The sequence below is a fragment of the Lithobates pipiens genome, unplaced genomic scaffold (assembly GCF_037356315.1).
Source record: "Lithobates pipiens isolate NorthernLeopardFrog02 unplaced genomic scaffold, aLitPip1_a1.2 Scaffold_19, whole genome shotgun sequence".
In the NCBI taxonomy this organism is placed as follows: Eukaryota; Metazoa; Chordata; class Amphibia; order Anura; family Ranidae; genus Lithobates; species Lithobates pipiens.
In genome coordinates, this window is record NW_027507764.1 from 256,891,749 (window position 1) to 257,035,927 (window position 144,179).

Consider the following 144,179-nt stretch of genomic DNA (forward strand, 5'->3'; position numbering starts at 1 on the left):
AGTCTGCCACACATTGCGGATTGTTACTTGCCACGTCACCTGCCACACATTGCGGATTGTCACTTGCCACGTCACCTGCCACACATTGCGGATTGCCACTTGCCACGTAGCCTGCCACACATTGCGGATTGTCACTTGCCACGTCACCTGCCACACATTGCGGATTGTCACTTGCCACGTCACCTGCTACACATTGCGGATTGTCACTTGCCACGTCACCTGCCACACATTGTGGATTGCCACTTGCCACGTAGTCTGCCACACATTGCGGATTGCCACTTGCCACGTAGCCTGCCACACATTGCGGATTGTCACTTGCCACGTCACCTGCCACACATTGCGGATTGTCACTTGCCACGTCACCTGCTACACATTGCGGATTGTCACTTGCCACGTCACCTGCCACACATTGTGGATTGCCACTTGCCACGTAGTCTGCCACACATTACGGATTGCCACTTGCCACGTAGCCTGCCACACATTGCGGATTGTCACCTACTGGTGGTCTTTTGTTGGGTCCCAGAGTGAAGATAGGCAGCAGAGAGATGATGCAATCTCTCTGCTGCACACAGCTTCCTACACAGTGAAGGCGGAACTGGAGGGATGCAGGGCAGTGAGAGATGATGTCATCTCCCTGCTCCCCTGCCTGCTGGCTTCCTGATTGGCCAGCAGCCCTCCTAAGCCGACCAGCCGCCCCCCCCCTCACCCGTCCACTCAGCGCGGGTACCCGCGGAACCGACCGCGATTGGACCCGCGGAACCGGCCGCGGGTACCCGCGGAACCGGCCGCGATTGGACCCGCGGAACCGGCCCGCGGGTACCCGCGGAACCGGCCGCGATTGGACCCGCGGAACCGGCCGCGATTGGACCCGCGGAACCGGCCACGGGGACCCGCGGAACCGGCCGCGGGTACCCGCGGAACCAGCCGCGATTGGACTCACGGAACCGGCCCGCGGGTACCCGCGGAACCGGCCGCGATTGGACCCGCGGAACCGGCCGTGCTGTCATCAGCTGGCGGTATTCTCGGAGGGGGCAATTGACCCGTTGCCCCCCCCCTGGATCCGCCCCTGCCAGAAAGGGGTACAAGGCAAAGAGGAAAAGGGGAAAAGCAAAGAATTTTTGTATAAAGCAAAACTTCCACACTTAACAGAAACTGACAGACATAATATGGACAGACCCATCACAGAGGAGGAGATCTATAATGCATTAAAAGATACAGCACCGGGTAAAAGCCCGGGGCCAGACGGGTTCTCGATTATTTATTTTAAAAAATATAAAGAGATCCTAGTCCCTAAGCTATGCAAATACTTGAATGGCTTGGGGACAAAATATGAAATGGGGAGAGAGGCCCTGCGCGCTTCAATTACATTGATCCCAAAGGAGGGTAAGGATCACCTGCTCTGCTCTAATTATAGGCCGATAGCCTTGCTTAATGCAGATACAAAGTTATATGCTAAAGTTCTGGCATCTAGATTAAAGGAAAAAATGATAGAACTGGTACATCCAGATCAAGTAGGGTTTATACCCGAAAGAGAAGGCAGGGATAATGGGGTGAGGGCACTGCTCCTCCTACAGGCCCTAAAAAACAATGGGACCCCCGGTCTATTCCTGTCAATAGATGCCGAGAAAGCATTTGACAGGGTAGACTGGGGACTCATGATAGAAACGCTAGAAGTCATGGGATTGGGCCCAAGGATGATCCAGTGGATCAAAGTACTTTATAACCACCCGCAAGCTGCGGTGAAGGTTAACGGAGAATCATCTGCACAGTTTCAAATGGGAAATGGCACCAGACAGGGGTGCCCATTATCACCCCTCTTGTTTGCATTGTCTCTTGAACCCCTATTGGCCTCAGTACGAAATAACCCGGATATAAAAGGGATTAGGGTTGGAGAGGAAGAGCACAAACTCGCAGCTTATGCGGACGATGTGCTCTTTTTCATTACCAACCCTAGGACAACAATTCCAAACTTGTTGAGGTTGGTAGAAAAGTTTGGCAAAATATCAAATTTGAAGATAAACTTGGGCAAGTCCGAAGTTCTAAACATCAACATTAGTATTATGGAAGAGAAGAAACTCAGCGCAGAATTCCATTTTCCCTGGCGTAAGGAGATTAAATACTTAGGAGTCACTCTCTCAGATACGATTAGGAAAATATACTTGAATAACTATATTCCTTTACTAGATGAAATTAAAACGAGAAATAAAGAAAATTTCAACAAGTCCTCTCTCATGGTTAGGACGTATAAATGTGGTAAAAATGATTCTGGTTCCGAAGATTATATATAAGTTCCAAATGTTGCCTATCTCACTCCCCTCGGCCTTTTTTAAAATATTAAGAAATGTAATCTCAAGGTATATATGGCAACATAAAAAGCCAAGAATCGCTTTCGCGGTGTTAAGGAGGGGGAAAAAACAAGGTGGGTTAGCACTCCCGGATTTAAAAAAATATCACACTGCGGTGGTACTTTCACGGGTGGTGGAATGGGCGAAAGAGGTCAATGACAAGAGATGGGTTAGTTTAGAGATGGCAATTTGCCAAGCACATTTAGGGAGAATAATATGGAATCCTCCACTACACAGGACATTAGGACATAATATACATGAAATAACACGATATGCACTTAAAATGTGGGATCAGACCCATACACAAAACAAATGGGGATACAACTCACCTCTGATTTTTTTGAAAGAGAATGATTATTTTTTACCGGGAAAGTTGGAGGTGGGCGGTAACTGGATAAGAAAAAATAATGCACAACTAAAAGATATATTGGTGAAGGGACAATTAGTCACTTTTCAAGCACTGAGGGCGGACACGGAACTGATGAGGGTGGATGAATGGCGGTTCCTCCAGTTGTGTCAGTTTGTTGCAAAGCTCCCTCAACCAGTACGAGGGGAAGAAGAACTAAGACCTATTGAACGGCTTTGTCAGAGAGAAAAGTCAAAAAATAATATTGCTCGAATATATAAAATACTCTCAGAAGGGGACGAGCTGGAGGACCCGGCATACATTAAAAATTGGGAAAATGATTTGGGTTCACAATGTAGCACGCAAAATAGAAAGAAAATATTTAAATTAGTTCACAATACGGTGTTTGAGAACAAAATAATAGAGATGAATTATAAATGTTTAGCTAGGTGGTACATTACCCCCGAAAAATTGAGTAAATTCGGAGCTGGACATTCCTCGGATTGCTGGCGAGGATGTAAAAAAATAGGGACTATGGGTCATATATGGTGGGACTGCCCCATTATTAAAGAATACTGGAGGAAGATCATTGATATAATAAAAGAGGTAACTAAAAAAGATATTAAAGAGGACCCCTGGACAGTTTTATTCCATGGAATAGACGAACCCATAAAACAATATAAATTCTCGCTGGTCCCCATCTTACTTGACACCGCGAAAAGCTTAATCCCGCAAAAATGGAGAGAAAAGGAAAGCCCTAAAATACAGGACTGGATTTTCCGAGTAAATAAAATACAAAATATGGAACGCCTAAACGATGGGGGAGAGGACTCAACAGTAGAAGAGAACAATGGAGGGAAATGGGAACCCTGGAAAAAATTTAAAAAATCCTGGAGATTTGTTAAGGAAATAACACAATAATACTAAAGAAACATAACCCCAGTCAGTAAATGATAATTAAATTATGAACCTCAGGCGACATCTGCAGGGAAGGATAGGTGGGAGGGGGAGGGTGAAGGGACAAGGGAGAAAATAGAAGAAGTATAAGGTTAAGAGGGTAAATGTATGTATAAACTAAGAAGATATGTTTGTAAACATGAAATATGCATTATCCTCTTCTTTTAAATTTGTTCTCTCTTTTTGTATTTTGTGTAAAAAATAAATAAATAAAGATTAAAAAAAAAAAAAAAAAGAAAACCTGAAGGCGGTTCTTGGTTTTCGGGGCCCCGTACGCGGCTAGGCTCCCAAAAAGTCCCACATATGTGGTATCCCCGTACTCAGGAGAAGCAGCAGAATTTATTTTGGGGTGTCATTTCACATATGCCCATAGCATGTGTGAGCAATATATCATTTAGTGACAACTTTGTGAAAAAAAAATAAAAAAAAATTAAAGTTTGTAATTTTCCCGCAACTTGTGGCAAAATATAAAATATTCCATGGACTCAAAATGCCTCTCAGCAAATAGCTTGGGGTGTCTACTTTCTAAAATGGGGTCATTTGTGGGGGTTTTGTGCCATCTTGGCATTTTATGGCCTTCAAAACTGTAATAGGTAGTGAGAAGTGAAATCAAAAATTTCGCCCTTAGAAAGCCTGAAGGCGGTGCTTGGTTTTCGGGGCCCCGTACGCGGCTAGGCTCCCAAAAAGTCCCACATATGTGGTATCCCCGTACTCAGGAGAAGCAGCAGAATTTATTTTGGGGTGTCATTTCACATATGCCCATAGCATGTGTGAGCAATATATCATTTAGTGACAACTTTGTGTAAAAAAAAAAAAAAAATTATTTTTTGTCATTATTCAATCGCTTGAGGCAAAAAAATAAAATATTCAATGGGCTCAACATGCCACTTATCAATTTCCTTAGGGTGTCTACTTTCCAAAATGGGGTCATTTGGGGGGGTTTTGTACAGCCCTGCCATTTTAGCACCTCAAGAAATGAGATAGGCAGTCGTAAACTAAAAGCTGCGTAAATTCCAGAAAACGTACCTTAGTTTGTAGATGTGACAACTTTTGCGCAAACCAATAAATATACAATTATTGACTTTTTTTTTACCAAAGACATGTGGCTGAATACATTTTGGCCTAAATATATGACTAAAATTGAGTTTATTGGATTTTTCTAATAACAAAAAGTAGAAAATATCATTTTTTTTCAAAATTTGCGGTCTTTTTACGTTTATATCGCAAAAAATAAAAATCGCAGAGGCAATCAAATACCATCAAAAGAAAGCTCTATTTGTGGGAAGAAAAGGACGCAAATTTTGTTTGGGTACAACATTGCATGACCGCGCAATTACTAGTTAAAACAGCGCAGTGCCAAATTGTAAAAAGACCTCTGGTCATTTACCAGCAAAATGGTCCGGTCTGAAAGTGGTTAAACAGGTTTCACTACAATATGTACAATTTCTCCCAAAAGAAAACTACATACATTATACAGTTAGAATTTTGTTTGTACAAGAAAACATTTCCAACTTGCTCCTTCAATTTTTTTTTTTTGGGTAGTAAGGTCAACAAAGGTCATCAATTTGACCCCACTAACCATTTGAAAGTTGTACGAAATTCTACTAGTGTATGGGCAGCTATGGGTTTTGTGCATATGGGTGTATTAAAATACTCTTATCTACACTGGATCAAGCCTAAAAAAAACAAAATGCTAATTTTGGTGCATAATTACGCACATGTAAGTGCGTTTACAGGCATGTGAGTGGAAACACATTTTACTGGGCAGAATATTAATTTTTTCTAGCCACTGGAATTAATTTACACGCATTTGGGCATTTTGACGCATTTATGCCCATTTAGGTGCGTGTGGTCATAAATTATGGGAATAAGCTCCTCTCCAAATGCACCTTTGGGACATTTTTTTTCATACCTCTAAACGCTGCTCTAAAAATAAGGATCTAAATTACTAATGTAGAAAATAGAAAAGTGACAGCAGAAAAAAAAAGCAAGTGGTCCATCGAGTCAGCCCGTTTTTTTTTTTTTTTTTTTTTTTTTATTAAAAAATAAATGTTTTAAAAAAAATTTTTTCGTTAACTTTATTGTCTGAATATAGATCTAGATTTGTCCCAAGCATGTTTGAATACACTAATTGTTGACGGTCTCACTACCTCTGCTGGAAGTCTATTCCAAGCTTCAAATACCCTTCCAGTAAAATAATACTTTCTAAGATTTCTTTTGAGGACATGTCCCCATATTCTTCATTTTGGTTTCATAGTAAAAATACTTCCCTCATGAACCTGATTCACCCCTGTGATGTATTTAACCACTTGCCTACCGGGCACTTACACCCCCTTCCTGCCCAGGCCATTTTTCAGCTTTCAGCGCTGTCACATTTTGAATGACAATTGCGCGTTTCGTGTTACACCGTACCCTGACCCCACAATTTTTTTTAATCATTTTCTTTACACAAAATAGATCTTTCTTTTGGTGGTATTTAATCACTGCTGGTTTTTTTTTTTTTTTTACAAAAAAAAAGACCAAAAATTTGGAAAAAAACGTTTTTCACTTTTTTTCTGACAGTAAATTTTGTAACGAAGTAATTTTTCGCCTTCACTGATGTGCGCTGATGAGGTGGCACTGATAGGCTGAACTGGTGGGCATTGATGAGTTGGCACTTATATGCCACAGTTATGGGCACTGATGAGGAGGCACTAATATGCCACAGTTATGGGCACTGATATGTGGCACTGATGAGCACTTATGGGCACTGTTAGACGGCACTGGTGGGCACTAATAGATGGCACTGGTTGGCACTGATAGGTGGCATGGATAGGCGGTACTGTTGGGCACTGATGGGCGACACTGAGGGGCATTGATTGACAGCAGTGATGGGCACTGATGGCCAGCACTGATAGGTGGCACTGATTGCCAGCACTGACTGGCATCGCTAATGGGCACTGATTGGTGGCACTTGTGGGCACTGATTGCTGCCACTGGTGGACACTGATAGCTGGAATTGGTGGGCACTGATTAGTGAAACTGTGTTGCACACTGATCATCAGAGTCCTGATTACATTCCTACATGTCCCCCAGTGAGGAAATGCCGCTGATCGGCTCTCCTCTCCTCACACACTGTAAGTGTGAGGCGAGGAGAGCCGATTACCAGCACTTCCTTGTTTACATGTGATTGGCTGTGATTTGACACAGCCGATCACATGGTTAAAGAGCCTCAGACGCAAATATTTACAGAGATCAGGGTTGCGCCGTGTCCTAGCAACACGGCGCCACCCCGATGCGCACCCCCACAGGCACATGAGAGTGGCCATTCTTGGCGCCATCATATGACAGCATCCCAGAACGAGAGCTGAAGCACCCTGCCATCATTTGACCGTGGGTGGGCGGGAAGCAGTTTAAGGGGTTTTAAAGGTTTGTGTTTTTTTTTTTTTCAAATAACAAACATGTTATGCTTACCTGCTCTCCCGGTGAGGATGGCTTCCACAGAAGACAGTGATAATCACAAGCGAATCCGGCAGGCTGGTTGTATTCACGTTGATCGATCAATCAACTTGGTACATTCAGCCTGCCAATTAATGGTTCCAATCTTGGGCTGGCCATAGATGAATCGAAAGTTGTTCGGTTCAGCAGTGACTTATCTCTGGCCATTCCTACTACCTACAGAAGCTGTTCTAAAAATCAACTTTTGTCAAACAAGATGTTGAACATTTTTCATACAATCAGCTGCTACAACATCGATCAGTGTATTCTGACGACAAAGAATAGAGATGGCCTTGCTCGTTCGCGATTCGCCAAACCGGCAGACTTCTGGCACTGTTCGCGCGGTGGACATATGCGTCTACATTGTGAAGAACTTTGACCCATGATGACACATCCATCATGAGGTACAGGACAGCCAATTGAGATATTTCAGCACATGGACAATTGGACATACCCCCTACCTTTATAAATAGACCTGATCTGGCGGCCATTTTACATTCTGTCTTTTGTCAGTGTAGGGACAGGATGCTGTGTGGAGCAGGGACAGTCAGTTTAATCACTAGCTATTACTATTAGGTCCACAAAAGTCCTTTTAAGGACTGGTATAGGTGTACAGTATATATGGTTCTGGTGCACTACTGCTGACTACTGTGCTGCTGAGTGCTGACCGATTCTGCAGCTGTCTTTTATCAGTGTAGGGACTGAGGGACAGTTTGGTGTTTGGAGCAGGGACAGTCTGCAAATCACTAGCTACTAGGTCCACAAAGGTCCTTTTAAGGACTGGTATAGGTGTACAGTATATAGGGTTGTACACATATAATATACTTTCTTTCAAATATACAAAGTATATTATGGTGCACTGCTGACGGCTGTGCTGCTGAGTGCTGATTGATTCTGCAGCTGTCTTTTATCAGTGTAGGGACTGGGGGACAGTTTGGTGTTCTGAGCAGGGACAGTCTGCAAATCACTAGCTACTAGGTCCAGTATATAGGTGTACAGTATATAGGGTTGTACACGTATAATATACTTTCTTTCAAATATAGACAGTATATTATACTTGACTGCTGTGCTGCTGCGCTGATTGCTGCCCGATTCTGCAGCTGTCTTTTATCAGTGTAGGGACTGCTGATGTCAGTGCTCTCTCTCTATCTCGGTGCTGGTGTCAGTGCTCTCTATCACGGTGCTGGTGTCAGTGCTCAGTCTCTATCGCGGTGCTGGTCTCAGTGTTCTATCTCAGTGCTGGTGTCAGTGAGGGAGATAGCAGCGGAGAAGTCAATCAGCAGGCAGTGCCAGCACCATGGCTGAGGATCAGCACTGGACTGGCACCTCCGGACCACCGTAGTGGAGCCCTGCATAGGTGGGGGTAAGGGCCGGGCAGAGGGAGGGGCTCAAGCACAGGTTGGCACACTGGGACACTGGCACAGGACTGCTCTGCCCTGACTGTGGCACTGATTATCTCCTGCACCCCCTTCATAGCCTGGCCTGACCTTGCCTCTCCTCCATGGCCTTCATGTGCTCCTGAATTGTCAAAATGTCACAGATAAAAAAGGAATGCTTGTCGTTGTCGATCCCAGATTCACTTAATACTTCTGGTATGTCAGTGTTCATGTTGTGGGACTATGTGTGCACAGCTAGTAAGTATTGTGTGGCTGAAAATATGTCCTGGAGGTTTTTAACCACTTAAGGACCGCCGCATGGCAATGTATGTCGGCAGAATGGCACCGACAGGCACAAGCACGTACATGTACGTGCTTGCCTTCCAGTGGGTGGGGGTCCGATCGGACCCCCTCCCGCTGGATGCGGCGGTCCGTTTCGCTTCAGGAGCGATCCAGGATGAGGGGATGGCCGTTGGTTTCTGGCCATCCCCTCTCGATCGCTCCTGGCGAATGAGAAGCTTCCCCCGCCTTTGTAGTGTAAACACATGCAGGGAGGAAGTGATGTCATTCTCCTTGGCGCGGTCTTTTTGACCGGACTGGGAGAACAGAGAAAGTAAGTGCACCAACACTACACTGACATGTAGGTACACATAGGCACACAAATCCCCCCAGATCGCCTACCCCCCTCCCAGTCACAGTGTCACTGATTGCAGTGATCATTTATTTACTGATCACTGCATTTAGTGTCAGTTGTGACAGTAAAAACTGTCAGGGCAGTTAGTGTTAGGTCCAGGGTAGCCCCCTACCCCCCCAATAAAGGTTTAACCCCCTGATTGCCCCTAGAGTTAAACCTTTCACCCCCTTTTTCCAGTGTCACTAAGCGATCGTTTTTCTGATCGCTGCATTAGTGTCACTAGTGCCGCTAGGTAGCTAGTTATTTTTTTAGGTTCACCGCCAGGTTTTTATAGCGCTAGGTACCCCCATATACTGCCCATCAATGGTTTTAACCCCCTGATTGCCCCTAGTTAACCCTTTCACCCCCTTTTGCCAGTGTCACTAAGCAATCGTTTTTCTGATCTCTGCATTAGTGTCACTGGTGCCGCTAGGTACTAGTTATTTTTTTAGGTTCCCCGCCAGGTTTTTATAGTGCTAGGTACCCCCATATACTACCCAATAACGGTGTTAACCCCCTGATTGCCCCTAGTTAACCCCATAACCCCCTTTTGCCAGTATCACTAAGCGATCATTTTTCTGATCGCTGCATTAGTGTCACTGATGCAGCTAGGTAGCTAGTTATTTTTTTAGGTTCCCCGCCAGGTTTTTATAGCGCTAGGTACCCCCATATACTGCCCAATAATGGTTTTAACCCCCTGATTGCCCCTAGTTAACCCTTTCACCCCCTTTTACCAGTGTCACTAAGCGATCGTTTTTCTGATCGCTGCATTAGTGTCACTGGTGCCGCTAGGTAGCTAGTTATTTTTTTAAGTTCACCGTCAGGTTTTTATAGCACTAGGTACCCCCATATACTACCCAATAACCCCCTGATTGCCCCTAGTTAACCCTTTCACCAGCAATCACCGTATACGTGCCACTGGTGACGCTGGTTAGCCAGTTAGTTATTTAGGTTCCCCGTCAGGTTTTTATATAGCGTCAGGGACCCCCATATACTACCTAATAAAGATTCTAACCCCCTTATTGCCCCTAGTTAACCCTTTCACCAGTGATCACCGTATAAGTGTTACGGGTGACTCTGGTTAGTTAGTTTGCTTTTTATAGCATCAGGGCACCCGCCATTTACTACCCAATAAAGGTTTAACCCCCTGATCACCCGGCGGGTGATATCAATTAGGTTTTAGGGTCAGGGTCTGCGTCGCCCCAGGCAGCGCTAGGTTAGTGCCAGTACCGCTAACACCCACGCGCAAAGCATAAACCTCCCGTAGTGGTATAGAATCTAAACAGATCAATATCTGATCTGATCAGATCTATACTAGCGTCCCCAGCAGTTTAGGGTTCCAAAAAAACGCATTGTTAGCAGGATCAGCCCAGATACCTGCTAGCACCTGCAGTTTGCCCCTCCGCCCAACCCACCCAAGTGCAGTATCGATCGATCACTGTCACTTACAAAACACTAAACACATAACTGCAGCATTCGCAGAGTCAGGCCTGATCCCTGCGATCGCTAACAGTTTTTTTTGGTAGCATTTTATATTTAAATCCTGAAGGCAGTGCTTGGTTTTCGGGGTCCCGTACGTGGCTAGGCTCCCAAAAAGTCCCCCACATGTGGTATCCCCGTACTCGGGAGAAGCAGCAGATATTATTTTGGGGTGTAATTTCACTTATGCCCATAGCATGTGTGAGCAATATATCATTTAGTGACAACTAACTAAAAAATGTGCACCCTAATGCCGCGTACACACGACCGGACTTAGGTCCGACAGACTTTCGACGGAGTTCTGACAGAGTTCTGATGGACTTTCCGAATGAACGGACTGGGCCACACACAATCACACCAAAGTCCGACGGATTCGAATGTGATGACGTACGACCGGACTAGAATAAGGAAGTTCATAGCCAGTAGCCAATAGCTGCCCTCTCATCGGTTTTTGTCCATCGGACTAGCACACACACGAGCGGATTTCTCGGTAGGAACTGGGTTCGGCGGAGTTCTGGCGGAAAAATTTCCATTTCTAAAGTCTGTCAGACTTTTGCAAATCAAAAGTCCGCTGCAGCCCACACACGATCGAATGGTCTGCCGGAATCATTCCGTCTGACTTTTGATGTTGAAAAGTCTGGTCGTGTGTACGCGGCATTAGAAATCCTGAAGGCAGTGATTGGTTTTCGGGGTCCCGTACGCGGCTAGACTCCCAAAAAGTCCCACATATGTGGTATCCCCGTACTCAGGAGAAGCAGCAGAATATATTTTGGGGTGCAATTCCACATATAACTATGGCATGTGTGAGCAATATATCATTTAGCGACAACTTTTTGTACACTCATTATTCAATCACTTGGGACAAAAAAAAAAATATTCAATGGGCTCAACATGCCCCTCAGCAATTTCCTTGGGGTGTCTACTTTCCAAAATGAGGTCATTTGGGGGGGGGGGGTTTTGTACTGCCCTGCCATTTTAGCACCTCAAGAAATGAGATGGGCAGTCATAAATTAAAAGCTGTGTAAATTCCAGAAAATGTACTCTAGTTTGTAGACGCAATAACTTTTGCGCAAACCAATGAATATACGCTTATTGACATTTTTTTTACTAAAGACATGTGGCTGAATACATTTTGGCCTAAATGTATGACTAAAATTTAGTTCATTCGATTTCTCTTATAACAAAAAGTAGAAAATATATATTTTTTAAAAAACTTTCAGTCTTTTTCCTTCTATATCGTAAAAAATAAATATTGCAGAGGCAATCAAATACCATCAAAAGAAAGCTCTATTTGTGGGAAGAAATGGATGCAAATTTCGTTTGGGTACAACATTGCATGACCGTGCAATTACCAGTTAAAGCAGTGCAGTGCGAAATTGTAATAAGACCTCTGGTCCTTAGGCTGACAATTGGTCCGGGGCTGAAGTGGTTAAGGTTCGCCTGCCATTAAAGTCAATGGGATCCGCCGCAACTTTGCGGTTCGCAAACTTTTGGCCGCGTTCGTGGTTTGCATAACGTCCCACTGTCATAATACAATAGCACAGTGGCGAGGATTCCTCCAACCACCTCACTTTTGTGGATGGGGAAACCCGTTTTTTTTTTTTTTTTTTTTTTTCGTTCAGCCTGCCAACTGAACAAAAAAAATTGGGAAAAAAAACAAAAAAAACGCAGTGTGTATACCCAGCTTTAGTTGTAGAAGGATAGTTTGAGCCATGCAGGAATCTCTTGTGCACACAAACAAAAAAAAAAAAAAAAAAAACACACCAAAGCAAAGTCATTGCCTTTAGAATGCAATAAAAGACTTTAAACAAGCCAAACATCAGTGAAGCAAGAGCAGAAATTCCCTGTGTGCTGTCACTGTGTAATTGTGGACATGCAGCGTGACTTCCTCTATAGATTCTGGTCTCCACCCCACAGCAATCAGTAAAGCTCTCCACGCCTGGAACAGCTCAGTTATTGTGTTGTCTGCAGAGCTCCAACATGCTGCTTCTCCCACCCGGAGATCTGGAGAGGCTTGAGATGGTGGGATGTGGAGGATTTGGGAACGTCTATAGAGGATGGAGCCAGACGTTGAAAATGGAGGTAGCGCTGAAAGTGGTGCAAGAAGGCCATAGGTATGTCCTAACAAGATACTTCTGGAACACTGTTTTTCTTGGTGAACCCTGAAAACTCCTTTCTTCAGGGAAACCTATCCCGCCTCCGCCCCAAAAAATAGAACTTCTACTGTCTCCATTAACCACTTAAGCCCCGGACCAATTGTCAGCCTAAGGAGCAGAGGTCTTTTTACAATTTGGCACTGCACCGCTTTAACTGGTAATTGCGCGGTCATGCAATGTTATACCCAAACTAAATTTGCGTCCTTTTCTTCCCACAAATAGCGATTTCTTTTGATGGTATTTGATTGCCTCTGTGATTTTTATTTTTTACGATATAAAAGGAAAAAGACTGGAAATTTTGAAAAAAAATATATATTTTCTACTTTTTGTTATAAGAAAAATCGAATAAACTAAATTTTAGTCATACATTTAGGCCAAAATGTATTCAGCCAAATGTCTTTAGTAAAAAAAATGTCAATAAGCGTATATTTATTGGTTTGCGCAAAAGTTATAGCGTCTACAAACTAGAGTACATTTTCTGGAATTTACACAGCTTTTAATTTATGACTGCCTATATCATTTCTTGAGGTGCTAAAATGGCAGGGCAGTACAACCCCCCCCCCCCCCCCCCCAAATGACCCCATTTTGGAAAGTAGACACCCCAAGGAAATTGCTGAGGGGCATGTTGAGCCCATTGAATATTTATTTATTTTTTTCTCCCAAGTGATTGAATAATGACACAAAAAAAAAAGTTTACAAAAAGTTGTCACTAAATGATATATTGCTCACACATGCCATAGTTATATGTGGAATTGCACCCCAAAATATATTCTGCTGCTTCTCCTGAGTACGGGGATACCACATATGTGGGACTTTTTGGGAGCCTAGCCGTGTACGGCACCCCGAAAACCAATCACTGCCTTCAGGATTTCTAAGGGTGCAAATTTTTGATTTCACTCCTCACTACCTATCACAGTTTCGAAGGCCATAAAATACCAAAATAGCACAAAACCCCCCCAAATGACCCCATTTTGGAAAGTAGACACCCCAAGCTATTTACTGAGAGGCATATTGAGTCCATGAAATATTTTATATTTTGCCACAAGTTGCGGGAATGTTACAAACTTTTTTTTTTTTTTTTTGCACAAAGTTGTCACTAAATGATATATTGCTCACACATGCTATGGGCATAAGTCAAATTACACCTCAAAATAAATTCTGCTGCTTCTCCGGAGTACGGGGATACCACATGTGGGGGACTTTTTGGGAGCCTAGCCACGTATGGGACCCCGAAAACCAAGCACTGCCTTCAGGATTTAAATATAAAATGCTACCAAAAAAAACTGTTAGCGATCGCAGGGCTCAGGCCTGACTCTGCAAACCCTGCAGTTATGTGTTTAGTGTTTTGTAAGTGACAGTAATCGATCGATACTGCACATGGGTGGGCTGGGCGGAGGGGCAAAAAGCAGGTGCTAGCAGGTATCTGGGCTGATCCCGCTAATAATGTGTTTTTTTTTGGAACCCTAAACTGCTGGGGACGCTAGTATAGATCTGATCAGATCAGATATTGATCTGCTCAGATACTATACCACTACGGGAGGTGTATGCTTTGCGTGTGGGTGCAATCAGGGGGTTAAACACTTTATTAGGTAGTATATGGGGGTCCCTGACGCTATATAAAAACCTGACGGGGAACCTAAATAACTGGCTAACCAGCGTCACCAGTGACACTTATGCGGTGATTGCTGGTGAAAGGGTTAACTGTAGGGGCAATCAGGGGGTTAAAATCTTTATTTGGTAGTATATGGGGGTATTTAATGCTATAAAAACACTACACAGGCAGGGGAAGCTTCTCATTCACCAGGAAACCAATGGCCATCCCCTCACCCCGGATCGCTCCTGAAGCTAAACGGACCGCCGCAGCCAGCGGGAGGGGGTCCGATCGGACCCCCCCACCCGCTTGAAGGCAAGCACGTACGGGTACGTGCTTGTGCCCGTTCATGCCATTCTGCCGACGTAGAATTACATGCGGCTGTCCTTAAGTGGTTAAAGTAGAACTAAAGGCAAAACTTTTTTTGTTAATAATTTTAGATTATTAGAGTAAGGAAAGGTTATAACCATCTATGCCATCCATGTCCCATTGGGGAGACTTCCCTTCACTTCTTGTCCTATAGCCAAAACAGGAATTGAGAGGAAATCCCTCCAAAGTGAGGGCATCCCTGGTTGTCACCAGAACTAATGTTTCTATTGGATAATTACCCCTCTATTACTGTTCCGATGACAACCCAAAATGTACTTTCACTTTCGAAGATGTTGGTAAACGGGACAAATAGAGAGGGTGAACCTCCCTAAGGCTTAATGTACACGGGACGTTTTGAAACCTCTCCTGAATGATTTAACTTGACAGTTACCGTTTTGCTGCGTTTACATGTCGCATTTAGCCGCGTTTGAGTTTAGAAGCATTTTTTTTCAAAATGTATCTCCATGAAAAACGCCTGTAAACGAAATGCGGCTAAGCGCGAGTTACTGCGTTTACAGGCATGTCCAAGCTGTTAGAGGCATTTTTTTTGCGTTTCAAATGCCTCTGAACATCCATCCTGAACGCATTTTTTTGGCTTTCCAAAAAATGCTTCTAAGCTCAACTGCCCAGAATCAACTAGAAACGACCCTGTGTACATGTACTGATAAGATAACATAGAGGAGAGTTCAGAGGCAGCTGAAAAATACATGAAGTCTAATCAGGCACAGACGGAGATAAAAACCTGACAGGGATTCCAATCCCTCTCTACAATATCCTAAAAGAAAAAAAAATTCTGTTGTTTAACTCATCCCCACATTTATTACCTTTTAGTATCACTTGCCCCTCCTTTTAGATTGTAAGCTCTCATGAGCAGGGTCCTCCTAATTCTCTTGTAACGTCTTCTTTTATATTTCAAAACGCTGCACAGACTGTTGGCCCTATATAAATCTTGGATAATAATCATATTAATAATCTTATTATTAATATGATTATTATTATTACTACTAATAAGTAGTAGTATTCGTACCAGGATCCACAATCCGCTGTGCCCGGCGGAGCATGACCCTAACCTGGAACAGGCTGGATCACGTCCTTGTATCTGATCCAGCCTGCCCATGCCGGCCACCCCACAGTAAATGTACTGTGGCCAGTCCTTAAGCGTCCTTAACCGCTAGAGCTCCACTCTATACCTGAATGACGGCTACAGCGAGGACCTGCTTTGCCGGGACGACGTCTATTGATGTCGTCTCGTGCACGAGCGGCCTGCGCGCCCTGTGATCAGCGAGTCTGAGACTCGCCTGATCACAGATCGGAGCAAGGGGTCGATCCCGACCCCTTACCACGTGATCAGCTCTCAGCCAATGACAGCTGATCATGTGATCACCACAACAGAGCCGGTAATCAGCGGCCGTGAGAGGGACTTCAGTCCCGATCACGGCGAGCTGGGGCCAGCTCATCAGTGCCCATCTGCCCCCTGCCAGTGCCACCTAAAGTATGGGGAAAAAGTGCCACCTATCAGTGCCCATAGTACCACCTATCAGTGCCCACAATCTGCCTCAACAGTGCTGCACCTCAGTGCCACATATCCGTGCTCATCAGTGTCATCTACCAGTGCCGCCTTATCTGTGCCCATCAGTGCCGCCTTATCTGTGCCTATCAGTGCCCACCAGTGCCGCCTCATCAGCGCATTTCAATGAAGGAGAAAAATGACCTGTTTGCAAAATTGCATAACAAACTATTAAACATGGGTTTTTTTGTTTTGTTTTTTTTGCATCTTTTTTTGTTTGTTTAGCAAAAAATAAAACTCCCAGCTGTAATTAAATACCACCAAAAGAAAGCTCTATTTGTGGGGAAAAAATTTATTTGGGTACAGTGTTGTATGGCCGCGCAATTGTCATTCAAAGTGCATCACTGCTGAAAGCTGAAAATTGATCTGGGCTGGAGGGGGGTTTAAGTGCCCAGTAAGCAAGTGGTTAAGGATCACCTCACGCCAATGTACGTCGACAGAATGGCACGGCTGGGCACAATCACGTACCTGTACGTGGCTCATTAAGTGCCCAGCCGTGGGTCGCGAGCGTGCCACCCGGCGGCGCACTCGCGACCCGGTCCTGGGCTCCATGACTGTGGCTGCGGGACCTGCGAACCTGATCGCCGCCGGTGTCCAGCGATCGGGTCACAAAGCTGAAGAATGAGGAGAGGTCTGTGTAAACCTCTCCTCGTGCTTCCTACTGAGCCTGTCACTGATCGTCTGTTCCCTGTTATAGTGAAAGACGATCAGTGATGTCGCACGCCAAGCCACGCCCCCCTACAGTTAAAAAAAACACACACTTAACTCCTACACTGCCCCCTTGTGGTTAATCCCTTCACTGCCAGTGACATTTTTACAGGAATCGGTGCATTAAAGCGGGATTTCACTGTGGAAAAACATATTAAAAGCCAGCAGCTACAAATACTGCAGCTGCAGACTTTTAATAAATGGACACTCACCTGTCCCGGGGTCCAGCAAAACCGAGGCCGATCGATCTCTCGGCTGCTGCCGCCACCATTCTAGGTGAGGGAATTAGGAAGTGAAGCACTGCGGCTTCACTTCCCGGTTCCCTACTGCGCATGCGCGAGTCACGCAGCGCAATAGGAATTGTCCGCGCTGTCTCTGGAACCCGTGTGTGTCCCAGCAGACAGCGCGCAGGGACAGGAAGAGGCATAGACTCCCGTGGGAGTCTATGCCTGGAAGTGGGTGTAAATACCTGTCTTTGACGGGTATCTGCACCCCCCTCCCCCCTGAAAGGTGCCAATTGTGACACCGGAGGGGGGGGGAGGGTTCCGATGAGCGGAAGTTCCACTTTAGGGGGGAACCCCGCTTTAATGCCAATGGTCCCAAAAATGTGTCAAAATTGTCCAACGTGTCCGCCATAATGTCGCAGTCACAATAAAAATCGCTGATCGCCGCCATTACTAGTAAAAAAAATTATTAATAAAAATGGCATAAAACTATCCCCTATTTTGTAGACGCTATAACTTTGTGCAAACCAATAAATGCTTATTGCGTTTTGTTGTTTTTGGTTTTTTTTTTTTACCAAAAATATGTAGAAGAATGCATATCGGCCTAAAACTGAGGAAACAAAAGTTTTTTTTTTTATATTTTTTGGGGGAAATTTATAATAGCAAAATGTAAAAAATAATGCGTTTATTGTTCAAAATTCTTTTTTTTATTTTTTGTTTATAGTGCAAAAAATAAAAACCGCAAATATCACCAAAAGAAAGCTCTATTTGTGGGAAAAAAAGGACGCCAACTTTGTTTCGGAGCCACATCGCACGACCGCACAATTGTCAGTTAAAGCGAGGCAGTGCCGAATCGCAGAAAGGGCTTGGTCCTTTCGCTGGAAAATGGTCCGGGCTTAAGTAGTTAATAATATTAATAATTAGTAGTAGTAGTTATTAATAATAATAATAATAATAATATTATTTAAAAGACTAGCAAACCCTAGATGAAACATTGTTTTAGGGCTCATTCACATTCATTGAGCAGAATATAAATGTATGTCAAATGAGAGCTGCAGTGTGCATGAGGCCTTATAAGTTCCCATAATATACATGGAAGTGCCAACCAGCAATTTTACATTGGGGGACCATGCGGCAACTAAGAGCAGACTGTTTAGCTCGTGCTTGCAATGTAGCCCTACTAAATGCTGTGGACAAATTTGACAGGCAGTGCCCCCTATAAAAATGCTGCAGCCATGAAGCGTGGCTGCGGCATGTGTATAGCCCTGTCCTGGCTGTAATGTTACAGTTCAGGTGGGTTGATGGAGGGTGGTAAAACCATGGTTCAGCCACCTAATGTTACTGCTTTTTTTCCAAATCCCTCCCCTTCCACGGCTGGCACACAGGAAAGGTCCCTTAATGTTGTGCAGAGATTGGGCTTGCTACACATGCCCAAAAAAGTTAATCATTGTATACTGGATGTGTGTAGCACATCCAGTCTCTTTGCCCTGCTTCTGGGACCCCCCTCCCAGTATACAGTAATTGTCAGCTATGATTAATTAGAGCTGGCATTACCCTATACTAAGAGAAAAAGTTGGCAGCTCTAGCTGTCAAAAAAAAAGCAGTCTATCATTGTTTATAAACAACACTGCTCCAGACCCCATTTGTACAAAGATACAAAGTAACATTTTGTTACATTTGTATCTTTCTGTTCATTCATTTACAGATCCAAGGTATAAAGTTAGATCTGCAGGTGACTTAGTTAAAGCAACCTGACAAGTACAAAAAAGGTTTTATTTTTTTACATCAACTGTTCCTCTGTTTAACCCATTATTAACCCTTAGTTTATGCTAATCAGCCCTAATTAACTCCTAAGTGTCCTTTCACACGGACAATCCGTTCAGGTCCGCCTGTCAGTTTTTCAGGCGGACCTGAATGGATGCTCCATAGAGCTCTATGGAGAGTCGGATGTCAGCGGTGACATGTCCGCTGACGTTCAAGCCGCTCCGATCCGAAAAAGTGTGACGGAGGAAAAAGCTATTTCTCTTATATTCACCGAGCGACACAGCTCCTCTCTGTAACTAAATGGGTTGTATAGCCTGCCGTTAGGAGAAACTAGGCAAAATTGTTACACAATACAGAGAACTTTAATCCTGCCCCAGGGGGGCGGGCCCCGTGCTATCAACCCTTCCCACTGCTCCTAGCAGCTTCAGTTTTTATTTTGCCTAGCAAGGAGAATGACCTAGGAAACCCTGCGAGCCTCGTGGTCCATGGTTTTTACTGCAGGTTTGCTGCTTTTTGCGCAAGATGAGAGATCCTGAGATCTTCTATCAACTGCCGGCTGGGTGACAGGCTGGTTAATGAAATCCTTGTAGTCTCCCCAGTCCAGCCATCGAGCGTAAGCAGGCTGCAGCTACGGCTCGGCAGGCCACGACATAAGTCATGCTCCAGAGATGGTCGCTGAGCTTCAATGCTCCGGGGTATACATATGACCTACTGATGTCTGGATCACAGTATACCGAGCCAGTAACCTTCCCTGTACTGATCAGGAGTTGGCTACAACGGAATGTCTCCCAGCTCTTCAGGACTGGTAAGTACGGCTCTCCCTGCTTCGGTGGGGGGAGCAGCTGGGCATTCCCTGAGGGTCGATTCCGGGGCCACCTCACCTCCTTATCTTCTCTCCCAAGTCCCTATCACCCCTCCTTTCCCCCTCTGAGGGGGGTGTCTGCATGCGCTGCGGGCGGTGTATGTGTGTATGTGTGTGTGTGTGTGTGTGTGTGCGGGTCGCTGTTTCTCACCTGTGGGGCTCTGTGCGGTTGCTGTTCAGTCCTGGTCCAGGTCTGAGGGTCACAAAATAGCAGTTTTGTGGAGGTTGTCTGTGTGTCAGCAGTCAGTACGTTTTTATTTTTGCTCTTTTCACCTCATGGCGCCATTCCGGTGGCCATCTTGGATTTGGGAAAGCTGTAGATTCCCCTGGGGAGCTTCAGCAGCCATTTTCCCTAGGATTCCTATGGATTACATTGGTAGCCATTTTGTGAAAGCCTAAATGCTTTCTTCACCGCTGGCCTCTTGTGACAGCTTGCAATGTGCTTTCTCTTGTTACTTCCTGTGTTCCCTGTGTGTGAGGGACACTGGATGGCTCTGTGTTGAACGCTGAAGCTGTTCTGCAGACCGTTGCACCGCTGTTAGAGCTGCTGCTGCTGACAGTTTTTTCTCCTCTCTGCATCTGGGAACCTCCTAGGGACTACAGGCACTATTGTTGGGATCAGGCATCCAAGAAAGCCCTGACGGATTTTCACTTCCTTGGCAACCGGCTCTTTGGAGCGTCTTTGGATGACTTTATTAAAAATGCCACGGGTGGTAAGAGTACAGTACTCCCACAGGCCAGGAAGGCTAAGGAGCCATGCCGCAGGCAAGGGCCCTCCTTTTCCACTCACAAGCGGCTTTTTAGTCCGCCCGGTGCTTGGCCAAAAGACCCCAGCCCGACAGGACGTCCATGGATGGTCAGAAGCGTCCCTGGAACCACAAGCCTAACAAGCCTGCGAACAAAAGTGCTACCGCATGAAGGTTTTCCCCCACCCACATCTCGGGTGGGGGGTCGCCTTCGGGAGTTTGCAGCCCGTTGGACCTCCTGGTTATCCGACCAATGGGTCTGCGACCTGATTTCTACAGGCTACAAGATAGTTTCTCTCTTGGCCGCCAAACAGATTCTTCCCCCTCCAGCATACCCGTGTCCCCGGTTCCCCGGGAGGCCCTGTTAGGGGCAGTGAGGGACTTGCTGAATCAAGGGGTGATTGTACCAGTTCCGGAATCGGAATGCTTCCAGGGGTTCTACTCCAATCTGTTTGTGGTTTCCAAGAAGGAAGGGGTACGTCCAATCTTGGACTTGAAAGCCCTCAATCACTTTGTAAAAGTGCAGAGGTTCAGAGTGGAATCAGTTCGCTCAGTAGTCGCTGCACTCCATCAAGGGGACTTCCTGGCATCCTTGGACATTCAGGATGCCTACTTGCACATACCCATATGCCTTCGGCATCAAAAGTTTATGCGTTTAGCAGTCGGGGAAGCCCACTACCAGTTTGTGGCTCTTCCTTTTGGCCTGGCATCAGCCCCCCGAGTCTTTACCAAAGTACTGGCTCCAGTATTGGCGTTGTTGAGACAACGTGGGATCGCGATCATGGGTTACCTAGATGATCTCCTCCTGAGAGCTTCTTCCGCCTCAGAAATAGAGGATGTGGCGATCACCTTGCAGACCCTGCAAGCGTTTGTGTGGCTGTTGAACCTAAAGAAGTCGGTGGTGGTACCGACTCAGCGCCTGGAGTACCTGGGGTTACTATTGGACTCCAGGTAAGCGAGGGTTTTTCTCCCCTCAGACAAATTGCTGACTCTCAGATCTGCGGTCAAACTACTGTTGAACCGCAAGTGGTCATCACTTCGCTTATGCATGCGGGTGCTGGGGCTCATGGTAGCCTCCTTCAAGGCAGTACCTTATGCCCAGTTCCACACCAGAGTCCTGTAGAAGGAGATCTTGACAAAATGGGACTCCCTGATCTGGTGGTTGAGGTCCCCGGTGATTCAGGCCGGAAAATCGTTCCTTCCTCTGAAATGGACGGTGGTCACCACGGACGCCAGTCTGTCCGGCTGGGGTGGAGTGATGGGGGATTCAGTCAGCTAAGGGCCTCTGCTTGATGGAAGAATCCAAGTTGCCGATCAATCTGCTCGAATTGAGAGCGATCAGGCTGTGCCTCCACACATGGTCGACGTGCCTTCAAGGGCGTCCGACCAGGATACAGTCAGACAACGCCACGGCTGTGGTGTACATAAATCACCAAGGGGGAACAAGAAGCTCAGCCACTGCTCGGGGAGGTCGCTCACATACTTCGGTGGACAGAGTGAAACGTTTCGGCCCTGTCGGCCATTTACATCCTGGGGTGAAAAAATTGGCAGGCGGACTATCTGAGTCGTCAGATTTCTGGTGACTGCCGTTGAGAGAGGACCTCCTATCTCGAGGTCCAATCCTTCACCCTGCTTTACCATCGCTGGCTTTAATGGCCTGGCCCTTAAAGCCAGGTATTGAGGAACAGGGGTCTGTCGGACTCGGTGATTCCAACTATGCTGAGGGTGCGGAAATCTTCTTCCAGGAAGATATACCATCGTACTTGGAAGGCCTACATCTCCATGTGTGAGGAGAAAGGGTGGCATCCGCACTCCTTCTCTGTATCCAGGATCCTGCTGTTTCTGCAGCAAGGTGTAGACCAGAGGTTGGCGTTGAGCACCATCAAGGGGCAGACTTCAGCTCTGGCTGTCTTTTTTTTTTTTTATTTTTTTTTTTTTCAAAGACCCCTGGCGTCTCACTCATTAGTGAGTATCTTTGTGCAGGGGGTGCGACATGTAGTCCCTCTGGTGCGTCCTCCGTTACCTCCGTGGGATTTGAACCGGGTGTTGTCAGTGCTTCAGAAGCCGCCATTTGAGAATATCAGGGAGATTCCTCTGCTGACCCTTTCACAGAAGGTGGTCTTTCTAGTGGCCATCACATTGGCCAGGAGGGTTTCGGAACTGGTGGCCTTGTCCTGCAAGTCGCCTTATCTGGTCATCCACAGGGATAAGGTGGTGTTGCGTCCGCAGCAGTCCTTTCTACCGAAGGTGGTTTCGGTCTTTCATATTAATGAGGACATTGTATTGCCATCATTGTGTCCTAAGCCGAAGCACCCCAAAGTGGTGACCCTTCATGCTCTAGATCTGGTTAGGGCTCTGAAGGTGTACTTGTCCGCCACAGCTTCCTTTCGGAAGTCAGACTCGCTGTTTGTTTCAGTGGCTGGTCCTAAGAAGAGCATGGCGGTCTCGTCGGCCACCATTTCAGGTGGATCAGACAGATTGTAGTACAAGCCTACACCTTGAAGGGGCAGGTGCCTCCCTTTCCAGTCATGGCCCAATCTACAAGAGCAATCGGAATGTCTTGGGCCTTCCGACACCAAGCGTCTGTCGCTCAGGTGTGTAAGTCGGCGACCTGGTCATCTGTCCATACGTTTACCAAGTTCTATAAGGTAGACGTCAGTGCATCGGCTGATGCCTGTTTTGGCCGCAAAGTTTTGCAGGCGGCCGTGTAGTTGCAATTTAATTTTTTCCTGGTTTTTCGATAAAAACGCAGTACTGTTTTGGTTAATGCACTGTTGCATTACGTCCGCAATGTTGCGATCTTGGGGATCACTCCTGTTGAGGATACCCAGTTTATAGTGGTGTTTTCCCACACGCTGATGTTTGTTTGTAGGTTTAGTTTCACTAGTTCCCACTTGCCATGGTGGATGAGGTTTTTTTTATGCTGTTTTTTTTCCCACCCCTCGTTTGGCACTGCTTGGGGACGTCCCATTTTTAGTTACAGAGAGGAGTTGTGTCGGTCGGTGAATATAAGAGAAAATAGGATTTTTTGTACTCGCTGTAAAATCCTTTTCTCTGTAATTCACCGACCGACACAGCACCCACCCCTCCTTTTTTTTTTCTACGTTATACTGGTTGTTGACGTACTGCAGCTGCTAGGAGCAGTGGGAAGGGTTGATAGCACGGGGCCTGCCAGCACCGGGCCTGCCCCCCCCCCCCAGGGCAGGACTAAAGTTCTGTGTATTGTGTAACAATTTTGCCTAGTTTCTCCTAATGGCAGGCTATACAACCCATTTAGTTAGAGAGGAGCTGTGTCGGTCAGTGAATTACAGAGAAAATAATTTTACAGTGAGTACAAAAAATGCTATTTTTTTTCCATCCGTCATCGGATTGGATGACGACTGACACTGCGGTCCGTCATCACCCGATCTCCCATAAGGGAGAGCGGTGCTGTGACAGGTCTGTCCCTGCGCAGTGTGCAGAGACAGACCTGTCATCTTCCTGCACAGCGGAGATCGCTCCGGCCCATGTGAAAGGACCCTTAGTCTCCTTCTCGCTTCAACTATTACTTTACTTCTAGGAAAAAAGTGTGTCCCAGATTACCCCATTTGCCAGTGTCTCTTCCCCTTTGGGGAGATCTGAGACACAATTTTTTCCTTCTAATCATTTAGGGGATTGTGTCAGAATTTATTACACAGGCTTCCCCCAACCAGTATTCTATTTATTATTTTGCTTCTGATTTTTTTTTTTTTTTGTTTGTATTTTATTGACTATTAATATTTAAAACTTTTTTTTTTTTTTTTTTTTTTTTTTTTAGTTCATATTCTTACACATTTAACATATATTTACACATTTTCTTTTTAAAAGGCTCAAAATTGAATAAAAAAAAAAAAACACTCCTATTTCATTTGTAATAACCTTTTCAATGCTTTCTACCAGAATCATAATTTTAGTGTAATTTTAAACTGGACCAATTAAAGGGGAAAAAAATTTGCACATTTGATGTGCAGTAGCACTATTTTTAAACTAAAAATGCTCAAAAAAAAGTGCATTTTGTTTAGATTTGTTGTGTTTAATTGCCTAGAGGCGATTCAGTTCGCATTGTGCACTATACAAGTATTTCATTTCATAAAGATTGTAAAAAAAAATCATTGTTGCAAGACAATATCATGAAAAAGCCTTGTTTGTCCTTAAACAATATATGTATTTCCTTTTGTTGTCTTTAGTTATTAGAAAGTTATTGCTGAATAAACAGCTCCATAGCAGATGTGTAAAAATTACTCTGGTCCATAGGGGGTGAAAAGGTGTGAGAGGCGAAGTGGTTAATTAATGATGTGATGTGGAAAAACGTATATGGGGCCTAAAGAGGAAGTAAACCCTGATGGGTTTACTTCCTCTTTCATTCCCTGCAAAGGCAAAGCATAATGGACTACTATGCATCGCATAGTAGCCCATTATGTGTCACTTACCTGACACAGGAGCCAGCGATGTCACCGCTGTCCCCTGTAGTCCGGCGCATCCATCTTTTCGGTGGGGTCTCGCAGCTCCGCCGCTGTCATTCGGCGGAGCTGCGATGACGTCACCCCTGTGCATGCGCACGGGAGCCGACACGCGATGCAGCTCCGTTGTTGGAAATGCCGCGCTCAGTGCGCCTGCGCGCCGCTGTCTACGGTGCATGCGCCGTAGACAGCGGTGCCTGTCTTTGGGCAAATATCTCCTAAACAGTATAGGTTTAGGAGATATTTCTTGGACCTACAGGTAAGCCTTAATCTAGGCTTACCTGTAGGGCAAAGTGGTTTGTAAGGGTTTACAATGAATTGTAATATTTTAAATACAAGTACGCGCCATTCAGCTGCTCTCATATCACTCCAGAGCTGTAGCAGCTCTGTCACTATGTACTCCCACCCCAGAATTTCCATGACTTTCTAGGAGTTTCTCTTTTACATATGAGCTGTGTGCGCTCCTCATACATGGAGTATTTCCCTTTTCTTTCACACATTCCGGACCTGATTGCAGTCAGTTCACCGTCTGTCACAGCTTCCCATTCAGCTGCTCTCATATCACTCCAGGGCTGTAGCAGTTCTGTCACTATATACTCCCACCCCGGAATTTCCTAGGATGGAGTTTCCCCAAATCTCTGCAGAAATTTCCACCCAACAAAAACCACACTGTGATCTATTGCAGTGTCTGAGCTCTGGGACCCCTCTCCATTCATTGATATGCGATACCATGCAGTCACTATATAGCTGATAGATCTCCAAAACACAATAACTGTATAATTTATTATACAGTTATTGTGTTTTGGAGATTTATCAGCTATATAGTGACTGCATGGTATCGCATATCAATGAATGGAGAGGGGTCCCAGAGCTCAGACACTGCAATAGATCACAGTGTGGTTTTTGTTGGGTGGAAATTTCTGCAGAGATTTGGGGAAACTCCATCCTAGGAAATTCCGGGGTGGGAGTATATAGTGACAGAACTGCTACAGCCCTGGAGTGATATGAGAGCAGCTGAATGGGAAGCTGTGACAGACGGTGAACTGACTGCAATCAGGTCCGGAATGTGTGAAAGAAAAGGGAAATACTCCATGTATGAGGAGCGCACACAGCTCATATGTAAAAGAGAAACTCCTAGAAAGTCATGGACTTAAGTATACAGTTGCTTATGTAATACATACAGTACAGTATATATAACGGCTTTAGCTGACGAAACATTTGAGACCTGTATGTGATGCGTTTATGGTAATTACTATACAGGATTTTCTGTATATAGTGCCAACGATTTCTTTATAAAATAAAGGCAGAGAGTACAATACAATTCAATACAAGAGGGTCAAGCTGGCCACAAACAAAGCAAATCGGGTCAAAATTCAACCAGTGGGTGGCCTTGTCGCCCGACATCCTTTGACTAAAAAATAAATAGGATATAAAGAGTAAACCGCGCTATTCAAAAAAAATGTAAAAAATGTAAATAAATTCCCTACAAGCAGCAACCCTAATCGTAATACTCCGATAATAGACTGAATAAGTGAAAAAAGTGAGCTGCGCTAAAAAAACAAAACTCTACTCAAAAAATCTCAAATCACACACATATTAAAAAAAATTAATAATCACAAAGGAAAATAGTGACAAGAAAAGGATGCAAAAATTGATTTAAGAAATTTAAATAAATTATATCAGTGAGTAATATCTTAAGCATATAAGTGACAAAAAAAACTCACCAGTGCCAATAATATAATTAGCATAAATTATATATCCCTTATATAAAAATCGCATACATTATCAATTATATAAATAATTAATAGAGCACACACCACCAACTTATTATAGTAAATATGTAAAAAAAAATTTACAAAGAAATTAAATAGGAATAAAGTCAGAAAAAGTCCCAGAAAAAATGATCCAAAGGATGGTGATGATTCTTCCAAAGTGAAAATATGGAGTTGACACCCACAATGTTCTGTGTTAAAAGAGATCCAAGCAATCACCTCCACCAGTGAAAAGGGGGCCGCTTACCAGAATTATAGATCTCAGTGTCAGTGAGATCAGCAAGGCAAAAGCACAGGAGTTCTGGATTAACTGTCACATGAGCCACACAACCTTTATCCTTGATGTAAACCTCCAGACACGGAACAAAGGTGTCGTATATTATATAAAAAATCAGAAAGGCACTCGCATAGCGTAAAACCTCTTATTTTAATAAATAAAAAATAGACAATATTGCACTCACATGTACATAGAAGAATACGATCGTATAAACAGAGAACGAGCCGGCCGGCTCTCGTGTGCCGCCCGCACTTCCTGGTTGGGCGTAGAACGCGGTGACGTCAGCACGCCGTACCCCCCCCCCCTCCATATTTCCCTCCTCAACTCCATATTTTCACTTTGGAAGAATCATCACCATCCTTTGGATCATTTTTTCTGGGACTTTTTCTGACTTTATTCCTATTTAATTTCTTTGTTAATTTTTTTTTACATATTTACTATAATAAGTTGGTGGTGTGTGCTCTATTAATTATTTATATAATTGATAATGTATGCGATTTTTATATAAGGGATATATCATTTTATGCTAATTATATTATTGGCACTTGTGAGGTTTTTTTTTTTTGTCACCTATATGCTTAAGATATTACTCACTGATATAATTTATTTAAATTTCTTAAATCAATTTTTGCATCCTTTTCTTGTCACTATTTTCCTTTTGTGATTATTATTTTTTTTTAATATGTGTGTGATTTGAGATTTTTTGAGTAGAGTTTTGTTTTTTAGCTCAGCTCACTTTTTTCACTTAAAAAATAAATAGAGATGGGTGAAAAATTATCTGCCGAACAGTGGCTAAATCGTGAAAAATACTGTAGCCACATATGGGTTGTTCAGCGTGTATGAAGGAATCTCTGAATATGCTTGTCCAGCCTTAGAGGAGTTCCTGCTTGTGAGAGCTTACAATCTACAGAGAGGGGCAAGGGATACAAAAGGTAGTAACTGTGCGGGAATGAGTGGTTTGAGAAAGTAAAATTTGGTTGATAGAGCGAAGCGGGATAGGGTTGCCTGAAGAGTTGAGTTTTCAAGGATTGCCTGAAAGGGGCTACAGTAGGAGATGGACATATTGGGTAGAGAGTTCCAGGAGATGGGAAAGGCTCTAGAAAAGTCCTGGAGATGAGCATGGGAGGAGGTGACGAGGATGCTAGAGATGAGCATGGGAGGAGGTAACTAGGACCCTAGAGATGAAAATTGAAGGAGATGACGATGGTGCTAGAGATGAGCATAGGAGGAGGTAACTAGGACCCTACTAATGAGCATGGGAGGAGGTGACAAGGAAGCTAGAGATTCATTATGATAGGAGGTGACAAGGGTGCTAGAGAGCAGGAGGACTTGGGAGAAGTGAGTATAAAGCTTTATTTTATTTGTTTTGCAGTCGGAAGCCAGTGGAAAGATTAGCAAAGAGGGGTGGTGGACACTGAGCTGATGGTAAGGCTGGAGTTTCTTCTCCTATACAAAACTAACAATGCTATACTATATTTTTTTTAATACCAAAACCTCCAAAACGACTTTCCTCCTGTCCTTCTTTATTCCCTGTTATTCTGCAGCAAATAAGCGTTAAAGGGAACCTGTGTCTGCATGGCTGTTATGGCACAGCTAAGGCACATATCCTGTGTTAGAAATTGCCACTGCCTATTGTCCAGAAGCAGTAAAGGTTCCTTGCAGGACAAGTTCGTAAGAATTTTGCAGAGGTGGTCTTGGCTTTAAAGCTAGCTGTTTCCTTTGCCTCTAGCACTGGATGGAACCATTGATTTCCAGTTATCCAGGCAGTGTTCCTTATTTTATTGAGAGAGTAATACTGTGCCAGTAACAGGTTCACTATAGCTTTGGGATTCTTCATTTCAGTTCCAACCTGAAAAAGCTGACGGAGGATCTAATGAAGGAACGAGATGTGATGCAGAAAGCGAGCAACCCCCATGTTCTCCGTCTCCTTGGAGTATATGAGAAGGTGGAAGGCAGTCTTGTAGAGCATGGACTGGTCATGGAGTATATGCCCCATGGTTCTCTACACACCCTCTTTGATGATATCCCAACTCTCCCATGGGCTTTAAGGTTCCAGATTCTTCATCAAGTGGTCCTTGGAATGAACTACCTTCACAGTCTGAATCCTCCAATAATCCATCGGGATCTAAAACCCTGCAATGTCCTTTTAAATAAGCATTTAGATGTTCAGGTAAGTGACCTACGACACCTGAATGATGCAGTATAAGTAATGGGGAAATGTCCCCATTGAAAGTTTAATTTTCATATCTCGACCTAGTGACAACCCTAAACATTTGGATTCTTCCTCACTTTTTGTCTCAGTAGCAAGAGACAGAACAATCTTCCCAACAGGTTAAAAAATAGCAATATGAATTCAACAGAAGGCCTAACCCCCTAAAACATAGGTTAACGTTATAATATTTATAAAGGCAAAACTTTTTTTTCTAAATATGCAATCGGGATTGTCATCCAATTAATTTAATACTATGCTCTAAATGTATAAAGTATAGATTTGCTTTAATGCTGTTCTATATTTTGGCCATGGGTCCACATTCTGCACTATATGGTGAAAAGCATTAAGACACCTGCCTCTCAAACATACAATTCTGAAATCAGGATTATTAATACGAAGTTGACCCGCCCTTTGCTGCCATGGCAGCCTTTTCTCTTTCTGGAAGGTTTTCTGCTAAATACTGGAACACACTAGAGCTGCACAATTGTCAAGAATCGTTATCGCAATCTTGACTAAAGTGTTTCACAATTCTTTCTATTCCGAAGAATTCTCTCTGCTCTTCTGAAGCCACAGCCCTCAAAAGAAAGGAAGGGAAAAACCACGCAGTCTGCCAAGAATCACAACATTCTTTATCAGTTGAACTTAAGCATAAACATTGTAACAATTTGTCAATGGAATAGACTGTGTGTAAGTGAAAAAAGTTTAACCACTTAAACACTAATGCCGCGTACACACGATCGGACAATCCCCCAGACTTTCCGAACGAGCGGACTTGCTCACACACGTCCACACACAAACAGACTTTTCCTGCGGACTAGGTCCGGCGGACAATCCACCGGACTTTTGAAATGAACGGACTTGCCCACACACGGACTAAAGTCCATTCATTTTGAACGTGACTTCAGGTACAACGGGACTAGAGAATGAAGTCAATCTTGCCGCCTCCATCGGCGAGATTGACACCTCGTGAGCCCCATTGCCTAGTATGGGTTTTAAGGGTAACTCCTACACCGAAAAAACGGTGTGGGGGTCACCCCAAAGTTCATACCAGACCCTTATCCGAGCACACAGCCCAGCCGGTCAGGAAAGGGGGTGGGGACGAGCGAGCGCCCCCCGAACCGTATCAGGCCACGTGCCCTCAACATGAGGGGGCACCTTGTCCCCATTTTGATGAGGACAAGGGCCTCTTCCTGACAACCAACAAGTAAAGTTAGTCCATTTTTATTAATTAATTTATTTTTTGAAAGATTTTTATTCTGAGCAAAAAAAAACGTGATTCTCATTTTGGCCAGAATCGTGCAGCTCTAGCACACAGCCAGTGGAATTTGCTTCCCTTCAGCCACAAAAGCATCAGTTAGTTTGATACCAATGTTAAGTGATCAAATCTTTCGACAGATCATCAGTAGGGATGGGTGAACTGTTTGGCCCGAGCATAAGTTCGGGCAGAACTTTGGTTGTTTGGACTTTCAGTGAACAATGAACATTATCCGCTGTTTGCTGCAAATTCGAAAGCCGCGGAACCTCGTTAAAGCCTATGGGACATTAACATGAAAAACCAAAAGTGCTCATTTTAAAGGCTTATATGCAAGTTATTGTCATAAAAAGTGTTTGGGGACCCGGGTCCTGCCCCAGGGGACATGTATCAATGCAAAAAAGTTTTAAAAAGGTCAGTTTTTTCAGGAGCAGTGATTTTAATAATGCTTAAAGTGAAACAATAAAAATTATTACTTTAAATATCGTGCCTGGGGTTGTCTATAGTATGCCTGTAAAGTGGCGCAGTTTTCTCGTGTTTAGAACGGTACACAGCAAAATCACATTTCTAAAGGAAAACAAGTAATTTAAAACCGATCGCAGCTGTAATGAATTGTAATGAATTGTCGGGTCTAGGCAATACAGATAAAACTCAAAACAGCGTGGGTCCCCCCCCCCCCTTCTGAACCGTACCAGGCCACATGCCCTCAACATGGGGGGATGATTTGGAGTCACCCCCAAAGCACCTTGTCCCCATGTTGATGGGGACAAGGGCATCATCCCCACAACCCTTGTCCGGTGGCTGTGGGGGTCTGCGGGCAGGGGGCTTATCGGAATCTGGAAGACCCCTTTAACAAGGGGACCCCTAGATCCCGGCCTCCCCCACCTATGTGAATTGGTAATTGTATCCCGCGATGTAGATCCATCTCGCACCGCCCGACGAGCCGAAAAAAGGGGAAAAAAGCCGCAACAGCTCTGCTTCAATGGGAGGTCCCCGCCGAATGACGCTTCTTCTTTGGTGACAGCTTTTATATAGCTGAGTGCGTGGCCACTTGGTGATGTAAACGTGCAACTCCGCCTTCCTCGGACGTCACGTGGCATCAGAGGGGGGAGGGCCATCGGTTTACGTCACCAGGTGGCCCAGCCCTCAGCTACATAACATCTGTCACCAAGAAGAAGCGTCATTCGGCAGGAGCCTCCTATGGAGGCGGAGCTGTTGCGGCTTTTTCATTTTCTGTCTTTTGGGTGGCATGGGTGGCCGTTGGGATGGATCTACATCGCGGGACACTTTTATTTTTTTATTTTTTAATAAAGGGCTTGTCCCAAAGTGTCGTGTGTGTGTGTGTGTGGTGTTTTTTTTTTTTTTTACTATTTTTGACACTTTTTTTTGTGAAATGGCAGGGGTACAATGTACCCGTTACCAATTAACATGGGGGGGGGGGGGCTGGGATCTGGGGGTCACCTTGTTAAAGGGGGCTTACAGATTCTGGTAAGCACCAGCCCACAGATCCCCACAACCACTGGGCAAGGGTTGTGGGGATGAGGTCCTTGTCCCCATCAACATGGGGACAAGGTTCTTTGGTGACTCCAAAGCATCCCCCTCATGTTGAGGGCATGTGGCCTGGTATGGTTCAGGAGGGAGAGTGGCATTCTCCCCCCCCCCCTTTTTCCTGTGGCCTGCCAGGTTGTGTGGTATGGATTTTGGGGGGGCCCCCTATGCCATTTTTTTTATTTTGGCGCAGGGTTCCCCTTAAAATCCATACCAGATCTGAAGGGTCTGGTATGGATTTTGGGGGGACCCCTACACCTTATTATTTTTTATTTTATTTTTTATTTTGGCGCACGGTTCCCCTTAATATCCATACCAGACTCTGGTAATGGGCTGGGGGGGGGGAGGGGGTCCATGCAGTTTCTTTCAATGACTTATCTATATTGCCGAGACCCGACAATTCATTACAGCCACGATCGGTTTTGTGTTTCAATGGTATTAAAGTTTCCGGTACAGAACAATATGCTCATTATACATTTTGTACAGTATGTATAGTCACAAGAGAATCAGAGTTTGGTCTCTTAACATAACAAACAGAGGATAAGAAATAGGGATCTTTCACCTGCCTGGACAGTGTACTTTGATTCCATGGGAGGTGAACCCTCCAGTTGTTATAACAAGGTAGGCCTTATGTGACTCCTGAAATAGGGGCCCTTTAACCTCTTTCTATTTTCAGTTGGCCCGGCACCTCCCCCACAGGGAAGAGCCCACCCCGTCGCACTAACGGGGGCGGGTCAAGCATCTCCCACATACGGGTGGGGCCCCAATTAACTTCAGTTCTCCTTATATGGGCCCTTATAGTCCATGACTCTGCATAAAATTGGTACTTTACTTGAGCATATGAGTTTTAAGAGAGAGAGGTAAAAAGAGTTAGGGTGGCTTGGCGCGCGGAGGAGATGGCTGCATAGACACAGAGCTCCCGGAGACCCACGGCCCGTTAGCACTTCTCTGACCACATTTACGCCGCAAGATGAGCAAACAAATGAGGCATGCTGCTGGGACTAGATCGTGGCAGCAATCGACATCCTCCCAGACCCGCAGCATCCAGGACATTTTCCTGACTCAAGCCCGACCAGGCCGCAACACACCGCGCAAGATGGCGCTGCCACGAGGAGAGGAGGATGAGATGAGCGATGGCTCCCAGAGCGCCGCAGACTAACTGGTAAGCGGGACAGGGAACCCGGACCAGCCCCTCACGCTAGGCGACATGACTTCCATAGCCTCAGACATAAAAAATACGCTGTTTACAGCGATCACAGATCTCAAAGCAGATCTGCTTTCCCTGAATGAGAAAATGGCCACGGTGGAGAGAGCGGAACACAGGAGAGACCAAGCTGTACACAGGCTGGAAGCTACAACGGCCTCTCATGCCGCACACCTAATTACCATAAATAGACATTTAGAGGACCTTGATAACAGGGGCAGACGTTGCAACATTAGAGTGCGGGGAGTCCCAGAGACAGTTGCCCCTGACCAAATACCATTCGCACTCCGCTCCATATTTAACAACCTACTGGAGAATCCAGCTGATACCCCCATGGATTTTGTACACGCGCATAGGGCCCTGCGAGCACGACCTGCAGAAGCTGCACCACCAAGGGACATTATATGTTGCCTTCAGAGCTTTCCTTTGAAAGAGGAAATCCTTAATCAGGCCCGAAAGAACGCTCGGATCCAGTTCAATGACAGTGAACTTGCCCTCTATCAGGATCTGTCGCCCATTACTTTGCAGAACAGGAGGGCCCTCCGCCCTTTACTGGAAGTACTAAGAGAGAGGGGTATTGTTTATAAATGGCGCTTTCCTTTTGCGCTTCAGGCCACGGTCAATGGGAGACAATTCCTACTTAAATTGCCAGAGGAACTTCCTGACTTCTGTACCGCTCTGAACATTCCGATCGTAAACCTCCCTGACTGGTATGCGGAGTTCAAGACCCCTTTACCTGATCTCAGTCCGGACGTTTCTCCCCACTCATCCCCTGCGAAACCTCCAACGAAGAAAAGCAGAGGTGGTAGACCGCATTCGAGCTCGGGGACCGTCTCTTCCTGTCTGCGCGGCAATCTAGGAGCCGTGACCGCACTTGAAACATGCTGACGTATGGTTCGCCTAGACCAGTGATGGCGAACCTTGGCACTCCAGATGTTTTGAAACTACATTTCCCATGATGCTCCACTACACTTCAGCGTGCAAGAGCATCATGGGAAATGTAGTTCCAAAACATCTGGGGTGCCAAGGTTCGCCATCACTGGCCTAGACTATCCCATCTGATTGCGGATCTTTACATTCACCTACGACCAAGTTCTGATACGGGACGTATTATGCTTTTTTATTTTTTGTTTTTTTTTCTCAGACTCACCTCATTACTTGCTTCCCAGTAGCTGACTTTTTGATTATCCTCGGCAAGCTGCATGTACACGGTTGAGGTTCACCGTCCCGATTCGGAGATCATAAGTTGCCTTAAACATGTTTAGTTACTGCCTAGTGGTCTTTTTCTGGCCAGAGAGAGGGTATAAGCACTGTCTTACATCATTTTGGGCCAGTGGGTCTCCCCTTTTTGGTGACTCTGGGTTTTTTTTTTGTTTCCCTTTTCGGTTATTTTTCACAGTCGTTCATTTTAACTTTTGCTCTCATTAGTGATTTCACTAGTTCAACTTTGTTGTTACAATTTTATTTCTCATTCCGGTTATACTCTGTGCATCCATCGCCTCGGGAGTGCTCCTCCCGCGTTCCCTCAAACGAGGTGGGGAGGTGTTTCCGGGTTAATCCTGGGGACGCTTCCCTACCCTCTCATTAGCTTGCAGTACAGTATCCTGCAGGCAGAAACCGCTGTTTTCAGATACACCTTGAGATCAGGGTGTTTTCCCTACCCCTCCTTACCATCATCTCTATCCTTCCCCGCTTTTACTATTCCTTTGTCCTCTCTTGGTACCCTCGCTTTTAAACTTTTATCTTTTCTTCACTACTCTTTTTTTCTACAGGTTGAGTCCCCCGAGGAGGGAACTGATATCCTAGACATGGCGTACTCTTTGTTGGGTCGTTGCCCGACTCTGATATTGCATAATGTGAGAGGCCTGAATGTACCGGAAAAGCGCACCTCTATTCTCAGCGAGCTAAATAAGGTAAAACCTTCTTTTGTATATCTGCAGGAGACGCACTTCCGGGCAAATCAAATCCCCAGATTGTTCAGCAAGCATTTTCCACGGGTGTTCCACGCAGCAAACCCTCTTGCCAAGACGAAGGGGGTTTCGATTCTCATTCACAGGTCGACAGGGTTTAAGGTGACCCAACATTTGGCGGACCCCGAGGGCAGGTACCTGTTCCTGAAAGGGAAATGGGGCAACACGCCGCTAACCCTGGCCAATGTCTACTTCCCTAACAGTTCCCACGTATCCTTTTGCAGGCAGGTAGTGGCGGAGCTGAAGAGCTTTGCCACAGGGTGTGTCTTATTAGGGGGGGATTTTAACGTGCCGCTCAACCCAATCCAAGATACCTCCACGGGCAAATCGAGTTTGCCCTTCCGTACACTGAAGCAAATTAAACAATTGATGCATTCATTGACTCTGATAGATACTTGGCACTCTTTAAACCCGGACGGTAGGGACTTCACTTGTTACTCAGCACCACATAACAAGTACACACGCATAGATTACACATTCATCTCCCAACGAGACCTGTTAGAAGTCAATAGTTCGCACATCGGGCACCAGACCCTTTCAGACCATGCTCCGATTTCGCTATCGATGACACACCCCGACATGAGACCGAAAACTTGTATGTGGAGACTGAATCCATCCCTATTAACAGATGTAGAACTTCTCCCGTCACTGACAGAAGCCCTTAGCAACTATTTTAAAGAAAATGCCACAGATAAACTTCCCCCTTTTATCTATATAGGAAGCTCATAAATGTGTGATGAGAGGGGAGTTCATCAGAGCAGGAGCATCGCGAAAGAGGAAGCCGGAATTTCAGGTAACTACTTTTGGCCTCAAAAATAGCGCAGCTTGAGTCCCTACACAAGCACTCCTTGGCTGTTTCAGCAGCTCAGGACCTGCTCCAGGCGAGAACAGAGTTGAAAAACATTATGGAGGCTAGGAGTAAACGGGCACTTTTTCTAAAACAAAAAATTTACTATGAACACGGAGATAAAGGAGGTAAACTTTTAGCGAGAGCGGTCAAAGAAGCCACCCTATCTACTAACATTCTAGCGATCAAATCAAAATATGGCCACCTGACGAATCGAGTAGACAAAATTGCAGATACCTTCCACCAGTTCTATTCTAATCTCTATAACATTCCTCCCCAACATAGGCCGGGCGGTCTATTTGGTGATAGACAACAAATTATACCGGGCTATTTAGCCCAGAGTGGCATGCCCACTCTATCCCCTGAAGATGCGGAGTCTCTGGAGAGTCCATTCTCTTCGGAGGAGTTACTGGAGACAATTAGGAGCCTCAAACCAGGCAGAAGCCCCGGTCCTGATGGACTGATGGCGCATTACTACAAGGTCTTCTCGGGCTTGTTGGAAAAACCTCTCCTGAGAGCCCTTAACTCTCTCACTGACCCTACCGGAACCCCGGCCTCTTTCCTGGGGGCCTACATAATGGTGATCCCCAAGCCCGGGAAGGACTCCACGGTATGTGCTAATTACCGCCCCATTTCATTACTCAACTTCGATTTGAAAATTATGTCCAAGATTATTGCAAACCGCTTACGAAATTTTTTGCCCCAACTGATTGGCCCTGACCAGGCGGGGTTCATGCCGGGGAGGGAATCCAGGGACAACGTGACAAAAGCGTTGAACCTGATTCACCATTGCCAGGATGCTGGGATCGGGGGCCTTCTCCTGTCCACGGACGCGGAGAAGGCCTTCGACAGGGTCAGCTGGAACTTTCTGTTCGCGACCTGTGCCCATATTGGCTTACGAACTCGTATGCTTTCCTGGATTTCCTCCCTGTATCAGAACCCGACGGCTCAATTGAAGATCAATGGGACATTGTCTGAACCTGTGCAGATACTTAACGGGACGAGACAGGGGTGCCCCCTCTCCCCACTTTTGTTCATTCTCACCTTAGAACCATTTATTCGAACGGTCAATAATTCTCCCTCCATCACGGGATTTACCGTTGGACAGAGAACTTATAAAACCGCTGCCTACGCAGATGACTTATTATTCTTTCTAACCCGCCCTCATACTTCAATTCCAAATTTATTACAGGCTTTTGCAACATATGGTTATCTTTCAAACCTCAAGATCAATTATTCTAAATCAGAGGCAATGAATCTGTCGCTCCCCTTAGAGGCACTGACGCAGGCACATTTGAACACATCCTTTAGATGGGTGTTGGGATCGTTGAAATACCTGGGGGTTAATCTTACCCCTCAGGTGAGTAGCATTTTCAAGCACAACTTCAAACCTATACTGAAGCAGATAGGTCTAGATTTAGCCAAGTGGTCTCAAGGCCTTTTCTCTTGGTTTGGAAGGGCAGCACTAATTAAAATGATAACTCTCCCACGTCTGCTCTACCTCTTTCACACACTACCTATCGAGCTTCCGGCTACCTTTTTTAAACATCTACAATCTTTATTATGGAAATTTCTGTGGGCACAAAAACGTCCACGAATTGGGCTGCACCTGTTGATGAAAGCGAAGGAGGCAGGGGGGATGGGTTTCCCAAATTTTAAACTATACTATTATGCCACCCATTTAGCCAGAATCATTGATTGGCATTGCCATGCGGGAAGCAAAGACTGGATCTCGGTAGAGAGTAGTGTGTCTAAGACACCATTGAGATTTCCCCTTGGATCCTACGGACCAAGTGTCCTAAGGAACTCTCGCAACACCCCCTTATTGGGGCCTCGCTGAAGGTGTTCCACACTCTGGCTTCACGACACCCCTTTACGTCGTCCCCCGGGCCACTTACTCCCCTTTTGGGTAATCCTGATTTCCCGCCGGGGCTGTCGGATAAGACCTTTACAGGACCGAATAAGGTCCCCCTCCTGGCCACACATCTGGTACATAATAAAACAGTCCTCTCTTACGATAACTTGCGGGATGTCCTTCCCCCAGCCATATTCCCATTTTGGAATTACAGACAGGCGTGCCATTTCCTCTTAACACCGGGGAGGAGGGAAGCAGTCCTCAGGGACCTGACACCCTTTGAGTCGATGTGTCTGCGTGGGGCACCAGTGGAAAAAAACACCTCATTTATGTATGCATCTCTCCAACAGCTAGATCATAAAGGACCGGATAAATTTAGGAAACGCTGGGAGTCTGCTCTCCATACCAACTTTACGGACATACAATGGCGAGATGCCTGCATCCTGGCTCACAAAGGCACTATTAGCACCAGATTTCAGGAAAATTCCTACAAACTGCTATCGCAGTGGTACGCCACCCCGACCAAGGTGAGACGCTGGTACCCGACGTCCTCAGATCTTTGTTGGAGATGTGGGGAATCAGCGGGTGATATGCTGCATATCTGGTGGAGCTGCCCTAGATTAAGTAGCTTTTGGGGAAAAATTTGTACACTAATCTTGCAGATTACAAGCACCACAATAAAGCTTACACCGGCGTGCTGTCTCCTGCACATATCGAACTTACCGCTGAACAAGTACAATCGATCCTTGACTAAATACTTGCTGATAGCGGCCAAATCCCTAATTCCAAGATATTGGAAACTCCCTACGGTGCCCTCAATAGCAGAATGGATACACACAGTTAATCACATTTTCGCATTGGAAGAACTGCTTGCCACTGCGAAAGATATGGCTGAGAAATTTCACAAAACCTGGTCTCCCTGGGTTCAGTTTAAATATTCGGTGGCTTTCCGGGACCTGCTTACTGGATGAGGCATCAAACCTGGTACGCAATATCGGGCTTCAGTACTAGAACCATGTTCAGATGAAGACAGCCTAATATCCGATTGGTCCTCCTTGGGGCGACAAGCTCTGCTCTTTCTCTTTTTCTTCTTCTTTATATTTCTCTCTACATTACATTTCATTTCCCACATCTTTCTTATCTCTTTCTCCTTCCCCTCCCCCTCCCCATTTCCCACACCATTGCATTTATGCCAACTTTCTAAGTAAAGGTAATGAGAAGCAGTAGCCATGGCTTTATTCTGCACACATAGAATGAGATGGCTACTCATAGAAGACAGTTGTGCGCTCATGTGTATAAGCATTTTGACAATTTTACACCTGATTCTGGCGATATTACATCTCTGTACTACAAGTTTGCATATTGTTTCTATGAATGTACATTTGCTTAATAAAATTCTATTGAAATAAAAAAGTTAGGAGGGTGAAATAGAGTTAAGAGGGGGGAGTGGGGGGGATATTAAAGAGCCGTGGTCCTAATCCCTAATATCCATTCTATATATCAGTTCCTAAGTGGCAAGTGGTCTGGGATCGCTAGCCAAATAATCCAGCCACGGATCCCAGACTTTGTGGAACAACCTAATTTTATCCTGAACCAGCGCGGACAACCTTTCACACCGATCAGTTTTAAATTAACTTTTTTCCTTTAGAAATTTCATTTTGCTGTGGTACTGTTCTAAACATGGGGAAAATGCATCACTTTACAGGCATACTATAGACACCCCCCCCCCCCCAGACACGATATTTAAACAAATATTTAATTTTTATTGTTTCACTTGGCTTGTATAGTAAACCCTGATGGGTACGTTTCCAGCTCTGCTTTGGGATGGAGATTATTTCAGTGCTGACAGTTGCTTCCCTAGATTTAGAACCTGGGCTTCCAGGGAATCAACCTGCTTCCATTTTGCACAGCAGAGTTCGCCCTCAATCTGATTAAGGTATGCATACATGCCGCAAGATGTACACCGAGTCACGTCTCCATCCCCGCCGGTCATGGTGTCTACTAATTTTATGGGAATTATGTCCAATTACCTAACAACTAGCTTCCCTTACACTAATATTCAACAATACAATACAGAAATACTCACATACATAGCTATTCACAGCACTCGTTCACTCTACACTCTACTTACAAACACTCTACACGGGTACTCACAATACTCAGGTATTCACAACACACAGGTACTCACAATGCTTGGGTACTCCCAATACACAGGTACCCACAATACACACAATGCTCGAGTACTCCCAATACACAGGTACGTTCTATGGAGAATATGCTGCATATTCGCAGTACATTGAGTGAGGCCACAGCAGGTGGAGGAAGTCATCAGCCTGAAATAAGTAGAAAGTAGGTGACCAAGGGGGTACAAAAACTTTTACAATGGGGAATATACTTTTAAAAAAACACTGAGTTATGAGGTGTATCAGGAAATTTTACTGCTATTTTAGAATGGAAAAGGTAAGGTAAGGTGGGTTTCTCCCACCGCCATGTTTGAATATGAAACCATCTGGAAGTTCTCTTTTATGCCAGTATTTGACATCTGCTATAAAATGAATTCTAATTCTTATTTAACAGATCACAGATTTTGGATTGTCTAAGATTATAGGAGCTACTACTTCTTCAGTGCCATCATTTGCAGGGACATTGTCTTACATGCCGCCAGAAGCTCTAAATGACATTAACTATAAACCTTCGAAATCATATGATGTTTACAGGTAAAAAAAATTGGCCATGGAGTTATAGTATTTTGAATCTGGGTACATAATGAATAATAGTGACTGCTCAGTGTGCATATCTAGGGGTCGATACTAAAACTGGATAGTGAGAAATCTGGTGCAGCTTTGTATAGAAACCAATCAGCTTCCAGATTTTTTTTGTCGAAGCACAATTGAACAAGCTGAAGTTAGAAGCCGATTGGCTGCCATGCACAGCCATACCAGATTTTGAACTGTCCAGTTTTAGTAAATCAACCCTAGAGTGTGAGAACTAGCTTCAAGTGGTAGTACATTAAGGACATAGACACTCACTGAATTCTTTTTAACCACCTTGGTGGTATGATTATGTCAGATTTTAGGTGCTTAAAGTGGTGCAATTATTTTGCATGGAAATTTGGCGTTTTATATTGTAGGCCTGTAATTGTTATGCCGCGTACACACGACTGGACTTTCCGGCAGACTAGGTTCGAAGGGATTAGTACATCGGACAATCCGATCGTGTGTGGGCTAGTCTGATCGTTTTAACAAAAAGAACTCTGCCAAAAGTCAGTCGGGAAGACCGTCGGACCTAGTCTGCCGGAAAGTCTGGACGTGAGTATGCGGCATTAGGAATAACTCACTTAAATCTGTCCAAACCAGAGTCTAGTAGACATCCCAGGTATGATAAAGTTTGAAACGCAAAATCATAAATTATAATATAATAAATAATTACAAATAATATATAATAATAATAATACATTTTAATCAATAATATAACCAAATCAAAAACAATGAATTTTTTTGGGGCCAAACAAGGGTGCAATATTACTAGTCATATTGCTTCAGTAAACATCCCAGTAATATGGTAAATTTTGAAACGTGGCACTGCACAAAGTCCAATGTCACAATCAGGACAATAAAACCTGGTTTCTTTTCGTATTTTCCTTCCAGTGTCATCATGCTTTGAGCAACAAACTACGCACATCCTTATGGGTGCAGACTTTTTTTTTTTTTCAGTTGGTGTGATGTGGTCCATAAAGTGACGACCAATCAGGAGTTCTGGGTTGACAACACCAGCAGCATGACGTCCAGCTCTGTTTGCAGCCGTTGGTGTTTGGTGGTCCAGAAAGATAAGTTCTGCAATGTTCCAAAAAAAGTCAGCATGAACCACAGGCTTGTCACTCTTTTTTTGTAGAATGAATGAAGGCATTCTATAGGCATTGTTCAAGAAGATGCCTGAAGATCTTCTTATAATATTTCTTTTTCCCCATGGCTGGATAAAATGTCATTGCCTGGTCGGCTCTGTCAACACCTCCCATGGTGTTTTTGTAGTCTATAACCACTTGTGGTTTCATGATGTCTTTCCCACCTTTTGTGTGTACCATGACAGCGGAGGTGTTATTGATTGTACTCATTAGGCACACGTCTTTTTTGTCAAGCCATCTCAGTGCAATGATTTTGCCTTTCTGCCAGGCAACCATTTCTCTCGCCTTGAGCTTCTTATTGCCAAAGGTTGGCGGCATGTCACGCCGGTTAGCCCTAACGGTTTCATAGGCATCCGATTTGTTTTGTAGAAAGAACTCAGAGTTCAGGAGATGTGTAAAAATTATCTGTGGTTACACAATAGCCCTGATTCAGCAATGGCTCAATCAATGAAAGAACTGAAGAGGTTGCCATTCCATGACTGTATTTTTGGCTGAATTTTGTTCCTTTACTGGTATATAGGACAGAGTTCCAAATACAACCAGTGCTCGATTCACATAGCATGAAAGATTTTACACCAAATCGTGCCCTCTTTGATGCTATATATTGTATCCAGCTGAGCCTTCCCTTGTAGGCCATTAGACTTTTGTCTATGCTGATGTTTCTATCTGGCACATGGCTCTGCTGGAAATTTTTCATAATCTTCTGATATACCTCCCAAATCTTCTTGAGTTTGGGGGCTGGATAAGTAGTTTTGCCAAATGCTTCATTATTTTCAAAGTGCAAATAATTCATTATGAGGGAGAATTTGTACTCCGACATGACCGTGCCAAAAAATGGAGTGGCTAGTAATCATTGGTTGTCCAATACCACTTCTACAGGGGTTTCCCCACCACTCCCTGAAGAATTATTAGGCCCAGAAATTTCCAGATGTCCTCTTTGGTCACTGATTCCCACTTTCTGATCCTTTGAAAACCTCCGAGGTGTAGCAGCTTGTTGCTCATGGTACCAGTTTGTCTGCTTACCTATTTTTTCAATAACCTAATCGGTCAAAAATAGTGCCAAGGGGTTGACATCTTCCACATCCACTTTGATAGCAGGTGCTCCAGTAAATGGGAATGTTGGGAGCGCTATGTGATCTGTACCACAGTCGATAGAGCACATCACTGATGTCAGTCGCAGGATCGGTGCAGAAATCACTTTCTGTGTCTGATGACAAACTTTCCCACAAATCGCTATCACTCAATTCTGCAAGTGATTCTATATATCTATCATTGTTTTCCAGCACATCATAAAGCGCTTTTGAAGTAGAGGCGCGCTTTTTTGATGCCATGGTTGTTTTGCAGTTTCCAGGCAGAAAGTTCAGTAGGGCAAGGGCACTGGACAAAGGACTGGAGGGTAAACTGAGGTCAGTTTATTAGATACAGTAATGTAATCCATTAAGATTACTATGTATAGTGTGTGTTTTGGTTTATACTTTTTGAATCTGCTGCCAGTTCCACCCCCCTGCGTTGTGACGCTCGCAGGGAAGGGAAGCTGGAACACACAGAGGATCGAGCGGAGGATCCGGCCACTGTATACAGTGAGAGGACATTGCAGGATCCTGGGAGGCAAGGTAAGTAATCTCTTCCAGGATCCAACGAAAGCAATCCTGAGTGTGGCTCGGGGTTACCGCTAATGGTACTGAAATCTCACCCCGAGCCACACTCGGCAATACTGCCAAGGAGGTTAAGGGCTTTTCTTACCCATTTTAATTAAAAACAGGTTCCACAAATCAAACAAGTTTCCTTCGCAGGGGTTTTCAGAATTTATATTTCATCCAAAGAACAAACAACATTAAGCCTCCTGGCCTTTAGTCTGGTCCCACTGACCATGACATTGTACCACTCAGTACCTCTCTCAAAAGTTTGGTGCATACACTTGGCAGCCCCTTGCTTCCATCTGTACTCTTGAATAGAGACCTCCTCTTTTTTGCCGGGGTGGAGCTTATAACCATGATCAGGTCTCTATAAAAAAAAAAGCCCTGCACACATCTGTACAATCAGTGCGCCGATTGTTCACAAAACCCACACCACAGTTCCTGGGTGGAGGAGGGAATAGGGCTAATAGCAGTTCCACATTTGTGGATAGCACAGAAAAAGTACCAGTAGTTGTGGTACACTTCTGTGAACTGAAAACATTAAAATCTGTGTACAAATATAAGGCTAACAGTGAGGACGGAAAAAATGTCCCATGTTGGTGGTGTCACTAGAAGGAAATATGTCCCTGCATCGGTGGTATCGCTGGAAGGAAATATGTCCCTGCTTCGATGGTATCAGTTGAAGGAAAACAGGTCTCAGAAATGGTGGTGTTACTGGTAGGAAAGGGTCTTAGCAACTGTAGTGTCACTGGAAGAAAAAATTTCCCTGCTTTGATGGTATCACTGGGAGGAAAATGGGTCTCAGCAAAGGTTGTGACACTGGAAAGAAAGGGTCTTGGCAACTGTGGTGCCACTAAAAGGGAAAATGTCCCTGCATCGATAGTATCAATTGAAGGAAAATGGGTCTCAGAAATGGTGGTGTCACTGGAAGGAAAGGGTCTTAGCATCAGTAACGTCACTGTAAGGAAAAATGGCCCTGCATCACTGGTGTTGCCAAGAGGAAAAAATGGCACTGCAGTAGTGAAAAAATGTCAGGTATCATTCTATGGAGGCCTGATTGTCATCAATGTCAGTGGGATGAAAGAAGTGTGGGAGGGTGGGTGTTAGATGGGCTCTGTGCAGGACATGGAACTAAAGGACTCTAGGGGGCTCAGGGGGGGGGGGGGTCATGTTGAAAGGGTTTTAAGGGATCATTCAGTGCGGCTATCATTGGCAGGTGGCGACTCGTCGGCTGCTTGAAAACGGAAGAAATATTCAGCTCTGGGTGACAGATGACGCCATGGGACCCAGTGTGTGGTAGCCAAGTGGCAGGCCACAGCAGGACAAGGCTGTACTAGCTGAGCTAGAGAGTATAAGAATTCAGAATAAAAGATAGAAGAAACATAAAAACAAATGAACACAGGGGACACGGGATGAAGTTCCCCTTTTATTTACAACCGATGGAAGCTGATCTGACCCTTCCACATTGCAATGCATTTCCTCTTCTTCCTCATTTGGTACTTGCTTGAAGAAAAAGGAACTTGCTATGAACATTGTGTTCCTGAAATAATTTCCATAACTTGAAATGCATGTTTTATTTTGAGATGTCAGTTGTATGCTGTTTTATATTGTTTTTACCATATCTTAGACACTGACTCTCTGCTATGTTTTTCTGTGTTGTAGTTTCGGAATCTTAGCGTGGACAGTGTTTTCAGGGGAAGAGCCTTACCCAGGTACATTGTAGACCTCGTTCTTTTGTTATGTTTCTCATATGGCTAATAGTAATTTATCACATTCAACTGGACTTGTTTAGTAAAATAGAATGTGCTTTGCTTTTCATCAAAGCAATTTTTTCGATTCTAATGAGCTTCAGGAAGATGCCCCAACATGAAATGCTTCAAGGCAGATGTTGCCAAACCCCTTCAGTTCTCTTTCTGAGGTTGCAGTCACACTTCAGAGTTTTGAATTGCGGTGCAATTGCGACAACACACATCACGGGAAGCATGTTGCCCAAAAAAAGTTCAAGAGCTACTTTTGGGCGACATGCTGCCCACAATGCATGTTGCCGCGATTGCAGCATGATTTATCATGTGAAAATCTCGGCAGACCTGCGATTTGAGGTTCACTTAAATGAATGGCATCCTCAAATGCGAGTCCAGCAATTTATCATTCACACATCGGCACTTAAATCGTGGGCAGATTCGTGGCAAATCCTCCCACGGTTCAAAACGCTGAAGTGTGAATGCAGCCTTAATGTTATCACACTTTAATATGATTGTATTTTTTTTTTTTTGCATGTTTTACCACACATGATTGCACCTTTTTGAAGTGTATTGCATGTCATTTTCATGTGTTTTCAAGTTCCGAAAAAAAAAAAAAAATTTTAGCCAATGAAAAGCAATATCATCTGTGATATCATGTCTTCATTCTAAATCATAGATGATGCAATTTTCTTTCCTGTAACCATGGGTTGCAGGAAAGAAAATCGCTCGTTTTTTTTTTCCCCATTCACACAGCCAGTGTTGATGGCGGAATCCCTCCCGCAGAGCTATTACGTTCTCCCAGCAGGAGGCGAGTAGAGTCGTCCCTGCCAGGAGAACACAGTGATTATTGTAGGGAGTACTGCTGCTGGCAATAATCGCATCTAAAATTCAGAAATGCTGGTTGTACCCAAGTCGATCGATGGATCAACTTGGGTACAACTAGCCTGCCCATACATGGATCAAATCTCAGCTGGTCCCTGCTGAACCAGCCAAGATTCAAGTCAAGTATGGCCAGCTTAAGGCAGCCCATACATAGATTTTTTTTCTTCTTTTTTTTCTTTCAACCAGTGGATTAAATGAAAAAGAATGACCTGATTCCCCCATCCACACATTTGAGGTGGATGGGGGAAACATTCCCGCTGAGGTATTGTGTTTTCACAGCAAGAAGCCTTCCCTGCCATCAGAACACAATGATCAGTGTTGCGAGTTGTAACGGGCCACTGATCATTCGGGGGGGGGGGGGGGAACAGACATGCTGGTCATACAAAAGTCGTACAGAAGTCAATTGATCAACTTCTATACAGCCAGGGTGGCCATACATATGAAATATTGACGGTCCCTGCAGAACCAGCTAAATTTCCATCCATATATGGTCGACTAAAGTTCACACTTGAGCTTCTTTAGCTATTTTTGGAGCTTTTTTGACGCTTGTATATGCAGTTTCAAGTGTTTTCAGGCTTGAGCATTTTCTGTTTTAGCCGAAAAAATTCTGGCTAATAGAAAAAGAGGCAATTAATAGCAAGGAACACACACATTATGCGCGTTTTCCAGCATTGACCAGTTGCTCCTATTGAAATTTGTAGGGACCAAAAATTTCTGCCTCAGAGAAGCTCAGGTACCTATGTTTTTGAGCTTCGAGAGACACAATGCTCAAGTGTGAACAGGTACCAAAGGATGCAATGGAAATACTCATGTTGGGTGTTGAAGTGCTTCTAAAAAATCACTTCATATTCCTTAGGGGTGAATTTCTGCCAGAATTTCAGTGAGCTTGTAACTTTCCTGTGGGTTTTGCAGCTTTATCTCAAGCAGTCTTATCGGTCATACACCAGCTCACAGGTGTTGCTATGTCTGCAAAAGATCTGGGGCTAGAGCCCATAGCAGCGGTCATCAACCTTTTTACATGGCGGGAGACCGGTGGTAAGCAATTTTTTTCACGGAGTGATGGCTGGTGTTGGCGCTTCAATCATCATGGCATAATGGTTGATATGGTATCAGGGTGATTGAAGTGCATTATTTCTATTGTTACATTCTAATATCTATGAAGTGGTTCAACTCGCCATACTGCAGAATCAGTGGGAGCCCTGGGCGTGTCACTTGCCATATCTCCTGCCACCAGATGCAGCGTTTCACCAGATGCAGCGTGTTACTTGCCACTGTCACCTGCCGCTAGATGTGGATTGTCACTTGACACTTTCACCTGGCAGCAGATGTGGATTGTCACTTGCCACGTCACCTGCCACCATTTGCAGATTGCCACTTGCCACATCACCTGCCACCATTTGCAGATTGTCACTTGCCATATCTCCTACCGCCATTTGCAGATTGTAACATCTCTTGCCACCATTTGCAGATTGTCACTTACCACGTCATCGGCAACCAGATGTGGGTTGTCACTTGCCAACTCATGTGGATTGTCACTTGCCATGCCAGCCAGTGCCACCAAATGTGCATTGACGCTGCATTTGTGGCAGGCTGACAGCACTGGTTTATTTAGTGAGAGCAGGAGAGCGGTGATGTGGGGCGGGCAGTGAGAGATGTCATCTCGCTGCTCCCTGCCACACCTCCGACATTGAAGCAAGGGGGTCTGGCTGCAAAGTGGAGCTCCACGATGACAGGAAGCACGTGACCTGCACTCTACTGTGCTGTGAGGGTGGAAGAGCGCTGATGTGTGGCGGGCAGTTAGAGATAATGTAATCTCTCTGGTGCTCACCACACCTTGCTACCAAATTGAAGAGGCCTGGCTGTGAAGAGCGCTGATGTGGAGCAGGTGGAGAGAGATGTCATCTCTGCTCATCTGCCCGCTCGCTTCTCTCCTCTCCTCCGCCTTTCTCTTGCAGCCAGCCCACCTGCCGCAGCAGCCGCATCCCGCTGGTTAGGCAGGGACCCTGCAGGAAGAGACTCGGGGCTATGGGCCCCAGATTCAGGGCTATAACCCCAATAGCTATAGCCCCAACAGAATCAACCTGGCAGTATGCTGCAACTGGGGGAAGAGGACTGCCAGTTTCTTGTCCTCCTTGGGCACCCCCTCTCTCTGGGTTCCTGTTACTGCCTTCCTCAACCTGCATGTAGATTAGGGACGGGGCGCATGGATTACGAAAGCAGCACCCCTGCTCCCTCTATGGACAATCCGCCACTGAGCCTAAGACAGTTTCAGGGTTGCATGCAACATGTATTGCGGTATTAAAGCCAAAAGCAAACCTCTACAGGTATTGTATTGCAGTTTACCAGTTTTTGGATGTGGTTGCTGCATTTAGTTCTCTTTTTTTTAGGCTTTCTTTCTTCTGTATCTTAGGTATTCCTTCAGCAATAATCATGCGCTGTGTAACTAAGGGTCAGAGGCCCGCGGTGAGTGTCCTAGACCGGTACCGTGATGTTAGAATGGTACCTGAAGCCAAAGATTTAATGATCAGATGCTGGGATCCCAATGCAGAGAACAGACCCAGCTTCCATGGTAAGTGTAATGACAACCTAATGTCTAGAAGTGCATGCAGTGCATTAATGTCAGACATTAATAAATATCAGTTATCATGCAATTTTATTGTATCTTGTGATTTTTATCTGACAATGATTGCAATACTAGGAGTGAAAATAGAGTACACAGTAGCACTGATAGAGGCCGAAAACCCCACCAACATAAGTGTGATGACATTGGAAGGTAGCGGGAATGTGGACAAAATGTAACCCCCCCCGTCCCAAGGTGGGAGAGGCACCATGGGTTGCAGGAAAGAGAATTGCTTGATTCCCCCATCAACACAGTCATACCTCCCAACTTTCTGAGATGGGACTGAGGGACACCTATTAGAAAAAGTATGCAGGCAAAGGACACACAACCTACCATACTAGGAGAATTGTACAAAAAAAATTATCGGTTAAACCCGCAAGTGCTTTTTTCTCACTACTATTCCTTTATATTGGCTTTTGGAATTTACAAATGCAGCAGCTTAGAAATTGGATGAAAGCTTTAGCACTAACACTTTTTGATAGATAAAAAATGCATTTTATATACAATTATATAGATCAGACCAAAATGAGGGACAAATGAGGAGGAAAGAGTGACTTTGTTCCTGAATGAGGGACAGTCCCTCGAAATCAGGGGCAGTTGGGAGCTATAAACACAGCCAGTGTTGATGTAGGAATCCCTCCCACTAAACTATTATTGTGTTCCCCTGGCAAGGGGTGGGGGGGGTTGGGGGTGTATGTGGCGGGGAGGACAAAGTGATTATTGCCAGCGTCTATAGCTACTTTCAATATATGCATACCGAAAATCAAAACATGCTGGTTGTACCAAAGTCGAACGATGGATCAGCTTTGTTACATGCAGCCTGCCCATAGATGGTTCAAATCTCGGCCGGCCCCTGCTGAACCAGCGGATTCTAATGCCGCGTACACATGATCATAATTTTGGTCAGAAAATCTTTGATGACTTTCCTGACGGAATTCCAACAGGATTTCGCTCAAGCTGTTTTGCATACACACGGTCACACCAAATTCTGACCGCCAAGAACGCGGTGACGTACAACACATACGACGGGACTAGAAAAAGGAAGTTCAATACCCAGTCGCCAATAGCATACATCTTGTAGTTGAATCTGAGCATGCGTGAGGTTTTTTTTCCACTTCAGACTTGCATACAAACGATCAGAATCCGTCAGAAAAATTGAGAACATGCTCTCAAATTTTTGCTGGCGGGAATTCGGCCAGCTAAATTCCGATGGAGCATACACACTGTCGCATTTTCCGATGAAAAGCTCTCATCTGTCTTTTGCTGGCCGAAATTCCGATCGCGTGTACTCGGCATAACCGTCTATGGCTGGCTTTATTTCAGCTGTTAGATGGTCTGTTCTAAAAGAATGAATGTCAGATACACCTAGAACATTTGCTGAAGAATCCTTCACCTGATACATTATTTGCAGACCCATTTACCCCTTTAAAAAGTGTTTGGTAAATTTGAATTGAATTCTGTTTATATGGTAAACATCGGTTTCTACAAGATATGCCATTTTATTAATATAAAACTTAGAAAATAAATGAATACTCACCAGTAGCTTATCTGTCAGTAATTACCACTGTCTGTGAATTGATGTTGGATGTGTTTTCAACAATCATCAAATCAGAAAAAAAAGAAAAAAAAAAAACTATCAATGAATCCTAAACAAATAAACAGTAAAAGTCCATATACTTGTGAATGTGGTAGTCCCATACAACTTGTTTCGTGATATATTTTAACCACTTCCTGACCAGCCACCGCAGATATACTGCGGAAAGTTGGCTCCCCTATGCGAATCGAAGTACCGGTACGTCGGTCTGTGCAGTAGCTTTTACAGACGCCGACCTCGATCTCCGCCAGCCACCCACGTTCGTGGGGAAGAGACCCAGAATGGAGGAGATCTGTCAATGTAAACAAACAGATCCCTGTTCTGACAGGGGAGTAGAGAGAGATCTGCTGTTCCTAGTGCTCAGGAACAGCAGTCCAGGCAGCCCATACAGTTAGAGACACCTCCCGGGGAACACAATTAACCCCTTGATTGCCCCCTAGTGTTGACCCCTTCCCTGCCAGTGCCATTTATACAGAAATCATTGCATTTTTATAGCAGTCACTGGTCCCAAAAAAGTGTCATAAGTGTCCGATCTGTCCGCTGCAATATTGCAGTCCCACAAAAAATTGCTGATCATCGCTAATTACTAGGAAAAACTTAAAAAAAATGTAAAAAAATACCATAAAAATATCCCCCAATTTGTAGACGCTATACCTTTTTGCAAAAACCAATCAATGTACGCTTATTGCATTTTTTTTTATTTTTTTTTATAATTATATATATATATATATATATATATATATATATATATATATATATATATATATATATATATATATATATATATATTTTTTTTTATATATATATTTATATATTATATATATATATATATATATATATATATATATATATATATATATATATATATATATATATATATATATATATATATATATATATATATATATATATATATATATATATCTCAGAATACATATTGGCTTAAAGCGGAGTTCCACCCAAAAAATAGAACTTCCGCGTTTTGGATTCCTCCCACCCAGATAACTGTATAATCCAGGTATTTGCTCCCACTTCTGGACATAAAATGCTGCAGTATCCGCGGCAATTCTACGCCATGTCCGGCCCCTCCTCTGTCCCCCCCACTGTCTTCTGGGAGACACACAGGTCCCAGAAGACAGCAGGGACTAGTGAGATTGTGCATGTGCAGTAAGGAACCAGGCTCTGAAGCTCACTTCCTAAATTCCCTTACCAAAGATGCCAGCGCCTGCACCTGTGAGACGAGAGACGGATTGGCTTCGGGTGAGGACATCGCGGGCTCTCTGGGCAGGTAAGTGTCCTAATATTAAAAATCAGCAGCTGCAGTACTTGTAACTGCTGACTTTTAAAAAAAAAATTCTGGCGGAACTTCACTTTAAACTGATGAATAAATTTGTTTTTTATATATATTTTTTTGTATATGTATTAAAGCAGAAAGTAAAACATATTGTTGTTTTTTTTTTTCCCCAAAAATCGTCGCAATATTGTTATTGTTTTATAGCGCAAAAAAATAAAATCTGCAAAGGTGATCAAATGCCACCAAAAAAAGCTCTATTTGTAGGGAAAAAAGGACATCAATTTTGTTTGGGTACAGCGTCGCACGAGAGCACAACTGTCAGTTAAAGCGATGCAGTGTGGTATCACAAAAAATGGCCTGGTCATTAATGGGGTAAAAGCTTCCGGGCCTTAAGTGGTCAATATAAAACTGATAATATACGTATGCTACAATCTCCTTTTGGTCCACTATGAAGTGCCTGTGCTGCTATACTGAACATTTCTATATGTGTGCTGTGCACATTTTATTTAAAATGACCCAAAGGTAAGACTTATATGCCTTGTATATATTAACCTTTTTTTTTGTGGTTGTTGTTTAAAAAAGAACGGTATTGAGAGAAATATAGGGGATGCCAATGGAAGAGTTAACAGCTTTAAATTAGGGCATACACTATATATGGGTGTTGAATGCAAAAATGGATCCAGCACCCATGTTACCTATGGAGAGAGTTAATCTGCAACTCCTTGCTTGCTCTTAAAAATCTTTAAAATTTATTGATTCCCCATAAGACACAATATCCAGACAGCAGATGTTAACGCATTTTAGCCTTGTGGACCTGGTTGTGTCTTTTATGGAGAATCAGTACGGTTTAAATATTTTTGAGAGCATGCAAGGATTTGCGGATTATCTCTCTTCATGATTTTAATTGCAGTGGTGCGACTGCCTTGATGCACAACATGGCAGCTCTGGAAAATCACCTTATCCCATTGGATTATAGCACCTTATCGTCACTTTATTTCATGGACCCATGTTGCCTGTGCCTGGCCAGTGGTAGGAGAAAATGCTGCATCCTAGGTAGTCAGTGGAAAGAAGAATGCTCATGTGTTGGGTGTCAGTGTGTGGAAGCATGCTCCAACATTGACATCAGTGGGAAGAAGCATGCCCCAGCTTTGTTATCAGTAGTAGGAGGAAGAAAGCTGCAACATTGGTGGCCAGTGGGAGGAAGAATGCCCTAGGTGTGGTGTTAAAGGGAGGAAAAATGCTCCATAATTGGTGTCAAAAGGGAGGAAGACTACTCCATCATCAGTAGTCAGTGGGAGCAAGAATGCTCCAGCACTGGTTGTCAGTTGGAGGTAGAATACCAAATCCTTGGTTGGTAAATTGGAGGTAAAATGCCCAAGTGTTGATGGTCAGAAGGAGAAAGAATGCTCCAGCTTTGGTGGTCAGAAGGAGGAAGAATGCTCCAGCGTTGGTGTGAGTGAGAGGAACAAAGCCCCATCCTTTGTGGCCAGTGGTAAGAAGAATGCCCCGGCACCGATTGTCAGTTGGAGGTAGAATACCAAATCCTTGGTTGGTAAATTGGAGGTAGAATGCCCAAGTGTTGGTGGTCAGAAGGAGGAAGAATGCTGCAGCGTTGGTGTCAGTGAAAGGAACAAAGCCCCATCCTTGGTGGCCAGTGGTAAGAAGAATGCCTCAGCATTGGTGACAGTAGTAGGCATGCCCCAGTGTTAATGTCGGTGGAACAATCCCGAGACATGCCTTGGGTCCATGGGATCCTGGGAGTTTTGTCTTTGTTTGGGTAAAATAATGTACTTTTATAAGTCTTCTAGCATGTTCTTTACAGTGCCATGGAGATTGATTTATATTGGTTCCTTTTTTAAGACTGCAGTGAATGTACATCAGTGATGTATGATGCTTATCAGAAGGAGATGAGAAGTGCTGTTCGAAGTGTTGAAGATCATCTAACAAATATGGGTTCTTCAGCTCAGGTACTCCATATTGTGTCACACTGGCTGCATGTCATGTGTATTACATAGCTACAGTGTAGTTCACTGGGGTTAACTTACAAGAGGAGCAAAGGCATGTTCAAGAGGAAATAAAGCCTAAATGGACTTTCAGTTTAAATCAGCTAAATACATTTTAGGAGCATCAAAACAAAAGTTGCACAAATTCTAATGCCCCGGACACACGAGCAGATTTTCCATCGGAAAAAAAATTGGATAGTTTTTCCAACGGAATTCCGCTCAAGCTTGGCTTGCATACACACAATCACGCAAAAGTTCTCTGAACTTTTGACCATCAAGAACACGGTGACGTACAACACTACGATGAGCCGAGAAAATTAAGTTCACTGCTTCCGAACATGCGTCGAATTGTTTCTGAGCATGCGTAGGAATTTTGTACAGACGATTGGAATTTCTGATCGGAACTTTTTCCGACCGAAAAATAGAGAACCTACTCTCAATCTTTTGCTGGTTGGAATTCTGCCAGCAAAAGTCCGATGGAGCATACACGCGGTCAGAATTTCTGACCAAAAGCTCACATCCGACTTTTGCTGGCAGAATTTCTGATCGTGTGTACGCGGCATTACAGTTCTTCTTTTTTTTTTTTTTTTTTAACAGCCACAGCCTGAGTAAAAAAATTCTGTGCTATAAATAAGGACCATTGCCCTCTGTGGGGAAGCAGTGGTCTCTTTGCAGAAGTCCAACACATCCTCTGCTGATTTAGAGCTAGCACTCTCCAATGAGCAGGGAGTGTGAGCTTTACTGATTGGCATCTCAGAAGGAAGTGTGTCAGCCCTCTACAAAAAAACGACTTATTCCACAGAGAGAGCAAGGGCCCATCTTTACAGAATGCAGCCAGTAGACAGGCTTTTGCTACACAAGCTGTGGCTGCTTTCTAAAGAAAATGAAGAGTTTGACTGTCTTTTATGTTGATGAAATTAAAACCTATTTAGCTGGTTTAAATTGAAAGTTACATTCAGCTTTAAAAGACAGCATTTATCCTGCATGATTGGTTGATTGCAGTTAATACCGCTTCATCCTATTTACTAAGGTCAATGAACATTTACTAAGCTAGTGGTGATTTATAAAGTGGAGCGAATAGCGCCATTAGCCCTCTTTTATACTTTGCCTGTTTCATACTTTGCTGGCCATTCATACAATGCATTGTGTAGGGTTAGTTCACCTTTACCAAAAACTGGCAAGCACCACATCCCAGAAACTGTAAACAAAGCAAGGAAGGACACTGGGGTTTTAAAACAAAAGCCCGGGACTTTTAAGGTGCTAAACTATATAATTAATTAAAGTCACATAAGCAATATGCTCAAACTAAATTTTTTATTTTATTTACAAACAATAAAAACAATAATATTATCATAACAAATACAGGCCATAATTTCACTAGAATGGTGAAACCATAAAACTGATCATTCCATAATGTACCACTCTACATGTTTCGCTTGTTCAGCTTCTTCAGGAGTATTTACGGTATATGAATGAACTAGAAAATACATAAAAAATGTATAATCAATAAATATTATTACATTAATGTATACAGAAACATATGGACAGTGTTTCAAGTACATAAGTTCAATTATTACCACATAAAAAAAAATGATTACATCAAGATAAAAATCTGAGGAGAAAAAAAAAACCCATAAAAATATATTCCTAGTCAAATGTTGGTCAAAGGGAAGAGGTGTAGCTACACCTGCATGGCATGTTGGGAACCCACCATCTGGGCTTGCCGACCCGGCATTCCATAGCAGGAGATGGCAGGCCACATCAGAGGGCACCACGGGCCAGCAGTTGGGCACCTCTGCCATAGAGGAACCATGCTCCTCTTGCCATCCTCTCCAACAACAGTGCTGCTGCAGGAAGCGCCACCTGCAGTGGAGAAAGTAGACTGCACCTGCCTACATATATTTTGCATGCTGTGGCTAAAGCATTACAAGTTCTCTGTTACATGCTGCAAGCAGGCAGGCTCTTTATTGCAGAAAAGGCATATAATGTCTCTTCAACCATAAAATATACAGTACCTACCTGCTCACAGCTCAGCTTACAGCACCTACCCAATCCTTGTGTGCTGGGATGACTCGCCCCTGCATATGCGGAGGAGTGACATCATTCTGCACCGGCCAATGAAGATGGCCAAAAACCAGCACACGGAAGAAGACGCTTGCAACAGATGGGGACCATTGGAACAAAATTGAGTTAGTTCCACATTAAAGCGATACTTTACTAAAAAAATAAACATTTCCAAAGAGGCAGGCGCCGTACAATTTCCGCACCTGGCAAGAGGAATGAACTCCCACACATGCACAGGAGTTAAGTTATCCAGGCCAGGCCAATAAAAGATGGCCAAAGATTCGAACCTGGAAGAAGACCCAGCTGAAGATGTCAGCTGACAATGGAGAAACTTGTACATTCTTGGTGCCGCTTTAACTGCGAAAATGACCGCTGAGCAAATACAGAGTGACATAAAAAATTGCAACACCCACCATTTTGTTCTATAGGGCCTCTGCTTAAATGTTTGGGGGCTCCAAGTAATTCTCTAGCAAAAAAATATGATTTTTACTTGTATGACAGAAATGTCAGGTAGGCAAGTGGTCAAAAACAAAAGGGAAATTTAATGATTGAGTGATGCAATTGTTTATTTGATGAACAGCAAAAAGCGGTATGGTTCAGCATTTAAAGAAGGTTTGATGTTTGTTATGCTTTTGTGTGATCATCATCTTAACATTTTTCAGTTTTAAGTTTGTCATTATTATTAACAACATTTTTTTTTTTAGAATTTAAAATTACTTTATTTTTTTAAACATACTTTTTTCTACAGCAAGCTGAATCATCTGGCTATATTAGTGGAGCTACAGAGGAATATCTAAATGGTAAGTAAAACGATTAAAGTGGATGTTAACCCACTTTGCCAACTTTACACAATCCTCCTTCTTCCTTAATGACAGCTGCTCCTGGCTGTGTGTTTTATAAAAAAAAAAATGGCACTGTTACAGGATCCGACAGGCAGAGAGGGAGGGGGGAGAGAGCACAGAGGAGGACAGGAGACACAGCAGATGACGGATACACGTAAACTGACCAGTGTCAGGGCTCAGCAGCCATAATATACCGTGGTCAGTTTACAGAGGGGAGGGTTGAAACTGGCAGAATCAGACAGGTATTTCAGGTGATAGAGAGGGCCAAATGACACAGCACAAGCACAGTGCTGTATAGCATGCTTTAAAGAAGCAGGATCCTTTTTCTTTTTGGGGTTAACAAATGCTTTAACACATATAATACATTTTTTATTTAAAAATTAAAACTATTTTGTTTATTTAGCATGACCCTTTCTTTGCCCTTGGAGAAAAAAACTATAAGGATCACTTAAAAGTGGAACTTTATGTAAACAATAAAAAAGGGTGAACAGGCAGGGTTTTTAATGCAGAAGAGACATGCTTTGTCTTTTCTGCAATAAAGTTGCCTACTTGCCTGTCGGCACGCGCAGCTCACCTATGCAATTTGGCAATGCCGAAGCCGGCTGAATTCCCACTCATGGGCGAGTGATGTTATACTGGCCCAGCCAATGAAAGTGGCCAGTAGCCTATACCTGGAAGCCAGCTGCTGACATCTTCGAGCTCCAAGATTCCTCACCCCTTAACTCCCCCCCTCCGTATTAGCATATACTTACCATATTCTCGTTCAACTGATAGGGCCGGGACAAGGGGTGGGCAGGAGGGTCAGCTGCCCTGGGCACTGTGGTGTAATTGAGTGTGGATGTGGGTAGGGCCACCACGAGGAGATTGGGGAAGGGAATTTGTGTTTGGGGTGGGAAAATGGGGAGTTGTTCTAGGATGGGAAACTTGGAGAAATGTGCTAAGAGTGGTTATTTGGGGGGGTGTTGGGATGGGGGATGGGTGAAGAGGATATGTGCTAGGAGGGGTATTTGTGCTAGAATGGGTAATATGGGGGAGGGGGATTTGTGCTAAGATCGTGTGGTGTGTGTTTTTTTTTTTTTTTTTTTTTTTTTTTTTGAGGGAAGGTTGTGCTAGGAGGGGGAGAATTGGAGTGGGGGGAGAGGATTTGTGCTTTGGAGAGGAAATTTGGGGGGATTTATGCTTAAGGGTAGTATGCAGATTAGTGCTAGGGTTTTTTTTGGCGGGGGTTGGCTGACACATATTCATACATCTTTGGGGGGGTTGGGGCACAATTTGGCATGTTCACCCTGGGCTCTAGATGACCTTGTCCCGGCACTGTAGGAGAGAAATACCTGCCCCTTCTCGGATCTGACAGCATTGGTCCCTCATGATTGGCCCAGTGCTGTCACATGAGTAGGGAAGGGGTCCACAGCCTTGTGTAAGCTCGGATCAGTTTGGGGGAACAGTTAGTTTATGCTCCTGCTGGTTTAAGGAAAGGGTCACATTAACAACAGATCTAGACTGCAAAATGTTGTAAGATTGCATTTATTTTATTCATTTGACAGCAGTGCTGGAACCCCCTAAAATACCGCTACTTCCTCTTCTGCTCTCTTACAGCACATAGGGCCTGAGTAGCCATGACACATGTCTATGTACGGAGGGTTGGGTGTAGGGTCTACCAATGCAAATTCCATGAAAACTTCTGCAAGCTCTAGCAGCTCTGTGAGGGATTATTCTGACATAACTAATAATACATCACCTTATTGGTATGTTTAACCAAAATGTTCTTTTTAATTTTGCTGTGTCCCCATTGGAAGATTTGTCCTCACCTCTTTCTGTAGTGACAACTCTAACATGGATTTCCCCTCACTTTCTATCTCAATGACAGTGGTCAGGAGGACAAATAGAGGGGTGCATGTCTCAAGCTGGGACACAGATAGAAATAAAAACTTAGTAGACAGTCTAATGCCCCGTACACACAGTCGGACATTCTGACCACAAAATCCATCAGATTTTTTTTGACGGATTTTGGCCGAAACTTGTGCTGCATACATACAGTCGCACAAAGTTGTCAGGAAATCCGATCGTTCTGAACGAGGTGACGTCAAACACGTACATCGGGACTATAAATGGGCCAGTAGCCAATAGCTTTTGTCTCTTAGTTTATTCTGAGCATTCGTGGCACTTTGTCCATCGGAATTGTCTACACACGATCGGAATTTAGGCAATGGATTTTGTTGTCAGAAAATTTTAGATCCTGCTCTCAAACTTTGTGCGTCGGAAATTCCGACGGAAAAAGTACGATGGAGCCCACAAATGGTATAATTTTCCGACAACATGATCCGATTGCACACTTTCCGTAGGAAAATCTGACCGTGTATGGGGCATTACCCTATTCGAAAAAAAAACATTGCCTTTAAAGTTACAAAATTGAATTATTTGGGAGCTATGTATACCTACAGTACCTTCCTGGAAACATATTGCGCAGTTCAGTACATCATGTATGTTTATTCATGTTTTAGCCCTAGAAAATGGAGGAATGAGTCAAGAATCTAAACCGTTAGACCGAAAAGCAGCTGGAAAAGGTCGAAAGCCTCCTACGGTAAGATGAAAACACATTGAAAATTCTCACCAGTGCTTAGTCTTTTGGAGGCTATAGTAGGTTAGAGGAAGGTTGTTAGGGCCCAATTTACACCTCTGGAATCAGACTTCAGAAGGTAAAGTGGATTTTTACACTGAGTTACACAGCTTCTATTTATGGATTGATAGAGAGCTTTAGCAGGATAAGGTGCAATAAAGAACTTATAATGTCCTCCATGTACAGGTACTGTTAGATAGGATAAAAAAGAGATATCAATAGTCATTATAAGCCAGATACAACTGGGCTCATTTTCTGTAGTGGTAATGGTGATGTTTATGTTGGCTTCATTTTGCTTTGTAGGCTCGTGAGACTGTTGGAAAAACCAATAAGAATAAAAAAGATCTCTCCAATACAGGTCTGTAAACTCTTATGTACAGTAATGTAAATATCATAAGGAAAGGGTCACATCAAGAACAGATCTAGACTGCAAAATGTAAACCAGAATGCATATATTTTATTCATTTGACAGCACTGCTGGAGCCCCCAAAAATACCGCTACTTCCACTATCTGCTCCCCTACAGCAGATAGGGCCTGAGCAGCCATGACACGTTGGGGTGTAGGGTCTACCTGAACCAATACAAATTCCATAAAATCTTCTGCAAGCTCTAGCAGCTTTGTGAGGGATTATTTTGACGTGACTAATATATGGCCTTATAGGTATGTTTAACCAAAACATTCTTTTTCCTTTTGCTTGGAGTACGGAAAGGTTAAATATAAATGTGTGGTTATTTTTGCTGCCTGCCGTGTCATTGGGGAGATTTCCCTTAAATGCTTACACTGGAGGTGAAACAGGAAATTGCTACAAAATTAGGAAAATTACCTTCTTCATTTGTCACCAGAACCAGTGTCCCCGTTAGAAGATTTATTCTCACATCTTTGTGTAGGGACAACTCAGAAATTTTGTATTTCCCTCAGTTTCTGCCTCAGTGACTGACAGAGGTCAGGAGGACAAATAGAAGGTTACATGTCTCCAGCTGGGACACAGATAGAAATAAAAAAAACTTAGTAGACGGTCTAACCCTTTAAAAAAAGAAAATGTCTTTAAAAAGTTACAAAAGTGAATTATTTGGGAGCTATGTATACCTACCTTCCTGCAAACAGACTGCACAGTTCAGTGCATCATGTATTTATTTATGTATTCATGTTTTAGCCTTAGAAAATGGAGGAATGAGTCAAGATTCTAAACCGTTAGACCGAAAAGCAGCTGAAAAAGGTGGAAAGCCTCCTACGGTAAGATGAAAACACACTGAAAATTCTCACCAGTGGTTAGTCTTTTGGAGGCTATAGTAGGTTAGAGGAAGTTTGTTAGGGCCCAATCTACACCTCTGGAATCAGACTTCAGAAGGTAAAGTGGATTTTTACACTGAGTTACACAGCTTCTATCTATGGATTGCTAGAGAACTTTAGCAGGATATGGTGCAATAAAGAACTTATAATGTCTTCCATGTACAGGTACTGTTGGCTAGGATAACAAAAGATATATCAATAGTCATTATAAGCCAGATACAACTGGGCTCATTTTCTGTAGTCAAAAAGGCAGCCTTTTTTATTAGTTCCTTTTTGACTTGCAAACATGGCCACATAGGAAGTACAGTAATGTAATATGTTAGCCAAATTGCAGGGCTGTTGCTAGACCGGAGCATATACTCATGGTCTTCTAATGAGTGCCCTGGATCTCCTTTGTACTAGATATGCCATCATGTCACATTATTCTGTTGACAACCAAAATGTATACTCTGAACTTGGGTACTAAGATTCTTTGTATCTTGTATATCCATTCAATACACTTCTTGAAAATGGTATATATTTTTTTTTTTTTTTATTATTATTATAAGCAATGATAATACATGTGATTTTTATTTATTTATTTTTTCAGCCACATCATCATGTGTAATAAAATTACAGTTGTGTAATAAAAAGCATTTTTATTTGTTTTAAAAAAAGACCCAGATCTGACCCAAAGACCAATGTCAAGCATTCCAAAACTTCAGATTTACATGATATTCTTCTAAGGTCTGGGTATCATTTTTATCTTGGGCTTGGGACCCTTGTCAGAAAAAAGCCATAGTGCTAGGGGGGGGGGGGGGGGGGGGGTCCAGTGAGGCTTAAGAAAAGGAAGGCAGCGAAAAGGAATGAAAAGGGGACTGGGAAGAGATGGGATGGGGGGCAAAAAATACTGTCTCCACCACTTTTTATCATGGTATGCTTTAAGTGCCACAACAATCAAGATGGCCAAGGATACCATGAGTCTCTTAGGACACCAGCAATACCCAATGAATACTAAAAATAAATTGGGGTAACTACATTCTGATATTTATTTTGCTAAAAATGAAGCACATAAATGTACTGAATGTTTACGTTGGCTTTATTTTGCTTTGTAGGCTCATGAGACTGTTGGAAAAACCAATAAGAATAAAAAAGATATCTCCAATACAGGTTTGTAAACTCTTATGCACAGAAATGTGAAGGTAGTAAACATCAGCAAAAGTATGTGCTACCGGGCTGCTAATATTGACTTGTCTTCCCCTCAGGAGGCGTTATGAATAAGCTTGCTGGCGCTCTTACGAGTCCTGGTGGCTACAAAAAGATCACCGGCATGTTGACCAATGAACTCCTTTCAAAAGAAAATCAGCAAAAGATAAGTTCCTCTAAGCACCTGAAGGACTATGACTATGCAGCAAAAATATTTCGAGAAAAACTGAGAGAAGAACCTCCACCGATTTTACCATTGTTAAAAAGCATCTTTTATTCATGATCTATATTAAATATTACAGAAGGACGTTTGCTAAATGGCCAAAGTAGTTCAATGGAAAATGACATGACCTACAGTTTTGCTAAGACCAGAAAAAAAAAATCTGCAAAGAACTATTACTAAGGTTAGAAAACCTACAGATTTCTCCATGGGGAAAAAGTACTTTTTATGAACTTCTGTTTTTAAGTGCCAAGTCCAGAAATGTCAATTTTAGGGGCGTGGCCACTCCTACTTCGAATGACATTGCTGACAAAGTCTTAAATCTATCAACGACCATGGCTTAACAGAAATATTCACTACAATATGGTGCACGACTTGTATATCTTGGACTTGAGTGGATGTTAACGTTAATCTGTAACTTTATCCATTCAAGGCAAAGTAACAGGTTCTTATAAAAAGCTCACCCACCTCACCTCTTAAACCCATCCTTGATGTACCCCCCCACAACCCTGTTCTTGTGTTGGAGCCATTTTAAATACCTGGTGCTTTTGGATATGGAGGAGCCTATGATAGTCTTCATACCTCCAAGCATGAAGTGTTTAGGCCTGAGCTGCCAATCATTTACCTGAAACACTGTTAACATGAGGGGGGAACCAGATCACCAACCCTGGGTAGATTCCAAGACTGTCTAACACAAAGCTTACACAGGATTAGGAACCATGAGGCAAGCATCTGGGAGGTGAGCTTCTGGGAGAACCAGTTTGACCTATTCTCTTTAAGCTCAAGGTTTAGTAATCTTTAAAGGAACCAGGCCTTCTTTATTTAACCTTAATAAGGTTGAGTACTGTACTTTTTTTTTATTTGCACTAACAGGGCAAGCTTTTAGGGGTATACCTCTCCTTCTAGGCCTAAGCTAACCTACTGTTTAAAGGTAATCTGAAGTCTTTTCAGTGTTTGTTTTTACTTTTTTTTTTTTTTTTAAATAAATACATGAATTGGATCATTCTGACCTAAATAATTTTATCAATGCATACTAATGGGGATTTTAAAGTGCTACACAAATATTTCCAGACTCAAATGGCTAAAATATAATGATTTATTCACAATATCTATTAAATGTACAAAGACACATTGGGGTTGATATCCTAAAGGCAAATAGGCTGTGCACTTTGCAAAATATAGTTGCTCCAGAGCTCAGTAAATGAGGTAAAGGTTTACGTTGCAAAGAATACCCAATCATGTGCAAGGAAAATAAAAACAAACAGCATGTTTGCTTACATGTGATTGCATGATTGAAGTCAACGGAGCTTCTGCTTGCTCATTTACTAAGCCCTGAAGCAATTGCACTTTGCAAAGTGCATAGTCTTGTCTTTAGTAAACAAACCCCATTTTGTCCTGTCCCCCTAACCAGGGATGTAGCATGTACAATATGTTAAAATGACAATTCCTTACTGATAGGACTTCCCCTTCCTGTGCTTTAATATATCTCAAGTAGTCCATAAGTTTCTTTTTGTGGACACCAGCAGGATTCTTTTTTCTCAATATGTTTCACGCATAAAGATTCGTTACCTTCAGATACAGGGAAAGGAAATGTTATCATTATCACGTGTTTACCACGTAACCTTCCAACCCATATGGAGGGAACAGGTTACGCAGGGAGACATTACCTTCCACATATTGATGGAGGATAAGGGTTGGCCCTCTGGGGAAAAAAACATCTGAGGACCTGTCACTGTGGAACAGTTTGCAGAAAGGGGCAGACTGCACTAGCTGGAATGAGAACATCTGTAAAGCCAACTGTCACTCTGCAACTAATGAACTGGTTTGCACAATGTTTTGCTATTTCACATATACGCCAGGCAAATAAAAATGCTTGCCTAGCAAAGTGGTTATTACAGTACTTAAAAAATAGTACAGACTTAAAAAATCTACTCTGTTGGTAATTTATTATTTTGTAATTTCTTACTTGTACTTTTCTTTAATAAGAGATATTTTACTATTTTTTTTCCTCTTTTTGCAACTGTGAGATATAATCAAAGTCCATCCCATAGGGCCTGCTGCTAGGCAGTGATTTTTTTCAATAACGGGATGAACAACAGTATTTACCCAAAGTTCACTGGCAGGAGTTTCTTTTATGTTCTTTCTGTTTCTTCATCTGCAGATCAAAGGGATGAGCAGAACAAGTATTGTAAAAGTTTTATTATTAGTCATATCCCCCCCCCCCCCCCCCCACAATCGTTCTAGATATCTCAGTTTGACTGATTGCAGTCTGTCTATGCCAAGGTGTTGTTGTTGTGCGCTGCAGCAAAGTGACATGCTAAGGTGTTGACAAGGATAGTCAACAATTCATCGAAATGTTGGACAAAATAAACTCCACTTGCTTGGACACATACACCTGCTCAAGAACTGTGATTGCCTCTACTTCTTTCCATTTATATTGTAGCACTGACCCCCAAAGGAGCGGCTGATTATGTTGGGCTTACCGTTAACTTCTTGACCTCGAGTATGTCTAGGGGTTTCCCGAGGTAGATGGCCCAAAGAATTGTATAAACTGACACTGGATCCACTTTTGGGATTTTATTTGAATAAAAAGAGTAGACAAAACGCAGTCTCACAATGAGGGTTAGAGGGTTCAGGTATAAAATTCAGGTACTCTTGGAACTCTTCAAATTAGAAAGTCTCTCACTATAGGAATCCAGAGACTAGCCACTCACAACTGGATTCTCACAGCTACCGGATAGACCTACTCTGACTAAGCCTAGCAGCCGATAGAGTGTTCAGATAAAGCGAAGCCTCTGCCACAGACTTGCATATAGAACGTTTGAATAAAGTCTCTGCCACAGACTCGTTGTAGAACACTTGTATTAACTGAAAGATGTAAGTAAATTTAGAGAGCCCTCATACGGTACCAGTATCTTGCAGCCGGTCTGGCTATACCGTATGAGTGTAGATTCACTTGGGGTCTTTCAACTAAGCCTCCAGGCTCTTTCTGAGAAGCCAGCCTTCAGCGTGGCCTTGCCCCGAAGAGTCCTCCCTTGGTTGCTTCCTCAGTTGCTGGGCCTCTCTACAGATGAGACGGCACCGGACCACCTCCGAATCCTCCCTCCAGTTACTTTGCCTCGGGCTAGCCAGCCCCGAGACTCGGAATTGGATGGATCCGCACCCCAGGCCATGAGGGCTGGTCAGGAGGACCAGGACCAAACAGACAGAAAGATCATCTAGACCGGAACCCCAAAGCACGTGAGGTCGGTACCTTAAGTACCCTCTCCCAGAATGCACAGCCAGATGACACTCCCACTGGGCTAGTTCAGAGAAAAAGTGGCACCCAATGCGCCCAGCTGAACTGCGTTCTCACACTTGCCAGTGATGACAGTGCCACCTGTGGCCAAGTAAAACACAGTGCAATCAAGCTAGACTGGTAATGAAACCATCATTTGGTATAATGAAACCCAAAACCAAACTGCGGTTCTAGGAACTTTAAATAGAGAAAAACACACAGCGCGTGCTCTTCAGGAGCTGGCACTACAATACATGTATCTATTTGGTGTCAACAAGAACCAAGTGTAACTTTGCTACACACATATGTGCACAACTGAATGACCCAGAAGAGTGGCACAAACCCCCCCCCCCCCCATCTTCAGTCTGTAAGAGCAGTCAACAAGTGCAGAGCTAGTGCTGGACTTTCGTTCAGAAAACGGGAGAACCCTGAGGGAATTAGGAGGTCTCATCACTTATATAGTAACTATGTACTTGTTTGGTTTGGCACAGAAAGGTTGGGAAGATTCTTCAGTTCTGTAGATCCCGGTGAACAAAGGTGTTTATGGAAACACTAAGAGTAAAATAATTTTGTGTAGGGGCCTAGGGTAGGTTCTTTAACAGACTACTGTGCCAATCTTCTGATGCTGAAAACTGCTTATGAGCTACCATATTCTCTGACCATCACCCAAGCAGTTGTCCCATATAATATATGTAACACACCACCCACCACTCAGTAACATTTAGTTAGAACAGAGGTCTCTAAACTATGGGTCACTGAAAGCTTTTACCTGGCCTGATGATCAAAGGAATGTGAAGGGGTGGACAGTATTTTAAATGTGTGCAAACACAGCTCTGGCAGTGAAAGTGTTAAGGTAAAAACGTTCCCATAGCTCTTCTTCCCTCCTGCTCCTAAACACATCCTTGACACCACTCTTAGGCCTGTTTCACACCTATGCAGGTTGCAGTTTTCATATTCTAGGTGCATTTTTGATCTATTATAGTCTATGGAACCAAAAACCAGAAAAAAGTCCCTGGCCCTTTCTATAAAATGCACAGATGTGAACTAAAGCCATAGGAAACCATGTTAAATGGACTGTAGTGTGCTTCTGCAAAACTGAAAATGCACAAAGAAATGCATAGATGTGAACCAGACCTTAATCCGGAGATGCCAGAAGCCCCGGTCTCCTCTCTTCCTGCATTCACAGGCTTTACTGAGAGCCATTGGCTCTTGCTGCTGTCAGTCAAATTCTGTGAGGAGGGAGCAGGCCTGAGCTGCAGTGTGTGTGTGTGTGTGTGTGTGTCTGAATGCACAGAGCCCAGCTTGGGAATGTCCCCATAACACACAGCTTGCTATGGGGGCATTCGGAGAAGAGGTGGAGTGGAGAGCACTGGCAGGGGACTCCAGAACAGAAGGTAAGGGACCACACTGTGCAATACCATTGCAGAGAACAGGTAAATATAAATCTCCTTTTAATTAAAAAAAAAAAAAAAAAAAAGAACGTGACTTATCACTTTGTTTTTTTTTTTTTTTTTTTTTTTATTATCCTAGGGAATAAGAATTTGTCCAGCTGCTTAGGAGTTACTGAGAGCTGAACAGGATGCGAACGAGTATACCTTACAAAAAATTCTGAATGAACCCTCAGCATACTGCTATACACTTTTTATTGCAAATTCTGCATTAAAACAGGGACTTTTAGGTCACATACATTGCAATACATGTTTAAGTTGGCCAACTGTGTCAAAGTTAAGGTTGCACCGATACTAGTATCCGTTTCTGTGCCAATACCAAGTATTTGCACAAGTATCGGTACTCACGCAAATGCACTGATACCTGAAACTGATATTTTCAGGCTCGGTTTTCTCCCCTGATGACAGCTGAAATGTTAAAGTCGTAATTGTGGAGCTGTCAAAAAAAAAAAACAGTGTTTATTAACAAAATTGTTCAGCCACACTAAAATAAAAAGAAACCGTTTTTTTTTTTGTATCTTTCTGTTTCTTCATCTGCAGATCAAAGGGATGAACAAATGTTCCTCTGTTTAACTCCTTATTAACCCTTAATTTATTCTAATCATCCTTAATTAACTCCCTATTCTCCTCCATTTTAATTATTATTTTCCTGCTTTTTTTTTTTCACGTCCATTTAATAAACGATAAACAATTTAAAAACATTTTTTTGTTAGTGATTATTTTTACACATATTAACATATATTTACACATTTCATATTGAAAAAGTGCAAAAAAAAAAACAATTTATTTCTTTTGTAAATAACTTTTTAATGCTTTGTACCATTGCTGATAGCGGAAGTGAAAACAAAACAGTTTCGGTAGGTATCGGTAATTGGTATCTGCGAGTACTAAAATAAGTAAGTATGTATGGTACTCGTAAACAAAACAAAACAAAAAATGGTATCGGTGCATCCCTAGTCAAAGCAATCCCTCTTTTGGCCAGCAACATACAGGGATATACAATTTAATACTGACATATAATCACACACATAGGTTGGACTTGATGTCTTTTTTCAACCTCACCTACTATGTAACTGCTATGTAACTATGGGCCTCACACCAAAATATGGGCCCTCTGGTTTAAATATAAGTCCAACTCCTACTATAAAGCAATTATGTGTGCAATCCCTTAAAGTGGTTGTAAACCCTTACAAACCACTTTGACCTACAGGTAAGCCTATATTAAGGCTTACCTGTAGGTCCAAGAAATATCTCCTAAACCTATACGGTTTAGGAAACAGTAACAGCTGTCTACGGAGCATGCACTGTAGACAGCGGCACACAGGCGCACTATCGCCGTTAGCGGCATGCCGCTGCTAACGCCGATATGCCATTAGTGGAGGCTCCCATGCGTGTAGCCTATTATGCTTTACCTTTGCAGTGAGACAAAGAGGAAGTAAACCCATCAAGGTTTACTTCCTCTTTAAGTTGTACAGCCAGATGTTGTCTCTTATTTTCCTATGTGGAATATTACGATTAGGGATGAGCTTCGTGTTCGAGTCGAACATACGTTCGACTCGAACATTGGCTGTTCGGCGAAGTCCAAACATTTTGGTCCGTTCGCGCCAAATTCGCGTGGCGCTCACGGCCCACAATGCACTGCGATGGCGCAGTGCATTGCTGGCTCATGATTGGCCAAGCATGCACTGTGACCCCGCATGCTTGGCCAATCGCAGCGCCAGCAGCGAGGAGAGCCATGATTGGCCACAGGCAGGATAGCCATAGCCACACTATATAAGGCCGCCAGCGCGGCGGCCTTGTGTAGTGTGTTGGCGTCTGAAGCAGTGGGTGTTCTGTGTACCTTCAACACAGTACACACCGATCGTTTTCGGCCGATTTTCGATCTTGCTGTTGTGTAGTGGTTATTGTCTGCGTGCCCTGACCGCAGTATACACCGCTATATTCACCTCACCTATATAGCTAGTGATCTATCTTTTATAATAGAGCTTGCAGTCAGTAGTGTTAGGAGATAGTGCGTGCTGTCTGCGTGCTCTGTACCCAGTATATACCGCTATATCCACCTACATAGCTGTTCTCTATTTGAGCCCACTTGCCATCTGCAGGAGTTATTGGAAGTTGTGTGTGCTTCCAGCACAGCACAGTATACATCTGTATATACCCCTTTATCTCTGGTGTTCTATAATAAAGGCATCTGCAGGAGTTAGTGGGTGTTGTGTGCCTCTAGCACAATATACACTACCCAACTGCTTTTTTACCCAACTCCCTTTAGGCCATTACCATGTCTGGAAGGCCAGCAAGGAGAGGCAGACAGGCGCGAGCCGATAAAAGAGGGCAAGCAGGCTCTGTGTCTAGAGACAGCAGTGCTGGTCGTGGACGCGGTGCATTGTCATCAGCACGTGGCCATGGGACACGCTTGTCCTTCTTTTCGGCAGCTGGACATGTTGAACCGCAACATGCCAACGACTTGGTAGAGTGGATGACCAAGCCCTCTTCATCCTCTCTCACCCAGTCTCAGGGTACTAGCAAAGCAGCTGCCAACGCATCGTCTTCCCTCCTCTCAATGTCATCATCAGTGACTCCTTCCCTAGACCCACCACGTCCTCCTGAGGAGTCTCCTGAACTCTTTGAGCACAGTGTTGGGTACATGCTCCAGGAGGATGCCCAGTGTTTTGTGGGCTCTGATGATGACACTCAGCTAGAGGAAGGCAGTAGCGTGAGCGCAGAGAGAGGGGATGCTCAAGAAGGACAGCAATCTGGCAGTCATGTTCCACAAGCTGCAGCATACTGCCAGGTGTGCTACAGCGATGAAGAGGGAGGGGATGATGAGGGCACTGACTCCACGTGGGTGCCTGGAAGGAGAGAGGAGGAGGAGGAGGCACATGTCCAACGAGGCAGGATGCCCTCCGGGGGCCAGCTTAGGGGCAGCACACCGACTGAATCACACCGCAGAGCTCCGCCTGTGCAGAGCGCTGCCTCTGCGCGTTATTCTAAAAGTTCTTTGGTGTGGGCCTTTTTTGAGACGAGTGCATCAGATCGCACCGCTACTATTTGCAACATATGTCTCAAGCGTATCTCACGTGGCCAAAACATCAGCCGCTTGGGCACCACATGCTTGACCAGACATATGTTGACCTGCCATGCAGCTCGTTGGCAAGCGTACCTCAAAGACCCACACCAAAGAACAAAGCAGACCTCTCCTTGCTCCTCATCAGCTGGCATCTCCAACCCCACTAGACCTTCAGTCCTCTCTGAAACCTGCTCTGAGAGGAATGAAGGTGTAGAATTAGGTGTGTCACAGCCAAGTGCTTCCGGGAACTCTGCTAGCGGTACACCCACGTCCGATTATAGCAGGCAAATGTCCCTGCCCCAGCTGCTGGACCGGCGAAAGAAGTTCACTCCCAGCCATCCACATGCCCAGCGGTTGAATGCTAGCTTGGCTAAATTGCTAGCACTTCAACTGCTGCCTTTTCAGTTGGTAGACTCGGCCCCCTTCTGTGAGTTTGTACAATGTGCGGTTCCTCAGTGGCAGGTCCCCAAACGCCACTTTTTCTCACGGAAGGCGATTCCGGCTCTCTACCGGCATGTGGAAGGCAATGTCCTTGCCTCGCTGGACAGGGCGGTCAGCGGTAAGGTGCATATTACCGCTGACTCGTGGTCCAGCAGGCATGGACAGGGACGTTACCTGTCTTTCACGGCCCATTGGGTCACTCTTCTGGCAGCTGGGAAGGATGCAAAACAAGGTGCAGTAGTGTTGGAGGTTGTTCCGCCACCACGCCTCCAAAATGCTACTATTGGTTGTGACACACCTCTCTCCTCCACCCCCTCCTCTTCTTCTTCCTCCATGGCCTCTTCCAGTGTTCTGTCCTCAGAACCAGCGGTGCTTCGTGGGCGTTCCAGGGGCTACGCAAGTACGCAGGCAAAACGATGCCATGCCGTGCTTGCGCTGGTTTGTTTGGGGGACAGGAGCCACACTGGGGCGGATGTTTTGTCAGCTCTGCAGGGGCAGGCCGAGAGGTGGTTGACGCCACGCCAGCTTAAGCCAGGAATGATGGTTTGCGACAATGGCACCAACCTCCTCTCCGCCCTCCAACAGGGACAACTGACCCATGTGCCCTGTGTAGCTCACGTCCTTAACCTGGTGGTGCAGCGGTTCTTGGGCAGGTACCCCTGCTTACAGGATGTCCTGGAGCAGGCCAGGAAAGTCTGTGTGCATTTCCACCGATCATTTAATGCCTGTGCTCAGCTGGCTGAGCTCCAAAAGGAGTTGAACCTGCTCAAGAACCGCCTTATATGTGACATGCCCACCAGATGGAACTCAACATTGGCCATGCTGCAGCGGCTGCACACGCAGCAGAGGGCCATCAATTAGTACCTGTGCGACTACGGCACCAGGACAGGGTCAGGGGAGCTCGGTTTTTTCTCACCACGCCAGTGGGGCATGATCAGGGATGCATGCACTGTCCTGTCACCGTTTGAGGAGGCCACAAGGATGGTGAGCAGTGACAGTGCATGCATCAGTGACACTGTACCTCTTGTCCACCTCTTGGAGCATACGCTGCATGGAATAATGGACAGGGCACTTGAGGCAGAACAGAGGCAGGTAGAGGATGACTTCTTTGCCTCTCAAGGCCCCCTTTATCCAGACAGTGTTCCTGCTGTGCCACCCATCACACAGGAAGAGGATGAGGAGGAGGAAGAGGAGGAGGAGGATGATTGTGTCAGCATGGAGGTGGAGGCTGGCACTCAGCATCAGCAGCAGCAGTCTTGTAGGGATGATTTACAGTCCCAAGAAACACGTGGACTTGTACGTGGCTGGGAGGAGGTAGCTGCGGATCATGTTGTCCTTAGTGACCCAGAGGACTCCGGACCGAATGCCTCAGCTAACCTACGCTGCATGGCCTCCCTGATCCTGCAAAGCCTGCGGAAGGATCCTCGTATTCTTCGGATCAAGGAGAGGGACCATTACTGGCTGGCCACTCTCCTTGATCCACGGTACAAGGGTAAGGTTGCCGACCTTATCTTGCCATCGCAGAGGGAGCAGAGGATGAGACATCTCCGGGAGGCCTTGCAGAAAGGTCTGTGCAATGCGTTCCCAGAGACTGGGAGGTTACAAACTCCTGGTCCTGGACAACGTGTTGCTGAGGCATCGGTCAGAAGGAGCGGTGGAGAAGGTGGCCGTCTGACTGATGCTTTCAGACAATTTTTTAGTCCGCAGCCCCAAGGTATGATCGGTTCCAGCACCCATCGCCAGCGTCTGATTTACATGGTGCAGGAATACCTAGGGGCAAGGTCAGACTTGGACACCTTTCCCACCGAAAATCCTCTGGCTTACTGGGTCTTGAGGATGGATCACTGGCCAGAGCTTGCAAAGTATGCAATTGAGCTACTGGCCTGTCCTGCATCCAGCGTTCTTTCGGAACGCACCTTCAGTGCTGCTGGTGGCTTTGTTACCGATCACAGGGTGCGCCTGTCCGCCGAATCAGTTGATCGACTGACCTTCATCAAGATGAATCAGTCTTGGATCACCCACAGCTACCAAGCACCTGAAGCTGATGTAACAGAATAATTTTTTTTTGAAATATCACATCCCTTCAAGACTGCCTATGCTGATGCTGAGTGACTGTCCTGTTATGTTGATTGTCTATCCTCTTCATCCTCCGCTGATATGTTGGAAGAACATTTCTGGTTCTGGTTGATGCCATCAGCCCAATTTTTCTGCCCCTGTTTAACAGGGGCGTTTAAGTACAATTTTTGATGCAATGCTTTGCAGCAGGGCTAATTCCTGCCATCAAACAAGAGTATATGGGGGAGGTTGCAGTGTGGTGGCACCAGTGCCTAAGGCCCAATTTTTCTGCCCCTGTTTAACAGGGGCGTTTAATTACAATTTTTGATGCAATGCTTTGCAGCAGGGCTAATTCCTGCAATCAAACAAGAGTATATGGAAGAGGTTGCAGTGTGGTGGCACCAGCAGCTGTGCCTAAGGCCAAATTTTTCTGCCCCTGTTTAACAGGGACATGTAATTACAATTCTTGATATAATATTTCACAGGAGGGCCCCTTCCTGTGCCCACCCAGAGTAACGGTGAGGACTTATAGTGTTGTGGCACCAGCACCACAACCACCAAAGGTCAATTTTTCTACCACTGTTCAACAATGGCATGTAATTACAATTCTTGATATAATCGTTCACAGCAGGGCACTCCAGCGCCCACCAAGAGTCACTTTGAGGGCTTACAATGTTGTGGCAAAACCAACACCTTGTTCCGCCATTTCTGCAGAGCATATAGGGCAGGCCCCTACTTTCAAACATCCAATTTACAAACATCTCCTACTTGCAAACGGAAGGAGACAACAGCAAGTGAGATGAAAAAAGATGGACGACAAAACAAATTATACAGGGGTGATAACCCTTCCCTATGTTTTCCAAAAAGCTTAAAAATAGTTTTTTTGACTGGAGCTACACTTTAAAAATGTACCAGTTGAAAATTACAAACAGATTCAACTTAACACAACAAACCTACACAGTCCCTGTCTTGTTTGCACCACCTGTATACTGCTGTTCTGAGTATATAGGGCCTGGGGGCCACACGCATTTCCTTTTTTTAATATGGGTACAGGGTTCCCCTTAATATGCGTACAAGACCCAAATAGGCTGGTAATGGGCAGGGAGGGCTACCCATGCCATTTTTCTCAATGATTTTCAACCATATTGCAGGAACCAGATATAACAATAAAACTGCAAGCAGTTTTAAATGGTGTTATTTCCGTTTAATGTCATTTTGTGCAGGGACTGTTCTAAACACAGGAAACACGTGGCACTTCACAGGCATACTACAGACACCCCCCAGGCACCATATTTAAAGGAATATTTCACTTTTTTTTTTCACTTTAATCGTCATTAAAATCAGTGCTCCCGCCAAAACGGCCATTTTTAAAAACATTTTAGGCACTGACCCATGTCCCCTGGGGCAGGAGCCAGGTCCCCAAACCCTTTTTAGGACAGTATCTTGCATATTAGCCGTTAAAATTAGCACTTTTCATTTCGAACGTTCGAGTCCCAAAGACTTCAATGGGGTTCTAAAGTTCGTTCGAATTTGGGGTCCGTTCGAAAGTTCTGGTGCGAACCGAACCGGGGGGTGTTCGGCTCATCCCTAATTACGATTTTTACTCATACAGATTTGTTCACCCCATCAATTACCAGCACCCTATTACCTTCTCCCTACCCTTACCCACCCTCTCCTCATCCTTTGCTCTTCTCCTTCTCTCCCTCCTTCTCCCCCTCTCCGTTTTCTTTTCTCTTTCCCCTCAAATTCTCACTTTACCTACCATAATATTAGATTGCTAATAAGTTTCCACATGCCCACCCAGACCCAGGTTATTATTTGAGGCTTTGCCTTTTATCTCCTATTTTTAGGTCTTCAGTTCCTGCTGGTCTTTGGGTGATATTTGCTTACTTATGCATGTATTTACACAATATGCTTGTATTACCATTGCTTACTCTTTTCACTATTCTCTTCAATAAACATGTATTAAACAAAAAAAAATATGGGTAAGTTATGAAAGTGAAATAAGATGATGATTCCTACTTAGGCTGCTTTGCCACTTCATGCAAAATCACATACTTGTACATCATTTTGCTCAAGTAGTTGTATTGAAATGATGCATGCAGCTGCAGGCATCACCCCAGTACCTTTTTTTTAGAGCTGATGGTCGGCTTTCTTGCAATAACAACAGATGCAGTTATGTAGCCGCACGCAGGCCCGGACTGGGACAAAAAATAGGCCCGGGCATTTTAGACTGAGCAGCCAACTTTTCCAGGGATTGGGGGGGTCGTTAGACATTCGCAGGGGTGGCTGGTGTCGGTCCTCCACACTGTAATGTGCAGGGACACTGTGATACAAAGGGAACTGCACTATAAAGGGGCACTGCAATGATTACAGTGCAGTCCCCTTTATATTACAGTGCCCAAGTCCTATTGTGGCCATATACGTCTGTCTACTATTGTGCCTACACGGCCCAGTGACACTGACCTGCTCTCTTTCTGGTGGAGCAGGTATAGCGTGGCTCTCTCTCTGGTGGTGCGGGTACAGCGTGGCTCTCTCTCCGGTGGTGCGGGTACAGCGTGGCTCTCTCTCTGGTGGTGCGGGTACAGCATGGCTCTCTGGTGGTGCGGGTACATCGTGGCTCTCTCTCTGGTGGTGCGGGTACAGCGTGGCTATCTCTCTGGTTGTGCGGGTACAGCGTGGCTCTCTGGTTGTGCGGGTACAGCGTGGCTCTCTGGTGGTGCGGGTACAGCGTGGCTCTCTGGTGGTGCGGGTACAGCGCGGCTCTCTGGTGGTGCGGGTACAGCGCGGCTCTCTGGTGGTGCGGGTACAGCGTGGCTCTCTGGTGGTGCGGGTACAGCGTGGCTCTCTCTCTTGTGGTGTGGGTACAGCGTGGCTCTCTCTCTTGTGGTGCGGGTACAGCGTGGCTCTCTCTCTTGTGGTGCGGGTACAGCGTGGCTCTCTTGTGGTGCGGGTACAACGTGGCTCTCTCTTGTGCGGGTACAGCATGGCTATCTCTCTGGTGGTACGGTACAGTGTGACTCTCTGGTGGTGCGGGTACAGCGTGGCTCTTTCTGTGGTGGTACGGTACAGTGTGACTCTCTGGTGGTGCGAGTACAGCATGGCTCTCTCTCTGGTGGTGTGGGTACAGTGTGGCTCTCTGGTGCGGGTACAGTGTGGCTTTCTGGTGATACGGTACAGTGTGACTCTCTGGTGGTGCGGGTACAGCACGGCTCTCTCTGGTGGTGCGGGTACAGTGACTCTCTGGTGGTGCAGGTACAGTGTGGCTCTCTCTGGTGGTGCGGTACAGTGTGACTCTCTCTGGTGGTGCTGGGGCTATTAGTTCCCCAGCACAGTCCTCTATTTCGTTTTCCATGTCTTCTTTAGTAGCTGCTACAAGCACTTCTCAGCTTGTTTCCTGGTTTTCTCTTTCCCCCCCAGCAGAGTGCATGCTGGGGAATGTAGTCTGCTCTCTGCTGATAACAATTGGGCCACCTATCTCTGGGACTACATTTCCCATGATGCCCCTTTAGTTGCTTCAGATTGGCCCTCTGTTGTGGCCAATGGGGAGAGAAAAACGAACAGCCAGGAAAGCCTTCTCTTCCCCCTGCTGCCGACATGAAAAGGGTAGGGGGAGCGAAGGGGGAATATCGTGACAACAGCCTGCAGCTCTTCCCACTGTGCTGATGCCCACGGCTGGAGGAGGAGAGCGGAAATGTCAGCGCGGCTCTGAGGCTGAGCTGTGTGTGACAGACACACACAGCTCACCCCATGCAGCCGCCGGAGATGACACAGGCACGGCCTTTTAGCGGCAGGTGAGCGGTGGCCACGGCCTGTGTTACCCATGTTCAGGTCGTGGTCGACGCTTACCTCCCGCTATGCGGCCTAATCAACTGGCCACGGGCGGCCTCGGCCCACCGGAAAATGCCCGGTCTGCCCTATGGCCAGTCTGGGCCTGGCCGCACGGCTGTTATTACAAGCAGCAGGGGTGAAGGCCCCCCCTGCCACCTTCAGCCACGCTGCCCATCCGTCGGCTGGCCGGAGACCCGAACAATGCCGGATTCGGATCGGTTCTCTGATGTAGAAACCCAGAAGCAATGCCACAACATCACTTCCAGTTTACTTGACAGCCAACAGATACAGTTTAAGATAAAAAAAGTCTGTATTCAAAAACACTGATCTTGGCGTTTTGAATAGATTCTAATGCAGAGAAGGGGCTTGGGGTCCCAGATCCCTCCATAAAGAGTACCTGTCACTGCCTATTACTGTCACAAGGGATGTGTGCATTCCTTGTGACAGCAATGATAGTGATCAGAAATTATTGTTTTACATGGACAGTGTAAAAAAATAAAAATAAAAATAAAAATTAAAGCGTCCCATCCCTCCGTGATCACGCACCAAAGAAAACTGCAAAGTTAAACAGCTCCAAACATTGTCTATGGAGATTTTTAGGTACTGTATTTAGACGGAATTCCATGAGTGTGTGCAATTTTAAAGCATGAGGCCGCGTACACACGCGGGGACTGTTCGCTCAACTTTGTCCGTCAAACAGCGGACAGTCCGCTCAAAATTAGCATGGACGGACTTGCCCACACACGACGAACGAACAGTCCGCTGAAACCGTGCGCGATGACGTGAACGGCACGTACGACGGGACTAGAAAACGACGTCCTATACACTGCAATGCAAACTTTGGCGTGTAAATCCTTTCTGAGCATGCGCGGAACTTAGTTTGACGAACAAGCCTACACACGAGGGGACTGTTCGCTGAATTTCCGAAAAACTTTGTTCAGCAGACTGTCCGCTGAAACTGTCCGCTGAAAGCCCACACACGAGCGGACTGTCCGCCGAAACACTGTTCAGCGGACAAAGTTGAGCGAACAGTCCCCGCGTGTGTACGCGGCCTGACATGTTAAGTATCATTTTACTGGGCGTAACATTATCTTTCACATTATACATTAGAATTCGGCTAACTTTACTGTTTAGTTTTTTTTTTATTCATTGCACAAATGCAATATTTTATGTCACCCTGTAACGATTGCCATTTTATTCTCTAGGGTCTCTGCTAATTTATATATATATAAAAAAATATAAATGTTTGGGGGTTCTAAGTCATTTTCTAGCAAAAAATACAGATTTTAACTTGTAAACAACAAATGTCAGAAATAGAAAAAAGAACACTGCGCTATCCAAATATGAAAAAAGCTGCTAACACGTCCAAATGGATATTTCAAGGTAAAAAATGTACAATCTATAAAAAAGTGTAGCGCTAAACAAAATACAAAAGAAAAAGAACATGTGCAAAAATTACATAAACCCCAGACGATGTTTATGAGGATGAAACGCATCGGAAAGACTCTACTGCAGCAGATTTTTTTTTTAGTTGAAAAGCGCTTGATTTACTTCATAAATGTGAGTTTGTTACCATTATTTTTATTAAAATAGTTTTTTTAATGGAATTACACTATTTGGCCCCATCTTCTTATTTCATGTGCCCAATATTCTGAGCTGGACCATACAGTTGGAGAAAACCTATTATTATCCATTATATGGGCAGAATGATCGTTTTGATGTTTTCCTGGCGATTCAAACCTCGCGAATGTGAATTCCTATTGATACTACATAAGCCTGTGTGACCCTTCGAATATATATTCATTTGGGTCAGATACGTCCAGTAAGCCTGCATCCACAGGGGTGGTGGGATTGTCACGTGGTGCTCGCATGTCATTCCTATATAAATGAAGATGGAATGTGAATCTGACTACACACGTGGGATTTGATCATTCTTATCAAATAAAGAGACTTTACGGTTCTTTTTCTTTTTTTTGGACTATTGAATATTTTGGTTTAGGAGCACAAAGCAACAAATGTCAGAAATAGGCCTGGTCTTGAAGTGGTTAAAAGAATAGAATAAAATAAAGGAATAGAAAAGAATTGAATGGATCATTGCAGCTGTTCCCCGTGCACCGGAGCAGATTTCCCCACCACTCCACAGGTCTCTGTGTGATCCTGTGTCTTTATGTGCGGTTGCTCAGCTCAGCTGAGTGGCCGCACATACAAATAATGGAATGTCACTTTGAGGTTTCATTAAAGTTTTGAAAAATGGTAAACAGTGCCTTGCTATGTAAAAACGCACAGCGGTGCCCTCTTCTGCCAGCAGATGCGATAACTCCCCACAGAGAAAAACGTTGAACCTACCACCTTAGACCAGTGGTATTGCTATCGGGGTGCAGCCCGCACCGGGTGACGCCCGCTAGAGGGGTGACACCGGGGCCACCGCTAAACACTTCTTTTTTGCCTGCAGCAGGGCACTCAGCCATGCGGGTGAGGCTGCCTGTAACACTCCTCACTCAGTCAGGCTAATATCTAGGGTTGCCACCTTTTCTTCAAGACAAACCCGATCACTTTCACGGCACACAGTGTAGTACACGCTATAGCATTGTAAAATACCTGGGACACCTTTGGGGTTAACCAAAGAGAGTAGTAATGAAGTGTGCTACGGTGAACAGTGGCTGTGGCCAAACTGCACTAACAGTGTGGGGGGGGGAGGACTTAAAAGGGCATGGTTAAACAAAACAAAAGCATTTGTGTACCCATAAAATATGATTCGATTAATAAAAGAAATGTCAGTTAAAATATGAAACTAGCCTACCTTTAAAGTGGACACTGTCAACCTGTAGAGCAGTGGGTGGTGTCAGAAGATCCACTGATGGCGTCAGTAGAGCAGTGTATGACATCAGTAGAGCAGTAGATGGCATCAGTAAAGCAGTGGATGGCATCAGTAAAGCAGTGGACGGTGTCAGTACAGCAAGGGACGGTGTCAGTCGGGCAGTGGACGATGTCAGTAGAGCAGAGGACGGTGTCAGTAGAGCAGAGGACGGTGTCAGTAGGGCAGTGGATGGTGTCAGTAGAGCAGTGGACGGTGTCATTAAAGCAGTGAACGGTGTCAGTATGGTAGAGCATGGTGTCAGTAGAGCAGTGAACGGTGTCAGTAGGGCAGTGGACGGTGTCAGTAGAGCAGTGAACGGTGTCAGTAGGGCAGTTGACGCTGTAAGTAGAGCAGTGAACGGTGTCAGTAGGGCAGTTAACTGTGTCAGTAGGGCAGTGGATGGGGTGTCAGTAGGGTAGTGGACAGTGTGTCAGTAGAGCAGTGGACGGTGTCAGTAGGGCAGTGGACGGTGTCAGTAGGGCAGTGGACGGTGTCAGTTGAGCAGAGCACGGTGTTAGTAGAGCAGTGGACGGTGTCAGTAGGGCAGTGGACGGTGTCAGTAGAGCAGTGAACGGTGTCAGTAGGGCAGTTAACTGTGTCAGTAGGGCAGTGGATGGGGTGTCAGTAGGGCAGTGGATAAGGTGTCAGTAGGGCAGAGGACGGTGTGTCAGTAGAGCAGTGGACGGTGTCATTAGAGCAGTGGACGGTGTCAGTAGGGCAGTGGACGGTGTCAGTAGAGCAGTGGACGGTGTCAGTAGAGCAGAGCACGGTGTTAATAGGGCAGTGGACGGTGTCGGCAGAGCAGAGGATGGTGTCGGCAGAGCAGAGGATGGTGTCGGTAGAGCAGAGGACGGTGTCGGTAGAGCAGAGGACAGTGTCGGTAGGGCAGTGGACAGTATCAGTAGAGCAGTGGACGGTGTCAGTAGGGAAGTGGACGGTGTCAGTAGGGCAGTGGACGGTGTCAGTAGAGCACGGTGTCAGTGGGGCAGTGGACGGTGTCAGTAGGGCAGAGGACGGTGTCATTAGGACAGTGGACGGTGTCGGTAGAGCAGTGGACGGTGTCGGTAGGGCAGTGGACGGTGTCGGTAGAGCAGTGGACGGTGTCGGCAGGGCAGTAGACGGTGTTGGCAGAGCAGAGGATGGTGTCGGCAGAGCAGAGGACTGTGTCGGCAGAGCAGTGGACGGTGTCGGCAGAGCAGAGGACGGTGTCGGCAGAGCAGAGGACAGTGTCGGTAGAGCAGAGGACAGTGTTGGTAGGGCAGTGGACAGTATTAGTAGAGCAGTGGACGGTGTCAGTAGAACAGTGGATGGTGTACCTCCACCCAAAAACCTGAATCATCCCTACTGAACCCAACCTCATACAAACTGTTCACAAAATGGCACTGTGCATTCTACAACCCTTTCAAGCACCTTTTAATTACAAAAAAAGCCAAAGGGGTGTGTGTGTGTGTGTGTGTGTGTGTGTGTGTGTGTGTATGTGTGTGTGTGTGAACCTGTTAGGGGGGGAGTCTGTAATACCATGCTTTCTCCTGCAAAAGCATCCCTGGTTGCTAGAACACCAGTCCAATGGACCTCCATTCACTGTCTCTGGCGGAATCTGCGCTGGCGGCTGGGGGGGGGAGAGCGAGCGCACAGACAGCCAGTGCAGTGTGATCCGGCTGCAGGACATTAACCCCGCTGGAGCGGTAGAAGATGGGGGGTGCATGTTGTTTGGGGGTAGCTGACAGAGGGGGGGGTAGCTGACAGAAAAGGGGAAGGGTAGCTGACAGAGGAGGGGAAGGGTAGCTGACAGAGGAGGGGAAGGGTAGCTGACAGAGGAGGGGAAGGGTAGCTGACAGAGGAAGAGAGGTAGCTGACAGAGGAAGGGGGTAGCTGACAGAGGAGGGGGGTAGCTGACAGAGGAGGGGGTAGCTGACAGAGGAGGAGGGGTAGCTGACAGAGGAGGGGGGTAGTTTACATGGAGGAGGTGAGAGGGCAGATGAGAAATAGACCTCAGGGGGAGACACACAGCGCACATCAGGCAGGGAGGCGGGACTCCAGGCGGCCGCGATCACCCACAGTCCAGCCCCGCTGTAAGTTACTGCAGTGCACAGTATCACTACGTAGAATCCTAACCTGCCCTGTGCCACCCTAACTTGCCCTATACCTCCCCAACCTGCCCTATGCCACACTAACTTGCCCTATACCGCCCCAGCCTGCCCTGTGTCACTCCAACCTGCCCTATGCCACACTAACTTGCCCTATACCACCCCAACCTGCCCTGTGCCACCCCAGCCCAACCTGTTCCACCCTAACTTGCCCTATACCACCCCAACCTACCCTGTGCCACCCCAACCTGCCCTATGCCACTCTAACTTGCCCTTTACCCCCAACCTGCCCCATGCCACCCCAAACTGCCCTGCACCACCCTAACTTGCCCTATATCACCCCAACCTGCCACTATAAAACCCTTTACTACCCTAACCTGCCACTATACCACCCTATACTATCCTAACCTACCACTATACCACACTATACTATCACTTACAGGGGCCAGTTTGGGGTGCGCCTAGTGACCATGCGATGCCTGCAGCCTAGACAAGAGGGGGGGTGACACCATGTTTTACCTCACCAAGTGACATCAACCCTAGTGACGCCACTGCCTTAGACGGTCATCACTGCAGCTGTTGCCTCAGTTGAAAGAGTTTCCCCTCACCTCTTTTTCTGGATTCAAATCTGCCCAGCAGAAGTATAACAATACCAATTGGAAGGGGATCCCTGTTACACCCCAAACTAAAATATGTTTTTCCTACACATACACTTCAATTGCTTACAATTTTCATAGCATTAATACGTTTACAAAAATATTCTCATATGCTGGTGAGCTAGTGAAGTCTTCTGTCTCTGGTTAGGTCACTTTCACACTGCTGTGACTTGAAAGTGATGCGATTTCAGGGAATGTCTGTGTAAAGTTGAGGTCTATGGACCTCAACTCGCATCAAAGTCAGACCTAAGCAGTACAGGGACTACTTTGAAGTCACACAGATATGAATAGTATTCATTTGAAATCATGGACTACGACTTTTCATGTGACTTTGCAGTCCCAAGTCGCAGGACAAGTCACACAAGTGTGAAAGGGGCCTGAATAGTCATTCACTGATCTCAATTGTTCCTCATGTGAACAAAATCGCTCTGGCCCACTTTCCTCCTCAGTTGTCCCTCTTTTTGGTCTGATGTATAAATCTCTATTAAAAAAATATTAATCCATCAGAGTGTTTTATGGCATCTACAGTGGTGTGAAAAAGTGTTTGCCCCCTTCCTCATTTCCTGTTCCTTTGCATGTTTGTCACACTTAAGTGTTTCGGAACATCAAACCAATTTAAACAATAGTCAAGGACAACACAAGTAAACACAAAATGCAATTTGTAAATGAAGGTGCTTATTATTAAAGGTGAAAAAAAATCCAAACCATCATGGCCCTGTGTGAAAAAGTGATTGCCCCCTAAACCTAATAACTGGTTGGGCCACCCTTAGCAGCAACAACTGCAACCAAGCGTTTGCGATAACGTGCAATGAGGCTTTTACAGCGTCCTGGAGGAATTTTGGCCCACTCATCTTTGCAGAATTGTCCTAATTCAGTTACATTAGAGGGTTTTCGAGCATGAACGGCCTTTTTAAGGTCATACCACAACATCTCAATAGGATTCAGGTCAGGACTTTGGCTAGGCCACTCCAAAGTCTTCATTTTGTTTTTCTTCAGCCATTCGGTGGTGGACTTGCTGGTGTGTTTAGGATCATTGTCCTGCTGCAGAACCCAAGTTCGTTTCAGCTTGAGTACACGAACAGATGGTCGGACATTCTCCTTCAGGATCTCTTGGTAGACAGCAGAATTCATAGTTCCTTTTAACACGGCAAGTCTTCCAGGTCCTGAAGCAGCAAAACAGCCCCAGACCATCACACTACCACCACCATATTTTACTGTTGGTATAATGTTCTTTTTATGAAATGCAGTGTTCCTTCTACGCCAGATATACTTGGACACACACCTTCCAAAGAGTTCCACTTTTGTCTCATCGGTCCACAGAATGTTGTCCCAAAAGTCTTGGGGATCATCAAGATGTGTTGTGGAGAAATTGAGACGAGCTTTGATGTTCTTTTTGCTCAGCAGTGGTTTTCTCCTTGGAACTCTGCCATGCAGGCCATTTTTGCCCAGTCTTTTCCTGATGGTGGAGGCATGAAGGCTGACCTTAACTGAGGCAAGTGAGGCCTGCAGTTCCTTGGACGTTGTTGTGGGGTCTTTTGTGACCTCTTGGATGAGTTGTCGCTGCGCTCTTGGGGTAATTTTGGGCGGCTGGCCACTCCTGGGAAGGTTCACCACTGTTCCATGTCTTCGACCATTTGTGGATAATGGCTCTCACTGTGGTTCGCTGGATTCCCAAAGCTTTGGAAATGGCTTTATAACCCTTTCCAGACTGATAGATCTCAATTACTTTCTTTCTCAATTGTTCCTGAATTTCTTCGGGTCTCGGCATGATGTATAGCTTTTAAGGATCTTCTGGTGGACCTTACTGTGTCAAGCAGCTCCTATTTAAGTGATGCCTTGATTGTGAACAGGTGTGGCAATAATCAGGCCTGGGTGTGGCTAGAGAAATTGAACTCAGGTGTGGACAACCACAGTTATAGTATGTTTTAACAAGGGGGGCAATCACTTTTTCACACAGGGCCATGATGGTTTGGATTTTTTTTCACCTTTAATAATAAACACCTTCATTTACAAATTGCATTTTGTGTTTACTTGTGTTGTCCTTGACTATTGTTTAAATTGGTTTGATGTTCCGAAACACTTAAGTGTGACAAACATGCAAAGGAACAGGAAATGAGGAAGGGGGCAAACACTTTTTCACACCACTGTAACCTCTTATCACATTTATTATTTTGAAATGCTATTGGTAAAGGAAAGCACTTATGGGTTTAACCAACTAATTTTGGTAATTAAAGTGGTTGTAAACCTCAGACATGAAATGTGAACAAAGCATAACCCTCTATAACAGGGGTCTCAAACTGGCGGCCTTCCAGCTGTTGCTAAACTACAAGTCCCATGAGGCATTACAAGGCTGACAGTTACAAGTGTGACTCCCACAGGCAGAAGCATGATGGGACTTCTAGTTTTGTAACAGCTGGAGGGCCGCCAGTTTGAGACCTCTGCTCTATAGTGTGTACTTGTCTTGACCCAGAGCAATTTCTCCACTTGGTCACAGATGAACCACCAAAAGAAACGGCTCCAAGCTCCGCAGAGTGTAACTGCAGCTCCCTGACTCCTGCTTTCTGGAAGTTCAGAGAAGCTGTACAAATTCAGCACTTTGAATGGCTGTAGAGAAAAAAAGACTGCAGATAAACATGTACAACTTATGTAGGAGGATTTGTTTCCTCTCTCTGTATCACCTGAGGCCAGTTACTTCACTGGGTATATGTAAGGGTTTACAAGCACTTTAATTCTTTATGGTATGGGTGACTTGGCACGTGACAGAGGTGTCTCCTTTGCTTACATAATTTGTGTTGAAAGGTGCTGCTTTTCCAGAAAGTTGAAGGGTGTTGTGAGTACTAGCTTCAAGAATAGAGCTCACAATGAGGCAGGCCAGACATCCGATCAGACATCTTCCCCCTTTTAATTTCTCCGCAGAGCAAACTCAACAAAGATAGTTCACCCTTGTAGGAGGTACCAGAACACGAAACTGGAACATTCGGGTTCTTTCAAGCAGGCTTTCCCATCAGGCCTGTCGGGCAATTTTTCAGGTGGATCTGATTGGAAGTTCCATGTAGGTCTATGGGCAGGAGGCAGATCTAAACAGACATGTGCAATTAGTAGAACTTGTATTGTAGTAAAGGCAGAATGGTTCACAACAAATCCGATGGGAGAAGGCCCAACCGGGAACACTCACTGATGCAAACAGTGTGTCAGTTCGGCTGGTACCTGCTCTGCCACAATGTCTGCTTGGAGGGGCAGAATGCGACCTGGCCATCTCGTGCCCAAACTGGAAGATGTCCAAAGAGATTGTGAGCCCTAAGATTTCCTTTCTCATCTGGAACCTTTCCCTGCTGCTAATACTGTCCATGACAGACGGGTAACCTGTCCCAAACACTACCCACATGCGAATGTGCACCAAACTGAGGGAACAGGGTCCAAAAAGGCTCTGCCACACCCAAGATTGCAGCCAGAGTCACATGGGCGGCCATCATTCAATAGGATCACTCCCCCCAGTGACTCAGGAAACCATGTTCCTCATGACTTCCTCTCCCTCTGCATTGGCACTGCAGTTGATGGATTGGAGGCAGCCTCATGTAGAAAGACACAAGTCCATTTACATTCGGGAGTCCATAGATTGAACACGGTCCACAAACGTCTGCTGTCAAATTACGGGAAGAAAAAAACTGAATGGCATAGATGTCACAAAAGGGACATCCATTCCGTTCTGCTCTGAATCAGCTAAGGATATTTTCATGGATCCCCTGCTGAATGGATCTGAGCACACCCATGGGTCCTCTAGATGCAGCAACATCATGTACTGTAGCCGCATACAAATTGACTGATTTAGCTCTGGCTAGAATGCTACAGAAGTGTAGGCTCTATTTACCTGTATAAGCGGTTACATCTGAACAGGAGCAATGCTGGCCATTGATTGGTACAGAATACTAATCTGACAGCCATTGTTGACAGTCACTGCTGGTCATACACAGTGTGTGCAGGCAGCATTTAGAACCACCAGCAAGAATCTACTGGCCATGTAAATGTAGGCAAAGTCTTGTAGCTTGCTAGCTGTTTGCTAATCTACACTATATTACCAAAAGTATTGGGATGCCTGTCTTTACACGCACATGAACTTTAATGGCATCCCAGTCTTAGTCAGTAGGGTTCAATACTGAGTTGGCCCACCCTTTGCAGCTATAACAGCTCCAACTCTTCTGTCCACAAGGTGTAGGAGTGTCTATGGGAATGTTTAACCATTCTTCCAGAAGCACATTTGTGAGGTCAGGCACTGATGGGAACGAGAAGACTTATCTCGCAGTCTCTGCTGTGATCATGGCAATGATTAAAGGATACGTTCACCTTTGTTCACTTTTTTTTTTCTAAATTCCAGCTCCCCTATTTACCAATATAGCAGTCATGTACTTTTTTTGCAAAAAATATCATCAAAGCTTTCCATAAAACACGTACTTTACTGTCCTCCATCCATGTTTCCAAACATATCTATTGCTTCTGTCTTACTTCCTTACAGACTGTAGGTCATGACACTGGAAGGAGTTGACCAGCTGATCTCATTATCACACCCTGCATCATCCACCCTCCTGCTTCCAGCTGCATGTTTTTTTAAATGAAATGCAATCAATCATTGATCACCCTTCACCCTAAATACAAAATATACAATCAGATTGCAAAGTGTATGGCCATCTTTATACAAGTACATATGAGGAAGTGGACAGAAACACTCAGCTGTCAAGCCCCATTCACATCTCTGCATAGCGGGAACTCGCAATCCCACATGCAGGCTATAGCCGGCAACACCGATCATTGTATTCTGACGGCAGGGAAGGGTCCCCTTAGTGAAAATACTATAGCGCAGCGGGGGCGATTACCCCATTCATTTGAATGTGTGTGTGAGGAAATCAGCACTTTTTTTGTTCAACCCGATGGATAAATGAAAAAAAAAACGTATAATGTATAGCCTGCCTAAGGCCCCTTTCAGACATGTGGACCCCGTTCATTTCATCAGTTCAGTCACATCAAAACGGATGAAGTATTCATCAGTTCTTCATCAGCTGCTTATCCGTATCTCATCAGTTTTTTTTTTACATCCACTACCAATGCAAAAATGGATGGAAAATGGACCGTTTGTCATTTTAACCACTTCCCGACCGATGCACGCCGATGTACGTCTGCAGAATGGCACGGGCAGGCATATTGGCGTACAGGTACATCCATTTTTATATGCTGCCCTGCCATCGTGTGTGCGCCGCCGGCGGTGCGCTTGCATGCTGGTCGGGACCCCCGTGAGTCCGGTCGTGGGTCCCGCGGACTCGATCGCTGCGAGGATACCCGTGATTGCCTCACGGGGCAGCTGAACGGAGAAATGTCATTGTAACCAGCATCTCCCCGTTCTGCCTAGCAACAAGTGAAAAGCAACGTAGTACGTCACTACGTTTGTATTTGTTGGCCTATGTCCTTCGGACAAAATTCCACGTTTTGTTGGTCACCAATATGATTGTGTGTACGAGGCTTTGGTGTTGCAAGGACTTTGGAATTTATAGGGATTTATAGCCCTATTCCAAAATGGATTAAATTCATTATTTTCCTCAAAATTCTTTAAACGATACCCAATGACAACGTTAACCACTTCCCGACCGGCGCACGCTGATGTACGTCGGCAAAATGGCACGGGCAGGCATATTTGCTTACAGGTACGTCCAATCTTTAATGCCGCCCTGCCATCGCGAGCGTGCCGCTGGTCGGGACCCCCGTGAGTCCGGTCGCGAGTCCCGTGGACTCGATCGCCACGGGCATACCCGGGATCGTCTCACGGGGCTGCTGAGCTGGGAGATGCTGTTGTAAACATCATCTCCCCGTTCTGCGTATTAACAAGTGACGCTGATCTCTTTTGTAAACGCTATAACTTTTGCGCAAACCAATCAATAATCGCTTATTGCGATTTTTTTTACTAAAAATATGTAGAAGAATACATATTGGCCTAAACTGAGGGAAAAAAAAAACATTTTTTATATATTTTTGGGGGCTATTTATTATAACAAAAAGTAAAAAATAATGTGTTTTTTTCAAAATTGTCGCTCTATTTTTGTTTATAACGCAAAAAATAAAAGCCGCAGGGGTGATCAAATACCACCAAAAGAAAGCTCTATTTGTGGGAAAAAAGGATGTAAATTTTGTTTGGGAGCCACGTCGCACAACCGCGCAATTGTCAGTTAAACCGATGCAGTGCCGAATCTCAAAAAGTGGTCTGGTCTTAAGCCAGCAAAATAGTCCGGTCTGTAAGTGGTTAAAGAAGTTGTTTTAAATCTTTGCAAAGTTATTAAAAATAAAAAATGAAAAAATCCTATGTACATAAGTATCACAGCCTTTGCCATGGAACTCAAAATTTAGCTCAGGTGCATCCTGTTTCCGCTGATCATTCTTGAGATGTTTCTACTACTTGATTGGAGTCAATTGTCTGTAGACCTCCGAGACACGACTGTATCAAGGCACAGATTTGGGGAAGGATACAGAAACATTTCTGCAGCATTATGGGTCCTATTGAGCACAGTGGCCTCCATAATCTATAAATGGGAGAAGTTTAGAACCACCAGAACTCTTCCTAAAGTTTGCCGCAAACTGAGCGATCAGGGGAGTAGGGCCTTAGTGAAGGAGGTGACCAAGAACCCGATGGTCACTCTGACAGAGCTCCAGTGTTTCTCTGTGGAGAAAGGAGAAACTTCTAGAAGAACAACCGTCTCTGCAGCATTCCACTAATCAGGGCTGCATGGTAGAGTGGCCAAAAAGGAGCCACTTCTCAGTAAAAGCCACATTGTGTGGGCTCCTTGAGGGTAGGAACTGATGTGAGAGTGCAATGTACAGGGATAGGGACAATTGTAGAAACTCACTCAGGTTGAACTGGATGGACTGGTGTCTTTATTCAACCTTACTAACTATGTAACTATGACAGCCCACCTGAAGTACTCTCAGACCATGAGAAACAAAGTTCTCTGGTCTGATGAAACAAAGATTGACCTCTTTGGCCTGAATGGCAAGCGTCATGTCTGGAGGAAGCCAGGGACCACTCATCACCTAGCCAATACCATCTCTACAGTGAAGCCTGGTGGTGGCAGCCTCATGCTGTGGGGATGTTTTTCAGCAGCAGGAACTGGGAGACTAGTCAGGATCTAAGGAAAGATGAATGCAGAAATGTACAGAGACATGCTTGATGAAAACCTGCTCCAGAGCTCTCTGCACCTCACACTGGGGCAAAGGTTCATCTTCAAGCAGGACAACGACCCTAAGCATACAGCCAAGATAACAAAGGAGTGGTTACGGGATAACTCTGTGAATGTCCTTGAGTGGGCAGCACTTCCAAAGTGCCTTAAAAGCATTTTGAAAGTGAGCGGGTAAATGGAATCGCCATTTATTTATAAACAATTTTGTCATGATTATCAAAAACATGTATTCTGATTAAGCAAGTGTATTTGTTTCAAATACACAGGATGTGTTTTCAAAGCTGTCTTGATAGTGTCTAAATGCCAATCACACCTCCAGCTGTGAATGGCATTTTCCCAGAGAATCTGGAAGTGACACCTAGGTGCGAAGTGACCATCCCTTTGTGAATATAAATACAATTACAACTTGATTAGACCTTCAAAGAGACGCACAAGACTTCCCCCCCCCCCCCCCCCCCCTTTTTAGAATGTATAAATATAGTCAGATGCCTAGCTTGTGTCAGAACAACATATTTGAATGTATACCATGCACTGTACAAAGTTTGTTCTCCCTGCCTATGGCTAAAACCATAGGCTTGAATATTAAATACATCTTTTATAATGTGGTTCAGCAGTCAACATGTTATTGGAATCCCCTAACTTCTGGGGGTTCCCTAGCAATTGGTCCTTCGAATGCCGGAAAAGAAACTCTACAGACATCGCAAAGAAATGGAGCAGCACAAGCTGGGAATTCACTTCTGCTGGTAAAGGTAAGCTAATTTTTTGCTTACTGCGACTTCACCTTGTGCTGTGCCTATTTCTGTAAGTTGGTGTCATGTAGAAGTACTCTTTCCAAGAACCTTGACTGTTGAATTTTGTTATGTTTCTTTTTACTTTCCATACTATCTGTACTTATTACTGTCCTTGCAAGTGTGTGTTCTGTGTGAATGACTTGCCCTATTTCAGGTGCAATGTGTGCTTAGCTAGGATTTTTGCATTTCCTGCGTCTGGGTGACCAGCCAGGTCAAGAATCGGGTGTTTGGACTCAAGGGATCATTCATAGGTTGTGGCTGATAAGGTGCTATGTGTGGGGAGGCCCTGGTTTATTGCTGAGGGTGACGGCCTTCTTAAAAAACAGTGCTGCTTGAAACCATAGTACCAGTTTTGAATGAAATTCTATTTTTCGTTTCGCGTCTGCGTAGTTCTCCATAAAATTACACCATGAGCAGATGTACTATCTCTCCTATTCTGCACAGTGCCTATAAGCTGATGTGGAAGACTTTAGGAAGCAGAACTATCAGATTCTATACTCTAGAATTTTCTCCTATTGACATGTTTTTGTTACTGTACCATTTGTTGGAATATGTGATGCTGTGTGTCCTGCATGAGTGGCTTGTCTAAAGGAGTGCTTGTTACATTTGTGAACTGTTTTAATCTGTCTGTGTGACCCTATTTAGTTGTGTGCCTATCATATGTGCTGCCATGTATCTTGCATATAAGTGGACTGTTTCCTTTTTAGAAAGGAGTGTGTTACATCTTCCTTCTTTTTTTTTTTGCAGCTTCTGTGACTAACACCCCCCCTCAGTTGTGTGCCTGTCGGTCTGTGTGACTGATTAGTACAGTGTATAGTCTGGTACATATCCTTGGCCAGGATTGGAGGCCAGATATACAGTTCCTGCTATTATTAAGTAAAATTGTGTCTGTGTGACCATTGGATTTAATAATAGATGAATTCTTGAGGAAGTCTCACCACCGTGTAAGATGGGGAATTGTACCACCGAGTACACCTCAGATTGGGGTCTGTGTGATCCCACAGCTTCTCCTGGATTGCCAAAGATTCACCTTGGGAACAGGAGTGGCTGAGTCCCTCAAGGAATGGAACAAAAGCACACAGGGGTGTTGTACCACTAAAAGGCTATACAAAAAAAAAAAAAGAGAGGAAATGAAAGAAACTTATTGTCCTGCATAATATTTTTGTCTACAGGGTAAGTGTGAGAGTTATGTTTGTTGTATATACAGTGGTGTGAAAAAGTGTTTGCCCCCTTCCTCATTTCCTGTTCCTTTGCATGTTTGTCACACTTAAGTGTTTCGGAACATCAAACCAATTTAAACAATAGTCAAGGACAACACAAGTAAACACAAAATGCAATTTGTAAATGAAGGTGCTTATTATTAAAGGTGAAAAAAAATCCAAACCATCATGGCCCTGTGTGAAAAAGTGATTGCCCCCTAAACCTAATAACTGGTTGGGCCACCCTTAGCAGCAACAACTGCAACCAAGCGTTTGCGATAACGTGCAATGAGGCTTTTACAGCGTCCTGGAGGAATTTTGGCCCACTCATCTTTGCAGAATTGTCCTAATTCAGTTACATTAGAGGGTTTTCGAGCATGAACGGCCTTTTTAAGGTCATACCACAACATCTCAATAGGATTCAGGTCAGGACTTTGGCTAGGCCACTCCAAAGTCTTCATTTTGTTTTTCTTCAGCCATTCGGTGGTGGACTTGCTGGTGTGTTTAGGATCATTGTCCTGCTGCAGAACCCAAGTTCGTTTCAGCTTGAGTACACGAACAGATGGTCGGACATTCTCCTTCAGGATCTCTTGGTAGACAGCAGAATTCATAGTTCCTTTTAACACGGCAAGTCTTCCAGGTCCTGAAGCAGCAAAACAGCCCCAGACCATCACACTACCACCACCATATTTTACTGTTGGTATAATGTTCTTTTTATGAAATGCAGTGTTCCTTCTACGCCAGATATACTTGGACACACACCTTCCAAAGAGTTCCACTTTTGTCTCATCGGTCCACAGAATGTTGTCCCAAAAGTCTTGGGGATCATCAAGATGTGTTGTGGAGAAATTGAGACGAGCTTTGATGTTCTTTTTGCTCAGCAGTGGTTTTCTCCTTGGAACTCTGCCATGCAGGCCATTTTTGCCCAGTCTTTTCCTGATGGTGGAGGCATGAAGGCTGACCTTAACTGAGGCAAGTGAGGCCTGCAGTTCCTTGGACGTTGTTGTGGGGTCTTTTGTGACCTCTTGGATGAGTTGTCGCTGCGCTCTTGGGGTAATTTTGGGCGGCTGGCCACTCCTGGGAAGGTTCACCACTGTTCCATGTCTTCGACCATTTGTGGATAATGGCTCTCACTGTGGTTCGCTGGATTCCCAAAGCTTTGGAAATGGCTTTATAACCCTTTCCAGACTGATAGATCTCAATTACTTTCTTTCTCAATTGTTCCTGAATTTCTTCGGGTCTCGGCATGATGTATAGCTTTTAAGGATCTTCTGGTGGACCTTACTGTGTCAAGCAGCTCCTATTTAAGTGATGCCTTGATTGTGAACAGGTGTGGCAATAATCAGGCCTGGGTGTGGCTAGAGAAATTGAACTCAGGTGTGGACAACCACAGTTATAGTATGTTTTAACAAGGGGGGCAATCACTTTTTCACACAGGGCCATGATGGTTTGGATTTTTTTTCACCTTTAATAATAAACACCTTCATTTACAAATTGCATTTTGTGTTTACTTGTGTTGTCCTTGACTATTGTTTAAATTGGTTTGATGTTCCGAAACACTTAAGTGTGACAAACATGCAAAGGAACAGGAAATGAGGAAGGGGGCAAACACTTTTTCACACCACTGTATGTGTATGAGATCCATGGATTGTTATGTCATGTTAGTTGTATTAACATGCCCAAAGTTCTGTATCAGCAAAACAGTTGATTCAAACCACAACTTTACCTACATGGAGTTTGCGTGTTCTCCCTGTGCCTGCATGGGTTTCCTCCGGGTACTCCAGTCTCTTCCCATACTCCGGGGAAATGCTGGTAGGTTAATTGTATACTGTCTAAATTGTCCCTAGTGTATGTATGAATGTGAGTTAGGGACCTTAGGATTGTAAGCTCCTTGAGGTTAGGGACTGATGAATATGAAATAATAGTAACACAGTATGAATATGGATGGCATGATGATTTGTTTTGATGTTTGTGATGTATGTTTTAAAGTGACGGGACATTGCCACAAGGGCAATTCCAGGTAACAAGTCACTGAAACATTTAGAAGCAAGAAAAATATTTTGTCAGTAAAGTGTAAAAATGTATTAAAATTATAGAGACTAAAATTTTTATTTCTAACTTAAAATCGTGAACAATTTGATCTATAGAATTTGGGTAAATATTGACTTAAAATTGTAAAACCATGTGCACTGTGTAGTCATTTTGCACTGTGGTAAATTTAATATGAAAAAACAAATGTAAAAATATTATATTTGCTTATTCTAAAAGAAAAGGTAATCTATATACTGTGAGCTAAAAAAATCTTTAATTTAAATGCTTGCTGGGTGGCTAATAATGTGATCATTGAAGCCACACCCAATACACTTAATAAAATTAATAAAAAATAATTAAAGTAAAATGTTAAAAAGATTAATGACGTAGAAAGCCTTTTACTGATCATTAAAGTTTAAAAACAAGGGAGGTGATTGGGCTGGTCTATTACAAACAACCCAGTGTGCGAATGAGACATGTGATATGTTCTTTCAAAGGATGAGTGAGCAAGTTGCTGCATGTTGTCAGAATGCAAATGAGGAAGTGATTGATGGTATCCTTAGAAGTGCTTTGAGGAGTGGGTTTAACAAAAAAATGAGTGACAGAATAAAGATGATAAGACCAGAATGGAGGACAATGGGGTCCTTTTCTATAATGGATTTGGCTAGAAACATAAAAAAGAGAAAGCCAGACCACAGAGAGTAATGTATGTAGGTCCTAATGGTAAATTTGTACCTGAAAATAGTGGTCATAAAAAAAAAAAAAATCAAGAATAATCAAGCTAAACCTCAAAATGAACCTGAACTAGAACAAAGGGAGTCCTCTTACCTGGGTAGATATTGACAAGAAGGCCAACCAGTGTCTAATAAAGCTTTTGAGAAAATTATGTATGCTGATGTTTCTCTCAAAGGTAATAACAGTCAAGATGCTTTTGTACCCCTTACTTTTTCTAATTTTCCACATGTTAATTTTGACTGTTTGGTGGATTCTGGGGCGGCCAAAACGGTTCTACAAGTAGAAAATATACCTTCTAGTATACTGAGAGGAAAAATAATTAATGGAATTGGACTGGGAGGAGTTCCATGCCCACTTCAAGAAACCAAACCTGTTAAACTGAAATTAGGAAAGCAAACAGAGATCATTACTAGTCTCTTAGTGTCCTCATCTACTCCTGAGAATCTTCTAGGGTCGGATGTGTTGTCACAAATACAGGCCTGCATTCAGTATACACCTGATGGAATTAAAGTAACAACCCCCCTATCTGATGAGGTGTTATATCAAGCTTCTGCTGCCATACTACTAGCTAAATGTGTAGATACAGTTGACATTCCTGACTTGAGTCAAGTACCTGAAACTCTATGGGCAATTGACAGGTATGATGTTGGATTGTTGAATGTGACACCTGTACATGTCAAACTAAAGGAAGGAGCTCACCTTCCACGTAAGCCCCAGTATCCCCTGAATCCATAACAGATAGAAGGGATACAATTACAACTTGACCGATATCTGGAAAAGGATGTAGTTGCCAAATGTACTTCACCTGCAAATACTCCTCTATTTCCAGTTACAAAAAAAAAAAAAAAAAAAGGGTGAACCAGAACAACCAACTGTATACCGGTTGGTACATGATTTGCTATTGATTTGGCTAATGCATATTTTTCTGTTCCTATTACCATAGAGTGTCAGCGTTATTTTGCATTTACTATGGCCGGGTAGCAGTATACCTGGAAGAGGCACCCTCTGGGTATGATCCAAACTCAGACCCAGGAGCTCATACTCTAAACCCAGGAGATTGGGTGGTGGTAAAGAAACACGTACGAAAAGGGCTTGAACCCAGGTACGAGGGCCAATTTCAGATGCAACTAGTGACACACACAGCAGTGAAACTCTAATCCAAAGACTCCTGGATACACACTAGCCATTGCAAAAAGGTCACAGAACCTGCAGAATGAAGGTGGTATAACTCTCATGTTGTTTTTACAACACTAATCTCTGCTTTACATGTTGATCAAAATCATTATTTCTCCTTACTTAATGTAACTGCCTTTATGCTAAACAAGACCAACTGTTGGATTTGTGGGGCACAGCTAGAGCATGGTAAGCAAGGCTATCCGCTGACTACAACTCCATTTTACTGGGATAATGAGACTAGTGAGTTTAACATTAGTATTAGAGATGTATGTAAAGCCAATTTTTCTATTGAACAGTATAGATTAACACTCCAATATCCAGGTAAAGGGAACTACTGCTATAGGAGAACAGACGAGAGTACATTTGTACCGGGGAGTAATACTACCATCACAATTAGAGGTAAACAAAAAACAATCGTAATTCCTGATAAAAATACTACTGTGTATCAACTAGGGCATAGCAAATGTCAATATAAATTGAAGAATTGTACTAACACACCATCTAACTGCCAGTGTGTGAAGATCAATCAAGAAGAAATAAATTACACTGTTAATTGGACTTGTATGAATGAGCCCATGGAGGCATGGATGGAAAATGGTAATGTCAAAGTAAACGTATATGATCGTCTTCAATGTCTGAATATAAGTGATAATCAGACTCGGAAAGATATTGTATTCCAGGCCCATTTAATGCTAAAATACTATGAGTGCACCATACTCCCCTTAAACTTATTCTTTATATGTGGAAATAATGCTTACCGATTTATCCCTAAATACTTTCAAGGCACCTGTTATTTAGGATATGTGCTTCCACAAGTAAGCTATTTTAAGCACCTCCCAACAGGAAGCTCCCAAAGGCACTCTAGAAAACATAGAGAAGTACCTTTCAGCAATCATCTCCTTAAAGGGACTGATGGAGTCTGGGAAGACGGATATGTACCAGACCATTTTGATATTAGTGAAGGTGATAGATTAGCAGCTATAATACTTCCCATGTATGGCCCAGCCAGAGCTATACAAATGATAAGGAGACTGGCACGAATAATGGAAAAAATTGTGAATGAAACGACAGAAACTGTTATCCTCCTAAATGAAGAACAAAAACAGCTTCGGATAGTGGCCCTACAAAATAGAATGGCCCTCGATTACTTGTTAGCTGAACAAGGAGGAGTATGTGCATTAATTAATGACACATGCTGTACATATATACCTGACTATAGTATTAATATAACTGATCACATCGATAAGGTAAAAGAAGCTGTGGCAGCCTTAAGGAGAAGGCCTAAATCCATGCTTGATGGTATTTCTGATAGTATCAAGGGCTGGTTTAACAATCTTTTTGGTAATCTCGGTAAATGGCTTTCTGATATTCTGTATTCTATTGGAACTGTCCTCCTCTATGTCATGGGTTTCTTCCTGGCAATATATGTTTCTTATTATTGTCTTAAAATATGTATTACTAAACTCCTTAGATGTGCTACTAAACCAGCTTCTAATCCAAGGTTGGTGCCTTCCTCCTCATATCAGCACCTCCAGGATCCACATATGGGTAAGCCATACATGCCTTTAATAGTTACCAAAAGTGAATGTGATGTGGAATCACCACACGGGAACAGCGTAACGGAAACCGCTACACTGTCAATGGTCAGAGGCTTAAGTGTTCAACACAATTAGTGTGAAATATAATATTGCCTAAAGGTTAAATACCTCCTAATAATGTTTATTTACATGTTTGTGTGTATTAATGATAATCTTTGTTTCCATAGACTGTTTTTGAAGAAGTTTTCCAATATGCTCAGTATGGTGATGTATAACTGTCGACAAAGAGGAACTTATAAAAAAAAAAAAAAATCATTTTTTTTTTTTTTTTTGAGCTGCTCATTTTTTTTTTTTTAACCATGGTGAATAAAAGTTTTTTTCCCCAATCGTCTTTCAGGACAGCCACCTTTGAGAGACACTGGCTCCTCCCCTCTTAGGAAACACCGCCTTCATTTTCATGATTTAAGCCTCCTCCTCCCTTCGTTCCTCAGTTATGGTGTTTCCTCCGGTGGGGAGACACCGCTAAGGAACCTTAGCTGAATCAGTTGGAGAGACTGAAGCTATCCGAGCGGAGCTCTGGCCCCACTCGGCAGTCCGATCGTCTATCGGTCTACTTTCGGCAGTCCGGCCAGCTGGTAAGCTGAATTTTCGTACTGACCATACACTCTAAACTTTGCTTGGGGAAAGCAGGAAGTTTTTAGAGGCTCATCCCTTCGTTCGCCCAGGAGGGTGCTTCAACGGGATAGGCAGTCCGGTCAGCTGGGGAGCTGAATTTTTGGACTGTCCATACACTCTAAACTTCGCTTGGGGAAAGCAGGAAGTTTTTAGAGGCTCATCCCTTTGTTCGCCCGCAGGAGGGTGCTTCAACGGGATAGGCAGTCCGGTCGGCTGGGGAGCTGAACTCTGTACTGACCTTTTTTACACGCACTTTAATCTTCGCTTGGGGAAAGCAGGAAGTTTTAGGGAGGTCCATCCATTCGTTTTCGCCCAGTGGGGCGCTGCAACAGGACGTCCTAGGTCCCCCTGTGTTTGCAGTCGGCTTGGAGCTGGAGGCCGGACCAGATGACGGGCGACGTCAGTTCTGGTGGGGGCGGACGTCTTCGTTGAACCCGCGTCTTCCGGTTCCGGACGCGGACGGAAGGAGGACCAAGCGTTCGGCTGGTGCAGCCTCTCTTCTAAGTTGCACAGGTAGCTTTGGAGGCACGTTCGTACCACTCTTCCTCAACAGGAGAATGTCCGAAGCAGTGGCTTCAGGAGCTCCAGGAGTAACGGCACCAGCCACTCAAAGGTAAAAGCCCTGGCGAGGGGTTCCCTTACCTTAGAACCAGTAGCTCCACTGGTGTTTTTTCCCCCTAGGTGGTCGGGGGGGAAGGGCAGTGCGTCTGGGATCCAGGTGGAGATTGATCCTAGGGGAGGGCACTCCCGGTGGTCCTCTTAAGTAGTGCTGGTGTTTCTTTTTTTTTTAGGATTTTATGCTGCTCTTTTTATCTATGTCTCAGAAGCCTACGGCCACATCACCCTGAATGCGCTCGATATCATCTGATCTCGGATGCTAAGCAGGGTCGGGCCTGGTTAGTACCTGGATGGGAGACCGCCTGGGAATACCAGGTGCCGTAGGGGACATGAGCAAATCTCCCCTTGGTTCTAGGAGGGAGCGTCCTTCATATAGAGCCTCTTTGGGGGGATCCCTGGTTCAGGGCACTTGGTAAAGAGTGTATTGAAGCACCGGATAGCTCAGTCAGACCTTTAACCTAAGGGTTCAGGGTCAGGTCCCTGTTTGAGCGCCATCAGGAAACAGGCAGAACACGGTGCATATCTGGCGGCTTCTGTGAAAGTTCCAGTGGCCTCAGCTCCAGAGCACTCTTTCACCAGCACAGCAGAGGTTCCACCTAACCCGATGGATGTTCCTCCTGCAGGTTAAGGGAGAGTCTAGAGGGTCCCAGAGAGGAAGTTGAGGAAGAAGTTGACAGTGCCGTCTCAGACTCTCAAGGGAATCTGATGGTGAGGGCTTGGGTGGGGAACCCAAAAAGAACCTCACGATGTAAACTTCCCCCTGGATGAAGTGGATAAGCTCTTGGGAGCTATTCATACCACTTTAGGCATACAAGAGAAAAAGAAGGCATTGTCACCCCACGATCAGATGTACTAGGGCCTGGGGGAAGCGGGTGTTCCCGGTTCATGGCGTCTTGATCGATGCCATCAGAAATGGCGGGGTCCCGAAGGAAAACCTTTCTTTTCTGGTGCATTAAAACAAAGGTTTTTTCTTGGGCGGAAGAGGAAGCTCTTGTCTGGAATAAGATCTCCCAGGTTAGAGGCTACCTTTCTTCAGATGTCCAGGCATACTGACCTGTCCTCGGGGACATGGGAATACTTTCAGACCCTATGGTTTGAAATGATGGACTCACTTCTGAAGGATGCATGGGTTTTTTTCTCTTAAGAAAATATCTAAGCCTGCCATAGCGGCCACAGGGGTGGCTCATAATATGAAGTGTCGGCTTAGCCAGATTAATGCATGAAGCAATGACGGCAGAGGAGACTTTCTATCCTCCTTTCCCACGCTGCTTAAGGAGTTGGCATACGCTGCTTCGATTCAATCCAGGCGAATGTATGCAAGATCTTCGGCTCTGACCAACTCAGCCTGGAGGGCCTTAAGGCTGAAGACATGGCAGGGGGTCAAGGCGTCCAACGCAAAAGCTCTGTGTAATCCTTTTTTACTGGAGACCTGCTGTTTTTGGCCAGGTCTTGAAGCAGTGTGAGATCGCACGGCTGATAAGATAAAGGCCGTTTCCCTTAAGAGGAAATATATAAAAAGGGGCCTTCCTCCCCCAGTGGGAGATGATCACCTCCAATTAGTTTGTAATGAGGATCATCAGAAGAGGTTACCGTTTGGAGTTTTTAGAACTCCCCCCTGTTTGAGACTCCTTGTCACTGAGCTGCCAAAATGTGCCCTCCTTTCCTCTTCAGGAGTTAGAGGAACAGGAAGTGGTAATACAGGTCCCAGCAGGATAGATAGGAAGGGCTCCTATTCTCACATTTTTGTGGTTCACAAGCCTTTGGAAAAAGTTCAGGCTCATCCTGAACCTGAAGCGTCTGTGTGTCTTAGTCACCTACAGACGGCTTTCGTTGGTTTTGGTCACTGGGTGAGGGCACCTCCTCCACCAAAACTGTTTCAGGGCATGGATAGTAAGGATGCATACCTGCATATTCCCATCGCAGAGAACCACCAGCGTTTCCTTAGGCTGGCAGTGATAACTTCTGCAGGGGTGCTACACCTTCAGTTCAAAACAGGACGGGGACTCCTGGCTTCCCTTGTGGGCTATCCCTTTCCTCCTCGTATCTTCACCAAAGTGAAGGTAGAAGTTCTGGCATTCCTGCGTCTCAGGGGAGTCTCGGTGATCGTGTGTCTTGACGATCTTCTCCTGTTTGTACCTTCTCTGGCGCAGTCGATTTGGGATCCACAGGTAACAAAAGACCTGTTGGTGAGCCTGGGTTGGCCTCTGAACCTAGAGAAACCCAACCTAAATTCCTTACCAGGGGGTCACCTTCCTGGGGTAGGTGCTGGGCTCAACAGAACAAAAGGTCTTCCCTCCTTGGAGAGGATCCAGAAGATAGACAAAACACTGTTGTTTTCTCCAGGTCAACCGTCAAAAACTCAGGCAGGTTGAGTTTACTGACAGCCACGCTCCTAGCAGTTCAGTCGACGGGGTCATGTTACCGTCCTCTGCAAACTATTTATCTTGAAGGTTTGGGACCACAGTCAGGGGTCTTGGGACTTTTTGGTTTCGGTTCCAACTCAGGTAAAGAGGTCCCTTTGGGAAAGGGAGCACGTTTGTTACAAGACCTAGAATGGAGTTTGCCAGTATCCAGGGTAGTTACAACCGATACGAATGGCTTAGGTTGGGGTACACACCTAGACTCCTGTTTGGTACAGGGTACCTGGGAGAGGAAGGAATCTAAGAGATCCTCAAATTGGAGGGAGTTGAGAACAGTAGATCTGGTTCTCAGGACCTTTCAGAGAGTTCTCTGGAGACTTCATGTAAGAGTCATGGAAACAATCCCTTGGCAGTGGCTTACGTCGACAGGACGGGGACTCCTGGAGCGGATCCTTATGGGTCCTAGCGAAGGCCATCCTCAGATGGGCCGAATATTAAAATCCTGTCTTTCCAGTGATCTGTTTGAAAGGAGAGCAAATTCTGATATTAGATTTCCTCAGAGCAACCAGGTTCTCAAGCAGGAGGTTTTTCGAACGGATCACCCAGAGTTGGGGGATTCCTTGGATAGACCTCTTTTTTTCTCAAGGGAAAACGCAAAGGAAGCCATCTCCTGTTCCATGAACAGGGGAGAGGGGAGGTCTGGAGAAGACATACTAAAGCACAGAGTTAGGGTTTCTCTAAGTGCTATGCTTTCTCCCCTCCCGTTCTGATTCCTGCAGGGTCAGGGAAGTTTTCAGGTGGAGATTACTACCTGTTTTCTAATCACACCTCTTGGGCCTGTGGTTCTCCATTCTGAAGGGCCTGTCAGTGGAATCCCCCCGGGTTTTCCCGGTCTAAGAGTGTCTCCTTTCCCAGGGTCCAATCTGCGGTCCCCAGGTGGATCCTTGCAGCTTGGCTACTGAGAAGGAATTGCCAAAGGGCAAAGGGGTCTCAGACTGTTTAATAGCCACTCTTCTGAATTGCAGGTAAATAGAAACTCAGACCATTTTCTTGAAGGTATGGAGGCGGTTCAACAGCTGGTGCTCAGAGAACTCCTTCAATGTGCACAGCCTTGTAGCCGTTCTAGAGTTCCTGCAGTCAGGGGCAGATAAAGGTTTAGCCCCATAAACATTAAAGAGTCAGGTTTTCGCTTTTAGCGTATTCCTGGAAGGGCATTTAATATCAGACCTTGGTATAGTAAGGTTCTTAGAGCCTTAAGTAGGCAAAGACCAAGCCTTTGGTCGTCTCCTCCCCAGTCGGGGTCGCTCATTAGTTTTACAGGTTCTCACAAAGAACCTTTTCAGCAATTAGAATCTGGCTTGTTATGGTTGATTACTCTCAAAACAGTTTTTTTGTGGCGATCACTACGGCAAGGAAAGTGAGTAAACTCGAAACCCTTTCTGTTAGGGCACTCCCTTTCCAGACCATTCAGTTTTTAAGACCATTCTGGCCTTTTTACCTAATGGTAGTCTCTAATCCTCATAGAGTCTGAGAGATTATGCTGCCTATTTTTCGTTCAAAACCAGTGAGAGAACAGGAACACATCTTATTGGACGTTAGAAGATGTGTCCTTCATTATTTTGGTGGCACAAAGTCAGTTCAGGAAGTCTGATTTACTTTTAGTGTTACTTCCAAGGGCTAGGAAGGGTTCCAAAGCCTTTAGACGTACGCTAACCAGATGGTTAAGGTCAGCCATTGGGCAGACTTGTGTGGTTGGGGTATTAAAGCCTCCAGTTAGAATTAAAGCACACTCAGCCAGGACAGCGGCAACTCCGCAGACAAAGTGGGCTGGTGCGTCTCCTGAACAGATCTGTAGAGCCGCAACGTGGTTCAAGTTTTCTACTTTCGTGAAGCGCTATAGATTGGATCTTCTCTCAGCCAAAGACCAAGCCCTTTGGTCACAAGGTGCTGCAAGCAGTAGGTCCCACCCTAAGACAAGGTACTCGCTTATCCTCTCAAAGGTGGCTGTCCTGAAAGACGATTGGGGAAAAATGGAATTACGTACCGGTAATGTCCTTTTCCAGGAGTCTTTCAGGACAGCACCGGTTCCCACCCAAGTTTTTTGCAGATCATCGGGAACTCATCACATGAGACCGTCAGGTAAGACTAAAAGTTTATCTGTTTGACGTGTTCTTGTGTCTCCCCAGTTGGCCGGAGGTACTCTGGAAGAACTGAGGAACGAAGGGAGGAGGAGGCTTAAATCATGAAAATGAAGGCGGTGTTTCCTAAGAGGGGAGGAGCCAGTGTCTCTCAAAGGTGGCTGTCCTGAAAGACTCCTGGAAAAGGACATTACCGGTACGTAATTCCATTTTTTATAGTAATGGTATACCATACATAAAATCCACGTGGTAACATTTAGTTTGACGTCAAACAATTTTTTTGGGTATAAGAAAAAGTGCACTGGTAAAATATCTAAGAAAGAAAATGTTAAATATCTCTAATGTTTGTTTTTTTTTTTAGGAGGAAAATATAATGTGTTTTGTTACTAAAATGTTGATGCTTATTCCTCAGATTAGTTCTATGTCCTGAGTTGATTTATTTAAGGTCTTCAGAACAGGAGACCACAGCCTTCAAAGACAATTCAACAATGGAAGTATTGTTCTAAAGTGTTTTTTTTATATTTCATATGTAAACATTTATGGGTTTCACTCCCCCCACTAGCTAAATATTGGTGCAGCCATCTGAGTCTATACTGCCCAGTTTCTTGTTCCTATTTACAGTATGAAGTGTTAAATCTTTTTTTGTTGTGTTATGATCTGACATATATGAGTTTTGAAATTTTAAGAGTTTCAATGCCCTAGATCACAGGTGTCAAACAAGGCCCACGGGCTGAATCCGGCCCTCCAGTCCATTTCATGTGGCCCTCGCACCTCTCCTGCAGCTGCAGGAGAGCTCCAGCCCTCCTCTGGTCCTCCTTCAGACCCTGTACTTTCTGCTTTCAAGCAATGCATGCAGCTTCTTCCCAGCAGTAGCATAAGGAAAAGGGTTGCACTGTGATGTTAGGGAGAGTAGGGGACTCAACTTCTTATGGTGGGGTGGCTCTTGACATCTAATGTAAGGGGAGGGGATGTGTTGGACATCTAATCGTACAGATACAACCGGCCCTTTTGAGGACAATCATAATGCTGATGGGGCCCACGATGAAATGGAGTTTGGCACCGCTGGCCTAGATAATTAAGCATCTCCTGTCTTAGACTACGTTTCCACTATAGTGACCCCCAAAGTCACGTAATTCAGAGACTCTGGAGTGTGACTTTGATTCATCTCCACAGTCTCTAGATCAGAGTCGCATCAAGGTAGCGCAAGAACCTTTTCAAAGTTTCTGCAACTTTAAGTCGCAATAGTGGGAACTGAGCCTTATATAGTTTTTGTATATTATTTTTATGATGAAAAGTTTTTATTAAGATTGAATTGAATAATTGCTGCTCTAGTTTAAACAACTATGATGACAAAAAAAAAAAAAGAAAAAAGTAATGAATGTATTATTACTACATGTATGTCAGTATTACTACATTGAGTGTTAACATTACTTGGGTATTATTAAGATTTTGAATCAGACCTGTCACAGATCTTCTGCTTTTCTATAGATCTGTCCCCTCTATTCTCAAAGATCAGTAGGTATGCTGGCATTAGGTGAGGTTGAGAAGTCCATTAAGTCCAACCTATGTGTGTGATGTATTACTATTGGCATTTAGTTCCAATGCTTTAACTTATAAGGTTTGCGGTTGAGATTAGACCTCCTGTTAATTGAATTAGCTACTTGCCCAGCCAGTACTGCCTTTTCAAGCTGAAGCAGATTGCCTTAGCCTTTGAATAATAATGTCCCAAGCAAGTCTGCCTTTGTGTCTCCAAGTCTATTTTAAGCTAGTTTCCTGTTCGGTGACACCATGCAACTTCACTTATAGATTCCTGTGTGACTGTTTGCATGGCTACTCATTTCTAGCCGTCTTATGTGTCTTTGTGTATCTGTCCCCAATGTCTGTGTGTGTGTCCAGGCACAAACCTGGGTGAGTAAGAGGGCCGCAACCGGGGAACTGTTTGCAGCACAACCCATCTCTACCATTAAGAGCTCTGGAGAAGACAAGGCAGTACCTTAGACTCTGCGCCTCAGCCCTTTCAAGGGCCCTCACCATTCTCGCATGTGCGGACATGCTGTGTTCTCCCCAGATAGTACATTAGGTATCCTTCCTGCCTTAGAACCCATGTATATCAACTGTATCTTGTGAAACTGACTTCCTGTGAACCCTGAACCCCAGTACTGCACTATACCCCTGTCATTCTTGTAAATCCTGTATTCTGTGCTCTCTTTTCTACGTTCCTGTAGGATCACTGATCCAAGATGTATATGATAGCAGCCCCCCTCTGAGAAGCCTATTGTTCATGATAAATGTTTCATTGAATTCAGGATAGTCTAGATTAAATGACAGTTGAATAATATTTTATACTGAATGATAATGGCTTACGTTTTTCTTTTTTTCTAGATCGTATTTGCCTCTAGAACATAAATTTACTTCAGCAGTAAAAAACTCAACGGCTTTATGGGCATTTTTGTTAATGATCAAATGTTGGACTAACAATCTGAGTGACGCCATCTTCATAAATTTCCTCCCTGATTTCGTGGCTTTTTGACATCAGCCACAAACAGCATTGATGGAAAAGAGTGCTTTCAAAAGCTTTGTAAATGTCTGAAGAACTTTGATACTTATCATGTCAGCTGTCTAAGAAGAAAATCAAAAACGCAAAAAGATCTGCACACCTACCGGAAGTTTCTTGTCATGTGGACTGCGATAGTCCTGAAGAAAAGAAGATTATGTATGAACATTGTATGCGTTCTTAAGGTGTTGCAGTGGAGTCTTATAGACTAGCTGTCAAAGTTACAGCGGAGGAATCAACTAAAGACCTGGCGTTCTTCATACATTGTTAGATCAACGTGTAATTTTTATTTTAGTCATTTTTTTTGTATTTTTACATTTTTGTTTAGCCTTCAAAAAGCAAAATGAGGTTTTTCTGCAGAAGTAAATTGCGTACATAAATTAGGAGAAATATGAACTAGAAAAATATATATTTCAACTAAGATTAGGCAGTTAGAGAGATGTTGGAGCGATTGATAGGAATTGTAGTTGTATCTGCTTTTATTTAAAATGCCATTTGTGTTTTATATGTTTTATGAGACTTCGTTTTTTCCATCTTCCCCATTATCTTGACAATTAATATTCACATCTAGTTAGGCCCTACACAGCTTTAACTGTCACCAAAAGAATCTCTACACTGAATAGTCAAGAACCCAACTGTCCACAACCACTATGTGAATTGTTTGGTTTAGTGCTGTTATCTTATGTTTTGTTAGTTATGTGGTCAATTTTTTATTTGACCAAAAGATGGGATTGAGCGGGTAAATGGAATCGCCATTTATTTATAAACAATTTTGTCATGATTATCAAAAACATGTATTCTGATTAAGCAAGTATATTTGTTTCAAATACACAGGATGTGTTTTCAAAGCTGTCTTGATAGTGTCTAAATGCCAATCACACCTCCAGCTGTGAATGGCATTTTCCCAGAGAATCTGGAAGTGACACCTAGGTGCGAAGTGACCATCCCTTTGTGAATATAAATACAATTACAACTTGATTAGACCTTCAAAGAGACGCACAAGACTCCACCCCCCCCCCCCCTTTTTAGAATGTATAAATATAGTCAGATGCCTAGCTTGTGTCAGAACAACATATTTGAATGTATACCATGCACTGTACAAAGTTTGTTCTCCCTGCCTACGGCCAAAACCATAGGCTTGAATATTAAATACATCTTTTATAATGTGGTTCAGCAGTCAACATGTTATTGGAATCCCCTAACTTCTGGGGGTTCCCTAGCAAAAGCGCAGCAAATGGGACTTTTTACTTTTTTTTTAAGGTAAAAACCGCCCCGCTAGCGGCCAAAAATGAGCGCCACTTTAGCGCTAAAGGCACAGCACTGCCGTGTGAAAGGGATCTTAGTTCTGAGATTTTTTATGCCTTGCATATCCATTCTCTAACCTTCATTAATACATTCTTCCGCTCACAATTCCTTACAACAATGTTGGATAGATAATTTAGAGTGTGTACAGGACGCTGGATGGCTCCTTGCTGAACGCTGAAGCTGGCTCTGCAGAGCATTTCACCGCTGTTATATGCTGCTGTTGCTGACACAGTTTTTTCTCCTCTCTGCAACTGGGAACCTCCTAGAGACTACAGGCACTGTTTTTGGCATTCACAGAACGCCCCAGGGTGTGTGAGTCTAGCACTAAGTACCCCCCCCACACAGCGACAGCAGGAGGGTGGGACCTTCACTGTCCTAAGTCCCCTTGCAGGTGCCAGACAGGCTAGGGTCAGCATGGCTTCAGAAACTGGTGTTTCTTCCCCTGAAATCCAGGCTATTGCAACCGGGTCGCCTGCAGATGGCGCTGTGCAAATAGGCACCCTGACGGCGGTCCTTGACTCTTCTGTTGCAAAAATAGGGGCGGCACGTGGTGGGAAAGGTGCCCATAAGAGTCTCTGCCCCCCCCCCCCGTCCTCTGGGGAGAGCTCTGATGCAGGCTCTGGCCCTGCTGTGGCTGGTGACCCCTGCTCTGACCTATCAGACGTGGCTGGCCTGGACCGTTCGGACAGTGAGGATGAGTCCCCGTCCAGGTCCGGGCGCGATAAAGCGCTAGTTGGAGCACTTATCACAGCTGTGCGTTATACCCTGAAGATCCAGGAGCCAGCAGATCCCTCTGCTGATGTACCGGTCCCTTTTGGGTCCCGCAAGCCAGCACGTTCACCTAAGGTGTTCCCATGTTTGACTTACTTTGACAAATTCATCTACAGGGAATGGGGTCGTCTGCAACGGACCTTCTCGGTCCCCAAAAATTTGGCGGTGCGTTACCCCTTTGAGGAAAAAATGGTCATCTCCTCCGGTCATGGACCCCCCAGTATCTAGGTTAACCACTTCAGGACCGCCGTATTGCCAATGTACGTCAGCACAATGGCACAGGCAGGCACAATCACGTAGATGTACGTGATTGCCTTCCAGCGGGTGGGGGGTCCGATCAGACCCCCTCCCGTTGGATACGACGGTCCGGTTCGCTCCAGGAGCGCTCCGTGATGAGGGGATGGCCGTTGGTTTTCGGCCACCCCCTCTGGATCGCTCCTGGCCAATGAGAAGCTTCCTCCCACTGTGTATTGTTTACACAGGAAGGAGGAAGTGATGTCATTCTCCTCGGGGCGGTCTTTTTGACCGGACTACGAGGAGAAGACTAATAGTAAGTGTGCACCAACACTACACTGACATGTAGGTACACACAGGCACACAAACCCCCCCCCGATCCCCCCCCGATCCCCCCCGCCCCCCCTCCCCCCCCCAGTCACAGTGTCACTGATTGCATTGATCATTTCTTTACTGATCAATGCATTCAGTGTCAGTTGTGACAGTAAAAACTGTCAGGACAGTTAGTGTTAGGTCCAGGGTAGCCCCCTATCACCCCCCAATAAAGATTTAACCCCCTGATTGCCCCTAGAGTTAACCCTTTCACCCCCTTTTGCCAGTGTCACTAAGCGATCATTTTTCTGATCGCTGCATGTGTCGCTAGGTAGCTAGTTATTTTTTTAGGTTCACCGCCAGGTTTTTATATCGCTAGGTACCCCGATATACTACCCAATAATGTTTTTAACCCCCTGATTGCCGCTAGTTAACCCTTTCACCCCCTTTTGCCAGTGTCACTAAGCGATCATTTTTCTGATCGCTGCATGTGTCGCTAGGTAGCTAGTTATTTTTTTAGGTTCACCGCCAGGTTTTTATAGCGCTAGGTACCCCGATATACTACCCAATAATGGTTTTAACCCCCTGATTGCCGCTAGTTAACCCTTTCACCCCCTTTTGCCAGTGTCACTAAGCGATCATTTTTCTGATCGCTGCATCAGTGTCGCTAGTGTCGCTAGGTAGCTAGTTATTTTTTTAGGTTCACCGCCAGGTTTTTATAGCGCTAGGTACCCCGATATACTACCCAATAATGGTTTTAACCCCCTGATTGCCGCTAGTTAACCCTTTCACCCCCTTTTGCCAGTGTCACTAAGCAATCATTTTTCTGATCACTGCATCAGTGTCGCTAGTGTCGCTAGGTAGCTAGTTATTTTTTTAGGTTCACCGCCAGGTTTTTATAGCGCTAGGTACCCCGATATACTACCCAATAATGGTTTTAACCCCCTGATTGCCGCTAGTTAACCCTTTCACCCCCTTTTGCCAGTGTCACTAAGCGATCATTTTTCTGATCGCTGCATGTGTCGCTAGGTAGCTAGTTATTTTTTTAGGTTCACCGCCAGGTTTTTATAGCGCTAGGTACCCCGATATACTACCCAATAATGGTTTTAACCCCCTGATTGCCGCTAGTTAACCCTTTCACCCCCTTTTGCCAGTGTCACTAAGCGATCATTTTTCTGATCGCTGCATCAGTGTCGCTAGTGTCGCTAGGTAGCTAGTTATTTTTTTAGGTTCACCGCCAGGTTTTTATAGCGCTAGGTACCCCGATATACTACCCAATAATGGTTTTAACCCCCTGATTGCTGCTAGTTAACCCTTTCACCCCCTTTCACCAGCGATCACAGTATAAGTGTCACTGGTGACGCTGGTTAGCCAGTTAGTTATTTAGGTTCCCCGTCAGGTTTTTATATAGCGCCAGGGACCCCCATATACTACCTAATAAAAATTTGAACCCCCTGATTGCCCCTAGTTAACCCTTTCACCACTGATCACCGTATAAGTGTTACGGGTGACTCTGGTTAGTTTGTTTTTTATAGCATCAGGGCACCCACCATTTATTACCCAATAAAGGTTTAACCCCCTGATCACCCGGCGGGTGATATCAATTAGGTTTTAGGGTCAGGGTCTGCGTCGCCCCAGGCAGCGCTAGATTAGTGCCAGTACCGCTAACACCCACACGCAAAGCATACACCTCCCGTAGTGCTATAGAATCTGAACAGATCAATATCTGATCTGATCAGATCTATACTAGCGTCCCCAGCAGTTTAGGGTTCCAAAAAAACGCATTGTTAGCGGGATCAGCCCAGATACCTGCTAGCACCTGCGTTTTGCCCCTCTGCCCAGCCCACCCAAGTGCAGTATCGATCGATCACTGTCACTTACAAAACACTAAACACATAACTGCAGCGATCGCAGAGTCAGGCCTGATCCCTGCCATCGCTAACAGGTTTTTTGGTAGCATTTTATATTTAATACCGGAAGGCAGTGCTTGGTTTTCGGGGTCCCGTACGTGGCTAGGCTCCCAAAAAGTCCCCCACATGTGGTATCCCCGTACTCGGGAGAAGCAGCAGAATTTATTTTGGGGTGTAATTTGACTTCTGCCCATAGCATGTGTGAGCAATATATCATTTAGTGACAACTTTGTGCAAAAAAAAAAAAAGTTTGTAAACTTCCCGCAACTTTTGGCAAAATATAAAATATTCCATGGACTCAACATGCCTCTCAGTAAATAGCTTGGGGTGTCTACTTTCCAAAATGGGGTCATTTGGGGGGGTTTTGTGCTATTTTGGCATTTTATGGCCTTCGAAACTGTGATAGGTAGTGAGGAGTTAAATCAAAAATTTGCACCCTTAGAAATCCTGAAGGTGGTGATTGGTTTTCGGGGTGCCGTGCGCGACTAGACTCCCAAAAAGTCCCACACATGTGGTATCCCCATACTCGGGAGAAGTAGCGGAATATATTTTGGGGTGCAATTTTTTTTTTTTTTTTGTCATTATTCAATCCCTTAGGACAAAAAAATAAATATTCAATGGGCTCAACATACCCATCAGCAATTTCCTTGGGGTGTCTACTTTCCAAAATGGGGTCATTTGGGGGGGATTTGTACTGCCCTGCCATTTTAGCACCTCAAGAAATGAGATCGGCAGTCATAAATTAAAAGCTGTGTAAATTCCAGAAAATGTACTCTAGTTTGTAGACGCTATAACTTTTGCGCAAACCAAAAAATATACGCTTATTGACATTTTTTTTACTAAAGACATGTGGCTGAATAAATTTTGCCCTCAATGTATGACTAAAATTTAGTTTATTCGATTTTTCTTATAACAAAAAGAAGAAAATATCATTTTTTTTTCAAAATTTTCGCTCTTTTTCCATTTATATCGCAAAAAAAAAAAAATCGCAGAGGCAATCAAATACCATCAAAAGAAAGCTCTATTTGTGGGAAGAAAAGGACGCAAATTTCGTTTGGGTGCAATATTGCATGACCGCGCAATTACCAGTTAAAGCAGCGCAGTGCGAAATTGGAAAAAGACCTCTGGTCCTTAAGGTGTTTATTGGTCCGGGGCTGAAGTGGTTAAATAAAGTAACCACGATCCTGTTTGAAGGGACTCCTGCATTCAAGGATCCCATGGACAGGAAGGCCGAGGTGGTGGCTCGTTCCTTGTTTACGGTTGTGGGGTCAGACGTGCGACCTGTACTGGCATCTGCACTAAATTGGGAGAGCAGAACACCTCCCCTGTCTGTATGGAGATAGCAGACCAACTTGTGCAAGGCCTTAAGTATGTTTGTGACGCGGCCCTGGATACTCTCCCTCTGTTATCCAAGGCTTTAGTGTCAGCTGTGGTGCTGAGGTGCCTAATTTGGCTAAAATGCTGGTCTGCTGACCAGGCATCCAAGAAAGCCCTGACGAATCTTCCCTTCCTTGGCGAGCGGCTCTTTGGAGCCTCCTTGGATGACATTATTAAGAATGCCACTGGTGGTAAGAGTACACTACTCCCACAGGCGAGGAAGGCTAAGGAGCCTCTTTTTCCACTTACAATCGGCTTTTTTGTCCGCCTGGTGCTTTGGCAAAATGCCCCCAGCCCAACAGAATGCCCACGGACGGTCAAAAGCGTCCCTGGAACCGCAAGCCTAACAAGCCTGCGAACAAAAGTGCTACCGCATGAAGGTTTGCCCCCACCCACTTTTCGGGGGGGCGACTTTGGTAGTTTGCAGCCTGGTGGACCTCTTGGTTATCTGACCAATGGGTCTGCGACCGGATTTTTCTACAGGCTACAAGATAGAGTTTCTCTCTTGGCCACCGAACAGATTCTTCCCCTCCAGCATACCTGTGTCCAGGGCCGTTTTTAAGGCAGGGCAAAAGGGTCAGCTGGCCTGGGCCCTGTCATTGTTGTGGGGCCCAAAGCAGCTGCTTCATACTTGCCAACTATCCCGGTTTAAATTTCCTCGCCCCTTGAGATTTTAGTCCTGTGCTGTGTCCCAGATGACTCACCTGGAGACTTTGTGTTTACATGTAAATTACAGGCATTCATATGTAAATAGAGGCGGCCGGCAGCATAGATATATATATCATGCCCCCCTAAGGTCATATCCACAGTAATCTCTAGCAACCAATCAACAAGCAGAAATCATGTGCTGTAACCTCTAGCAACTAACCAGTGAGCTGTAATGTGTTCTGTAACATCTAGTAACCAGTCAGTGAGCGGTAATGATACACTGAAACCTCTGGCAACCAATCACAATAGCTGCCTGATCTTATTTCAGTAAACTGATTTTGAGTCTAGCTGCTATTTATTGTATGTCTCAGAGCAGGTGGAGAGCGAGACTGCATGGGGAGGGGGCCCCCAAGAAAAGTTTTGCCCAGGGTCCAATCAATATTAAAGACGGCCCTGCCCGTGTCCCCGGGTTCGCCGGGAGGCCCTGTTTGGGGCGGTAAGGGACTTGCTGAATCAGGGGGTGATTGTACCGGTTACAGAATCGGAACGCTTCCAGGGGTTCTACTTAAATCTGTTTGTGGTTCCCAAGAAGGAAGGGGTACGTCCGATCTTGGACTTAAAAGCCCTCAATCATTTTGTAAAAGTGCAGAGGTTCAGAATGGTATCAGTTCGCTCAGTGGTTGCTGCACTCCATCAAGGGGACTACCTGGCATCCTTGGACATCCAGGATGCGTACCTGCACATACCCATATGCCTTCGACATCAAAAATTTCTGCGTTTGGCAGTCGGGGAAGCCCACTACCAATTTGTGGCTCTTCCTTTTGGCCTGGCATCAGCCCCCTGAGTCTTTACCAAGGTACTGGCTCCAGTGTTGGCGTTGCTGCAACAACGTGGGATCGCGATCATGGGTTACTTAGACAATCTCCTCCTGAGAGCATCTTCCTCCTCAGAATTAGAGGAGGATGTGGTGATGACCATGCAGACCCCGCAAGAATTTGGGTGGCTGTTGAACCTAAAGAAGTCATACCGACTCAGTGTCTGGAGTACCTGGGTTTACTATTGTACTCCAGGGAAGCGATGGTTTTTCTCCCCACCGGACAAATGGCTGACTCTCAGATCTGCGGTCAATCTACTGCTGAGCCGCAAATGGTCATCGCTCCACTTTTGCATGCGGGTACTGGGGCTCAAGGTGGCCTCCTTCGAGGCAGTACCTTATGCCCAGTTCCACACCAGATTCCTGCAGAAGGAGATTTTGACGAAATAGGACAAATCTTCGTTTTTCCTGGATCGGCAGATCCAGGTGAGCCAGCCAGTCAGGGACTCCCTGATCTGGTGGTTGAGGTCCCCGGTGATTCAGTCCGGGAAATCGTTCCTTCCTCTGACATGGACGGTGATCACTACGGATGCCAGTCTGTCCAGCTGGGGTGGAGTGATGGGGATTCAGTCGGCTCAGGGCCTCTGGTCTACGGTGGAATCCAAGTTGCTGATCAATCTGCTCGAATTGAGAGCGATCAGGCTGTGCCTCCACACATGGTCGATGAGTCTTCAAGGGCGTCCGATCAGGATACAGTCAGGATACAGTCAGACAACACCACGGCTGTAGTGTACATCAATCACCAAGGGGGAACAAGAAGCTCAGCTGCTGCTCGGGAGGTCGTTCACAAACTTCGGTGGGCCCTGTGAGCCATTTACATCCCGGGGGTGGAAAATTGGTAGGCGGACTATCTGAGTCGACAGATGCTGGACCCAGGAGAATGGGCATTGCATATTCAGGCTGCCGTGCCTGAAATGGGGCACACCAGATGTGGATCTCTTGGCCTCCCATCTCAATCGGAAGGTACCGAGATTTGTGTCCAGGACCAGAGATCCATGGACAGACGCGTCAGACGCGCTGGTGGCTCAGTGGGATCAGTACCAGCTGATCTATGCCTTTCCTCCACTGAAGCTGTTGCCACGTCTGCTTTGCAGAGTGGAAGCCGAGGGGATCCCAGTAATCCTGGTTGCCCCAGATTAGCCTCAGCGGCCCTGGTACGCAGACCTGGTGCGTCTGGTGGCAGACGCTGCTTGGCGTCTGCCGCTGCGGGAGGAACTCCTGTCTCCAGGTCCAATCTTTCACCCTGCTTTACCATCGATGGCTTTAAACGGCATGACTGTTGAGAGCCAGGTGTTGAGGAACCGGGGTCTGTCGGACTCGGTGATTCCAACTATGTTGAGGGCGCAGAAATCTTCCAGGAAGATATACCACCATACTTGGAAGGCCTATATCTCCATATGTGAGGAGAAGGGGTGGCATCCACGCTCTTTCTCTATATCCAGGATCCTGCTGTTTCTCCAGCGAGGTGTAGACCAGAAGCTGCCGTTGAGCACCATCCAGGGGCAAATTTCAGCTCTGGCTGTCTTTTTCCAGCAACCCCTGGCGGCTCAGTCATTAGTGAGTACCTTTGTTCAGGGGGTGCAACATGTAGTCCCCCTGGTGCGTCCGCCGTTACCTCCGTGGGATTTGAACTTGGTATTATCGGCGCTTCAGAAGCCTCCATTTGAGAATATCAGAGAGATTCCCTTGTTGACCCTTTCGCAGAAAGTATTTTTTCTAGTGGCCATCACATCGCCAGGAGGTTTTCGGGAACTGGCGGCCTTGTCATGCAAGTTGCCTTATCTGGTCATCCACAGGGATAAGGTGGTGTTGCATCCACAACCGTCCTTTTTACCGAAGGTGGTTTCGGCTTTTCATATCAATGAGGACATTGTATTACCATCGTTGTGTCCTAAGCCGCAGCACCCCAAGGAGGTGGCCCTTCACACTCTTGATGTGGTTAGAGCTCTGAGGGTGTACCTGTCTGCGACAGCTCCCTTTCGGAAATCAGACTCACTGTTTCGGTGGCTGGTCCAAAGAAGGGTATGGCGGTTTCGTCGGTCACCATTTCCAGGTGGATCAGACAGATTGTAGTACAAGCCTACGCCCTGAAGGGGCAGGTGCCCCCCTTTCCAGTCACGGCCCACTCTACAAGAACAATCGCAACGTCTTGGGCCTTTCTAACACCAGGCGCCTGTCGCTCAGGTGTGCGACCTGGTCGCCTGTCCATACGTTTTACAATGTAGACATCAGTGCATCAGCTGATGCCTGTTTTGGCCGCAAACTTTGCAGGCGGCCGTGTAGTTGCAATTGAATATGCATTCTTTGTTTCTCCTGGTTTTTCCTCAAAAAAACGCAGTACTGTTATGTTAATGCACTGTTGCATTGCTTCCGCAAATGGTTGCGGTCTTGGGGATTACTCCTGTTGAGGATACCCGGTTATGTGGTGTTTTTTTCCACACACTGCTGTTTTTGTGGGCTTAGTTTCACTAGTTCCCACTTGTCATGGTGGATGAAGTTTTTATGCTGTTTTTTCCCACCCCTCATTTGGCACTGCTTGGGGACGTCCCATTTAGTTACAGAGAGGAGCTGTGTCAGTCGGTGATTATAAGAGAAAATAGGATTTTTTTACTCACCGTAAAATCCTTTTCTCTGTAATTCACCGACCGACACAGCACCCACCCCTCCCTTTCTCTACGTCAGGGATATGCAATTAGCGGACCTCCAGCTGCTGCAAAACTACAAGTCCCATCATGCCTCTGCCTCTGGGTGTCATATTTGTGGTTGTCAGAGTCTTGCTATGCCTCATGGGAATTGTAGTTCTGCAACAGCTGGAGGTCCGCTAATTGCATATTCCTGCTCTATGTTATACTGCTTGTTGACTCATTTTTTTACTCACCGTAAAATCCTTTTCTCTGTAATTCACCGACCGACACAGCACCCACCCCTCCCTTTCTCTACGTCAGGGATATGCAATTAGCGGACCTCCAGCTGCTGCAAAACTACAAGTCCCATCATGCCTCTGCCTCTGGGTGTCATATTTGTGGTTGTCAGAGTCTTGCTATGCCTCATGGGAATTGTAGTTCTGCAACAGCTGGAGGTCCGCTAATTGCATATTCCTGCTCTATGTTATACTGCTTGTTGATGTACTGATTCTGCTGGGTGCAGTGAGGAGGGTTGATAGCACAGGGTCCACCCCTGGGGCGGGACTGAAAGTTCTGTGTATTGTGTAACAATTTTGCCTAGCTCTCCTAGTGGCAGGCTATACAACCCATTTAGTTACAGAGAGGAGCTGTGTCGGTCGGTGAATTACAGAGAAAAGAGAGGCACGGAATGACGCTGCAAGGGTTAATGGAGGCCGGGCATGACAGTGGTGACTAAGGGACACCAGTGGTTAATGGATCTGCAAAGGAAGATTGGGAGTTAGGAGGCTGGCTCTCAGGTTAACTTATGGAGGAAGGGGAGGAGCCTTATAAAAGGGAGTGGGAGGAGCGGTAATCAGTCTGTGGGGAGAATCTGGAAGAGGAGGCAGTTTTTCACAACTGCTCCTCTCACAATGGCAGACGTGGAGGAAATCCTGGCGGGATTGAGGCGGGCAGTGGTGGTGAAGGGTCGGAAGTGGCTGCAGAGACAGGTGGCAGCGATGGCGGTGGATGCGGGGACTGATCGGCGGCAGGGTGAGCTGACACAGCGCGCGCGGAGGTCCCGGCCTCCGGCGCGTTATTCTCGTGGGTCTGCACCTCGGCCACCTCGTGCTGTTAAGAGCCCTGGGGAGGACAGAGCGATTCCCCCAGCAAAAAGAGCGCTGTGGGGGATCTCAGCGCTGGTGGCAGGGGGGAAGACACAGCAGGGCCCAGCAAACATGAGGGGACACCTGGCAGACTGGCGGGGAAGAGCAGTGCATCCCGGGGGACTGGCAGCAAGACCACGCATGCAGCACGCATGGCGAGGGGGCGGGGCCTACCGGAAGGTCGTCTGGATACAGCAGCGGGGGCAGGAGGATCAAGGAACAGCTCGAGGGAGGCCGTCAGGTCCGGTCAGTTACGCCGGTCTGAGTCCAGTAGGCTACAAGGGGTCAGGCCCCGTCGGTGTCGGGGGGGGCAGCCACTGGAGTCCCATCGCTCGGGGGGCTTCCTGCAACAACGGCTGAGGATCATTCCGATCGGTTTGAGGGAGAAATTTCAGAGGAGGAGGAGCAGCCAGCAACAGCGAGGGAGAGCAGCAGACCGGCTGTGGGGCGAGGCCCTGGTCAGCTTGGTGAGTCTACTGACCCTTTGGCTTTATCTAATGCTTTGCAGGATTTGCTGGGGGTGGTACGGGTGGGCACGGGGGTGTCGGTGGTGCCCGCCGCAGGGGAGTGGACGTTGGCTCCGGTCGGCGGCGGGGACCGCCCCTGCCGTGGCCGAGGCCGCAGCACAGATAAATGATCTCTTGGAGGGTTTGTGGGTGTTGGTGGCTAAATTTGATGGGGGGCGGGGTCCTGCGGGGTCGGCCGCGCCGTGGTCGGCGCCGGGGGTGGGGATGCCCGAGAAGGATGCTCGGCTGGCTGGGGGGGAGGCGCCATCGCCGGCCCCCTGCCGTGGCACAGTTGGGGGTGGACAAAAGCGCGCAACAGGTGGGGAAAAGGGCGATAAGGAGCCGCCTGTGCAGACCGACGTGGTCAGGATCGCCGATGCAGCCCGATGCGAGGTTTAAGTTTGCTTCGACGGGCCGCTGGGAGCACACCTGAAACCAGAGGTTCGCACGATGATAGCTAAAGGTGAGTACGTGGAAATCTTCTCGCTGCTCTCATTGGAGAAGTTTAATCTGGATAGGGTTAAGCCAGATAGCTCTAAGAAGGATGACGAGGAGAAGCGGCGGTATCGGCTGATTCCGCGTACTTTTCCAAACTGGCTCCAGGCGTTCGCCATCTTGGCTAGCGTCATTAGCGAGACTAAACCCGAGCAGTGCTCGGCCCTCTTCTGCTATATGGATGCCATCGGGGAAGCACGTAGGGTTTATGGGGGAGTCTCCTGGCTGCGGTATGACAAGCAATTCCATCAGCGGAAGGCGGTCCGGGCGGAATTGCGTTGGGACCATAAGGACATCAGCCTCTGGATGAGGCTTATGTCTTCTGTGCAGGCCCCGCCTCAGTTTCTTCAGGTGGGGGCCAGGAGTGCATCGTCCTCAGGGCTGCCGGCCGGAAAAATATGGGGGGTCTGCTGGCAGTTCAATGAGGGAGCCTGCAAGTTCGGGGGTGGGTGCAAGTTTAAGCACGAGTGCTCAGGGCGTGGGGGAGCCCACATGTTGTCCAGGTGTTTTAAGAGAGGGAAGCGGCCCGGAGACGCTGCGCCAAAAAGGGATGACGCTGGTGAAGGTGGAAAGGATGCTTCCTTTTCTAAGTAAGTATCCAGATAGGGCAGCGGCGAGTTTATTGGCTTCGGGTTTTCGGGACAGGTTCAGGATTCCTTGTTCATTGGTGGTGATTCCGCCGGTGGCAGGGAATTTGAAGTCGGCAATGGAACACCCGGGGGTGGTGGATGACAAATTGGGAAAAGAGGTGGCGTTGGGCCGTATGGGGGGGGCGTTTGCGTCTAAGCCTTGGGAGGACTTGGTGGTTTCCCCATTGGGAGTTGTTCCCAAGAAGGAAGTTTCTAAGTTTCGTCTGATCCACCATTTGTCCTTTCCGAAAGGGGGTTCGGTCAATGATTTTATTGACCCGGAAGCGTGCACAGTTTCCTACACGTCTTTTGACGCGGCGGTCAGATGGGTGCGCCGGTATGGGCGGGGAGTGCTGATGGCGAAGGCCGACGTTGAATTGGCTTTTCGTCTGCTTCCGGTACATCCGGACAGCTTTCGGCTTTTGGGGTGCCGGTGGTGGGACCAATTCTATGTGGATAAGTGTCTGCCAATGGGTTGCTCCATTTCGTGCGCGTTTTTTGAGGCATTTAGCACCTTTTTGGAATGGGTAGTGAGGGATGTGTTGGGGCTGGATTCGGTTATCCACTATCTGGATGACTTTTTGTGCGTTGGGCCGCCTGCCTCCGCTGTGTGTGCGATTCTGCTTTCTACGTTGCAACACATCGCGGGCAGGTTCGGAGTGCCCCTGGCGGAAGACAAAACGGAAGGCCCGACCTCGGAATTGAGTTTTTTGGAGATAGTGATAGACTCGGTGGCTATGGAGTGCAGGTTAGGCTAAGCTGGAGGATTTGCAGAGGGAGATAGGCGAAATTCAGGGATGGCGCAAGGTCCAGCTGAGGATGCGGCAGTCGTTGCTGGATAAGCTGAACTTCGCTTGCAGGATCATCCCCATGGGGAGGGTTTTTTGTCCACGGCTGTCGGTAGCTACGGTGGGGGTGACGGTCCCGACGCACTTTGTTCGCTTGCGACGGGAGCACAGGGAAGACTTGCGGGTGTGGCATGCCTTTCTGGCGGCTTACAACGGCAGGGCCATGTGGATGGCCGGCCCAGTGAGCAATTTTGATGTGGATTTAGTGACGGATGCGGCCGGCTTATCGGGCTACGGGGCGGAGTGCGGAGCCTTGGCCGCCGACTTGGAGCGAGGCTGGGTTTCTAGGGAACCTGGTGTTGCTTGAACTTTTCCCAGTGGTACTTGCGTTGGAATTGTGGGGGGAGGACTTTAAGGATTTGAAATTGCGTATTAACTGCGACAATATGGGGGTGGTGCAGGTCATTAATCGGATGTCGGCTTCATCGCCTCCGGTTATTAGACTGTTGAGACAATTGGTTTTCAGGTGTTTGCAGTTGAACATTTTTGTTTATGCTGTGCACATCCCGGGGGTGGAGAACTCATTGGCGGATTCCTTGTCTTGTTTTCTTGTAAACTGGCGGGTTTGGCATTTTTCTTCAAGTTACTTGGGGGGTGGATTACACAAAAGATTTTTGGGTACGGCAGGCGATGAGGGGTTACCGGAAACAACATAGGAAGCCGGACGCTAGGCGGCCGGTCAGATTTGCTAATTTGGTGGCTATATGTGATCGGCTGCGGTTTGTCTGTAGATCATGCTATGAGGTGTTGCTGTTTACAGCGGCGTTCTCGTTGGCGTTTTACGGGGAGTTTAGGATTGGGGAGCTGGTCAGCCCTTCCAAGGGGACCGCGGGGGGGTTGTTGGAACAGTATGTGTGGGCAGAAGAGGACCGGGTTGGGATACGGTTGTGCAGGTCGAAGACCGACCAGCTGGGGAAGGGGACGGTGGTTTCGCTTTATGCGCTACCTGGTTCGGGTGTGTGCCCTGTCGTGGCAGTGAGGGAGTTTCGCACAGTTAGGCCAGGTGGGGATGGGCCCTTTCTACGGCATGTGGACGGTTCCTTTCTGTCCAAGTTCCAATTCGTATCGGTTTTTCGAAAGTGTCTATCGGAGGTGGGGTTGGATGGCAAAGCATATGCGTCGTACTCCTTCCGTATCGGGGCGGCCACTGAGGCTGCCAGGTGCCGGTTGGACGAAGCAGAAGTTCGGAGAATTGGGAGGTGGGAATCGCGGAGGTTCCAGACATATGTACGGCCGCAATTGGCAGTGGATTAAAAAATTTGCTCATTTCTTGGGTATACCTGGTGTGTGGGGATAGTGGTTAGCGTTTGTGTACAGTTTGGTTTATGTGTGTCATGATCGTTGTTGTTATGATTTTGTTTCAGATGGAGGTCCTGAACGCCTCGTTTGGATTTTGGGGCACTCTTATGTTTGTTGGGGGGCCAGGAGAGGTGACGCATGACCGGACGGAAGGCAACTGGGTATTTCCAGGAGGGATGCGTGCGTGAAGTGGCTGGGTTTCCCGGGGATGATGTGGGAAAGAGTGATGCAGGAAGTGGAAAGGTTTGCGTGGAGAGACAGACCCCCGGACGTGTTAGTGATACATGCGGGGGGAAATGATTTGGGGATTCGCAAAGTCAGGGACATAATGGCAGACAAAAAGGCAGACTTTATGCGTCTGCGGGAGAAGTTTCCGGATACCATTCTGGACATTGTGGCCAGAACAGTTTGGAGGTAGGCCCGGTCAGTGGCGAGCATTGAAAAAAACAGGATTAGGATCAATTGGTTGGGAGGTTTGTGGCCAAAAATGGAGGGATCGTGGTTAACGTTGGGCTTTATCTGAAAAAAGACGGCGTACACCTTTCGGATGTGTGCATTGACCTGTGGTCTCTCGGTTTGCAGGAAGGTATTAGGAAGGCTTTGCGGGTGTGGGGTTGCCCTCAAGGGTGAGGTGGTCCCCCTTTTGGGCTGTGGCGGTGTTCCTGGTGGTCTTTGACGGTTGACGGTAAATCAGAGGTGATCTGAAGGTGTGGGGGGCTCATCAATAGTATTGGCCCCTCCGTTGTATTCCGGAACGGTGGAAGGAATACTGGTATGTGTCACTGCGGGAGGTTGTCTCCGACCGGTTACAGGTGGAGGCCTGGAAAAGTTATAAATGGGTACCGCAGTGACTTTTGGTGTTTGGTGGAGTTATGGGTCACCGTCAGAGATCACCAGAATGGGCAGGTTATGGTTTGTTATGTTAATGTTGTGTATATATATATATATATATATATATATATATATTATTTATTTATTTACTATTTATATATATATATATATATATATATATATATATATTTTTTTTGTTGGAGTGATACTAAGTTATTAATAAAGGCTGTTGTGGCCATTTTACTCCAAAGAAAGGTGTGGTCTCATCTGTTAATCTGATAAAGGTAATGGGGAGGTGAAATATGGGGGGTAATTGGGTTATGGGGAAAAAGGGAACATTTAGGCTACACTAGTCAAGGATTTTACGGTGAGTACAAAAATCCTATTTTATTTCAATTGGCTTTGCATTTGTGCTATACAAAGCTACAGGGTGGACTGGATCCTTCATTAAATTCCAGGAAGAGATCGTCAAAAGGCCTTCTGTTTCCAGACGATGCTCTTGCCCAACTTCCCAATCCAAATGCAGTGAGCTGGCTGCATGAGAGCCATTTTCCTTTTGTCCTCTCTGGTACCCCTACCCAAAGCAACCTCCAAAAAAGATGAACCAGATAATACATTAAAACAGCAAGCAGTTTTAAATTACTTTTTTTCCGTTATGTCATGTCATTTTGTGCAGGGACTGTTCTAAACACGGGAAACACGTGGCACTTCACAGGCATACAATAGACACCCCCCAGGCACGATATTTAAAGGAATATTTCACTTTTTTTCACTTTAATCATCATTAAAATCAGTGCTCCCAAAAAAACTGCAGTTTTTAAAAACATTTTAGGCATTGATCCATGTCCCCTGGGGCAGGGGCCAGGTCCCCAAACCCTTTTTAGGAAAACATCTTGCATATTAGCCATTAAAATTAGCACTTTTTATTTCGAACGTTCGAGTCCTATAGACTTCAATGGGGTTCTAAAGTTCGTACGAATTTGCGGTCCGTTCGAAAGTTCTGGTGCGAACCGAATCGGGGGGTGTTCGGCTCATCCCTAATGCTGAGTGACTGTCCTGTTATGTTGACTGACTATCCTCTTCCTCCTCAATGATCTTGCTGATAGCTTGGAAGAACATTTTTGGTTCTGGGTACAATTTTTTAGCCCCTGTTTAACGGGCGTGTAATTACAATTTTTGATGCAATGCTTTGCAGCAGGGCTAATTCCTGCACTCCAGCTAGAGTATCTGGGAGAGGTTGCAGTGTCGTGGCACCAGCACCAGTGCCTAAGGCCCAATTTTTCAGCTCCTGTTTAACAGGGGGCATGTAATTGCAATTGTTGCTGCAATACTTTGCAGCAGGGCTCATTCCTGCATTCCAACTAGAGTATCTGGGAGAGGTTGCAGTGTCATGGCACCAGTAACAGTGCCTAAAGCCCAATTTTTCAGCCCCTGTTTAACAGGGGTGTGTAATTACAGTTTTTGATGCAATACTTTGCAGCAGGGCTCATTCCTGTGCTCCAACTAATCTGTGAGGGGTTGCAGTGTTGTGGCACCAGTACCTAAGGCCCAATTTTTCAGCCCCTGTTTAACAGGTGCATGTAATTACAATTCTTGATATAATATTTTACAGCAGGGCCCATTCCAGAGCCCATCGAGAGTAACTGTGAGGACTTACAGTGCTGTGGCACCAGCACCACCACCATCACAACCACCAAAGGCCCAATTTTTCTACCACTGTTCAACAATGGCATGTAATTACAATTCTTGATATAATAGTTCACAGCAGGGAGCTCCAGCGCCCATCAAGAGTTACTTTGAGGGCTTACAGTGTTAACTTGTGGCAACACCAACACCTTAGGGACAAATTTCTGAAGAGCATATAGGGCAGGCCCCTACTTTCAAACATCAAACTTACAAACGTCTCCTACTTGCAAACGGAAAGAGACAACAGGAAGTGAGATGAAAAAAGATGGACGGCCAAAAAAATGATACAGGGGTGATAACCCTTCCCTATGTTTTCCAAAAAGCTTAAAAATAGATTTTTTGACTGGAGCTACACTTTAAAAATGTACCAGTTCAAAAGTACAAACAGATTCTACTTAACACAACAAACCTACACAGTCCCTGTCTTGTTTGCACCCCCTGTATACTGCTGTTCTGAGTATATAGGGCCTGAGGGCCCCACGCCTTTCCTTTTTTAAATTTGGGTACGGTGTTCCCCTTAATATCCGTACAAGACACAAAGGGGCTGGTAATGGGCAGGGGGGGCTACCCATGCCATTTTTCTCAATGATTTTCATCCATATTGCCGGAACCAGTTTTAAATTACTTTTTTTTCCATTAAATGTCATTTTGTGCCGGGACTGTTCTAAACATGGGAAACAAGTGCCACTTCACAGGCATACTATAGACACCACCCCCCCCCCCCCCCCCAGGCATGAAATTTAAAGGAATATTTTACTTTTTTTTTTCACTTTAAGCTACATTAAAATCAGTGCTCACGAAAAAACGTCAGTTTAAAAAAAAAAAAATTCCAACTATACTGGGATCTAGTGTGTTCGTGATGCATTTTACTGCTTTCCAGTACAGTCCTGTGCAATAAAAATGCAGCATGTTATTTTTTATATGGAACTGGAACTGACCGCACTGGTGTGAACTTTGCCATTGGAAACCATATAACCCCCTTTCCATGCACTTTTGTTACAGAAAAAAACACACTGGACTGCATGTTCTATGAACTAGAACTTATTTAAGGTGAAGACAAAAGAAGGGGAAAAATGCACTGCAACACACCAAAACAGCACCAAAAATGCACATACGGAAAAGCATCCGAAACACATCCAGACTGCGTTTCTATGGTGTGAAGTGGCCCTTAATCGGTATCCCAGTTCTGTTCCTGCGTTGTCACCCTGTTACATGGGCTTTGAATGGAGACCATGCGGTTAATTGACCAAAGGCAAATAGGCAGTTTAGTTTTCAAAGGAAAAGCTTAGTAAATGAGGTGAAGTTTCACTTTGCAAACAATACCCAATCACAAGTGAGGGAAACAAAAACCTGCTTTTTTGCTTGCATGTACTTGGATGATGGAAGTCAGCCGAGCTCCCCCCCTCATTTAGTAAACTGTGGGGCCAATTCCCTTACAAAGTGCAACTTTCTATGCAAAGTCAGCAGCCTATTTGTCTTTAGTAAATCATCCTCTTTAAGAGGCAATTTCAGTAGTCATTCCATCATACATGGATCCAAATTCAGCCAGTTCGCCAGGGACCCTCCGGATTTCTACAAATGAACCACCTGGTTGTACACAAGTCTATCTATCGATCTGTACAACCAGCCTGGTTTTTCCCCCATGATCGGTACCACCAGCTCTAGCCGGAAACACTGATCATTGTATGGTGACAGCAGGGTCAGCTCCTCACCGTCAGAATACAATACACAGCGAGAGGGATTCCCCCAGTCACCTCGTATGTGTGAGGAATGGGGGAATCAGATTATTTTGTTCAATTGATGGATGGGCTGCCAGACACTGTTGTCACCATCAAATATTTTTAAAACTAAACTACAGGGAAAACAGAAAATCCTCCTCCTTCAGTGGAGCTGCTCCCCGTGTACTGCGAAGACAGGCATTGTGGAGGACGGGGTTAGCGGAGGATGGGCATAACTGAGGATAGAGATAGAGGAGGAGGGGGATAACAGAGGATGAGGATAATGGAAGAGGATGGGGATAACGGAGGACGGAGATAACGGAGGATGGGAATAACAGAGCATGAGGATAGTGGAGGACGGGGATAACAGAGGACGGGGATAACAGTGGACGGGGATAGCAGAGGATGAGGATAATAGAGGATGGGGATAACAGCGGACGGGAATAACGGAGGATGGAGTTAGCGAAGGACGGGGATAACGGAGGACGGGGATAGCAGAGGACGAGCATAGGGGACGACAGGGATAACAGAGGATGGGGATAATGGAGGACAGGGATAGCAGAGGACAAGGATACCAGAGGTGAGCAGAAGAAAAGGATGCTGAGCAAAGGATAGGGGTTACAGAGGTGATGGAGAGGTGATAATATGGTTATACATAACATTGTTTTAAGGCCCTCTTATGCTGTTATTATGGGTTGTCCCTGCCCAGTCAATCCAGTGTCGTCTTGCTGCAATCCGGCAGGGTCAGTGAAATGTAGAGGATCCTCCATGCAGCCACCGAAACCCTCCACTCTCTCCCGAGGACATTCAGTGGTTGCAGGAGGGAAATGGAGGGCATCGGCTCCTCCACGTGCCGCTTCTGCCACCTCCTTATTCTGTCCTGCTGTCCCTGTGCTGCTGTGTCCTTCCCTGGAGTTCCATGACCGTGGGGGGATCCCAAGATGGCAGGAAGGTGGCCTACTGGGGGACCATAATAAAAGGGTCCCACAATGGAAGTAAAGGGCCCCAGATCAGTGGGAAGGGCCCTGGTTCGGGGCCAGAGGGGCCCTTCATGATTTCTTGCACTGGGGAACTGAAAGTTCTAGTTACACCTCTGCCCCCAACCTAAATACTTACCCAAGTCCTCACTCGATCCAGTGCTTTGCTAATCTGTATTAGATCTCCTCTCTCCCTGCTTTCACAGGAAACAGAAGTAGCAGCAGGAGCAATCCATTAGGCCCACATTATGTAACACATTTTAGCAACATATTTGTATTGCTGTCACAAACCATTCAAATGTAAACTTAAATGTCCCCCATTGTACTTCCATCCATCTGTCCAACTCCTGTTTATCCTGGGAAGTTTTCTATCCATTTTTTGGATATAGTCTGACTCTCCTTATGCCATTCCCGAGAGCCCCCGTAAAGGACTACCTACTTTCCATTCCACCATCTCATGGTGGCTTTGGCATCTCTTCATACACGCCTCTAGGCTTAAACCTGGACTCCGGGGAAACAATATATATTTAGGTCCCTGGTTCAGTTATAAGTATAAGGTTCCAACTTACAGACAAAATGCAATTTCCTGAAGAAATCAATCCTTTATGTTTATGATCTACTCCGACTCTGCTTTTCTAAAAGATATAAGCATCGTGGATGTGGGAGGGGTTATACCTGACGGACCCATGGATTTTTTGCTTGCCCAAAGTGTGATTCCTCAAGTCAGCAGAATAACCCAATAGTCTCAGATTCTACCCCTACTGATCGCGTGTCCCTTGAAAAAGTTTAAGAAAGGGATTTTATGGTGAGTACAGACCCATTGTCATGAAAGGGTTAAATACAAGAGAAAGCAATTCAAATGAAAATCTTCAATTTTTAGGTGTGTGTAGCACTGACCCTCCAAGGAGCGGCTGGTTTTCTTGGGCTTACCGTTTATCTTCTCCACCTCGTAGCTCATCTTTCTTGTCTAGGGGTTCCCGAGGTTGATGGCCCAATAACTGCAGAGACCGACACTTGAATTCCTTTAGCAATTTTTATTTGCATAAAACGTTGAACAGAAACTCAGTCTCTCAGTTGGGAATAGAGGGTATGAGTAGGAAATCTCAGGCACGTTTGTAAACTGCTGACACTTAATAAATGTCTCTCTCTAGATAATCCAGGGAGTAGCCACTCACAACTGGATATCTCAACTGTTAGATAAATCCTTGATTATGAATCTAGCAGCCAACAAGTGATTCTAGCTTAGCAAAGTCTCTGCCACAGACTTGGTTGTAAAACTTTGGATGAACACTAAAAGTCTCTCACAGGAACTTAGTTGTAACCGAAAGATGAAATTAGGAACTTTCTTACAGTACCAGTATCTTGCAGCCGGTCCGGCGATACCGTAAGAAATGCGGATTCACTTGGTGGGCTTACAGCTCAGCTTCTAGGATCTTACTGATCAGCCAGCCTCATGTGTGGCCCACCCTGGTTGCGTGTTGAGTTGCTGGGCCTCTCCAAAACAGGGACGGCACCAGACCACTTTAGAATCCTCCTTCCAGTTACTGCGCCTCGGGCTAGCCAGTCCCGAGACTCGGAAACGGATGGATCCGCAACCCAGGCCATGAGAGCCTCTGGGGGCTGGTCAGGAGGACCAGGACCATGGAGTCAGAACATACTTCTGGACCAGAACCCAGAACCACGTGACTTCAGCACCTTAAGTATCCTCTCCCGGAATACACAATGAGACAGCGCACCCACTGATTGGCTCTGAGAGAGAGATTGGTACCCAATGCGTCCAACCAGACTGCGTTCCAATCCCTGTCAAAGGTGATACCTACACCTATCACCAGGCAGAACAGTACAGTCCATCCAAACTGATGCCAAAACCACAATTTTAGAGAAATTAACCCCAAGACCCAACTACAGTCTTAGGAAAAACGAAATTTACAAACATAGCGCGTACTCTTCAGGAGTACCGGCGCTATATGTGCGTTTATAAAAGTATGATTATGGACCTAAAAACATTTGTTCCTTTTAAAGCTTTTTTCATGTACTCTGACTCAACCAAGAGTCCTTTGGTGAAATCAATTGGCCAAAAGTGAAAATCTAGTGATCCTCTCTCCCATTCGCTGACATACTTTTCACCAAGAGATTCCAAGCCTACCCACCACGGCAAGGTAGACTCTTCTAGGGCAGGACCTACACTAAACTACACTAAGCTACCCTACTGGATGCTAATCATCATTTTTCTAATGTTGAATGTATGTTTGTAGTAGGCCTCATCCTATAATATGTGTGTGCGATGTACTCTCTCCTAATTTGGTTGTCTGCCCCTGGGGCACACAATGTTTACCATGAATAGGGGAATCGGACATTTCCTTTCCTTCAGCCCCTCCAAATCTTACAGTGTATGGCTATCTTAAAAGGATAAGTAGAGATATGTTTGTTTGATTTTTGCTTTTTTTTTTAAATAATAACCTTGAATAAAAAGAAAATATCTGTTATTTCTATGCTTATATATACTTCTTTTTTCCAAAACATCAATTACTATAAAACTACTAGAAGCATGCTGTTTAGAGGAAAGATGTTAAATATTTTATACATTTACAAATATACAGTTTGAATTAAAATAAATTCAAATCCTTAACCATTAGGCCCTTTACACACTTTGCACTGGACGGGGCTCGGCTAGTTTAGCGGGAGATCGCACAGTTGATCCCCCCTGAGCCGGCGGATGACAGTTCCGTCTCTGGTCACTGTGAAGGGATGGCCCTGTGAGAGCTCCGCTGTTCTCTATGGGCAGATCGGATGAAAACAGACTGCATATCTATTTTCATCCGATCCTCTGGACGGATGGCGAACGTATAGCCATCCGTCTGTTTTGAGTGGATCTTGTCGGATCGAATGGCAGGCAGGTGTCAGCGGACACATCTCCGCTGTCATCTGCCTGCCCACACAGATCAATGGGTGGCCTGCTCAGATCTGCCTGAAAAAAGGTCAGGTAGATCTGAGTGGGTCAATCATGTAAAAGGGGCTTTACAGTGGTCTGTAAACTGCAGCCCCTTTCTTGCCTTTATTCAGCCCTTGAGGCATTATTCACGCCACTGACACCAATGATGGGGCACTATTCCTTGAACCTACACCAACAATGGGCCACTATTCCTTCCACTGACACCAACAATGGGGCACTATTCCTTCCACTTACACCAACAATGGGGCAATTTTCTCTCCACTGACACAAACAATGGGGCATAATGCTTCCCACTGACACCAACTATTTATCCCCCTAAGGGATCTAAAGGCATTATTACTTCCACTGACACCAAATAAGGGGGCACTGTTCCTTCCCCTGACACCAATGATGGGGCACTATTCCTTCCACTGACCCCACTGATGGGGCACTATTCCTTCCACTGACACCAATGATGGGGCACTATTCCTTCCACTGACACCAATGATGGGGCACTATTGCTTCCACTGACACCAATGGTGGGGCACTATTGCTTCCACTGACACCAATGGTGGGGTACTACTCCTCCCACTGACACCAATGGTGGAGCACTAATCCTTCAACTGACACCAATGATGGGGCACTATTCCTCCCATTGACACCAATGATGGGGCACTATTCCTCCCACTGACACCAATGATGGGGCACTATTCCTCCCACTGACACCAATGATGGGGCACTATTCCTCCCACTGACACCAATGATGGGGCACTATTCCTCCCACTGACACCAATGATGGGGCACTATTAATCTTTTGTTAAAAATAATCAAGCGACCAATTTTATACAAAAGTAAAAAACAAAACCATATTATAAAACTTCAACAGAAAACAAAGGAATACACATCCATGTTCAGAATATATACAATATATACATAGTCCATTACCAAAACATGCTTAGAAAACTATTAACATAAAGCAGCAGAGAGGGCCTAAGAGGCACAACCCATCACCTACGCAGCCATTTATCAAAAATGAATCATAAGTTATAAAATCTAGGGTGATAAGAGACAGACAGCCACACCTGGGAAAGAGACTCCTGGCAGTCAGGTAGGATTGAAACCCCTCCACGCCTTCAACCAAGCCCCCTGACTCCGGTTGTCTCTCTCAAGCACCCGAATCTTCTCCACCTCATGCAGAATGTCATACACCACCACCTCAACAGGAAGGATTTTATTCCGAATGCTGACCTGACACCGTGCGTTCCAGGTGAAGTAACGGACTACTAGGCTAACTAGAAAAAGTGTATGCAAACAAAAAACCCCACCAGTATTGAATGCTCCGTATGCCCACTCAGCATAACCCAGCCTGGAGAGGAAAGGAACACCGAGGGCCCATCCCACCGGTTTGTACACCTCTATGTTAAAGGAGCAATGAAGCAGAAAATGGTCCATAGTCTCCTCCTCACCTACACACTCCTCCCAAGGACAGCTACGATCCACCCCACTGCGGAATTTCAAATTGCCCCGAACATAGAGCCTCCCATGGAAGCACAACCAGGCCAGATCCCTAAATTTAGGGGGTACTCTGTCCAAATGAATCAATCTTAACCCCACCCTCAAACCTGGGCCTGGGCAATCCCTTAAGGCCAGTGGGTCATGAAAGACTTCACTCAAGACTCGACTCATAAGTACTTTCCTCGGAACCGATCTGAGATCTTCAGCCGACAATCGCCACTGCCGCAGTAACTTCAGGCATGGAGCAACATAGGCTGGTAGCTGACCACGATGACCCCTGAGATTCTTCACTTGGTCACCTTCTTCCCAAAGTCGTAGAAAAGGCCTAAACCAAGATCTAAATATGCCTACCCATCCAGGAGGTTCCACTGCAAGCATATTACCAATGTTGAATTTGAGAAATAGCAGTGAAAAGAAAAGAACTGGGTTGACCATACCTAAGCCACCCTCCCTCCTGGATAGATAGGTGACATTCCTCTTGAATGGGTTCAGTCTGTCCCCCTACAGCATCTTGAAGAACACACTACTGACCCTAGCATAGAGAGACACCGGCAAGATGCAGACAAAGCTGACATACAAGAAGATCGGAATCAGGTAAGTCTTAATCAGATCAACCCTTTCCCTCAGAGATAACTTCCATCTCCTCCAGCTGACCACCAATTTTTGAGGCCATAATCGCCAGGTCTAAATTCAATGCCTAGAATCTTAATTCTTTCCTGGGGCACTGGAAATCATCTCTAGTGATTTTGAAATGGGAAGGTGGTGCAGTCCCTCCAGCGTGGCATGCGGTGGTGGATCTCATTTTAGAAATGGGTTTTGGGGCAAATGACCTGTATGCCTTTATGCATGTGTCTGGGACGAGGGATTATACGGTTAGCTTCACCAGGCCAGAGGGTCTTGACCTGTTCTGGGAGCGATATGAGGCTTGGTGCAGGTCAAGACCTGAAATGGGAAGGTCTGGCCCCAGTTGCGATCTCTCAGAGGTCAACAGTAAAAAAAATCACAATCATTTTGACTAATGAGAGTGTCCCCGCTCGGGATTTAGAGGTTTGGTTGCGGAACTATGGGGAGGTTTTGATTAAGCCCAGCAAAATCCTTGATGAGCGTAACATCTGGACTGGGGGGTTGGTCAGTAACAGTCAGGTTGGCCAGGGATGGGAATGTTGTCCGTCACCTGTCTTCCTCAGCTTTTATAGGGAGGGATAGGATGACTATTTTCTACCCTGGTCAGCCGAAGCTGTGTCACCGCTGTGGAGAAAAGTGGCTTTTGAGCTCCTCCTGTTCAGCCTTGATATGCTCAGTGTGTCGGGGTCAGGGTCATATGGCCAAGGACTGCACCGATATGATCAGGTGTAACCTGTGCCTGCGCCTTGGCCATCCCTACAGCAGATGTCCTGAAGCCTGGCACAATATGGAGAAGGAGGTAATGGAGGACTTGTCTAGGCTGGACAGAATGGAGGGTGAGGCTCCTGGTGTACCATCCTCCTCTGCGGTGACTGACTCCCCTGGTCCTGCTCAGGATCCCTCTCCAGTTCCTGTGGCCACCCCTCCTGTGTCTGTAAGTATTCCTTCTGTATCTGTGTCCCCCCAGCCTACTGTACCCTTTCCTCTTGTGTCAGAACCTTCCAAGTCTATGCCTCCTGGGTCAGTTAGCCCCCAGGTGTCTACCCCTTCTAAGTCTGTCTCAAAGGGAACACCATCCCCACCAGGAGTGGTAGCAGGTACTAAAAAGGTTGCTTCTTCCTCTGTAAAGGAGTCTTCTGTGAAGACTCCAAAGAAAAAAAACAAGAGATCATGGCATCTCTGAAGCTGACCTGCAGTACCTGGAGGAGAGAAGGAAGGTTGGGAAGCGGAAGCAGGTGGTGAGGACGGAACGGGCTCCAGTGCCTGTCTCCAACCGTCATAGGATTTCTGAATAGTATATTTCTTCATCTGGAGCTTCTTCGGAGCGAAGTTCCAATTCTGAAATGGAGTTTGAGGCTGCCTCAAGAAAGAGAGAGGCTTCTGGTGATAAGCAGCAGAGGGGAGCTAAGAAGCAATCCACCCAATAACCCAAATGGCGGTTCCCCCTCCGTTAAAAGTGGTGACAATAAATGTTGCCAGCATTAAGTCAGTAAGAGCTTGTTCCATGGCCTTTTTTTTTTTTCAGCCAATTAGACGCTGAAAATTAATTTTTGCAAGAGACTAAGCTCACCTCCTTGGCAGATATTCATATGGCCAAGAGAAAGTGGAGGTATGGTCCATCTTAGCCCTTGTACACATGGTCGGACATTCCGACAACCAAATCCGTCGGATTTTGTGCGATGGATTTTGTCCGACGGATTTTGTCCGAAACTGTTGCATACACATGGTCGGACAAAGTTGTCGGAAAATCCGATCGTTCAGAACGTGATGACCTTATTTAGTTACGACGGGACTACGTTCAGGCTAGTAGCCAATAGCTTTTATGTAGGAATTTGATCTGAGCATCATCTGACACATGATCGGAGTATGTCCGATCGGAGCATTTTGTCGGAACATTTTACCAACAAGTCCGATGGAGACCACACACAGTTGGAATATCCGACAAAACGGTCCGATCGGACACATTCCATCGGGATCTCTGACCGTGTGTACAAGGGCTTACTGGTCTCTTGCGGCCGAGCCTTACGGCGGTGTGGCGGCATGGTAAATGTCCGGCGGGTTATTGAGGTAGAGATTGGGAGATGTATGGTCTTAGACGTCCTTGTGGGGGGGCAGGACCTGCGCCTAATTAATGTTTATGGGCCGCACACAAAGTGGGACAGGAAATGCCTTTTTACAAGGATCAAGCCATTTCTTTTTACATCCCGGCAACAGGGGCGGACTGACAGCTCATGGGGCCCCCGGGCAAAAGGAGAACATGGGGCCCCCTGTGTCTCCGCCCATGTGTCCCCGCCCAAGTTAAAGCTACATCCACACAAAGCCCCACCTACATATTGCACTGCCCACATTGCATGCGTTCAAATAATTTCTCTACACTATGTTCAAAATAAATGTTTATTATAGGTATTAAAGAAAAATAAAACGTACATTTAAGTGCAACAATGGTACATTTTCAAAATAAAGGTTTTCATAAATTAACACAATATAGCAGGTGCAACAAATGTCTTCTTAGCTGGTTTAACCCCCCTGACGGTATTCCCGAGTCTGACTCGGGGTGGATTTTTCATACCAAAAGCGGTATCCCCGAGCCAGACTCGGGACTGCATCGCTGGATCCAGGAGGAGGTTTACTTACCTTCTCCCTCGGATCCAGCGTTGTCTCCCCGCTGTACGAGCGAGCCGTGTCTCGCTCGATGCATTACATCGCCGATCTCCGTGCCCTGCGAGCGTTGCGACGCACGGGCACGGAGATCGGCGCCAAATTCAAAAAGTGAAACAAACAGTAAACATACAGTATAATGTAATCTTACAGATTACATTGCTGTATGTAAATATTTCACATCCCCGTTGTCCCTAGTGGTCTGTCCAGTGTCCTGCATGCAGTTTTATATAATAAAAACTGTTCTTTATGCCTGGAAACTGGAGATTGCCCATAGCAACCAAAACTGTCACTGTACATCAAAAATGATTTTAGACCAGCTAGAAAACAGCGATAATAAATTAGAATCACTCGCAGAATTGAGCGATAGCGATTTGTGGGGAGATCCTTCATCAAATACTGAAAAGTAATGACAGTGACAATTCTGAAACTGAGCAAATTTCAGTGTTTTTGATCTGATTACATTATTGAATAATTTTTATTATTGTTATATTATTATTTGGAACAATTATTTATAATTATTTATTATATTATAATTTATGATTTAATTTTTCAAACTTTATCATACCCGGGATGTCTGCTAGACTCTGGTTTGGACAGATTTAAGAGAGTTATTCCTAAGAATTGCAGGACTACAATATAAAACGCCAAATTTTCATGCAAAATAATGGTACCGCTTTTAGCACCTAAAATCCGAAATAATCGTACCGCCAGGGAGGTTAATAACAAAAATACAAAAAATAAAAAAAACTTTGACCAGCATGTTACAAAAGCAGTAAAGAGCTAAGTTCAGGTGATGTCTTGGCAAATCTGTCGATGATTTTATCTTTGTCACTCTTTATATTTAGTGCAACTTGTTTTCCACTGCAATGAGCATCAATGACTCCAGGTTTTGTTGTGACAATGATGATCTTAATCTTGACTTTAAAATTTTTAACTTGGAAAAGCATCTTTCACATGTACACTGTGTAGTGCTCAGTGTAATTATATATTTATATGCCAAGAAGAGATTCTCAAAGGCCACTGAACACAGTCGGTACTGATAAAGAAGTTTGAACGCACAGGACACACAGTTCTTGCAGGAGTCCTTCTTTACAGCAGCTGTAGAAGTGGATGGCTCAGCGCTAGAGCTGGTGTGTTGCTCTTCCAAATCTGAATCCAATTCTTCACTCTCTTCATCATCACTGTCATTCAATAGGCCTTTACGAATATTTTTGTAGCTGGACGCAAAAGAGATTAGTTATTCGCGTAGAGCAACTGAGTCTATCTCTGGTATTGCTTCTGATATGAAATTCAACTGAATTTTGTCTGAAGAGGCCAGTATTTCTTGAAACCTATTTGGATCCAAGCAAGAAATTTGCTTATAAAGTTCTTCATGAGTGGAAAATCTTGACTTCACACTCTCTGTAACAGTGTCAAGGATAACATTGTAACAAGAAATTTAAAATGTTTCCTATTATCAGTACCTTCTGCAGTTCTTGTGGATCTTAGTTCAGAAAAGCCCTTTTTCAAACAGATGTTTACACTTGCCAATTTCTCATTTATAAAATCTATAAATTCAGTTGCTGACTGCAAAACTCCAGCAAAATCTCTGCATATGTTATTCAAATGTTTGACAGCATCATCCACCATTCTCCATGCCTGGATAAAATCAAGGCCTGTTGATTGCAGATAATCTGATACTGGGGTAGTGATGTCAAAAATGCGAACAAAGGTAAACGCAACCAGGATGGTTTCAAATTTACAGAGATTCTCCATTAATTTCAGAGCTTCATGGCGAACAGAGGGTCGAAAATCAGGGGATTCGCTAACTTGTTTTAGGATAATTATGAGATCAGAGCATAATTCTTTGGAATGATCATCAAAGCTTCCAAATAACTTCCGAAGTGCATTAGCTTTGCTTGACCACCTTGTTCTGCCAATATTTTCCAGCTTTTCAAATTTAGAACTGCCAGTCTTTTTTTTCATCTGGTCTTTCCAGAGTTTCATCCTTTTGTATGATTCCGTGAAAAATGTAGATAGATTGCTAAGGAGTCCAAATAGACTGATTTCTGGAACACACACAGAACTTGCATCGCCAATAACTAAGTTGAGTGCATGTGCATAACACCATGTGTGAATGTGCGTAGGGCGAACTTTCTTCATTAATGCTTGCAAGCCTGAGTAAGTTCCACTCATATTAGCTGCTCCATCAAAAGAATCACCTATGCATTTTTCTAGATTAAGTCCTAAAGTAAACAGTGATTCAGTGAGTAAGGCATGCAGGCTTTTACTGCTGGAATCTTCAACATTAACAAGACTTATTAATCGTTCCTTAACTTTGTCACCAGCAGCATACCGAACATGAATAGCACATTGATCTTGAGTTGACACATCTTGTGTGGAGTCCATTTGAATAGAAAATAGTCCAGAATTCTCCACTTCTTTTACTATTGCCTCCTTGATCATGTCACCAAGAATCACAAATAACTTTGTAATAGTAGATTTACTTAGGAAAGTTACAAACTTCCCTCTTCCCTTTTTCACTGGATCACGGCTCTTTGCTTTTTCTATAATATTAGTGAGGTGCTTCTTTAAGACTGGACTGTAGTCAGCAAGAAGTTTCACAATTTCCAAAAGATTACCTCGATTTTCAAGATGGTCCTCGTCAAACACACCTGCCACAGACTCTACATGACTGCTTCTGAAAGGCAATGCTTGAACACCAATAAAAAAAAACAATATCGATTATGTGGCTTACAATAGCACGACGTTGTAGTACTTGCTGATTTCTTAGAGACATCTGACTACTTAACAATTTGTGCTTAATGGATTTGCCACTCATATTAACAAAATAAGCATCACTTGCAAGTTTATGGCATTGAGAGTTTTCATGTTCCAATAATCTTGTTGTCATGTGTCTCCAGTCGTTGCAACCTTGTATTAACTGAGTCTGCTTGTACTTTTCCTGGCCATAATATAAGCAGATGGAACAATGGACACTGTTTTTTTTCTCATTAAGAGTGACCCATTTTCTTTGAACGCTGGACCCTTGTATGCCTTTTCGGTAATAAACATTACCATTAAATGTTATGTTTATTGTGGGCTGGTTAGGATGGAAGTCCCAAAACATTTCCATGGAAATTCCTGCTTTATGCAGGTCTTGGGAAAAAAGAAAGTAGTCTTCTTTTAATGGCGATTTCTCTACTCCAGATGGCATTTTGGCAGGCAGAGGTTCCTGTGTATTTTCTCCAGTCCGTAGATCAATTTCAACATTTGACTCTGTTTCAAGATCTACAGCATCTTCTTCTGCCACTGACTCCATTGGTTCATCACTGATCTCAACAGGAGCATCTTCACGAGGAACATCTTCACGAGGAACATCTTCACGAGGAACAGCATCTTTTTTTTTTTTTACCAATCAATCAATTTTGCTGGTAGATGCCTCATTTTGTCTTCTTTGTCTACTTAATTTTCTTTTTGTAGCACCACTTTTATGTTTATAAGTTCCAGACATTGCCAAATTATTTTTTATACCTGATGATAAAATAATGAACAAGTATCCCTTGAAAGTTGTGAACAAACATTAAACTACAACATGCTTTAACCACTTGCTGACCAGGCTTTTTTTGGCACTTTTTGTTTATATCAGTATTTTTTGTTAGAAATTTTTTTGTTAGAAAATGACTTAGAACCCCAAACGTTATAATTTTTTTAGCAGAGAACCTAGGAAATAAAATGGTGATCATTGCAATTTTATATGCCATGTTTTACGTTTATTATGCTATTTGCACAGCAGTTTTTCAAACGCAATTTTTTTGGGAGAAAAAATTATATTAATGAAAAAACAAAACAAAAAAACAAACAACATATAACCCATTTTTTTTTAAATGTGAAAGATGTTACACCAAGTAAATAGATAGATGTCATGCTTTAAATTTGTGCACGCTCGTGTATGGCAACAAACTACGGTACTTAAAAGTCTCCATAGGCGAAGTTTTAAATGCCTTTACAGGTTACCAGTTTAGAGTTACAGAGGAGGTCTATTGCTAGAATTATTGCTCTCACTCTGTTTGCAGTGGTACCTCATATGTGTGATGAGAACACCGTTTACATATATGTGAGCGTGACTTGCGCATACGTTCCCTTCTGTGTGAAAGCACAGAGGGATTGAAACGCTTTAAAAAAAAAACTGTTTACGCTGTCCCTACAATTGTTTTTATAAGGATGACAGGTCCTCTTTATGGAGAAATCTGGGGTCAAAAATACCCCAAATCTCTTCTTTACCTTTTAAAGCTAAAGAGCTAAAAAAAAAAAAAAAAATTTGATCTTTTGCTTTAAAAAAAAAAATTTTAATTTCAGCTTGAACCAGAAGTGACGTCATGACATCACTCCGGTCCTCCAAAGCCATAGAGTCGATCAAAGAGAATCTACTCTTTACTCGCCTACGGGAGCAGGTGGCCACATCGTCTGATTGTTTCTAGGGTGAACCGGTGGGGTAACCAACGTAAGGAACATTCTTCTACTGACTATCAATGTAAGGAACATACTTCTCACTGACCAACAATGTAAGGAACATTCTTCTCACTGATCACCAATGTAAGGAACATTCTTCTCACTGATCACCAGTGTAATGAACATTCTTCTCACTGACCACCAATGTAAGGGACATTCTTCTCACTGATCACCAATGTAAGGAACATTCTTCTCACTGATCACCAGTGTAATGAACATTCTTCTCACTGACCACCAATGTAAGGGACATTCTTCTCACGGACCACCAATGTAAGGGACATTCTTCTCACGGACCACCAATGTAAGGGACATTCTTCTCACTGACCACCAATGTAAGGGACATTCTTCTCACTGACCACCAATGTAAGGAACATTCTTCTCACTGACCACCAATGTAAGGAACATTCTTCTCACTGACCACCAATGTAAGGAAAATTCTTCCCACTGATCACCAATGTAAGGAACATTCTTCCCACTGATCACCAATGTAAGGAACATTCTTCCCCACTGACCACCAATGTAAGGAACATTCTTCTCACTGATCACCAATGTAAGGAACATTCTTCCCACTGATCACCAATGTAAAGAACATTCTTCTCACTGACCACCAATGTAAGGAACATTCTTCTCACTGACCACCAATGTAAGGAAAATTCTTCCCACTGATCACCAATGTAAGGAACATTCTTCCCACTGATCACCAATGTAAGGAACATTCTTCCCCACTGACCACCAATGTAAGGGACATTCTTCTCACTGATCACCAATGTAAGGAACATTCTTCCCACTGATCACCAATGTAAGGAACATTCTTCCCACTGATCACCAATGTAAGGAACATTCTTCTCACTGACCACCAATGTAAGGAACATTCTTCTCACTGACCACCAATGTAAGGAACATTCTTCTTACTGACCACCAATGTAAGGAACATTCTTCCCACTGATCACCAATGTAAGGAACATTCTTCTCACTCACCACCAATGTAAGGAACATTCTTCTCACTGACCACCAATGTAAGGAACATTCTTCTCACTGACCACCAATGTAAGGAACATTCTTCCCAATTTTTCTTTATTAAAAGTCTTGCAATCAATAAGCATAAAATCACAATATATAAATATACATAAATATATACATATTTACATAAATTTAAATAAATATAGCAAATCTGCTCTCAAAACAAAAAAAATACTTTACAGCAATAACATAAATCCTATTACCACTCACACCATTACACCAGACATCAAACTTGTGAGGTTAAGAAACAATCCCGCACCTATTATGCATGCAGCCCTTCTTCAAAAAGAAGATACTAACAGACAAAACCTAAGGGAGTGAAAGAAACAGAAAAAGAAAAGAGCTCCTCACCCAGAGATGGGCAGTTCACCAAAGGCAGGTCTGATATTCCTCCACGCCCTCATCCAGACTGCCCGAGGCTCCCTGCCCCTCTCAAGACCCCGAATTTTCCCAACCTCACCCAGAATATCGTGCACCACCACCTCAACAGAGAGGACTTTCTTCCGCAGGGTAATCTGGCACCGTGCATTCCATGTGAAGTAACGGACAACTATACTAACTAAAAACAGTGTATCGGGAATGCCCCATACACCCACTCCGCATAACTCATGTGATAGAAAAAGGGGATGCCTAGAGCCCTCCCTACCCTTTTATACACCTCTATGTTAAAGGGACACTGGAGCAAAAAGTGGTCCATAGACCATCGACGTGGCGCTTCTCATAGTGCACTGTGACCGGCGCCACAGTACACTATGTTAAATTGTTAAATGACATTTTTTTTTTTTAAATGTCTTAAAGGGCCCGTATTTTTTTTTTTTTTTTTACTTTTTTTTTTTTACACCTAGGGGGAGGGGGGGCGGCGCCCGGGCACCCCCTATGGATGGGCCGCCACTGCTGACCACCAATGGAAGGAGCATTCTTCTCACTGACCACCAATGTAAGGGACATTCTTTCCACTGATCACCAATGTAAGGAACATTCTTCCCCACTGATCACCAATGTAAGGGACATTCTTCTCACTGACCACCAATGTAAGGGACATTCTTCTCACTGACCACCAATGTAATGAACATTCTTCTCACTGACCACCAATGTAAGGGACATTCTTCTCACTGACCACCAATGTAAGGGACATTCTTCTCACTGACCACCAATGTAAGGAACATTCTTCTCACTGACCACCAATGTAAGGAACATTCTTCCCACTGATCACCAATGTAAGGAACATTCTTCTCACTGATCACCAATGTAATGAACATTCTTCTCACTGACCACCAATGTAAGGAACATTCTTCCCACTGATCACCAATGTAAGGAACATTCTTCCCACTGATCACCAATATAAGGAACATTCTTCCCAATTTTTCTTTATTAAAAGTCTTGCAATCATTAAGCATAAAATCACAATATATAAATATACATAAATATATACATATTTACATAAATTAAAATAAATATAGCAAAACTGCTCTCAAACCAAAAAAAAAAAAAAAAATACTTTACAGCAATAACATAAATCCTATTACGACTCACACCATTACACCAGACATCAAACTTGTGAGGTTAAGAAACAATCCCGCACCTATTATGCATGCAGCCCTTCTTCAAAAAGAAGATACTAACCAACAAAAGCTAAGGGAGTGAAAGAACCAGAAAAAGAAAAGAGCTCCTCACCCAGAGATGGGCAGTTCACCAAAGGCAAGTCTGATATTCCTCCACGCCCTTATCCAGACTGCCCGAGGCTCCCTGCCCTTCTCAAGACCCCGAATTTTCCCAACCTCACCCAGAATATCGTGCACCACCACCTCAACAGAGAGGACTTTCTTCCGCAGGGTAATCTGGCACCGTGCATTCCATGTGAAGTAACGGACAACTATACTAACTAAAAACAGTGTATCCAAATCAAAATCCCAGTGAGTCGGGAATGCCCCATACACCCACTCCGCATAACTCATGCGATAGAAAAAGGGGATGCCTAGAGCCCTCCCCACCCTTTTTATACACCTCTATGTTAAAGGGACACTGGAGCAAAAAGTGGTCCATAGACTCCACTTTACCAACACACTCCGCTCTAGGACAATCCCGATCATCCACAGGGCGATGCTTCAAGTTCCCTCTCACATAGAGCCTTCCATGGAAGGCGAGCCAGGCTTGATCCCTAAACTTCAAGGGGATTCTTTCTAAATTGATTAAACGCAACCCCTCCCTCATTACAGAGCCTGGGCAATCCCTTAAGGCCAGTGACACACTGAAAGCAGAGCCCAAAATCCTCTTCTCCAGAAGCTTCCTGGGGAGGGACTTGATATCCTCCACTGTCACCTGCCACTGCCAAAGTATTTTCAGACACGGGGCAACATAAGCCGGGAGCTTGCCATGTCGGACTCTCAGACTTTTCACTGGCCCACCATCTTCCCAGCATCGCAGAAAAGGCCTAAAACAAGATTGAAAAATACCCACCCATCCCGGCGGGTTCTCTGCTAGCATGTTACCAAGATTATACTTTAAAAACAGCAGAGAAAAGAAAACTATTGGGTTGACCATTCCTAGGCCACCCTCCCGCCTAGACAGGTAAGTTACATTGCGTTTGATCAGGTTCAGCCTACTTCCCCATAACAGTTGGAAAAAGCAGCTGTACACCCTCGCATAGAGAGATACTGGCAAGATACAGATGAAGCTGACATATAAAAAAACTGGGACCAGGTACGTTTTGATCAAGTCAACCCTCTCCCTCAATGAAAGCTTCCATTTCTTCCAGCTTGCTACTTTGGCATTGGCACACACCAACCTGCTTTCCCAATTTCGATGACCATAGTCACCAGGACCAAATTTGATGCCCAACACTTTAATTTCCTGCTGGGGCTCTGGGAAGGCATCCGGAAGTTCGAAGCTTTCACCTTCCTCACCCATCCAGAAAACTTCACTCTTTTCATGGTTGACTTTAGAACCAGAAGCCTCCGTGTACTGCTCTATCATAGAGACCACCTCCTGCGCCTCCTCCGTTCCAGAGACAATAACAGACACATCATCGGCATAGGCCACGACCTTCAAAGGTGGCACACCAGCAATGCCCAAAGGCACCCCGCACAAAGATCCACTCTCTAGCCTTCTTATGAAGGGGTCGATTGCGAATACATATAACAGGGGGCTCAGAGGACATCCCTGGCGTACACCAGAGCCAACCTCAAAAGGCCGTCCAACCCAACCATTAACCAGTGGGAAGCTCTCAGCCCCTTTATATAATGTCTTCAGCCAATCTATAAACCTCCCCTGCAGGCCGTATCTACCAAGTAGCAAATACAGGTACTCGTGATTGACTCTATCAAAAGCCTTCGCCTGATCCAATGCCAGCAAGTACTTTCTCCATCCAGCAGCCCTGCATCGCTCCAAAGCCTCCCGGACAGCTAAAACCGCTGAAAAGGTACTTCTACCTTGGACCGAGCAGTGCTGATGACTGGACAACAAATCGCCTGCCACTGACGACAAGCGCCAAAAAAGAATCTTCGCCAAGATCTTTCTATCAACATTGAGAAGACTGATGGGGCGCCAGTTCTCAATCATTGAGGGGTCTTTACCTTTTGACAGAAGAATCACAGCTGATTGCCTCATGGAGGGAGGGAGCGTACCCTCTTCTAGACAGCTGTTATAAACCTCCGCTAAAAAGGGAGCCAGAATGGACTTAAAACACTTGTAGAATTCAGCTGTCAACCGATCTGGCCCAGGCGATTTTTTGGTAGCCAGCTTCTCTATAGCATGAACTACCTCATCCACTGAAATTGGTTCTGTCAAATCCATCAAAGGCAATGTACCATTTCCCAATCCTGGAGTAGAATCCAGAAAGCTTTCCATCTTGTCCCGACAAAGGTCCTTTCTTCCTAGAAGGTCTGCATAATATGATCTGAAGATCTCCAGGATCCCTGATCTGGACTTCACCAGGGAACCCGTACTATCCCTCAGGCCTATGACCGTCTTAACTGCTATGCCTTGCTTACAGTTCTGGTAAGGATCAGGCGAGTGATATTTTCCATAATCCCTCTCCAGAACCAAGGAGGCATGCCGGTCGTATTGACACTTTCTAAGAAGAAACTTCACCTCAGAGATCTCCCCTGGATCTCCTCTATACGAGACAAGACGATCAAGCTTCCTCCGCAAATGCTGGTAGGCAATGTACATACCAAGCTGCTTCTTCTTACTTATGGCCTTGAAAAGTCCAATCGCCCTTTGTTTCACAAGTTCCCACCACTCTGACTTAGTGCTGCAAAAGTCCAGAATAGAAACCTGTGCCTGGAAAAAATCCTCAAAGGATTGTCTTACCTCTACGTCTTCCAGGAGAGCCGAATTCAGTTTCCAGGTACCCCTTCCCCTGGGTGGAGTGTCCGAGGCATTCAGAGTCACAGACAGCATACAGTGGTCAGAGAACTCCACCGCCCTCAACTCAGGAGCCGAGAAAGCAGAGTTCTCCTTTAAAAAAAAACTATCTATCCTACTCTGACTATTCCCTCTCTGAAATGTGAATCCCGTGCTGCCAGGGCAGTGCTTAATATGCACATCTACCAAGCCTGCTTGTCTCACTATATCTCTAAGAAAAACGCTATCGTACGCCAGCCTGTCTATGGAGCCTCTCCTGTCTTCAGGCCTAATTATGGTGTTAAAATCACCTCCAAAGACAACCTGCTGGGACGTAAAAAGGAAGGGCTTGATCTCTGTGAGGAGGCATTTCCTGCCTCATCTTGACTGCGGTCCATAGATATTAATCAGGCGCAAGTCCTGCCCCCTAACAGAGACGTCCAAGACCATGCATCTCCCAATCTCTACCTCAATTACCCGCCGGCACGTTACCATATCGGTTTTAAAAAGGACCGCAACTCCGCTGCAGGGCTCTGCCGCAAGAGACCAAAAGGAGGGACCGCATCTCCACTCCCTTTTTGCTAGATGGACATCGGCCAAAGTATTGAGCCAGGTCTCTTGCAAAAATAAAATCTCGGCATCAAACTCGCTGAGCAAAAATAAGGCAATATCACGAGCTCTTGCAGATTTCATGCTGGCGACATTAATGGTCGCCACCTTTATCGGAGTGGGAACTGCCATCAGGATGATTGGGGTAGTCGTTTCTTAACCTTTGCCACACTCTCATCACCAGAAACAGCTCTCTTCAAACTATGTGACTCCCCCTCATCCATGGATGATAAAGAAAAAGATAAATCAGACATCCCATCACCTGACAAAACTGAAAAAGGGTTACCAGGAGGAACCCCTCCTGGGTCCGACTCTGAGGAAGAAATAACTACTTTATTTGTCTTCCTCTTCTTCTTTTTCTTCCTCCTAAACGTCTCCCACCCCTCATCATCTGAATCCCCCTCAACAGAGGGTGAGACATGGGATATGGACACCCTTCCATCAGCCCCACCCCCATCCAGCACCCCCACATTCCCCTGACCACGTTTGCGCTGCCGAGGGACAGGGACTGGAGGCTGAGAAGGAAGATCCGCTAAACCTGCCCCCCCAGCAGCCTCCGCTAGTCTGGAGGACCTACGTACAGCAGGAATAGGGACCACCACATGGGGGACAGACTTAGGGACCACATAACTAGAGGGGACAGAATCTGAAGCAACAGATGGAACTGACACAGGAGGGACAGACTCAGGGACCACATTACCAGGGGAAACAGATGGAACAGACACAGGAGGGACAGACTCAGGGACAACATTACCAGGGGAAACAGAACCTGAAACAGATGGAACAGACACAGGAGGGACAACAACAGTTACAACGGCCTCATCCTCCTTATCCAGCCTCTGCAGCTCAGCCTCCAATCCTGGCAGGTTATGTAAAGCCTCTGGACACTTACTGTAAGGATGGCCAAGCTGTTGGCACAGATTGCACCGAATTTGGGTACAATCCTTTGCCAAATGGTCCAGACCCTGGCATAGCGAACACTTTTTACGCGTGCAGGTACAGGCAAAATGGCCCTTTTCACCACATTTATTGCAGACTTTGGGCTGTCCCTGGTAAAATATAGTCAGCCGATCTCTTCCCAGGAAAGCTGAGCAGGGCA

The 144,179-nt window shown here is 45.1% G+C and overlaps 1 protein-coding gene and 1 pseudogene across 4 annotated transcripts; both read left to right on the forward strand.

Moving 5' to 3' along the window:
• The first annotated feature begins 12,527 nt into the window (after positions 1-12,527).
• LOC143996700 (receptor-interacting serine/threonine-protein kinase 3-like) lies at positions 12,528-64,339 on the forward strand. Of its 4 annotated transcripts, XM_077491927.1 has the most exons (15): positions 12,621-12,767; positions 28,540-28,592; positions 29,010-29,337; positions 35,156-35,296; positions 36,072-36,146; positions 40,633-40,772; positions 45,256-45,305; positions 48,628-48,786; positions 53,586-53,692; positions 56,541-56,592; positions 59,136-59,215; positions 59,555-59,609; positions 60,406-60,485; positions 61,637-61,691; positions 61,787-64,339. In XM_077491927.1, the coding sequence occupies exons 3-15, from the start codon at positions 29,041-29,043 to the stop codon at positions 62,008-62,010; spliced, it is 1,515 nt and encodes a 504-aa protein (XP_077348053.1). In that variant the 5' UTR covers positions 12,621-12,767; positions 28,540-28,592; positions 29,010-29,040; the 3' UTR covers positions 62,011-64,339. The 4 variants fall into 4 exon arrangements, with proteins under 4 accessions (XP_077348051.1, XP_077348052.1, XP_077348055.1 ...); XM_077491925.1 differs by lacking the exon at positions 28,540-28,592 and having other exon boundaries at positions 12,528-12,767; XM_077491926.1 differs by lacking the exons at positions 28,540-28,592; positions 36,072-36,146 and having other exon boundaries at positions 12,528-12,767.
• Positions 64,340-97,851: 33,512 nt separating this feature from the next.
• Positions 97,852-97,970, forward strand: LOC143999673 (5S ribosomal RNA; annotated as a pseudogene).
• Positions 97,971-144,179: the final 46,209 nt, after the last annotated feature.

What these genes read in the sequence shown, in the direction of transcription:
- LOC143996700 (XM_077491925.1), top strand. Translation starts at nt 12,634, where the DNA reads ATGCTGCTTCTCCCACCCGGAGATCTGGAGAGGCTTGAGATGGTGGGA. An exon ending in AAGGTGGAAAGCCTCCTACG is followed by an intron (nt 60,486 to 61,636) that starts GTAAGATGAAAA and finishes TTTGCTTTGTAG; the next exon opens with GCTCATGAGACTGTTGGAAA. An exon ending in AAAAGATATCTCCAATACAG is followed by an intron (nt 61,692 to 61,786) that starts GTTTGTAAACTC and finishes TCTTCCCCTCAG; the next exon opens with GAGGCGTTATGAATAAGCTT.